Genomic DNA, 144,179 nt, shown 5'->3' with positions numbered 1-144,179 from the left:
GTTTGATTCATGGACAGTTCTTTTCTTTTAAAAAAGCAATTTTATTAAATATTACTTAACGGCAAAGTAAAACCAGCTCAAAGGATGTGACTCAATCTCCAAATGAAGTCAGCATTGCCTGTTTCACAGAAGGCTACCCACGGTAAGGAGAATTGATCATTTTGATTAAGCTACAGTTCCAGTGGGTCATCATCAAAATATAGTCAGAAGACAAAGACCTGGGGGTACTCAGTCATTAAGCCTTCATTTAAGGTTTTAAGGAAATGAGAGCTGGATAGGGCCTTTGAGTCATAGGCATAATATGTCACAACTGCAAGGGAACTGAGATGTCATCTAGTTCCATTTTATAGATAAATTAAATGACACATGGTGAGTAAAGTGACACAGAATTATAGCATTTAAAGTATAAACATCACTTGTGAGATAAATAACATAAGATTATTGTCCTGATTTTACAGATGAGTATACTGAGGTATCGAATATTTCCAAGGTGGAAGAAACCTTAAAATAAAATATATCAGAGATGGAAAGGACTCTAAAATGATAAAATGTCAAATGTTAGGGCAGGAAGGTGTCCTTAATATCCTAGAATGATGAACTATTGGGACTAAAAATATTAAACATAGAATGCCAATCTAGAAGGAACTTTAGAAACTATCTGTTCCATCTCTGGGCAGCTGAGGGCACAGTGATTCAAGTCTGAAGTCAGGAAGATCTGAGTTCAAATTTGGCTTCAAATATTTACTAGCTATATGACCCTGGACAAGTCACTTAGCCCTGTTTGCTTTAGTCTTCGTCTTTAATGAGCTGGAGAAGGAAATGACAAATCAGGTATTGGAAGGCTCACTTTTAGTTAGAGAAAAAAGGAGGAGGAAATTCTGCATTATTTGTAGCCTGAGTCTTCTCAGGACCCATAAAGGCTTCACTTAGATTTAAGGGATAAAAAACAGATTCTTTCCATGTCATTTGAACAAAGGGGAAATTGATCTGGAGGGGAAAAATCAACACTTTAAAATAATTCAATGGTACCTCTTCAGCTAGCTTCCCTGCTACTCATGTATCCCATCTCCCTAAATATCAGTGCTCTCTCTGATTTCTCCCTAAGATCACATAGACCACTAGAGTACCAAGTCTTAGAGATGCAATGTTATTAAAACATCATTAAAACAATGGCTAACATCAGTTTGCTATCCCCTATTACAAATTAGTGACTTTCCTCCTGCCACTAAATTGGCTGTTTCCAGAGTTAATGAAACTAATGAAAACGAAAAGAAAAAAAAAACGTGAACAGCTCTCAAAAACATGTAATTCCCCAGAAGTCAGATCCATTTGCCAACATGACTTGATTTTTCAACCGTCCAAGATAAAACTCATGAGGCCAGTCCTAAAAGGCTATGACAGAATGAGAAGGATGGCATGAACTGAAGCAAATAGGACTCAAGCTTTGTCAAACAAGGGGCACCATATTTAAGATAGAGCTCGTTAAAACCATAGCCCAATAAATATCTTTCATTGAGCTCCAGCGTTGAGCTGTTTTAGCACAGCAAAGGCACTTGGTAAATTGTTACTGAAGAAATAATGATCCATATTTCAACAGTGCTTTAAAGTGCTTTCCTTGCAACACTCCTTAGAAATTAGTAATGGAGATATTATTTCCACACTGTAGATGAGAAAACAGATTTAGAGAGACAGAGTGACTTGTTTTTCAGGGGTTACATAGGGCAGAGATAAATTTGGATTTTGATCCTGACTCATTCATATTTCTGTTCACCCCACAAACTAATAAATATATGTTTATATGATAATATAATTTTATATAAATAATATTAATTTGTTAATAAAATAGTTGTTCACAAATTTAAATTGTCAAATGGTGAAACTAATTAGCTGAAGGCAGCACAGCACAGGAAAAAGAATCCGGAGCATGGAGTCAGGGAATCCGGGGTACAAATCTTGGTTCTAACACTGGCCAACTTCACTTTCCTCATCTGTAAAATAGAGATAATAATGACTTGTAAACCTTAATTTTAATTTTAAAAAAAGATAGCTATTGTCAGGAATTATATGATTTGGAGAGAATAATCAATACTGGGTAGAGGCTTCCGGGGTTGATTAATAACTCCCTGCAATATTAACAAAGTCTTGAATATTGTAATTACAAGATGGAAATTGACTTTATCATTCTGAAGTCATACACCAAACTAAAAAGAGTATTTCTCAAAAGGGATATTTGTAAAAAAATGTTTCTTAAGATTGCAGTGAGGAAAAGACTTTCCCCTTCAAGGGGAAAAGACTTGATCTCAGAATCTGAACCTATAGATTCAATTTCTGGCCCTGCCACTGGTTAGCTATGAGACTTTGAGCAAAACCCCTCGACTCACTGGGCCTTGGTTTGTTCAACTATAAAACAGGAATTAGAATGAACCCCTCACAGGGTCGACAGAATCTTTGGAGTTAGAAGAGGTCTAACATGTCTCTGAGCACTAGATGAACAAGAATGACTCTACAATATCCTGACAAGTGGCCTTAGAGACTAGGGCAAAGATCTCCAATAAAGGGACTCTTTTTATCTTTATTTAGAATATTTTCCATGGTTCCAAGATTCATGATTTTTCCCGCCCCTCTTCCCTCCCCCACCCCCAGCCGACAAGCAGTTCCACTGGGTTATACATGTATCATTGTTCAACACCTTTTCCATGTTATTCATATTTGTATAGAGTGATCTTTTAACATAAAAAGCCAAATCATATCCCCATCAAACTATGTGATTGACCATATGCTTTTCTTCTGCGTTTCTGGCTTCCACAGTTCTTTCTCTGGATGTGGATAGTGTTCTTTCTCATGAATTCCTCTGAATTGTCCTGGGTCATTGCATTGCTGCTGGTAGAAAAGTTTATTACACTCAATTGTGCCACAGTGTTTCAGTCTCTGTGTACAATGTTCTCCTGGCTCTGTTCATTTCTCTCTACATCAGTTACTGGAGGTCTTTCCAGTTCACATAGAAATCCTCCAGTTCATTATTCCTTTCAGCACAATAGTATTCCATCTCCATCAGATACCACAATTTGTTCGTCCATTCCCCAATCAATGGACACCCCGTTATTTTCCATTTTTTTTTTTGCCATCACAAAGAGCATGGTTATAAATGTTTTTGTACAAGTATTTTCCCCTATTATGTCTTTGGGGTACAAACTCAACAGTGGTATGGCTGGATCAAAGGGCAAGCATTCTTTTAAAGCCCTTTTCACAAAATTCCAAATTGCCCTCCAGAATGGTTGGAACAATTCACAACTACACCAGCAGTGTATTAGTGTCTCAATTTTGCGACCTCCCCCCCAACATTTATCACTTTACTTTGCTGCCATATTGGCAAGTCTGCTGTGTATAAGGTGGTACCTCAGAGTTGTTTTTGTTTGAATTTCTCTAATCATGAGGTATTTAGAACATTTTTTCATGTGCTTATTGATAGTTTTGATTTCATCATGTGAAAACTGCCTATTTATGTCCCTTGACCATTTGTTGATTGAGGAATGGCTTGATTTTTTGTAAATTTGACTTAATTCCTTATATATTTGGGAAATTAAACCTTTGTCAGAGAGTTTTGTTGAAAAAATGTTTTCCCCAGTTTGCTGCCTTCCTTCTAATTTTGGTTGCATTGGTTTTGTTTGTACAACCCCTTTTTAATTTGATATAATTAGAGTAATTCATTTTACATTTTGCAATGTTCTTTACCTCTTGCTTGGTCTTAAATTCCTTCCTTTCTCACAAATCTGACAGGTATACCGTTCTATGTTAACCTAACTTATGATTTCACTTTTTATAATTAAGTCATTTATCCATTTTGAATTTATCTTGGTAGAGGGTGTAAGATGTTGATCTAAACCTAATTTTTCCCATACTGTTTTCCAATTTTCCCAGCAGTTTTTGTCAAATAGTAAGTTCTTCTGAAAGGGACTCTTCTTGCCTCTTGAGACAGCCTATTTCACCTTGGGAACTATGAAGAAATATTATTACCTCTCTCACAAGGTTGCTACAGAAAACAAATGAAATACAGTACATAAATTGCTATAAGACTATATAGATAAACCATTAATTTAGTTATCTGATTCCCAGAAGCTGGAACATTTTTCCATACAATAGTTAATCTACATTTCCCACGCAAGTTATGTGATTTCTAATTGAAAGTGATTCCATCAAGGTGGATGTTTCTTCCAATGATGCAAAATGCAGATTGTTAACATATCCATACCTGCCCGTCCTGTGTCAATGTTTTCTAATAAATTCACTACCTTGTTCATACTTCCTGACTTCTCTTGACATTACAAAGATGCTAGTAGAGCAAACAGACTCCCCATTAGTTATACTTTCATTTGAATTCCTTCCACATCCCTCCAGGACATGGCCAACTGCCTCAGTGACATAGGTATCTGGAAAAAATCCTATTTTTCCTCCTTATCCCATCCCCAGTAGTTATTCTTGTCCACTTCTGCAAATATGTTGAAGATTATAATATTGGCCTCAGAAGTGTGAATTCAATAGAGGGTGTATTGTGAGTCATTTGCTGAATCAACAAGCCCAGAAAAATAGATGACACTGCAACTTCAGATCCATACCTACCTGTATGTGGCACTGGGACAATTGGTTGCTGGTTTTGCTTTTGCCAATTAAATTTCTTGATCTCTTTTAGACTGCTCTATATCTCTGAGATCTTTTTGTCAATTACAATTAAGATGCTTGGAAAGATGAACTGTATTGATAAAACATAATAATGCACAGAGCAGAAATTGTTTAGTGAGAGTTAAAAAGTGAATGAACTAGTGGAGAAATTTCTAGTACCTTCATGAACATAGAAAATCATCAAAATATCTTTTCTACATATACATTTATAGCATAATTTAAACAATAACTCTGAAGGTATGAGGCACACAGATATTTCTAAAAGAAGAATGCAAGTAAATTACTTTTTTTTTTAATTTTTTTTAAACCCTTATCTTCCGTCTTGGAGTCAATGGGGGTCAAGTGACTTGCCCAGGGTCACACAGCTGGGAAGTGTCTGAGGCCAGATTTGAACCTAGGACCTCCCATCTCTAGGCCTGGCTCTCAATCCACTGAGCTACCCAGCTGCCCCCTAAATTACTTTTCTAAGACCAGGAATGGCCTACCTTAACATGAGCTCTCTCTCACACACACACGCACACACGCACACACGCACACAATCAAAGAGAGAGAGAGAGAGAGAGAGAGAGAGAGAGAGAGAGAGAGAGAAGGAGGGAGGGAGAGAGAGGCAGGAAAGAGAGCAAGATGTCAGAGTCCTTGGAAGACATGTGTGTGTGTGTTTATTTTAGTTATATTTTTCTTTTCCAAATTACAGGTAGATACAATTTTTAACAATAATTTTCTGACATTTTCTGATAAATCTTCTCTCCCTCTCCCTTTCTCTCTATCTACCTCTCCAAGGTGGCAAGTAATATGATATAACTTTAACATGTGCTATCATGAAATAGATATTTCCATGTTCATCATGTTGTGAAAAAAGATATAGGTCACTTAGACAAGAAAAGACTCATGAAGGAAATAAAATGAAAAATCATATGCTTCAGCCTGCATTCAGACTCCACCAGCTTCTACTATTGCAGTGGATAGCCTATTTCATCATGAGTCTCTCGGAATTGTCTTGAATTCTTGCAATTGTTGAATTTTGTGAATAATTAAGTTATTCACAGCTGATCATCATACAATATTACTGTAACTATGTACAATGTTCTCCTGGTTCTGCTCATTTCATTTTGCATTGCTTCAGATGATGTCTTTCCAGTGCTGTGTTGTTGTTGTTGATGATGATGATGTTTTATGAAGGTCTTCTTTGTTACTTCTTAGAGCAAAACAGTATTCCATTACAATTATATACCACTGCTTGTGCAGCTATTCCCTAATTGGCAGGCATCTCAGTCTCCAACTCTTTGCTACCACAAAAAGAGATATTATAAATATCTTTGGACAAGTAGATCCTTTTTCCCTATCTTTGATCTCTTTAGGATATAGGCCAAGTAGTAGTAGTAGTATTCCTGGTGAAAGACTATGCACAGTTTGATGACTCTTAAGAATAGAAGATTACTCTTAAGCTAAGCCACTAATTCTCTTTGTCAGGTATCTTCATGTTGGGCTTTAGTGCTACTCAGCTTTTTCCTCTTGAGAACTGGATGAAATATGATATCTTTTGCATCCCATGTTCTGCTAGATATGAAGGTGGCATACTTTTTTATCCTAAGTTGAATCAATTTAGAATTAATTCCTTGCCCTACTAATAACAGAAAACTGTCTCTTCAATAGGGATTAGTTATTGTGCTTACTGGGTCAACTCAAAGAAGTTGAAGCTGCTTTGAGAAGAGATGCTTTAGGAGAGAGATGAGAAGAAAGAAGCAGCAGACATGTAGGAGGAGCTGGATCATCAATATGTCCCTGATTTTCAGCATACTTTCCCAGAGACTGCTGGAACAGTTTTTCTTGGGTGACATTTGTTTCTCTCTTGGTTTCTAGTTTCTCATTGTTTTGAGTTGAGACATCATTCAAGAGTTGTGGAGTCAATTCATTCTTGCATATTTTCTATTTCTCCAATTTCTGTTTGTGATATAACTGGATAAATGGGTTTATTCACTATTTGATATTAGCAATGATAATCTTTTATAGAACTAGTATTATAGGGGAAGAAGTTAAGGCAATGAGTGAAGGTTAATAAAACGACTCCCTTAAGAGTAACCACAGAAGCAGATTTCCTTCTGAACCCCTAAACATTATACTACTAGAACAAAGATGTTTGAGCGGGATCTGTAGTTATAATTCTAGCCAAATAGCCCAATTAGAGACTAGAGGAAAGAACACACAGCTCCATGGAACTTCTTATACTTTTTTGCTCCTTTCCCCAGTAGCTAGCCTTTGGTTCTCCTCCTCTACACAGAGGTGTTCCAGGTCTTAGATCATATCTTTCTATGACTCATAAGTCACAGACAACCCATATGGACAGGTCTATCTTACATAGACATATATAATCTTATATATTTATATAAATAGATAGAACTATCTTATATATCTTACATATTCACAAGACAAGAGAGATTAAAAGTTTATAAAGAGTTTTCTGTGATCCTCTAAGGAAGGTGGAGAAAATAGTGTATTCCCATTTTAGAATAGGAAAACCTAAGTAAAGTAAAATGATTTTCCACCTAGGATAATAGTAGGAAGTAAAAGAACCTGAACTATGATCTTTAGGCTTCAAACCCACTTTTCTCAGTTCCAGTTCCCTTTATGTTAAACCAGTCTACTTATATTAGTATAGATATCAGTCCTTTATATTAAACCTAGTGGAATTCATGAATTCAGAAACATTCCTGATTGGCAATGGCTTTACCTTTAGAAAAGGGAAAATTATGTTCTTTCTAAATTGTCAATCTTGAGAAAAAAAGTGCACTTCATCCATATTTACTTATTTTACATACTATTTGGGGGCCTGAGAAAATGTATTGTAATCTCTTTAGTGTAAATTAAATCACATTGAAAGGAAACATCTTCTGAAGTGAATAATTTCTCCCAAATGATCTATTGGGTAAATGTGGTTTTTCTTTGGCAAATATGAGTTTTCTTAATGAAGGGCCTGTCTGGTATCAACTATGATTATTTTGCTATTTTGGCCATAGTATGTATATAAATGTATATATACATATATTATATATAGTGCACATATACATACATACATACATATATACACCTATATATACATACATACATATATAATAAATACACACATATTGGTGTAGGTACTGGAGGAGGGAAATGGGGTGAGAATGAATAGAGGTTTTCCTCTCCTCTATTACTAATGGGAAGAGGTAAACCAGATACTGTCTTTTCTGGAAGGATGTAGCTCCAATAATATGTTGAAGGGGAGAAGTGAGGATGGAGACAGATATGAACCAGGTTATCTCAGTAAAGTGGCAATATGCCTTCCTCAAAGGAGCTCAGGGCCCCTGAGGCTAAGTCTACCTCAGTGAAGCACGATGTTCCCTTGTAGATTCACTCCACAAAGGCACTTTAACTGTCAGACTTTGGGGGTTAATGTATGGCACCAACTGGCAAAGAATGATGACAATATTTCTTAGCCAGTGATACTGAGCCACAGGGATTCAGAATCAGATCCCTTCTCTGTGGAAGTATGGCAAACCCAGGTCTGGGTTATCACCTGACAAAGACAGGATTTCAGCTTGAAATTCTGTCTCAACTATTGATCCTAATTCTAAGTTTGTTATCTAAAGACAGGCCCAAACCCAGATCTAAATATTTCAGATATAATTTATTTAGATGTCAGCAGAGGAGGGTAATGGCAGAGGAATGAGAGGAAAAGGTAAGTGGGTGAAGATCAGCCTTATGGTCATCCCCCCTTGCAGACTGGCTTTCCAAGTCTGGAGGCCAGAGGCTTCTGGGCCATGGCCCCCTTCTTCACCAACTGTTTCTTATCCCTAACTTATGGTCTAAGTAAGTCTGAATTTTGAGTTCAAGGGATTTATGGAAGTAAGGAATGAGTAAGGGAGAACCTTGGATAAGGATTCAGATTGGCTCAGGCCAGAGTGAGTCCAACAAAATCCCTGTTTAGAATCATATAGTTGTTGATTGAATCTCAGTGAAGGTATTGAGGCTCTCTGGATGGAGTCAGTTCCCAACTTGAAAAGAAATCTGGTTGAGCTCTTTCTCAGCTTCAGGAAAATGCCTCTTCTCCTTCCTTCTCAGTCTGGAATTGCCAGGATTCTCCTTGCCTCTCCTCCACTCCTCAGGCTGATCTGTCAATCAGACTGACTTCTCATCTCTCTTCCTTACTTTACATGTAAAAGAATAAGGCCTGAATCTGTCATTTCATTTGTATAGTGAACAACTAAATGAGTAACATCCCTCTATCAATGTAGGCTGGCACCTGCAACTTATAGTATTGCTTCAGGAACTTAGGGAGGTAGGTGGCGACTTGGCAGCTAAATAACACAGTCAATAGAATTCTGGACCTGCAATAAGAAAGATCTGAATTCAAATCCAAACACATAATAATTGTATTATCTTGAGCAAATCACTTAGCCCTTATTTGCTACAGTTTCCTCAATTGTAAAGTGAAGATAATCATCAACTATTTCTCCAGATTGTGTGAAGAATCAATAGGGATAAACTTGGGTTTTTTGGTTTTTTTTTTCAATTGCTCTGAGAGGTTAAGTGACTTTGTGATTTAACAAAGAAAAGAACCAGCATAGATCAATGGCAGAGCTTGAACCCATATCTTCCTGATTCCAACTCTTGCTTTCCATCTAGTATTCCCAGGTGCCTTTCATAGCTCAACTATCTATGCATATGTAAATCTATGGCAGTTTTCTAGCTTATTTATACATGTACACATATCTGTTTGTTTTATCTTTAACCTCCATCTCAGTGAAGGATTGGGGAAACAACCCAGCTTATTATAAAAGAAACATAAGCAGATTGTTAGGAAGTTTTTTTTTTTAAGATGTCACTGAAATAATGAATGGTTATTACACCCTAAGCCCACAAGACCTCACCCAGTGCATGTGGTTACATAAATGTCTTTTACCTAAATAGCATTAGACTGTTATTATTACTACTGCCATGCACTCAGCCCCTGGCTCTGATTCTAAAGCTTTCAAAGCTGTATTCGTTAAAATGAAATTCCTAAAGGGCCGGAAGAAGTAGTAATCATCTCATCTGCTTGTTAGATAATGTGATGGAGTAGAAAGAACACTGGTCTGACAGGCAGGAGACCTGAGTTCTAGTACTCCCTCTGCCACTGACTCATTAGAAAACTCTAGGAAATTTGCTTGAACCTTATTTCTTTATCCATGAGGTCAAGAGGATTTGATAAACTCGACAATTGCTAAAATTCCTTCCAGTTGTAACATTCTATGGACTGGGATTTTAAGACCACTTCCAATTTGTGACTGATGGGTCTGAGTACAGTTCCAATCCTAATGGCATAGCCAGATAACCAAGGCATCTTACTATAATCAAAAGATCAGTGGATTTAGAATCAACAGCCCTTGCCCATTTCCATTAGTTACTCAAATTTGAGCAACTCATTTTACTGTTAGAAACCTCAATTAGCAGAGTGATTGAGAGAGAGAAAGTGACAGAGAGTGAGAAAATGAGAGAATAATGCCTACACTATCTCAGAAGAAATAGATTCCTCTCCAGATTGCTTTCCAGATTTTCTTCACCATTGTCCAAGTCTGTAAACTGAAGCCTCACTCTATCCCTGGAACTTATACGTTAGAAGTGCCTGCTGCATTTGAAGTTTCTCCCTCTGATTGAAGAGTTCCTCTCAGAATCTCCATTTAAAAATGATGGAGGGGCAGCAAGGTGACTCAGTGGATAGAGAGCCAGACCTAGAAATGGATTTAAATCTGGCCTCAAACTCTTCCTAGCTGTGTGATCCTGGCCAGGAAGACCCTGATCATGTCACTTAACTCCCATTGCCTAGTCCTTACCACTCTTCTTCCTTAGAGTCAATATATAATATTGATTCTACAACAGAAGGTAAAGGGAAAGAAAGGAAGAAAGAAAGAAAGGAAGAAAGGAAGGAAGAAAGAAAGGAAGGAAGGAAGGAAGGAAGAAAGGAAGAAAGGAAAGAAAGAAAGAAAGAAAGAAAGAAAGAAAGAAAGAAAGAAAGAAAGAAAGAAAGAAAGAAAGAAAGAAAGAAAGAAAGAAAGAAAGAAAGAAAGAAAGAAAGAAAGAAAGAAAGAAAGAAAGAAAGAAAGGGAGGAAGGGAGGAAGGAAGGAAGGGAGGAAGGAAGGAAGGTAGGGAGGAAGGAAGGTAGGGAGGAAGGAAGGGAGGAAAGAAGGAAGGGAGGAAGGAAGGAAGGGAGGAAGGAAGGAAGGAAGGAAGGAAGGAAGGAAGGAAGGAAGGAAGGAAGGAAGGAAGGAAGGAAGGAAGGAAGGAAGGAAGGAAGGAAGGAAGGAAGGAAGGAAGGAAGGAAGGAAGGAAGGAAGAGAATAGTGTCCAGGCCTGCCATGCTTTATTTCTCTCTAGGCTACAATTGGACTTCCTCTACCTTGACAGGTACCTTTGTTCTCTCCCCTTTTAAAGCTATGTGTAGTGTGTCATCTTTCCCTATTATAATATTTACTCCCAGTGAGCAGGGACTTGTATTTGTTATTTACATATTTAACCCATTTGTTGTTGATCTGGCTAGTTGGCTCTTCTTGACCCTATTTGGGGTTTTCTTAGCAAAGTTCAGTATCTTTGTATGGTTTGTCATTTCCTTTTCTACCTCATTTTATGGATCAGGAAACTAAGGCAAATAGCAGTTAAGTGACTTAAATGCTTAATAAATGCCTGTTGACTAATTGACAGCGTTACTACAAGAATAATAGTGAAGGATTTAGAGGAGAAAGCACATTAGAAATCATTTAGATTATTCTATTATTTTAATCATTTTATTCTCCATGATTCCATTTGGTATTTTCCTGGCAAAGATCCTGGAGTAGTTTGCCATTTCCTTCTCCAGCTCATTTTACAGATGAGGAAACTGAGGCAAAGAAGGTGAGGTAATTTCCCTGAGTATCTGAGGCCAGAGCTAAATTCAGATCAGGTAGAAGTAGGATTGAAACTCAGAATTTTGACTCCAAATTCAGCACTCTTTCTATTAATTATGCAAGAACTTCTTAACCATGAAGAATTATATAATATAAGCTATTCTTATAAAAAGTGTTGACCAATGGGCAGAATTTTTTTTTCTTTTTGTCATAGCAACTGAAGAAAGTATCTACCAAGGGATTGCTATCTTTTTATGTTGGAAATAGTACTCACATGAATGAATTTATAGATCCTTGAAATACTGATCATCATTGTTATTGTTATAGAACCAACCAATTAGCATAGGATCTCAGCACTAAAAAGAATCAGGAAGGTATCTTGGACAAAAATACCCTCTTCAAAATACCAAAGCATCATACAGACTTTGCTGAGAGTCCTCTAGTGAGGGAGAATTCATCAACTTTTCTCAAAACAGCTAATTCCACTTGTGGATACCTCCATTAGTGCTTCCTTTTATTTTTTATCAAATTCTCCTTCTCTGCAACTTCCACAATGTTCATAATTCTGCTTTTAGGAGACAGGCGTCACAAGTTTAATCCCTCTTCTTTATGATGGCCCTCCACAAACCTACAGATAGCTATTCTGTGGCTCTGCAATTGCTTCAGATTTCATTTGAAACTGGTGAAAAGAACTCATCAAGGACTGTTAAGTACTCTTTTATGATCACTGAATTTATCTTGTGTTTCATCTATAAGTCATTTTAGTTCTGTTCAAATCAGTCCAACAATTATTCTCCTTGGCAGAGAAAACAGAAATAAAATAATATAGGGAGCTAGGTAAGTAGATGGTACAGTGCTTAGAGGTCTAGACTCAGAGTGAGGAAGATTTTAGTGAAAATCTGATTTCAGGAACCAGTTGTGTGGCATTGTCAGGTCATGTGACCATTCTCTGCCTCAGTTGCCTTGCCTGTAAAACAGAAACAATGGAGTCTATGTCCTAGGACTCTTGTTGGAATCAAATGAGATAACAATATAAAGAGTTTTACAAATATTAAAGCAGTATAGAAATGTTATCTATTATAATAATTTACATTTTTATAATGATTTAAGTTTTGCAAAACACTTTCTTCATGATAACATAAGCACTAAGGAGTGCAAAAATTATTTTATGAATTTTGCAGATGGTGAAATTGAAATTTTAAGAGGTTTAATATGCTCACCATAACCAAATATTTAGTAAGAACTTTGGGCAGAAAATGAGTCCAGTTTCTAATTCCAGGCACAGTGATCTTTTCACATCATACTTCCTCTCAGTGAAGTCAAATAGTCCTTTTATCATTTCTTTAACAATTGCCTCATGCACTATCAGTTTTCTAATCCCCTTGTTTGACTCTTACTATTCCCCAATAGTGATAAATTACAAAGATGTGAGTTCTACTATTCACCCTGTTTGTTTTTCTTGGCATTCCTTCTCAACTGCAGCTCATCTGGAGTTTTTGTACTCCAAACATTTGGACTAGGCCTTGAAGGACAGGCAGGATGGCAATAAAAGAGAATGTGTGGGGAGAGCATATAATACAAGGGGAAGTATGAGAAAAGGCTTGGAGATGGGAAATCTCAGGGTATGTTCAGGGCACAATATTTTAAGGAATAAGAAATATGGTTGGCAAGGTCAGTTGAAGACCAAATCCTACAAAAAACCTTGGGGGAAGGGAGTGTCAGGGTATAGAGTTAGAAGAGATTTTTGGAGGACTGGCCACAGTGATTAGCCCTTGGAGTGATATGTTCCTGGGCTCTCAGTTACTCAGGATCCCAAGTTTCAAAGAACTTCCCTGCAAAGGTGCCAGCGTTCTTGTTTCAGAAAGTTTCACAGATGTTTAGCAGAGTATGTTTGTCCAACCCAAGACTTGTTTATTTGTTGTGTTTTCCATTTGAAAAACTCTTGGCTTATACCTACCATTAGCTGGGGAAATAGACCTTCCTTCTCATTGTCTCCAGCTAACAGTTTTCATTACACATAATGAGCACATCTTAGACCCGGACAAGGAAATTATAAATGCCAGGCATTCTCATAAATGCTACTTAGGCGACATCAGGCATGCACCACCACTGCCATACTCTTAGAGACATTATCATAAAAGCACAAAAGCAGAGAATTAATCACAGGTTGTCAGGTAATTGCCAGATTCCTCAGGGGGTGGCCCTGATTTTTCTTTTTGGGAGGTGAGGTGTTCACTGATGAGCTTGCAGTCACATAAGAAAATATGGTCACAAATTATCATTAACCCGTTCTTTCATGGGATTCAGTTCATAGAGTTATGGGATTTAGAGACCAGAAAAGACTGAAGGAGTCACCGAGGCCTATTTCATTCTTTTACAAAATAGAAAACTGACACCTAAAGAAAGTGACTAATTTGCCTAAAGTTTCATATATCACAAATGGCAGAGATAGGGTTCAAATTTATATTCTCTGACTAAATTGGTTTCTCTTTCTACTTTGCCATATTGCTTCCTTCAATTCATTTCAATCCATGTATAGTGTTGTGGTTGTGGTGTTTGAGCTGTTTCAGTCATATCTGACTCTTTGTGATTCCATTTGGAATTTCCTTGGCAAAGAGAAGGGAGTAGTTAGCCATTTCCTTCTCTAGTTCATTTTACAGATGAGGAAACTGAGGCAAACAGAGTCCCAGTGCCCCACAGCTAGTAAAGTGTCTGAGACCAGAGTAGAACTTAGGAAGACTAATCTTTCTGACTCCAGTCCTGACTCTAATCACTGCATCAACTAGCTATCCTGCTAAATGTTTCAAGAGCTCACTATGTAGGTCTAGACTAGATGCTCAGGATAAAAAAGTGGAATAACCAAGGCAATCCAAATCAAAGACCTTGCAGAATAATAAGAAAGGGAAAAAAGTATGTAAATAAGATGGCACAAAAAAACCCCAAAGTGCTCTAGAAAATTGTGAGGAGGGAGAGACTACCCAAGACTCTATACCAGAGGGGGAAAAATGTTTTTCTCTTTAAGACCCAGTTAGAACTTCCCTATATCTCTTAAACTAATCCATTTAAAGAGGGATGGGGAAATTCTAACTGGGTCTTAAAGTGAAAAACAAATTTTTTTCCTTAGTCATAAATAAATATGACTCAGGTACAGAGTCTTGAGTAATAGTAGATCAAGAATTATTATTATTCACTATTATCAGTGGGTAAACTGAGGACCAACTAGATCAGATGACTAATATCAGGTTACACAATGAGGCAGTAGCAAAACTTGAACCTTTGTCTCCTGAATCCTCACTCAGAACACTTCCCACTTCACTGCCTTTTGATTCCTAATCAGTAACCATAGAAGTCCCACATCCCAAGACCCTGTCCTTCAGCACTCTGTTCTGACTGAACTGGGGCTAAGAGTAGGCTTAGGAGAAGGAAGTGAAAAAAATCTGTATCACTGAGACCTAAAATATTTAAGAAAGTCCTGAAATATACAGAGGTTCCTATGAGTCAGCAAGAAGCTAAATGTGATTGGACAAGGAAGCCAAGGGGAAGATAGTGTCAGAACCTCAGAGTTCTGACATTTCTCTTTGTAAACAAAGACAAAGGTAGATAGCACTCTGTATCTGGGATATGGGGAGAGGGTAGAAGTTAATAGCAATTTGGCCTGAGATACTCCAAAGCACCTGAACAATTGTGGATGGGGACCTAAAATAAGTACTCTGAAAACATACTCCAGGGAAGGTGTGTCAGAGTCAGAATCAAATATGGAAGCCCAGATAATTAAGGTCAGGATGAAACCAGATCTGAGAATGCCACCTAAGAATGTGCTAAGTAGTGGAGTCTGTCCCTACCATAAAGTCCCAAATCAAGAATTGAGACTAGATGTTTGAGTAAATGGGAGAAGACAGTACACAAAAAGAAGAAATGTTATTGGTTAAGAGGGGGGCATATACGGTAAAGAAGAGAATAACTGCACAACAGTTAGAAGAAAGTCAGAGAACAAAAAAATCTGATAATGTCTATAAGGACAACAATGATATAATGTCTATAAGGACAACAATGATACCTGGAAGAAATGGAGGAAAAGATATTAAAAATGAAATTGAAAGCAAAATAAGAATTCAGAAAAAATTAGAAGGAAACAATCAGAACAGAGGTCTAGAAAATCTTATTCCACTAATGATTCCCTATTAAAATGAAACAAAAACAGAAGTCAATGACTTCAGGAGACAATGAGGTCCCTTTCAACTCTATGATTTTTTGTATCATCATCATCTGCCTCTCATGTTTGGAATATTCTCCTTCCTCATCTCCAACTTTTAACTTCCTTGACTTACATTAAGTCCCAAATTAAATCTTATTTTGTATAGGTAGTATTTTTCCCAGTTTCTCTTAATTCTGATGACTTTTCTGTTGACTACCCCCCCCATTTATCCTATAAATAGCTGGCTTGTACATAATTATTTGTATGTTGTCTGCTTATTAGATTGAGATTTTTATGTCTTTATTTTTAAATTCAATTTAATTTTCAATTCTCCCTCTCTCTTCCCATTCCCCCATCAAACCCCACTCATTGAGAAGGCAAAAAACAAAACAAAACATATTTATATGTACATATGTTGCCATACAAAATAAATTCCCATTTGCAGTGTCAAAACTGGAAATAAAGAAAAGAAAATGTTTCAATTTGTACTGAATCCATTTGCTCTATCTGAAAATGTTTTATCATGGGTCCTTTAGAATCAGGATTGCTTCACTGTGTTGGCCAGAGTGACTAAATCTTTCAAAGTTGATTATTTTTACAATTGTGTTATTATTATATAAATTATTCTCTTGGGTCTGCTCATTTCATATTGTACTACTTTATCTGAATTTTCCAAGGTTTTTCTGAAACCAACCCTTTCATTATTTCTTATAGCACATTAATATTCCATCACATTCATATACCAAAACTTGTTTGGCTATTTCCTAATTGATAGGCAGTTAAGTGGCACAGTATATAAAGAGAGGACTGGACCTGGAGTCAGGAAGACTCATTTTCCTGAGTTCAAATCTGTCCTCAGACACTTACTAGCTGTGTGACCCCAAGAAAGTCACTTTACTCTATATGGCTCATTTTCTTCATCTGTAAAATGAGCAGGAAAAGGAAATGTCAAACCACACCAGCATCTTTGCCTAGAAAACCCCAAATGGGATCATGAAGAGTCAGACATGATTAAAATGACTCAACAACAATAACAACAAAAATTGAGCCTAGAGATGGGAGGTCCTAGGTTCAAATCTGGCCTCAGACACTTCCCAGCTGTGTGACCCTGGGCAAGTCACTTGACCCCCATTGCCTAGCCCTTACCACTCTTCTGCCTTGGAACCAATACACAGTATTGACTCCAAGACGGAAGGTAAGGGTTTAAAAAAAAATTGAAAGTCATTCATTCAGTTTCCAATTCTTTGCCACCCAAAAAGAGTTACTACAAATATTTTTTTAATATATGCATTATTTTCCTCCTTCTTTTGCCTCTTTGAGATATAGGCCTGTCTTGCCTTGGAAGTGATTTAAAAGTAGAGTTATGCAAAGTCATCAGCTTTACTCTCTCTTCCAGAGATATTAAAGTATAGTAAGAAGATAAAAGTCAGGATGTCTGGTGATGGCTGGAATACAATAGATAACTTTGGTGTCTTCAATGTCTAACAAAGCTCTAAGCATTGCATAGAACTTGCTTCAACCTCCATGGCTGTTCAAACAAATTGTTCTCACCCACCTATTCCATTGAGGGGAAGTTTTCACATACTTGGAGCAGACATCTTCCTAACTCACTGAAGGGGTTGAGCCCTGTCAGTTATCCTCATTCTAATTTAGTCCACTTTCCAGGACGGTTTTACCAAGTTGTAGATGCTATGCATGCTACAGTTTTTTGGAGCCACAAGTGAGAGTTGGGTGAAAGACAGAAGGATAGCTATGAAAAGGGCTTGGCAAGCCCTCACACCAGAGGAACTATTCCTTCTCATGTAACCACTACATATACCCTGGGGTGCAGACCTAAAAACAGAACCTACTAACTTCATTTAGTCAAAAGAAATACACACTAATAGATTTGGAAAGATAATTTACAATTTCTTTCCAGAATCTTTGGACCAGTTCATAGTTTTTCCAACCATGCATTCAACTACCTGTTTCCCCTATAGCCCCTCCAATATTTGCTTTTAACTTAGCCAGTGTGAGGTGATTTCTCAGAATTGTTTTATTGTAAATTTCTCTAATTATTAGCGATTTAGAAAAAAATTTTATGACCTTTGCTAATTTGGATTTCTTCTTCTGAAAAATGCCTATTTATTGATTAAGGAATAGCTCTCATTCTTATAAATTTGATTGTGTTCCATGTATATATAAATATATATACACGTATAATGTGTGTATGTATATAAATGTGACTTTTATCAGAGAAACTTAATGAAAGATTTTGACTCCTCCAGTTTCCTGAATCTCTTCTAACTTTAGGTGCATTCGTTTTATTTGTACAAAAGCTTTTTGATTTTATGTAAAAAAATTGATCAATTTTTACCTCATGTGTAACTATCTCCTATCTTATCATGAACTCTTCCCTTATTCAAAGATTCGACAGGCAATTTCTTCTATGTTCCACTAATTTACTAATATTACCCTTTATGTCAAAATCTTGTACCAGTTTTGAGTTTATCTTGGTCTCAGTGTTAGATATTGGTTTATATCTAATCTTCTCTGCCAGCCTTTTTAGTTTTCCCAAGGCTTTTTGTTGAAGAGTGAGTTCTTGCTCCAATAGTTGGGATCTTTGGGTTTATCAAACACTAATTTATTGTGCTCATTTGCTTCTATATATCATATACTAAGAGGTTGATCCACTGATCAACTCTCCAGTTCTTATCCAGTACTAAATTATATTGACAATTAAACCTTTTTTTTTAGTTTGAGATGTGATACTGTTAGGTTCCCTCTCTGCCCATTTTTTTGGTAGATTATCTGGTTTTCTTCATTTGTTTTTGAATTTTTTTAATTAGTCAATTTAGAATATTTTTTCTTGGCTACAAGAATCATATTCTTTCTCTCCTCTCCCTTTAGCCCCTCCCATAGCCAACATCCAATTCCACTGGGTTTTACATGTGTTCTTAATCAAAACCTATTTCCATATTATTGATGTTTGCACTATGGTGATCAGTTAGAGTCTATATCCCCAATCATATCACCATTGACCCATAAAGAAATTATTTTTCTTCTTTGTTTCTACTCCCATAGATTTTCCTCTGACGTAGATAGTGCTCCTTTTCATAAATCCCTTCAAATTGTTCAGGATCACTGCATTGCTACTAAAAGAGAAGTCCATTACATTCGATTGTACCACAGTGTCTCTGTGTATAATGTTCTCCTGGTTCTGCTCCTTTTATTCTGCATCAATTCCTGGAGGTCATTCCAGTCTCCATGGAATTCCTCCAGTTTATTTTTCCTTTGAGCACAATACTATTCTATCACCAACATATACCACAATTTGTTCAGCCATTCTCCAATTGGAAGGCATCCCCTCATTTTCCAGTTTTTTGCCACCACAAAGAGCACAGCTATAAATATTCTTGTACAAGTCTTTTCCCTTATTATCTCTTTGGAGTATGAACCCAGCAGAGCTATGACTGGATCAAAGGGCAGACAGTCTTTTAGTGCCCTTTGGGCATAGTGGTTGGATTAATTTAAAACTCCACCAGCAATGCATTAATGTTCCAATTTTGCCACATCCCCTCCAGCATTCATTACTTTCCTTTGCTGTCATGTTAGCCAATTTGCTAGGTGTGAGGTGATACCTCAGAGTTGTTTTGATTTGCACCTCTCTGATTATAAGAGCTTTAGAACATTTTTTCATGTGCTTATTAATAGTCTTGATTTCTTTAACTGAAAACTGACTGTTCATGTCCCTTGCCCATTTATCAATTAGAGAATGGCTTGAATTTTTGTACAATTGATTTAGCTCTTTATAAATTTGAGTAATTAGACCTTTGTCTGAGGTTTTGTTATGAAGATTGTTTCCCAATTTGTTGCTTCCCTTTTCATTTTGGTTACTTTGGTTTTGTTTGTACAAAACCTTTTTAATTTGATGTAATGAAAATTGTTTATTTTACATTTTGTGACTCTTTCTATATCTTGCTTGGTTTTAGGCTTTCCCTTCCAACAGGTCTGACATGTATACTATTCTGTGTTCACCTAATTTGCTTATACTTTTCTTCTCTATATTCAAGTCATTCACCCATTCTGAGTTTATCTTGGTGTAGGGTGTGAGATGTTGATCCAAACCCAATCCCTCCCATACTGTCTTCTAATTTTCCCAGCCATTTTTGTCAAATAGTGGATTTTTGTCTCAAAAGTCGGGATCTTTGGGTTTAACATAGACATAGTGCTGAGGTCACTTACCCCAAGTCTATTCCACTGATCCTCCTTTCTGTCTCTTAGTAACATATTATTTTGATGACCACTGCTTTATAATATAGTTTGAGATATGGTACTGTTAGACCACCTTCCCTCACATTTTTTTTTTCATTATTTCCCTGGATATCCTTGATCTTTTGTTCTTCCAAATGAACTTTGTTATGGTTTTCTCTAATTCAGTAAAAATAACTTTTGGTAGTTCAATGGGTATGGCACCAAATAAGCAAATTACGTTGGGTAGGATTGTCCCTTTTTTATTATGTTAGCTTGTCCTATCCATTAGCAATCAATGTTTTTCCAATTCTTTAGATCTAGTTTTAATTGTGTGGAGAGTGTTTTGTAGTTGTGTTCATATAGTTCCTGTGTTTGTCTCAGCAGATAGATTCCTAAGTATTTTGTTTTGTCTAGAGTGATTTAAAATGGAATTTCTCTTTCTAATTATTGTTGCTGAGATTGGTTGGAGATATTTAGATGTTGATGACTTATACGGCTTTATTTTGTATCCTGCAACTTTGCTAAAGTTGTTGATTATTTCTACTAGCTTTTTGGTTGATTCTCCAGGACTCTTTAAGTAGACCATTATATCTTCTTCAAAGAGTGATAGCTTGATCTCCTCATTGCCTATTTTAATACCTTCAATTACTTTTTCTTCTCTAATCACTACAGCTAGCGTTTCTAGTACAATGTTAAATAATAGAGGTGATAATGGGCATCCTTGTTTCATTCTTGATCTTATTGGGAAGGCTTCTAGTTTATCCCCATTGCAGATGATGTTTGCTGAGGGTTTTAAATATATACTGTTTATTATTTTTAGGAAAGGCCCTTGTATTCCTATGCTTCCTAGTGTTTTCAGTAGGAATGGATGTTATATTTTGTCAAAGGTTTTTTTCTGCATCTCTTGAAATAATCATGAGATTTTTGTTGGTTTGCTTGTCAATATGGTGAATTATGTGGATGGTTTTCCTCATATTGAACCATCCTTGCATTCTTGATATAAATCCAACCTGATCATAATGAATAATCCTCATAATCACTTGCTCAAGTCTTTTTGCTAGTATTCTATTTAATATTTTTGCATATATGTTCATTAAAGAGTTTGGCCTGTAGTTTTCTTTCTCTGTTACTGACCTGCCTGGCTTTGGAATCAGTGCCATATTTGTGTCATAAAAGGAATTTGGTAGAACTCCTTTGCTTATTCTGTCAAATAATTTGTATAATATTGGGATTAGTTGTCCTTTGAATGTTTGATAAAATTCATTTGTGAATTCATCTGGTCTTGGGGATTTTTTCTTAGGGAGTTCTTTGATGTCTTGTTCAATTTCTTTTTCAAATATGGGGTTATTTAGGTATTCTGTTTCTTCTGTTAATCTAGGCAATTTATGTTTTTGAAATATTCATCCATATCATCCAGGTTGCCATATTTATTACCATATAATTGGGCATAATAGCTTTTAATGATTTCCTTAATTTCCTCTTCATTCAAGGTGAGGTATCCCTTTTCATCTTTGATACTGTTAATTTGGTTTTCTTCTTTCCTTTTTAAATGAGATTGTCCAGCTCTTTGCCTATTTTGTTTGTTATTTCAAAGTACCAGCTTCTAGTCTTATTTATTAAGTCAATAGATTTTTGACTTTCAATTTTATTAATTTCTCCTTTTATTTTTAGTATCTGTAATTCAGCTTTCATCCAAGGATTTTTATTTGTTCACTTTCTAGTTTTTTAATTTGCATGCCCAATTCATTGACCTCTGCACTCCCTAATTTTTTAATATATTAACTCAAGGATATAAATTTCCTTCTAAATACTGCATTGGCTGCATCCCATAGATTTTGAAAGGATATCTCATTATTGTCATTTTATTCAATGAAGTTATTAATTGTTTCTATGATTTGTTATTTAACTAATCAATTTTGGAAAATCGTATTGTTTAATTTCCATTTGATTTTTGATTTGCCTCTCCATGTACCTTTGCAAATTATTGTTTTCATTGCATTGTGATCTGAAAAGTTTTCATTAATTATTCCTGCTCTTTTGCACTTGTTTTCAATGCTTTTATGCCCTAGTACATGGTCAATCTTTGTGAATATACCATGTACTGCTGAAAAGAAGGTGTATTCCTTTTTGTCCCTATTTAGTTTTCTCCACATATCTACTAACTCTAATTTTTCTAAGATTTCATTCACTTCTCTTACCTCTGTCTCATTTTTTTGTTTGATTTTTCTAGTCCTGATAGAGGAAGGTTTAGGTCTCCCACTAGTATAGTTTTTCTATCTATTTCATCCTTGAGTTCCACTAGTTTTTCCTTTAGAAATTTGGATGCTATATCATTTGGTGCAAACATGTTGAGTACTAATATTTCCTCATTGTCTATATTGCCTTTTATCAGGATATAATTACCTTCCCTTTCTCTTTTAACTAGATATATTTTTATCATGACTTTGTCCAATATCATGATTACAATTCCTGCCTTCTTTTTCTTAGTTGATGCCCAATAGATTTTGATCTATCCATTTACCTTTACCCTGTGTGTGTCTATCTTCCTCATGTGTATTTCTTGTAGGCAACATATGGTATGATTTTCGTTTCTAATCCACCATGCAATTTGCTTCTGCTTTATTCCATTCACATTCAGAGTTATGACTACCAGTTGTGTATTTCCCAAAATTTTGATTTCTACTCCTTGTCCTGCCCTTTCTTCTTTCACTATTTCCTTCTACATCTGTGTTTTGTTTTTAATCAATCCCTCTATTTCCCACCCTTAATTTGCTTCCTAGCTGCCCCGTTTTTATTCCCCTCTTATTTTTCTTCAGGGTCTTTTTAAAACACCCCCCACACTCTCCCTCCCTTGTATTACTTTCCTCTCCACCAGTCCATTTGTTACCCTTCTACTTCTCTATAGGATGTGAATCAATTCTCTGCCCCAATGGATGTGATTGTTCTTCCCTCTTTGAGTCAATTTCAGTGCACATAAGAATTAAGTATTTCCTGTCTCCAACCTCTTTACCCTTCCTGTTTACTGATGTTCTCCCACTCTCCCACCATGCACTTCTTTATGAAATATAAATTTACCCCATTTTGTCTCTTTTCCCATTTCTCTTAGTATTAATCTCTTTTTTTTACCTCCAGTTATATATATATATATAGATAGATATATGTATATACACATATGTATATGTTTATGCATACATATATCTGTATATTTATTGGCCTTTCATCCTATTCAGTTGTCATTTCCCCCCTCTAAGTATAATTCTTCTAGCTACCCAGGTGATAATAACAATTTTTAAGAATTACCAATATCCTCTTTTTTTATATGGATACAAATCATTTAAACTTATTGGGTTCCTTAAAAAAAGTTTTTTCCCCCTTTCTTAAATTCCTTTTGGTGATTCTTTTTAGTTCTGTGTTTGGGCATTAAATTTTCTGTTTAAGTCTGATCTTTTCTTTATGAATTCTTGGAAATCTTCTATTTTATTAAATGACCATACTTTCCTCTGTAAGAATATAGTCAATTTTTCTGGGTAGTTGATTCTTGGTTGTAGACCCATTTCCCTTGCTTTCTGATATATCATATTCCATGCCTTTCAGTCCTTCAGTGTAGATACAGCCAGATCTTGTGTTATCCTAACTTTGGTTCCATGGTATCTGAATGACTTCTTCTTAGCAGCTTGTAATATTTTTAACTTGGTCTGGTAGTTCTTGAATTTGGCTATAATATTCCTGGGCATTGTCAATTCAGAATTAAATATAGGACTTGATCTGTGCATCCTTTCAATCTTTACTTTTCCTTATTCCTCGAGAATATTGGGGCAGTTGTCTTTGATAATTTCATGTAGAATGATGTCCAGGCTTTACCTTTTGTCATGCTCTTCTGGTAGTCCAATAATTCTTAAATTATCTCTCCTGGATCTGCTTTCCAGGTCTGTTGTTTTGTGAAAAAGATGTTTCATATTTCCCTCAAATTTTTCATTCTTTTGATTTTGTTGTAAAGATTCTTGCTGCCTTGTGAAGTCATTTGCTTCTAGTTGTTGGATTCTAGTTTCTAAATATTGAATTTCATTCGTGGCTTTTTGGTCATCCTTCTCCTTCTGGTCTGATTTTCTTTGGAATTCATCTTTCATCTTCATTGCCTCATCTTTAATTTCCTTTGCCTCATTTTCGAGCTGGTTAATTATGGCTTTCAAGACACTATTTTCTATTTCCAGATGACTTATTTTGCTTTTTAATTTCTTTTCCCAGTTGTCTTCAGCCTCTCCTAATTGTTTTTTGAATTGTATTTTGAATTCTTCCAAAGCCTGTGTCCAGTTTTTTGGAGTTTCTATGTTTTTGCTTGGTGTTCCTTGATCTTCCTCTGTTCTATTTGCTCTTTGTTCATTACCTGCATAGAAGCTATTGATTGTACTTTTCTTTTTTTCTGTTGTTTACTCATATTTTCCCATTCTTTCCCCCCTGTAATTACCTGTAATCTTTCTCCTTTGATCATGTGCTGGATCTGTGGGTTTGGGCTATGCTGTCCTAAAGGGGCTTATTCTCTGCTCTGCTCATTGGTAAGGTTAGGTTGATGGTATTGATGAGCCCTGATGATCTTCACCAGCTGGCAGCAGAATCTGAAAAGGAGCTGGACTTCCCACCCAGTTATCAAGGTTGTAGCCTGTAGTGGTTGCAGCCTTTGCCCTTGGAACTTAGTCAACAAGACTTTCAGAGCAGTCTGGGGGAGGGGTGTTGGAACTTGAGCTTCCCTGCTCTCTGAAGACTTCTTATCTGCCCTATTGATAAGATTGAGCCAGGGTGGAGTTGATCTGCAGAGCTGGATGTACCCTGAGGCCAAAACCTTGAGAAGGGGGGTGGGGAGGGGCAAGATGAAGTGCCTTCTCTGAGCTTTTCCTCTAGCTGCCTCTCTGACACATGTGTTCAATGCCCTGAGCTTGGCACAGTTGTGTCAACAAGGTACTTCCTCTGGACTAGTGTCCTTGCTTGCCCAGAGATTTCAGCCACTGCTGGAGTCTTAGCACTGTAGGTGGGGAAGGTGTCCTGGGACCTTCCTTCTTCCTTCCACTTAAATCTGAGTGTTCTAGAATTCAGGCTTTTGGGGGGTTGTACCTTTTAAGTTGAGTCCAGTAAGATGGTTCCCTAGCTCTGTCCTGTTGTTAGATTTAGTTTTCAGTTCCCTTGAAGCATTTTGTTTTAATTGGTGAGGAAGGGTTTTCAGAGGTCTGAATTTTTGTTGCCTCTAAGCTATTTTGACTCCACCTCTCTCTGTCCATTTTTTAATTGATTCCTTTGATTTTCTTGATCTTTTGATCTTCTTGATGAATTTTATTATTTTTCTAATTCTATAATATAGTTCTTTGGTGTTTTTTTGTGTAGCTCTAAATAATTAATTTAGGTTGTATTGTCATTTTTATTATATTGACCCAGCCTATTCATTAACAAATTAATATTACTCTGATTATTTAGATCTGTCTTTGTGTAAAGAGTTTTAAAATTATATTCATGTAGTTCCTATGTGTTTATATTTAGTTTATCTTTTATTAGTAGTTTATATTTAAGTTAAATGGAATTTATCTTTATAACTCTTATTTCCTAGGATTTGTTGTTAAACTACAAAAATTTTGATATTTGTATCATTTTATTTGATATCATGCAGCTTTAGGAAAGCTATCAATTGGTTTCATTAGTTTTAGTTGATTTTCTAGGATTTTTTAGTGAATAATCATATCACCTGCCAAAAATGATAGTTTTGCTTCCTTTTCATCTATTCTTATTCATTTCATTTCTCTTTATTGTCTTATTTTTAATAACTGGCAGTTCTAATAAAATATTGAATTGTAATGGTGATAGTCAATATCCTAACCAATATTTTGTTTTGACTCTCCTTGGTCTAGGTATCAAGATATCATTTTTGTCAAATAAGGAATTTGATGGGATCTCTTATTTTCCAAACATTTTATGTAGTATTGGAATTATTTGATCTATATATATTTGGTAGAATTTGCTAAATATGTCCATTTGGTCCTGAGGCTTTTTCTTTCAGAATTCATTTATGATGTGTTCAATTTCTTTTTCAAAAATTGGGTTATTTTAGTAATCTATTTCTTATTCCCCTAATAAGAATAATTTATATTTTTATAAATATTATTCTATTTCATCCAATTCAGCAACTTTATCAGAATATAGTTTGGCAACATAGCTATTTCTAATTGATTTTATTTTTATTTCTTCTTCCTCATTGACTAGACTCTTTTTTAAAAAATCCTTACCTTCTGTCTTGGAATCTGTACTGTGTATTGGTTCCAAGGCAGAAGAGTGGTAAGGGCTAGGCAATGGGGGTTAAGTGACTTGCCCAGGGCCACACAGCTGGGAAGTGTCTGAGGCCAGATTTGAACCTAGAACCTCCAGTCTTTAGGCCTGGCTCTCAATCCACTGAGCTACCCAGCTTCCCCCTAGACTGTAAGCTCTTTGAGAAAGGTGATGGTCTACATTTATTTTTATATGGGGAAATTCAGAAAAAGACCCAATGGATCATTTGTCCAGGACAGGTTGGCATAGGGAGATTGATAGAAAAGCCTGTAGACACTGGGGTCACCAATGGTCCAGAAATATGCTACATGGGAGTACTCTAGTGTTCAGAGAAAAGATGTTCACCCAAACTGGGGTATGACTAGATCCCTGTTGGGAAACTGAGTTAGGAACATGGACCAAATGGAAGCTTAGTTCTGCATTACAGACCCAGGGCAGGCCCAGAAGAAGACCTAAACATGAAAGTAACATTCTCTGATAAGGAGTTCCTGAGTAGGGCACTTAGAGTGGAGGAAGTTCAGAAGCTAGCAGCAGCAGTGTGACTCAAAACCCAGTGTAGATAAAGCTGAATTCCAGCATCTAGCCTAGCCTATAAAGGATTGTGTCCCAGTCCAAAGGGGAGCCTATAATTCTGCAAACCTGAAAATTTCCATTTTGCCAAAGCTTTTGAGCTAGCTGATAAAAACTAAACATGAATGTAGTTTACAGTTGTTTAGACCCAAACCCAAACTCACTTCAGGAATTTTCAGCATTCAGACAAGTGAGGAAGCAGTCAGACTTTCCCCTTGATCAGACCACTTTGGCAGCAATGAAAGCTTACCTGTCCATGGTTTCTTTCTGAAATCCTAGAATAACACAACACTCAGTACCCCAAGAAAGTAGCAAAAGGACTAAACTAGCCTTTCCCTCCAGGCATTTCATAGATCCAAACCTCCAAATCAAGTCTGAAGTAAGGGGAAAAGGGCCAACAGAAAGGGGATAAAAGCACACCTGAAGAGCTATTATAGTGTCAGGAATGGTCATGACACAAACTCAGAATTTCAATTAAATTTAAAAAAAAACATTTCTTAAGCACATACCATGGATATCCCAGGCTGATTTTAAAATATCTACAAACAAAGTCTTAGGGATCAATTTCCCAAGAATGTTAAGGGTAAATTTAGGATTGAGACTAAACATAAATTTTAATTGGTCGCCAGGGATTTAAATACTAAATCCCAATGAAATACTCAAGTCAGAATGGAATTTTATGGTGGTTTATTTACAATAGAAGGAAGAATTTAAGAATGAGAGAGAGAAAGAGAGAGAGGAAAGGGAATTAAAACTGCTCCAGCCTGGGCTTAGCCAGGCAAGAGTTCAGAGGCCTCGGCCAAGGGCCCCCATCAGAAAGCCAAGGGAAAGAGGAGTCAGTCTTATCACTCACCACGTGACCGTCTAAAGGGAAGCAGTTCCAGGGTCAACTCAGCCAAAGTTCCTCCTCACAGGAAGTGACAGGAAATATAAAGGCAGTTCTTTACATCACTTCCTGTGTCTCACATGTGCCAATGATGGCTTAAACTTAGCTTAGGACAGCACAGGGGGTCAGTCAGTTGTTTCTGATTTGTCACTTACTAGCACATGCTGGTCATAGGCCTTCCTCCCCGACACTTAATCCTTAAGTGGGGGGTGTATACATTCTTGGTTGCTAGAATTCTAAAGACTAAGCAGAGTGGAGTAAAACTAAAATTCACAATCCCCCCAATGATGATTGGGGGACTAGTCTCCCCAACTGATCACTAAACATAATCATCTTGTACCTCTAAAATCTTCTAACTGCAAGTGCATACACAATTTTACCTTCTAAGAGGAAACTACAATAGTTAGAGATAAGAGGGAAATTGAAGAGAGAGAGAGACAGCAAAACCAATGTTTTGCTGGGCACATTGACAAAAACCAATTAGGGGACAGTCTCCTTTTGGCATAAGAATATATATTCAAAATAAATGTTCAATCAACCTTCAGTTCAACTAATTGCATCCCAAAGTTCATTCTGGATCTTCCTGATGTAGTGTAGGGTTTCAGGCATCTTTCTGCAAACAGTTCATTCTCTGGATTTTAGGAGTTAGCAAGCTTCTTTCCTTGAAAATCTTTCTCAAAAATTTTTTTTAAATCTTGGATTTTATGAAAATACAAAAGTCTCAGAGAAAAATAAAGCGTAGGCATAAGAACAACTGAAATTACTGAAAGAGATAGTTAAGAGCTTTCTGTTTGTCTCTAAGAATCTAAAAGGGTTTTTTTTTTAATAAATAAAATGAGAACCCTTGAGGAAAAAAATTGGAAAAGAAATGAAAGCTATTAGAAGTACCATAAGAAAAATAGACACATCAGCACCCTCTTGGTAGAGAAGAAAAAACATCTAATCATCCTAGAAAGCAATTTGGAACTATAACTAGAAAATCATGAAATTGTCCATATTCCTTGACCTAAATATATCACTATCAATAGAAGTCAACAAGCAAACCAGAAATGAAGTACTTATTATCTGCTGGGCGTTGTGTTAAGTGCTGGCAGTATAAATACAAGGAAAAAGAATAGACCTTGACTTCAAAAAGCTTCCATTTTAATGGAGGAAGACAATATACAAAAGGAAGCTAAAGGGAATTTGGAATATAGTCACTAATATTGTGGCATGGTTAAAGAGAATTTGAGGGAATCAGGAGAGGTGCCAAGTTGTGATGATGGTTAATATGAACACTTCCCTTAAAATAGAAGTTTTGAGAGGAACTGGTCAATCAGTGGAAGGAACCAGAGGGGGAGTTATCCTCCAAGGAAAGAAAACTGCTGGGATATGGTGACCTCCAAAAAGATAAGGCATAAAAGGAAAGGACTTAACGTGTGCAAAAAATTATCAACATCAGTTATTTTTTTTTTAATTTGAGCAAAGAGCCAACAAGAAGAAGACTCTATTCATTTTGCACAGTTACGCTGATAATGAGAAGAAAAATCTGGAATTATCTGACATTGTATTTCCCTCTGGAACAGAAGAAAATAAATTCTTGATCAACAATCCTTAAACATTAGCAATGACTTGGGCCTCTGTACTTCATATGATAAAAGTTGTGATTGTGGATATTAAATCAACATAAAATGGAGAATTCTGACAGGCTAAAGAACCTCCCTTTGCCAAAGGATCTGGGACAATTTGATACAAATCAGCAGGATATTATTATGCTGTGCCAGACCCAAAGGTTTGACACCTGTTTTGTGAGCTTAAGACTCCCAAACATTTAAACATAGCCACCCAAGGCCAACTTAAGGGACTTATTCCTGATGCAAATAGAAGGCATAACTCTTGAGAGGAACATAAGGGTGATAAAGGAACCTGCACATATGTACATACACAAACATATACACATACATACACTAAATCTTTGACTAGATTTCTCTTCCCCTTGCCAATTTTCAACTTTGAGGCTAGAAACAGAGATTCAGAAAACATGCAAAACATTCCAGTCGTAAGAACGAATCAGCAAAGTAGGAAGAAAAAAACTTGACTGGAGGTGAGGGGAAGCACCGAGAAAAGTGATGAGTAGTAGCTATCTGGCTGTTAGGATCTTTTTCTTTCCAGGAGACAGACTTAAGAACAAGTCTCGGGGTGTTCCAATATTAGAAAAACAGAAACGAAAGTTAGGCATGTGGAAATGGTGGAGCAGGGAAAGGATTCCTTTAGCAGTGGAGATGGTCAATGTAGATGGAATAATTTCTTTTAATGCCTTTTTCTCTGGCCTCATGCTTCTCAATCCCTCTGCAACCTTTGTCACTGTGGATGATGCTCTTCTCAGCAAAACTTCTTGAGAAAACCATCTGCTCTAGGCACCTCTACTTCTCACACTCATTTCTAAACCCTCTGCTATCCTTCAACGTCGTTCAACTGAAGCTGTCCTTTTCAAAGTTATTAGTGATCTTTTAATTGTCAATTCTCTTCTAAGTTTTCACCCTTCTTAACCATTGCAGTATTTAACATTGTCAATCACCATCTCCTCTTGGATGCTTTCTCTTCTCTAGATTTCCATAAGACTACACTTTTCTGTTTCTCTCCTTATCTGATCTCCTTTCAGTCTTCTTTCCTGGTTGCTGGTAATGGCCCATGGAATGCCACCTACTCTTGTGTCCTCCTCTTGTCCTGGGCCCTTTACTATCATATTACTTCATTTAGTGATCTCATCAGCTCCCACTGGTTCAATTATTATCTCTGTGCAGATGATACCCAAATCTATATAACTAGTCCTAGTCTTTCTCCTGGGCTACAGTCTCATATCACCAACTTCTCTTTTCACATCTTGAACTAAATAACCTATAGATATTTCAAAATCTATATATCAAAAATAGGATTCATAACCTTTGCCCCTCCAAGTCATCCTCTTATCCAAATAGCCTAGTGACTACACCAGGCTCCATTACCATCTCAATCACTCAGACTCACACTCTCAATGCCATTCTTGCTTCCTCACTTTTACTCACCCCAAATTTTGTCATTTCTACTTCTTTGGTATGTCCATCCATTTTGTATCATGAAGACTGAATCTATATCCTACATCTCTCATTATCTGTGTATTAACTACCCTCAAGGAGCATCTTAGCTCTCTGAGGGGAGGATCTATTTTTGTCTTTCTTGTACTTCTAGTAGAATACATGGATCATAGAAGTGCTTAATGAATATTAGTTGACTTACAAACTGCCTGGCAGAGATAGGACTGTTATTTACAACTTGTGTGACCTTGAGGAAGTCATTTGACCTCTTTGGACCTCAGTTTTCTGATGCATAAATTAAGGAGTGGGACTAGATGATCTCTAATGTCCTTTCCAGATGCAGGTAAGGGAATCAGTGGATAGAGCACTGGGCCTGGAGTCAGGAAGACTTGAATTCAAATATGGCCTCAGATACTGATTGACTCTGAGCAAGTCACTTAACTTTTGATTTTTTTTAATTCACTGGAGAAGAAAATGACAAACCATTGCTATATTTCTGCCAAAAAAAACTCATAAATTGAACAATATGAGCAACAATGTTTGTTCCAGCTCAGAATCTATCATTCTGGAGTTGCATACAACCTTATTACTTTACAACCTAGCTACAGGTCTTATGACTCCTTATCCCAGAATTTTTCCAGCTCTACCATGATCTTGTATGTGTTTTACAAGCCAGTTACATGCGCTTGCCATTCATCCTTAATTCATCAAACATTTATTAAGCTCTATGTATTGTAAAGAGAGTTTACTTCAGAATCAAGAAGATGTAGTTTCAAATCCTGCCTCTGAGACAATATGACCTGAACAAATAATTTAACCTCATAGCACCCTTATCACCTCACTAGGGCTGAGTTACCAAAAAACTATTGATCTGAATTGGCAGAGAAAGCTACTTCCTGGGGGAACTCCTCCCATCAATGAAATCATAGATTCAGGGGGGGAAGCAAAATATTGTGTTTTTTGCTAAGTATGCAATGATGGAAGAAAAAGAATGCTTCTTTTTAACGACCTAATAAGTTAATAAGAGGGATATGTAATAGATGATAATAATGGACTATAGTTAGTTATTAATTGATAACTAATATATCAGGCAATTATCTTCTTTTTTGCCTACCCTCCCTTCCTCCCATTTCCTCCCTCTTGCCTCCCCTTCCTCCCCTCTTCTTCCCTTCAGCTTCCCCTTCCCCCTTCCTTTTGGTTTCTCTAAATCACTCATCTGTTTCCTGTCTTGCTGCATGCCTTTCCAATATTTCTCTTCCACAGATAGAACATGCATGCAGAAAATCATTATATAAAGCAGAATATGATGAAAGCCAATAATAATACTATCATTTATATAGTGCTTTGTGTGCAAAATGCTTTACATGTGTTAACTCATTTGATTCTCACAATTCTGCAAGGTACATATGATTATTATTTCATTTTTACAGATGAAGAAATTAAGGTGCAGACTAAGGAAACATTTAGACAAAGTAGTATCAAAATTTGCAAAAAAAAAAAGTGAACATTTTAAGATAGAGGAAATAAGGGGAATGTTTATAGATGAAATAGTACTTGATCTGGGCATTGGAGAAGAGTGTCAACAGATGAAAGTATGGAGGTAATCAATTCCAGGCTAGAGCAAATACATGAAGGTGATAGAGAGAACAAGATAAGATCAGGGGAAAGTAAGCAATTCACCTTGGTGGGAAAATATATATTTATATATATGTGTGTGTGTGTGTCAAGGATTATAATATGAAACTAGTGAAAAGTTTAAGGAAGGGGCTAAAAGAGTTTATATTTTATCCCACTGATTTTGTATGAATTTGTGGGAGCTGCTATTCAGTTGTTCTTCAATTGCATCTGACTCTTCATGACCTCTTTTGTTTTTTTTTTGGGGGGGGTGGCAAAGCTAATAGAGTGATTTGCCATTTTCTTCTTAGCTCATTTCATAGATAAGGAAACTGAGATCAAGAGGGTTAAGTGACTTGCTTAGCGTTACAAAGCTATTAAGTATTTGAGGCCAGGTTTGAACTCAGGAAGATGAGTCTAACAAACTCTAGGCCCAGTGCTCTATCCAAACCTCCTAGTTGCCTCTTTATGGGATAAAGTGTCCCATATTTATTGGGGAAATGTTTTGTATCTTCTGTACTTACCATGTCATCTTAGTAAATGTCTTTGCTTTGAGCTAATCATGGATACTGGCTAACAATAAAAATTAAGTACACTGCTAAAGGCTTATAAATTATAATTTTACCAATGTGAACTCATAGAATAGTATGAAAACTATGAGTGCTTACTTGGTCAAGTAACCCAGAAGGGTCACTGCACCTCTATTATTGTTACATTTCAACTTCATATAACCATTAGAGGGTTCCAGGTAGAAGAGAATCATGCTGAGATCTCCAAATTAAACCAGTCTTCAAGAACTCTCCTCATCACACACACACACACACACACACACACACACACACACACACACACACACCATAAATTCATTTAAAAAATTTTTCTCTTTCTAGTATCATTATGTTTTTCTTATTCACAGAATCAGGCCAAATAATAATAATAATCATAGGGTTGGAAGAAATAAATACCATGTAGTACAATCTAATTTTTCCACAAATTAGAAAAATGAGATTGCAAAAGATTATTTGACTTACCTAAGGTCAAACTGGTAGTAAGCCTCATGAATTGAATTTGAATCCAAGCTTTCTGACCCTAGTCCTCCATATATTTCCATTATACTGTCCTGTGATGATGATGATGATGAAGATGATAATAATTGTAACTTACATATTGGTATATTAACATTTACCAGGAATTTTCCTTATAACAACCTTATACAAGTTTTACTATCCTCATATGTAGAGAAACTGAGGATTAAGTGACTTCCTTATGGTCAAACAGTAAGTGGCAGAGCTGGGAGTTAAACCCAGATCATCTGATTTCAAACATATTGTTCTATACCCTACACCAGGCTGATTTGTTTTTCTATAGAAATAAAAAATTTAGTAGCCACATTGGATTGGGTTGGTGGAGTAGGATAAGGAGAAAGCCCCTTGTGCTAATATCTTAGACAGTTCAGACCCTTCCCTGTGTGAAAGATGGATTTTTTTATTTTATTTTTTTTTTGCCGTTCCATGTTTAAAGACCAAGTAAAAACCTTTTAACTATGTGGTTGCGAGCTTCTGATCAAATAATGAAATATATAAGTATATGGCTCCACCACTGGGGCTTACATGGTCTGGCCAGCTGGTCAATTCCAAAAAGAAAGTAAACTCCCTACTCTAAGTTTGCAAGTCATTAGGCCACCAAGTTCACAAACACTCCTCAGTCACCCAATTTTACAATCCAAACGTGCGATTAACAGATCAGGGAAGCCCCAAAGAAGCCCCAAAATAGCTCAAATCCTTACAGATAACAGAAATTCTATCCAAGGAATCTCATTGCCTTGCCAGCTCTGAAAGCTGTACAAGGAACAATGTATGTACTTAGTGTGAGACTTAGACCTAGCAAGCTTTAAAGTATGTTAGAACTGAAAAAAAATGTTAGAACTGGGAAGAAATCTAAGAGTTCACCTAGCCCATACCCTCATATATAAGAGGAGGAACTGGGGCCCAGGGTGGTAGAGAGACTAACCCAAAGTCACATAGCAAGTCAGTAACAGGATCAACATCAGTTTCGTTAGCCATAAAATGAAGGATTTAAATTGGATTGTAGGCCCATTTAAGCTCTAACATTTTGTAATTCTAAAGATTTTGCTAGTTAAGAAGCATAACATGCTAGAGATAACAGTCCTTAGAGAACCCTAAATCATAGAATATTGGAACTGAAAGAGAGAAAAAGCCATAGGATGTCAAATATGGAAGAGGACATAGAGACCACAGATCTCATTCATAGAATGGCAAAGGTAGAGAGTCCTAAGGGATTTATTTAGCCCAACTATTATTATTTGAAACAAAATTATTTTAGTTGAATGAATAAATTAATAAACTTGGAAACTCCTAATTAGGAGTTTCTTTTGGATTTATTTGATCCAAGAGGGATCATTTCCCTGTGTAGGATGGCTACCTAGGGATTGAGAGATTTGGAATTATGGTGATTCTAAGAGATGCAGTTTAAGAGAGATCAGGCAAATCCACTGATGGCCACCACCTATACAGAGAACAAACCACATTGTTCTTGGAAAAATAGGAATCTTCTGTTAAGAATATATAAAAAGTGAAGTTTATTATTATCCAATTTCAGAGAAAATCAGTAATCCTGACAGTGACTCATGAACTCATGAAAGAAAAATAGAATTGATTGATTTGTCATGAAATACACTACAAACTTTCAATTCACATATTCTAAACACCCACCAAAGTGTCAGATATTTTTTAAATTCCTTCCAGCTTTGACATTCATTGTGTGTTTTATAATTCTAAAATCCATCTTAACTCTTTATTCCAAAATTCTGAGGTCTATTCCAGTATTCTAACATCCCATGTTCTACTTTCTAAGGCCCTTTCCAACTTTAATATTCTATGTTCTATGATTCCAAAGCTCCTTCCAGTTCTGATATTCTATGTTCTTGTTTCTATCATTCTATGGTCATATAAAATGTGTTCAGAATTTCAGTTGTCACTAACTACATTCATTACAGGGGAATTAATGTAATTGATTTTACATGATGACAATACATCTCAGATAAGAAAGCAAGTTGCTTTTAAAAACAGAACAGTAAATAGTTGATAAGAGGAAGGAAACAGGTCACTGGACCCTGACCAAAATAATAATGATAAAAGAGGAAGGAAATATGAATCATGGTGAACCTGTATTTTTCATGTTTTCAAGCCTATGACAAATGTCTATCACTGCTAGAAAATTTGCCAGTTGCAATAGACTCTGTGGGATCAGACCACAAATAGAGATCAAAATTACTATGAGCACAAGAGAAAGGGAATCTGCAAAGATTGAAATAGTTTTATTCCTGCCATTTTTTTTTGGAGAAAGAGAAATGGGACATCAAACTTCAAAAATCAAGGGATAGTTCTGCAATGGACCTAATTTGGCAAACCCTCATCTTAATTATGATGTATTCTTCTGGGTACCTCTGGAAGAACATTGACAAGTTGTGGTACATCCAAATAAAAATAAGGAGGATATTCCATTCAGTTATTAGTTGAAGGAGATATGACTTCAGCTTAAAGTAGAGAAGAGAGGGGAACTCAATAGGGAAGGATTCTTTGTGGAAGGCACATTAGACTTATTCTTCATTAGTCAAGAATATAACAAAGTACTCTTCTAGTTGCAATACTCTATGACGCTAAACTTTATTTTGGCTAAGAATTAACCAATGAAAAAAAGCATTCCTTAAGCATTTACTATATATCAAGCATTGTGCTAGATGCCAGGATTACAAATATAAAAGATAACTAGTGCCTGCCCTCAAAGAATCTACATGCTATTGCTAAAAGGCAATAAGTATAAGGAACAGTGATCAGGGAAGGGTATTTTCCTTTGGGGAGATATAAGAATGATAAATGAATCCTAAGTGGAGTTGATTGACAGGTCCTTCCTAGTAGCAATCAGAGTAGTTGATTGAATATGGTTTCCAGAAGAAGAGGTAGAAAGCAGAACTTACACATGGTGGTCACATAAGATGATTAGGGTAGAATATGAAGCATATGACTTCAGCCATTTAGTCCTGTTAATTTTGACCATATAAATGTGGTCTCAAATACTCACTAATCAGGATAGCAGGGGCTCCAGAGCAATAGCTTCAAAGCTGAGTGGATTAAGTACTACAGAGTATGTTCTCTAAAGATCTGGTGGTCCAGACGGTTCTATAGCTGAGAAAATGGCAAAAAAAATAGTCAAGATGAAACATGAAAGATGATTAAGGATGGTTAAGGAGAGGTAGACTGTGGGGACTAGAACTTTAATGATTTCAAATTATGCTGAGAGTGCCTTAAGTGTCCATACCACTTGACCCAGAATCACACCAATAAGCACAGACCCCATGGAAGTAAATTTTTAAAAAGAAAAGTCTCATAAATTCCAAAGTATTTATGGTAGTACTATCAATAACCTCACTTTCTCTGTTTCTTTTGCTGGCTCTTCTTCATCCTTTCTCATCCCTTAAATGTCAGTAATCAAGATTCTGTTCTCAATGTTCTCTTCTCTATATATATTTTCACTCAGTCATCTCATCCACACAAGTAGCTTCAAGTATCATCTCCAAGGGAATGACTCCTAAATCTATTTTTCTCTAACTCTAACCTAAATCAATTTTCTTTCACTCTAACCATGCTGGACATATCTACCTGGATATCCCAAAGACAGCTCAAATTCAATATATGTAATATGAAAACATCTCCCCGAATTTCTTATCTTTTACCCAAATTCCCTATTTCTACTAATGAACTGAATGTTATTTTCTCTGCAAGACTTAGTATAGACATTAACTCCTCCCTATCTGTTTCCCTTTGCATCTAATCAGTGTCTATTACCTGTAAGAGGTTCTGCCATGTCTCTCACATGCCAGTATGTTTCTTCTTTTCCATTCCTATTAACAAAACCACAGTTCAAGTTTGTATTGCTAATTATATAGACTATGTCAATATCCCTTGACATAGTCATGGGCACATAGATTTAGAGTTGGAGAGTATAAAATCCAAACCCCTCATTTTATAAATAAGGAAACAAAAATTCAAGAAGGTCAAATAATTTGCACAAGGACATATAAATATTAAGTAGCTGAGCTAGAATTGGAATCTAGTCTCTGAAAATAAAATCATTTGGAGAGGCAGAGTCAAGATGGCAGAATGAGGCAGGAACTCCCTGAGCTCTCCCAAATTCACCTCTAAATAACTATTTTTTAAGTGCTTCAAAAAGAGATGCATTGTGGGAAGTTGGTAGAGTGGGGACTGAAGCTTACTTGCCATTCTAGTATCCTCCACAAATAAACAAAAATAACTCCATGGAATCAATGCTAAAAATAGCAAAAACAGAGAGGAACAGGAGTCAGGACTGAAGCTGAATATCCTCAGACAACTAAGGAGGAATGTTTCAGATTTCCCTGAATTCTGTACTACTATTAAAGGCCCTGAGTAGAAACAGAGCAAACAAAGTGGAATCAACAAGGTAACTACTCAAGGCATGATTGGCAACCTCACCTTGTTTGATGAACCCAGAGCTTGCATGCCTGAAGCCACTGACATCCTAGGACAGAGGACTCTGGAAGCACTTTTGATTGCTGTGGTCTTGACTCTGGACACCCCTGCTGGTCCACAGTTTGGGATTAAAGGAGTGAACACCTCCAAGCCTATTCTGCCAGGTCCTGAGGGAAGGAGCTCAAGCCTCACTGCTAGCAGAAGAGAGATTTTGGAGGCCTGAGGAACACCAGACTAAATGCTTATTCTGTGCATTGCTGTGGAGGTGGGAGATGTAAAAGAGAGAATTTACAAGACAAAACAAGCATGCAAAACAAAGTAAAGGGCATGATCTGTCAATCAAAAAGGAACAATGCTCCCAGGAAAGGCAGTTGGAGTCAAGCCCAGCTGAACAGGGAAGAAGCTCTGAACAGGACCCCTGTTAGCTTCTGTCCTAGGCTGAGGAACCAGTGTGGCTTTGGAGCTGAGGGAGAAATTTGTGAATTAACTTTTGGCTGATGGCTTAGTGTGGTGAAGAAGATATTAGTTTTTCTGAGACTTGAGTTTAAAGGAAGAAGAAAGAAGATTAAATAGTTGTCCTCCCATCTCCCTGACAGACTTTTGTGTTATAGCTGTTATAGGACTGACATTTCCCAAAATCCTCTTAACCCTCCTTATAGACTAGGGATAACCCCATCCCTCTCACCTCATTTTCCATCCTTGTCCTGTTTTTCCCAATAAACCTCCTTACTTGAGAAATTAGGAGAAAAGAGTATTTCCTCTGAGACCTCATAGTTTACTCTGGGAAGGAGGGAGGAGGGGGTGAAGCTAAAGGCTTCAGAAGTGGGAGGTGAAGGGTTTTATTGAGGGAGGAGGAGGGTAGGAAAAATATTAATCAATTAGTCATCTAGGGAATTGATAGACATCCTCAAGTATTCCTCTCAAGTATATCTCTCTCCATTACAATTAGGCACCCTCAGGTTTCCCCTAATATCTCTCTTGTCACTCCAGAGTATCCATTTATTGCAATTGAAACCAGAGTATTCTTTTATTAAAATGTAACCCCCAGCATCTACTTTATTACAGAGAGGAAGAGTGAGGAAGCACACCCTGTGAGTGTGGTTGCTGAGAAACTGGGCCCTGTCAACTGTGGTCATTCCCAGGAGAGTGGTGTGAATTTTAAAAGTCTCCATCTTGGTCTAACACCCAAAAATGGTGCACACCCACACTACATGGGCATGCACTAGTCAATGACAAATCAGAAATAATTAACTGCCCACCTGGGCTGTCCTAAGCCAAGCTAGAGCCAACCATTGGATTTGTGAGACACAGGAAGTGAGGTAGGGAACAGCCTCTGGAATTCGCGGAACTTCCTGTGGAGAGAGCTAGGGGGAGTGGGTGTTAGGAGCTTGGAGAGAGAGGACGCCCGCAGACAGCTTTCCTTCAGATTGGTCACGTGAGTTAAGGACTGATTCTTTCCACCTGGGCCTTTAGGCCTAAAGCTCCCTCTGCCTTGGTCAGAGGTTGAGTAGCCCCTTTCCCTTTTCTCTTCTCTCCTTCTCTCCCTCTCCTTTTCCCTACTCCCGTTGTGATTAAACCTCCATAAACTCCATTCTGACTTGAGTGTTTCATTTTAGGAATTTCATAAGTAAATTCCTTGGCGGCCATTGTTCAATATTACATAAATCCTGTAGCCATATTTTAGCCATTACAATATTATAACCCTCTCACAGAGGCCTAAATTTCCCCATTACAGTTTTGGCTAACCACTACGGGAAAAAGAACCTTATCAGTCTTCTGATCTCCTTACTATCACCTGGGAGAAATCCCACCCCAGCTACCCCCTCTGGCTCTTGGCCCTGCCTTAGTGCTTGGAAGGTTTCTAGAACCTCAATAAATTTCCTGAATTTTCTTGCCTTTTCAACCCACTTATTGCTCACTCCATCAGCCCTGTTACTAAATACCATGGCTTAAAGACACAGCTGCCAGAACAGGTGAGTATAAAACACCTTTTCTCTTTTCCCTTTACCCCTTAAGTTAAATTGGGGCCAACAGGATTTTTTTTCCTTCTCCTCTTTGTCTCTCATTTCCGTCTCCTTTTACTTTAAGGAGGTGGCTCAGTAGATTGAGAGGCAGGCCAGGCTTACCTAATCAACTAAGCAACGAGGAACCTCAGGAGAAGGAGCTCTTAGGAGCTCCTAGCCCGCAAAAAAACAGCTGAATACAGCTAGGGAGCTAACTTAAAACCCATTTTTTTTCTGTTTCCTGGCCTTTCTAGTCTTAAAAACTTAAGTGGGCTTTGCTCAAGGAAGATAGCACATGGTCCTAGCGGCTTTAGCCTGAGGGCCAAAGAAGATTGCTGGGGCCCACCCACATACACTTTGTAAAGAAGGAGAATTTACAATACAATAGGCCCTTAGCCTGTATAGGGTTGTAGACTCATAGCCACCTACTGTAAAAAGAAAAAGCCTGTGGAAAGTTTGCTGCTTTGCCCTGCTCCCCACTTGCTTTGTGAAATTACAAAATATACATATAAAAATGACTACTATATTCTTTGACAATTATATGGCAGCTGAAGTAGGGGCATTGAGGAATGAAGGATACCTCCAAATTTTTATATTAATAGGTACTGTCATTTTTGTAATCCTCAATACTATATTTAGAGATGAAAAAATAAGAAAAATTGAGGATAAAATGCAAGCCCAATTAGAAGATCTAAAAAGTCTCTTACAGGATCAATTGGAAAACAACCACTCTACCAGAAACAGACCTGTTTCTGAACCTTTGAATGAGGAAATTTCCTTCCCTGAAATAGAGATGGAAAGCACCTTCCCTATAGCCCAGTTAACAGACTGCTTCTCTCGTGCAGTGCAAATCTTGTCTGAATTTAATCCCCAAAACCCTCCCCCTGCAATCCCAGCTTCTCATGTTCCTTCTCCTACAGAAAACCAAATTCCAATGCAAGAGAAATCTTGTCCTCCTAGAAAAACCTGTTCTTGTCAAACTGACCCACAGGTGCAAAATTCAACTAGAGGCCTGTTTCCTCTAAGAGAAGTACCTGAAATAGGACGAAATGGGGATGTGGTGACTTTAAGACATAGGATACCGTTTACTCCCCAAGAAATAAATGAATTTACACGAAATATCCCCACATATGAACAAGATCCATTTCTAGTAACAAAAAAGATGGGAGACATATTTTTTCAGTATAATCCGTCTTACAAGGACGTTGAGAGCTTACTACAGGCTTTTTTAAGTGAACGTGAAAAAAATAAAATAATTGCTCATGTCAACAAAACCAGGGGGCGTAATGCAGCACATTGGCCATCTCAGGATCCCGAATGGGACTATAACAATCCTGATGATTATCTACAACTATACCGTTGTAGAGAGGCCATCCTCACGTCCATGAAGGAATGTGCAGACAATACAGATAAGTGGATGGAACTGGAAAAAATTAAGCAAAAGGCCGAAGAAACACCCTCCAGATTTATGGACAGAATTATCGAGTTTGGGGACAGATACTTAGATTGGGACTTAACTAAAGAGAGTAGTATAAGACAAGTTAGAAGAATCTTTGTAAACAATTCTTGCAAAGCAATTAAAAATTATTTCAAAACACAATGCCCAAGATGGTCAGATATGGACCTTGAAGAATTGCGAAAAACAGCTATATATGTTTTAAAGGGAAACGAAGAAAAGGAGATAGAAAATAATGATGACATGGAGGAAATGAAGAAAAAAATGAAATATTTAATAGATAGGATAACTAAATTAGAAAGTGGGCATGATAATGAAACAACGAAAATTGCCCCTCTCCAGAAATCCAATTATCAATCCATTACTTGCCACTTCTGTGAGAAGAAGGGCCACAAAATGATGGAATGTAGAACCTTTCTTAAGATGTTTGGAAGGAATACACAGTTTAATAATAGTTTTAGAAATAATAACTATAATGAATATAGAAATAAGAACTTTAGAAACCAGAATTATAGAAATAGGAATTGGGAAATTAATGACAATGCTCAAATTGAAGAAAATTTTAATGATAATACTCAACAATATATGAGAAATGGCGCTCGTCCAAAAACTACTCGAGGTACTAATGACCCTCAGAGAGGTGCCCTTCAGGGGGGTGCCCAAGGAATATCCCAAACACAATGATGGTGCCCGGGGGGGGGGGGCTGGGGCACAGGAATCAGAGAATACAACCTTTGATTTCCCGGACCCTGATGTCCTACTACCCGTTGTCCCTATCCACTGCCCTCCCCATACTAATGAACCCCATGTTACCTTAAAGGTGGGTAACACCTATTATGATTGTCTATTAGACACCGGAGCTTCCTGGTCTGTATTAAAGAGAAAACCTGATTTACAATGTTATTCTATTGGCTCAGAGAATGTAATGGGAGTATCAGGAATAACCCAAAGAGTTAAAAGACTTCCTCCTAGAATGGTGTCTGTAGGACCCCTAGAGGTACAACACTCCTTCCTTTTGATGCCTGACTCCCCTTTAAATTTGCTGGGGAGGGACCTTCTATGCAAACTCAGAGCCACAATAACCTGCTCCCCAGATAGCTCATTATCATTAGAAGTACCAGAGGAATCTTTAAAATTACTCCCTGTACTTCTCTCGGAAAACCAGGACGCAAAAGAGCCTTCCATTTTTGAAATACCTAAAGATATACCGGAGTCTCTTTGGGCCACATCTTCTTCTGAAGGTAGGATTACTTAAATCTGCTGTTCCTGTGCAGATAAAAACTAAATCTAGCCCACCTCCTTCTATCCCTCAGTATCCCCTCTCAAAGGAGGCAATTGAGGGTATTACACCAGTTATTAACTCATTAATAGAACAGGGAATAATAATCCCTTGCAAATCTGAATACAACACGCCCATCCTGCCAATTAAAAAACCAAAAAAAGGGCCCGATGGCAAGCACATCTATAGATTTATACAGGATCTAAGGGCAGTGAATAATCACGTTATAAAGAGACACTCCATAGTTTCTAACATACATACTATTATTTCATCTATTCCTAGCACAGCTACATACTTTACAGTAGTAGACTTGTGTTCAGCTTTCTTTTCCATACCAATACATGAAAACTCCAGGCATATTTTTGCTTTCACCTGGAAGGGCTCACATTATACCTGGTGTCGGCTGCCACAGGGTTATGTCGAAAGTCCGAGCTTATTTGAGCAAATTTTGAGCCAAGACACAGACAATATAACATTTAAAAATAGCAAATTAATCAAATATGTAGATGATCTACTCTTGGCTTCAACAGATGCGAAAACATGTCAAGAAGATAGCAAACACCTTCTTTTGGAATTGCACAAAAGAGGTCATAAGATCTCGAAGGACAAAGTTCAGTGGTGTCTCCCCAAAGTAGAATATTTGGGGTTCATTCTGACAGCTGGTGCCCGCTCTATTTCTCCCAAGCGAATTGAGAATATTCAAAAATTAAGTGCTCCTACCACTAAAAAACAGTTAAGAGCAATTCTGGGAGCAACAGGGTTTTGCAGACAATGGATTCCTTGCTATGGGGAAATTACTAAACCTCTTATAGCACTAACAAGGGATGTAGTCCCTGAACCCCTCAAATTAGAGCCTGAACACCTGTCAGCTCTATCAGAGCTAAAAAAGGCTATCTTATCTGCCCCTGCTCTAGGCATCCCAAATTACAACAAGCCATTTACTTTGTATGTACATGAGCGAAGAGGAGTAGCCTCAGGCGTTTTAACTCAGACTCTGGGGCCTTCTCAGCGTCCAGTTGCTTATTATTCTGCCCAACTAGACCCAGTAGCAGCAGGAGCACAGAGATAACCTGGATAATGCCAAAAGAGCTCACAGGTCTAAAAATCAAAAGACCAAACCAGGTAGGATTAATGCATTTCTAAGCCAATACTAAGGACTTGAACCTAGTGTGAGACTCGGGGTTGCGACACTTGACAGACGTTAAGATGTAGGCCTTCCCTGTATCCACACTCTTCGTGAAAGTACCTACAGACAAGTACCTAAGGTTGGCTACCATCCTGGCTCCAACCATTCCTGAGAACGAAGGTAAAATCAGACGAGGGAATGACACTTCCCTAGATACTAAAAAAAGGAAATCTGGTCCTCTTTTTTCTCTCCTATAGTATGGCAACTTCCTGTAGCCTTGGCTGCAAATGGGGAAGTAAAATATGCTGCATTCTGTCCTACAGACTTGTGGGATTAGAAATTACTTAACTGGACCCTAATACAGGGGCCTGTGGAAAAAAAAAATTTTTTTTATTCTTGCTTTCTAAAATTTTGTATACATAGATTTTTTTGATTTTTGATACTGATTTTGAATTCTTCTTTAATATAAATATGCATATATAAAAGGTTTATATTTTTTCCCTTAATTTTTCCCTTTTCTTCTTTTGATTTTGATTTTTGATTTTATTTTCATATTGTTTTGTTTTTCTTTTGGATTAACTCACACACCCCCACAACTAAAACTTGAATCCTCAGCTGGACTCAGTGTTTTTTCAACACTTTCTTCAGGGGGGATTGTATTTCATCAAATCCAAGATTTAAATTTTGTTCGAGATAAATCTTCAGAGAAGAAGCTTGCTAACTAACTGAATCCAGAGAATGAACTGTTTGCAGAAAGATATCTAAACCTTTTCACTACAGGAAGATCCAGAATGAACCTTGGGGTGTGGTTGATTGAACATTTTTGAATGTACACTCTTATGCCAAAGGGGACTGCCCCCTAATTGGCTTTTGTCAATGCGCCCAGCAAAACATTGGTTTGCTGTCTTTCTCTCTCCTCTATTTCCCCATATTTACAACTATTATAATTTTCCTCTTAGTGGGTAAAAAATTTTTGTATACACTTACAGTTAGAAATTTTTGGGGTGTAGTATGCTTATGTTTAGTGATCAATTGGGGAGACTAGTCTCCCAATCATCATTAGGGGGGATTGTGAATTTTAAAAGTCTCCATCTTGGTCTAACACCCAAAAATGGTGCACACCCACACTACACGGGCATGCACTAGTCAATGACAAATCAGAAATAATTAACTGCCCACCTGGGCTGTCCTAAGCCAAGCTAGAGCCAACCATTGGATTTGTGAGACACAGGAAGTGAGGTAGGGAACAGCCTCTGGAATTCGCGGAACTTCCTGTGGAGAGAGCTAGGGGGAGTGGGTGTTAGGAGCTTGGAGAGAGAGGACGCCCGCAGACAGCTTTCCTTCAGATTGGTCACGTGAGTTAAGGACTGATTCTTTCCACCTGGGCCTTTAGGCCTAAAGCTCCCTCTGCCTTGGTCAGAGGTTGAGTAGCCCCTTTCCCTTTTCTCTTCTCTCCTTCTCTCCCTCTCCTTTTCCCTACTCCCGTTGTGATTAAACCTCCATAAACTCCATTCTGACTTGAGTGTTTCATTTTAGGAATTTCATAAGTAAATTCCTTGGCGGCCATTGTTCAATATTACATAAATCCTGTAGCCATATTTTAGCCATTACAATATTATAACCCTCTCACAGAGGCCTAAATTTCCCCATTACAGTGGTATTATATGTAAAGAAAGTTTGGAATGAAAGCCTAAAAGGGTCCTATGATCAAAGTGCCTGAAGCTGTGGTACATATCTTGTTTAGCTTATCTGAAAATCTTTTTTTTTTTTAAATTTACTCTGGAGCCTCAGGTCTTATACATAAAAAAGTACCTTTCAAGGCATTGGACTTGGGACTAAAGTCAAGTCAAACTAAGTCAATAAGCCTTTATTAAGCACCAACCAAGTGCCAAACATGAACAAATTATACATATGTATATATATATACAGCACTGGGGTCAAATTAAAATAGAAACAGGAGCCACTAAACCATTCACAAGGCTCTTTGTGGGCTGCATATTGACTTATCTATGTTTTATTATATTTTCATTAATTTTATCAAATATTTCCCAATTACATATTTTTAAATTTTGTTTTAAATTTAATTATTTATTATTAATTTAAATTCATATTTTCTGCCTTGGAATCCATACTGAGATTTAATTCCATGGCAGAAGAGCAGTAAGGGCTAGGCAAATGCCATTAAGTGACTTGTTCAGAATCATACAACTAGGAAGTGTTTGATGTCATATTTGAACTTACATTCTCCTATCTCCAGGCCTGGCTCGATTACATTTTAATCTGGTTATGGCTGCCTCCATGTTTGACTTCACTGATATACAGAATAAAATAGGGGTAGCCTCAAAGGGAAAACACTTGGTTTAAGGAGGAGTAGGAAAGGCTTCTTATAGAAGATAATATTTTAGCTGAGATTCAGAGGACGCAAGGGAAGCCAGGAGATGGTGATGAGGAGGGAAAGCATTCCTGGCATGAGACATCCAGGGAAAATTCTTGGGGTGAGGAGATGGAGTGTATTAAAAGAAACAGCAAGAATACTGGAGTCACTGGATCGTAGAGTATGTAGAGGAGGGTGAGGAAATGCAGGTTTAAATATTGGACAATTAACTTCAGTGAGCCCTCAGTGCTATTGTGAGGAATGTGTTTATATCTCAAAAGTACTATGAAAATGAGAGGTTTTAGTAGTACTGGGGTGTGTGTGTGGGGGGGGGGGTTAACCATCACATAACTTGGACCAAAAAGGATTCTAGAAACCATTGGATCTGACTTTGCAGATGAGAAAACTGAGGCCCAAAAAGGGGAAAGAATTTGCTTTATATGTCAGTGTCAGAGTTAAAGCCAAATGGGGAGAATAGGACTGCCAGCGATATGGGGGAAGTTAGGGATGAGAAGAAACAATAAGAATAATAATCATATTGAAAAAGATGAAACTGCAAGAGTAACAATAGGTTACATACTTTTTATACATAGTTGTTTCAATGTTGTCTCTCCCATTATACTATGAGCTCTTTTAAAGTAGCGACTTTTTTTTTTTATCCCTAGCACTTAGTGTAATGCCTGGCACAATGTAGGCATTTAATAAATGCTTCTTGACTTGATTTAACTTGACCTTAAGTGAGTCTACAGAAGATAATCTTATATCCAAATACACTTATTCAACCATAAAAATCATTAATTTTATCTACCTGTATAAAGATTTGTAGAATACTAAATATTTTTTAAATTATGGTAGGCAGCAGAGGCAACAAAGCTAAGTAATATAATGAACAGGGAGCTAGTTTGGGATCAAGAAGGCAAGATTTCAAATCCTGTCTTAGATACCTAATAGTTTCATGACCCTAGAAAAGTCACTGAGCCTCTCTAGGATGCCATTTCCCCATCTATAAAGTGAGAGTTGGACTAGATGTCCTCTGTGATCCGTTCTAACTCTAAGTTTATAATCCTATGACTTGTCCTTATACTATTTCTTTATGAACTCTATCAGAAAAGATAATAAGAATGAAAGGAATCATCATCATTCTCCTCAAAGTCTTAAATTTCATCCATGGCAAGAGGCAAGATTGCTAGTCAGTATGTTACATAGTGGAAAGCCTGCACTAAGACTGCCCACTAGCAATGAAGACTTGACAAGAACTGTTAGCCAGTTCAGCTCTGGTGATACTACTGATTGGGGTTGAAACTACTCCAATAAATCCAAATAAAAGACAGGGTGGCATAGAGTTGCAAGCTACTCAAAACCATCTTGATGAATTGACATAGAGGATATTTTAGTAAGTGGTGCTTTTTATCAAGTGGTATCAAATGAAGGCAAGCCACGTTGGAATAAATGAAAAATGACAAGACCACCATACTTGCTGGAAATGTTTCAGTGCAGATGGTGCTGACCACTAAAAAGGGCAAACCAAGAGTGCCCATGAAATAGCCTGAAGATATGAATTTTTTCATTATGCGCCAGCACTATATCATAACAAAATTGGGAACAGAGCTTCACCAGTTATAGGCAAGGGCTTATATTGCTTTTTTGTTAACATTACCTTTAGTTCCATCCAAGTCACACAACAACCTATTGCCAAATAGTACAGGGCAATCATTAGAAAGAAGAAGAAGAAGGAAAAAACCTCCTAAACCTAGATTAAATGAAATAGTGTAAGAGATGAAATCAAGAAGCTACTAAAATTTGAAGAGGGAAAACTTGAAGAGCTCAAAGTCACTGAAAATCTTCATTTAATGCAAACTCCAGAAGTAATACCTAAAAATGAAAAAAAGATTATAAAACCATGCTCAGTCTGAAATTCTGGAAACCCTTTCTGGGATTTGATGGCATGAATCTGAAGAACAGATCAATTAACCCAAAAGATAGCATTTCAAAAAAGCTGGTTTCTGCTATAACTATCATGAATAAATGCATTCCCCCATAGTGTTTGGCAGAGAGTGTAAAAACATTTCTGTATCTGAACACAGCAAAAAACCCAGCACCCAATGACACAGTAAAAACCATAAAAACTCTCTACATGGACCCACTCTCAAGAATGGGAGTCAAACAGCTCCATGGCAGAAGCATCCTGAAATAGGAATACAGGATTGTACATTTATAGCTAGAAGAAATCTTAGAGGCCACGTCCAGACCCTTCACTTTACAGATGAGGAAATTGAAGCCCCAAAATGTTAAGTGACTTACCCAGGATCATATATCTAGTAACTGTTTTAAGAAGGATTTGAAAATCTGCTGAAAGTTATCAGAAGTTTACACTAATATCAAGATGGTACCCATGATAAAAAAAAAAATAATGCCATATTGCCCAATTAAACACAATGGGGAAAAAGTGTGATGAAAAGAATCTAAAAACAAAGGGCAGCTAGGTGACACAATGGATAATGTGCCAGGTTTAGTTAGGAGGAACTGAGTTCAAATATGCCCTCAGATGCTTCTTAGCTATATGACACTGGACAAGTCACTTAACCCTAGTTGTCTAACCCTAGCCCTTCTGTTAATAGAATAGTAGAAAAGTTTTTTTTTAAATCTATTATAAATCTTATATCTAATTTAACATAATCCTCAATCATTAATTAGAAGCAAAAGTCAAACTTAATGCAATACATGGAGTCAAAGCAAGGCAAAACACAAAATAAACAATAAATAACCTTACTCATGAAATCTTCTCTAAGTCCTTCCATAAGAAGTGAACTTTATCTCTTTGAATCTCATAGATAACTCTCCTCCCCATTTCTGAATCATTTTCTGAGTTCAGTTATATTTTTCCTTAAACACATCTTATTTCCCTCTTCCCCTCATATTGTAAGTTCCTTGAAGGCAATGATTATTTTTTTCCTTTCTCCTACCTTCCCTTCCTCTCTTTTGTACTCCTTTCCTTTCCTTTCCTTTCCTTTCCTTTCCTTTCCTTTCCTTTCCTTTCCTTTCCTTTCCTTTCCTTTCCTTTCCTTTCCTTTCCTTTCCTTTCCTTTCCTTTCCTTTCCTTTCCTTTCCTTTCCTTTCTCCCATGGGAGATACTTAAGTACATGTTCAGTGAGTTTAATTAAATTGTCAACTCCTTTTCTCTGAAAATTTTCTTCTGGGCTTATCCACTTACTTGTCTATAAGTTCTGTAAGGGTAGGAATCATATTTTATCTGCATTTATTTCTCATTTTAGCTCTAAATACAGAACTTTACACATAATAAGAACTTAATGCATGGACACCAAATCAGATTGAGTTGAAGTGAATGAAATTCTTCCCATGCTCACAATTACATTTTTGGATTCTATTGAGCTTGTGGTCCACTGCAACCCACAAGGCCACTTTTATATAAATAGTTTTTGTCCTTCTACAGCTTTTTTTTCTTGTTCCTTCCTTCTTTCTTTTTCACTCTTTTATCCTTCCTTTCTACCTTCATTTCTTTCCTTTCTTGTTTCTTTTTCTTTTCTTTTCTTTCCTCTTCCTTCCTTCCTTTACTAAGATATACATTCTATTTTGAAAAGTTAAGCTGTAATTGACATCATAGATCTGTAATTAAGTTTTGCTAACATTGATTCTTTTCTAAAAGTTTAAAAGATTAATCACAGTTTCAAATGTACCACATATTATCAGCAAGCATATTATCAGACTTTATTGAACTAGTATCAGTTTAAGTAAGTTTGACTTTTCAATCAAACAAATATTTCCCACCCTCTGAGGCCCCAAGATTTATTTCCATAAGGTGGTCAACCCTTCAGTTCCAATGCCTGGCTCCACAGAAAGGCTCCATCAAGCCACACATTGCTTAGTCAGACAGGGCACCAGAATCATTCACATCTCCCACCAGGCAGATCATCAGCTGTGGCAACCCTGATTGCATTTCCAGCTGAAGCCAAGATATAGGCTCTATTGCTGTCAGCTCTGTTTCAGCCAAAAGAATTTGGGGGGAGCCATCTGGTTCTAATGATATGGAACTCAAACACTCAGTTTTCTTTTTACTGTGTTCAAAACAATAACATCTTTTGACATATTTACTTTTGACCTGCTTTAAGAAAACATGCCCACTCCATTAAGGAAAACAAGTGTGCATTTCAGAGGGCCCAATCTTTCAACCCTGAAGATTCCTAAAATTTTTAAGATTGAGAATGACAGCTGGTTTCTGCACCAGCTCCCCTGCCACACATACATACATACATACACATACACACACACACACACACATGCACAAGATGCCCCAGGGAAAACAATAAAGAATATTATTTCTTTTAGTGAGCATACTTAGTGAGCCTATTCTGTGTGGGAGGTGACAACAGCACCTAACAGTGAGGAGAGAGAGAAGACAGGAAATATGTGGGCACCTTCTAAGAACAATTCCAACTTTAAAATCATTTTATTGACACAGTTTGTTTTTACACAACCATTTCCCAATATTCCCTATGCCCCCAGGATCTTACTATCACTAATATAAAAGAAAAAATTAAACAAAAGTAGTCAACTGATAGCATGTGTAGCATTTTGCATTCTTTTAAATTAATCTAATTAATCAATTGATAAGCATTTACAGATCACCTACTTAGTGCCTGGCATTATGTATACTAACACAAAAAGAAAACAGGCCCTGCCCTCAAAGAGCTTACATGACAACAAACATGTAAATACATAAGAACATACAAAAATAAACAAAATGAAAATAAATGCAACATAGTAAATGTAATAATCAAATAGCACATAAGTTAGGGAGAGAGGAAGTCACTGGCAGATAGAGAATCAGGAAAAACTTGTGTGGAAGATAACCTTTGAGCTGAACTTTGAAGGAAACTAATGTGATAAGAGAATTTTTGGTTCAACTTTAATACTGTCATTTGATTAAGATGAGAAGCTCATGCATTTAGGTACAACCTGCAAAATTAAGCTGGCACATTATTTATAGCCCTTGTATTAATTGGTAGTTTTTGCTCTTTGAAAATTTAGTTTGGAATATCAGTTATAGCTCTAGTATTTACTGGCAAATATCCTATTTTACCTGATATAGATCTTCCCCTTCTGCCATCTGTTCCTGTGCCTGTAAATCACCATATTCCCTTATTTACTATTTAAAATTCCTTTGGGCTCATGCTTTTTATGTAACCAAAACCTATACAAAGTTGTTGAAACTAATGCTCAGGGTTAAGTGATTTTTGGATATGGCAAGTCTATGTTTTGAGCATAATAAACTGATTTAATCATATCTCTGAATTGTTGATTGTATAATTGTCAGCTGTAGTGTCTACTAATGAATCCTGAGACAATTTTCATCCTACTGGAGATTTTGAGGCCAAATGAGGAACCAGTATATTCCAACCATGGTGGACATACTATGTCAAGAAGAACAAGAAGGTTGGTTTGGTTGGACAGTTGTGATATGGAAATCACTTTAAAAGACTGATATATATTAATTTAAGGTCGCCAAGGAATTCAGCTATGTAATTCCTAAATGAAAACTCAAGTCATTCCAAGTGTCTCTATTGTTATTGATCAGGAAATAGCCAAATCCCATCCTCTAAAGAATGGTTTGAACAGGGTTGAGTAGTTTTTAAATTCACACAGTAGACTTCATGAAGGGGAATAATATATGATAAGGCTGAAATGATAAGTGGGAGTTAAAATGTTAAAAGTCTTTTGAAACCATCTTTAAAATAAAAATACTAGAAAGGTAAAGTATAATGATCAAGAAAGGACTAAATGATGAAATCTGTTCCCATGTTAATAGGCTATTATTGGGGGGTTGTTTTTGTTTTTTTGGAGAGAGTTTAAATTATGGTGTGAAATAAAGGACAAGGGAGAATCATCAGCAGTCTAAACTTTTTAGAGGAACTAAAAGAATTAGTATATGTGAAAGAGGAAAATTGAAGAAACAGTTAATGAACTAAATCTACTTAAAATAAGTTAGCATATGTAAAGCACTTTGCAAACTTTAAAACTCTCTATAAATGCTAAGTATTATTGTTAAATGCCCCCATGCCTAATAAGTGAATCAATAATTCTAAAAGGAATAACAAAGTGAGGAGTAATATGAATGGGGATGAGGTGGCAAACTACAGAAAGGATAGTCAAAAAATCTCTTCTAAGTCCATAGTTTACCAATGAAAGAAGAATAATTGAATTCTGTCAATAAGGGTTGGAATTCTGAAAGAGCATGATAAAATTAGGGAAGGGAAAAATTTGAACAGGAGACATTAAAGTAAGGTTTTCTTTTAGGAAAGGAAAAAGGAAAGATGTCCAAGGAATATTTTTCTGGGAGAAGATGTGTACATTTGCATTAAAAGACAGAGATTTTTATTGTATTTTTTTCTGGTAGGAATTTGCAATTTGGGAAGGGAAGAAAAATAACAAGATAGACAATAAAAAGGAAAACTTAGAAATCATCACAGCAAATTTGATTAGCTCCTCTAAAAATGATTTACCTTTCTAGACAATGTCAAAAAAGAGAATGGTTTAATATTGATAAAAAATGTAATATATAAATATAATAGAAGAGGGACAAATTTGATACTTCAGAATCCTTATTCTCCTGAGATAATAAAGGAGGGACAAGTAACAAATTTAGAGCACAAATTAGAAAGTAAAAATACAGAATATCCTGAAAGGGAAAAAAATAAGAAAGGAAAGCAAGGGGAAACTTATTGGAAATGGGCACAGCAAAACAATGTCACTTAAAATAAAAGGTCAGAGTGGAAAAAGGGAGTCAGAATTTTATGACTTCCACTTAACTGAACAAGGAAAGAGAAGAGCCTAAAGAGAGTAAAAATAGGTGAATTTTTTTTTAAGGAAAGAGAAGTTAACACATTAAGCACATTCAAAAAATGTAGAATAGAGCACATAAATGAAAATTGAGAGGAGATTCTATAGAAGCAGATGAGGATTAAAGACTAATCACTAAACTAATCACAGGGAATCAATACTGACTTCAGAGAGGAAGGGAATGAAGAATTTAAAGAAATTATAGAGGAAAATATAAAAAGTCCAATAATCACAACTATAAGTGGGTTAAATAATAAGAAAAATGAAAGAGAATGGCAAAATAGCTTCAAAAAATGACTCCAAAAATCTATACTATACAAGTAACACATTTAAAAATAAATTGAGGGGGCAGCTGGGTGGCTTAGTGGATTGAGAGTCAGGTCCTAGGTTCAACCTAGGTCCTAGGTTCAAATCGGGCCTCAGACACTTCCCAGCTGTGTGATCCTGGGCAAGTCACTTAACCCCCATTGCCTAGCCCTTACCGCTCTTCTGCCAATACATGGTATTGACTCCAAGACAGAAGGTAAGGGTTTTAAAATAAACAAACAAACAAACAAACAAACAAACAAACAAATAAATAAATAAACAAATAAATAAATAAATAAATAAACAAACAAGCAAACAAACAAACAAACAAATAAATAAATAAATAAATGAATGAATAAATAAATAAATAAATAAATTGACATGCAAGATGATCAGAAAAGTTTGAACAATATTTATTATACATCAAATGATTCCAAAAAATGAAGTGTTACAGTTATGTTATCAGGCAAAGCAAAATAATAATACCAAAAGATACATAGGGAAACTACAGTGCTTAAAGGAATAGACAGTAAATTAGCATTAGTACTAAATATACATGACCTAACGAGGATAGTTTTTAAAGTCAGAAAAAAAATTCTCTAAATTGCAAAAAAACCAGCATAGATAGTAACACAATAAGTTCGATATTCCTCTCTCTTAGATAACATATCTGACAGAAAGAGAATTTAAAAAGATATAAAAACAAAATGGAACCAAATAAACTGTGGGAGAAATTTAGAACTTAAAAGACTTTTGGCATTTCTGAATAAGACAAAAGAACAAGGATCTCAAAGGAGCAATCAGTGGAATAGCCTTTATTTCAGTGTCTACCAGGATGGAAAGGCTATCCCTGGGTCAAGTGACAGACTCTGCTTTTCATCTAAGAAGAAGTATAACAAAGTACAGAGGATCATCACCAGCATATGAATTCAGCCACAGAAACTCATGAACTTCAGCTATGGCATTAGGTGACTGGGATATCCTGAAGTGGAGAGAAGATCTCTGCCAAAGAAATCATATGTAAATGAAACATATATATGAGTATGCATATGAATATAAACCTATAAATGAGTTTAAATAGACATGACCCATATATTAATGAATTTACATTATTTAAACTGGAAGGAAATACAGGTTTATCTAGTCTAACATCCTCTTTTCATAGAAAACTAGATCATGGGAAGAAAATAAATTACCCAAGTTCACATTTAGTTAGTGACAGGAATATAGCACTTTTATTTTATTTCATTTTTTCTTATTTAGAATATTTTTCCATGGTTACATGATTCATTATTATCCCCCCTTTCCCTCTCCCCTTCTGGAGCTGACAAGCAGTTCTACTGGGTTATACATGTATTGTTGTTCTAAACCTTTTCTAAGCTATTCATAGTTGTGATCTTTCAACATCAAAACCCTAATCATAGCCATATTGAGCTACATGATCTATCATATGTTTTTCTTCTGCATTTATGTTCCCACAGTTCTTTCTCTGGATGTGGATAGTATTCTTTCTCATGAATTCCTCTGGTTACCAGCATTGCTACTGGTAGAAAAGTTTATTACATTAGATTGTGCCACAGTGTCTCTGTGTACAATATTCTCCTGGTTCTGCTCCTCTCATTCTGCATCAATTTCTGGAGGTTGTTCCAGTTCACATGGAATTCCTCCAGTTTATTATTCCTTTGAGCACAATAGTATTCTATCACCAACAGATACCACAATTTGTTCAGCTATTCTCCTGTTGGAGGGCATCCTCTCATTTTCCAATTTTTTTTTCCACCACAAAGAGTACAGCTATGAGTATTCTTATACAGGTTGCTTTCCTTATTAACTCTTTGGGGTATAAACCCAGCAGTGATATGGCTGGAACAAAGGGCAGATAGTCTTTTAGCGCCTTTTGGGCATAGTTCCAAATTGCCCTCCAGAATGGTTGGATCAATTCTCAACTCCACCAACAATGCATTAATGTCCCAACTTTGTTGAGGCACTATTTTAAGGTTGGTTTAAGAAGATTCTCAGGCAGTTCCAGCTTTCTCTGCTACTAAGCTGCCATCTTCACTCCACTCCCCCTGCCCCCACTCCCATCCCAGCAAAAGGAAGGGTTTTTAAAATCTATAACCAAAACTTTTGGGAGGCAGAGGAAAAGATTCTATGTAGCCCTGTTCTATTGGATTCAGAAACGCTCATATTAGTCTCCTTAATGGATGGGGCATGATTACTGCCTATATTCTGGAGTATACTTGAGTTTAATATTACACAAACCCAAAATTCAGACTTCCCAGATATCATGACAGTAATATTATATCAAAGGCAAATATAATCATGGAATGATATCAGAAAATATGAAATAATGGAGCAATAATTTGAAATTCAAGGAATATGTAGCTACCTTTGAAAAGGCAAACAAAAAAATACCAGGTTATGAAAATTACAACTTGAATAATAGATGTTAAATCTCAGAGTTGAAAGGGACACCAGAAATCACCTACATCCACCCATATTGAAACCAGAAATTTGAACAACTTGAGAAGTGGGGATCAAGGTGCTATTGGAAGATGTCCAAAGATTGTATATTTATTACATTACCAAGACAACATCTTCCACTGGTTGTTGTTGTTGTTGTTATTGATAAGAATGATATTATTGTAAATTTGATAGCCATCTTCCTAGAAGAAAAAGAAATAAGTTTTTATTCTGTCTCTTTTAGGTCAGTCTAAAGTTCTGCTACTTATTATTTCTTTTTCTTTCTTACTTCCATTATAGACAGATACAGATAGACACACCTCTATGTCTGTATGTGTACTAATGATTTAACTTTATATTGTGTCCTATATTTCTTTTCCTATTTCTTCATTTGCTTCAGATTTATTGTTTTGTTTACATTGAAATCTTACATTCTGTTGTGCTTAGACCTTAGTCAGACATTGAAGATGCCAGTCATCCATTGCATCCCAGGCCATCACCAGTCATCCTGACTTTTTTCCTGGCACTGGAATTCAATGACTCTGGAAGATAGTGAAGTCAATAACTTTGTATAGCTGCTTTATTTAAATCTACTTCAAGTTTGAGTCAATACATTACCCTATGATGTTATTTGTCTTCCTTTAAAATGAAGAATAAATAACAATGTTATATTCATATACCAACAATGTCATAAACAACATTTGTTTACTTGTTCTCAGATTGCAGGACATGCAGGTTCTAACCTTTTTATTTTTTTCCCATTTGCTATTGCCGAGAGGGGACCATTGATATTTTCCTCTTTGTGATTTCTTGTATATAACCTACCAAAGAAATGATTGAGTCAAAAATATCCCTTTTGCAACTCTTTTGGTATTTTGCCGAATTATTCCCCCAAAATATTAGCATGCTTTTGTCCCAATTACATAATTCATTCTTAAATGTGTGGTTCCCAGCCATTTAACCCTAAAGTTGACTTTAAAGCTTCCCAGACTATTGATACTTAAGTTAGATTGTCCAAAATACCACATTCGATACCCAAATAACATTTTATGTGAGTTGAGTAAATTTTTAAACTTTTTTATAGGTCTCCATATAGATCTTTTATAGGTCTGGATACATAAATGACAAGATACTTGATACATTTTGATGTTACCTTAAAGCAGAGCTTTTCAAACTATGAGCCTATCCTTCTGTGGAGGAAGAAAAAGGAAATATTCTTTGAAGGAGAACAAAATGATAGTTAAAATTATTGGATATTTTTCAAAGAATATATATATATATATATATATATATGGCATAAGTGTCTCTGCTTTTCTTTCCCAATGTAAACAAAGTTCAGATGAAAGTCAACAAAGAGACTAGCAGTGAATCCACTCCATCTGACAATGAATATAACATAATACATGCATATGAGGTCAAATTTAAATCAATATAGGTCCAATCTACCACTGTCCCTCTCAAAGCATGCTAATGACACAAATGAATTGTGTTGTCATGTTTGAGTGGAATGTTTCAAAAACAATTTTCTTATTATAGAAAAAGCTAGAGTATCAAGAACTCATCAAATGATATAGCATAAAATGGAACAAATACAGTCATTATTCCAAGATAATTCCTCCTATGCTTTCCATCTCCCTGACCTTAGGGAACTGGGGATAGGAGACTTGGGTCTTTGACAGAGTGGCTCTAGCAGAGACATTTTCAACATAGGGAGGAATAGAAAGGTATGGTACCTCTAATCACAAATAACTACTAAAAGTGCTGTCTTGGACCCAAAGCTTTTCTTGCCTGGAAAAGAATTTCACTCCAGTGTCCTGAAGCTACAACATACCCTGTGACAGGCATACTCTATTGTTATGCAGCTGCATTGAATCTTCAGGCTTAGTGTTTGCAAAAATGAGAAACATCATGCCACTCTACCCTGGAGCTATTATATAAGTCATTAAGCCTAGCATGGGAAGAAACAGGAAATTATCAATAATTGCAATGCTTCAGGAACATGATATTCATAGAATGCCCTCTGTGGTGGTAGCCTTTCTTCCTTCTCCCCACTCCTACATTCTTTTTCTGTCTTAAAATTTGGGGTGTTTATTTTGCATCTTCTATCTCCTTAAATGAGTTCATACCAGTTCAGTTGTCCAATTCCTCGACATGTGAATATTTAAGTTTGTACTGGAACTGTCTTCTAATAGCAGCTGCTAAAAATATACTTCAGAGACTCCTGGAGGCTATGTTTATTTGGACATATTCCTTCCATCTATGAATTCCTATGAATTCCTTACATCTATGAATAAGAATCATTCTCTAGTGGATAAGTGGTCAAAGAACATGATGAGTTTTCAAAAGAAGAAATGAAAACTGTCAATAAGCACATGACAAAGAAAGCAAACTTTCTAATAATTAGATAAATGCCCATTAGAACCACTAAAGATACCATGTTACCCCCATCAAATCGGCAAAATCAATAAAATTCAGCATTTGAATGGCTTTGGGAAAACAGGCACACTACTACACTATTGGAAGAATTGAGAATTAGGATTGTCTTTTCAAAAAGCAATATGGTATTGTAGGAACCTCTCTACAATATTTTTCCAAGCTTGTACTTAAACTGGCAGGTGGAGTTCTCAGAAGGTATTGATACCTTAGATTCCAAGGACAGCTCTTGTGGCCAACATACTCAATACCATAGCTCACAAGTCCTTGCTGATATATTTTTCATTAACAATTATCTAGTAGATTCAATATGCTTTTAGCAAAGGAATCTACTCAAATAGCAGAGCAGAACAATAATTTTAAAACACCTCCCAAAAAATGTCAGGCATATTTTCCCCACAAATACAATTCCCTGGAATTTGGGAGGGAGTTAGTGCAATCTTAAAGTTCAATAATAGCAAGACACAAATATAGGTAGCATACTCCCAAGTCTGAACCCATAGGGTCTAAATGTACTTCCTCTCTCTGAAGAGTCCTCAGTGAAGTTCTATGTGGAATATAGCATTGTTGATGGACAGGTCACTCTGCTGCTAGTTTGTGTTGATTTCTCATGGACATAGCATTTCCACTAGGTAATTCCATTTGTTCAACTCCCTAAGCTTACTCTCATTTCCAATCTCAAATTTAGCTGGATGTTACTGTGCTTTGTTCAAAGAGGGCAAAGACTCTTAGTCTAGGATTGGCAGAGGCTTCCAAAGTTCTTCTCTCTTAGGCCCTCAGCTGTAAGGTTTGTCACCTGTCAGGCAAGAGGTAGAAGACATTTAGCCTCTTCTTTTTAACTACTCTACCTGGTTCAGAGCTACATTCACTTAGTAAGTTGTCACATTTTAATTTAGGGTGATCATTAAGTATATTCCTCAAATTTTCCTCTCTTTTATGCAAATGGACAACAGGAGAAAATAGACTAAAAGAGTCTATAACTTACCATCAAGTTCATTGCTAACATGCTTCCATTACTCCTAAAAGAACTGTGTTTTACACTTATTTTTCATGTCTTTGCTCTTCACAATACTGATGAAGAGTTTCACAATAACATGTACAAAAGAAGTATAAAATTGTTCATGGCCTTTTATTCAAGAATTCTATTACTGGAACTATAACCAAGGAGGACCAATAAAAAGGCATATATTTGTACAAAAATACCCTTATATTCTTTGTGATAGAAAAGAAGTTGGAACTAAACAAGGAACCCCAAGCTAAAGAACGGCTAAAGAAATAATGGAAAATGAATGTAATAGAATATAATTGTTCCCCAAGAAATGAGAAAGTTGGAAAATACAAAGAAATAATAGAAGGCATATGAAATGATGAAAAGTGAAGAAAGTGGAATTCAAAATGCAACATTAACTACGGAAGGAAAGGAAGTGAAAATAGTAACAAGCTCATGTTAAATACAGAGAAAAGAAGTTTAGTAGTAGACCCTAGAATAAATAGTACAATTTTGTTACCACTATTAAAGTTGTTACTACTATTAAAGTTGATATTCACTTTTTATTTAGCAAGTTCTAAAAAGAAAAAAAAGAAAATGTATAAATATATGCACAATCTCTTTCCCCCTTCATTTGGTTTCATTTATTTTTCTTTTTCTTCCCCCCTTCTTTATTTATATGAATATTTCTATCAAGCCTACAATTAGCCAGTGAACTTAATTAAATATTTGTAGAACAGATAACCTATGCATTGTCCCTCTTGAGCTCTGCTCCCTTAAGTAATCTTTGCCAGAGTAGACATTATTGTATTTTTTAAGGAATCTCCACCTAGGGACAACAGAGTAGCAAGAGCTTTTACAGGAAAAAAAGAGAGTTAGGTAGGAAGGAGGTAGTGTGGAGCCATGGCAAGAACACTATATTAACAATCAGAAGTTCTGATTTAAAATTCCAACTCTGCCTTCTACCTATTTTTCATTATAACATATTATTGCAGTCTATGTTACATTTGTGTAAGTAATTCTGGTCCACTTTCTACCTCATCCTTATTTTGGTCAGCTGGAAAATGAAAATATTTAGATAAGAGTTTTTCTAAGGTGCTTTATAAGACCACAATTCTAAGAAGTGAAGAATGGCAAGACCAAGAGATCAAAGTAGGAGATTTATCCAGTGGGCAATAGGGAGCTCCTCAGAAAAGCTGAAGTCTGACCTTTTGTCAAAAAGAAGCCATGTAGTCTTAGTTTCATTCATTACTCCAAGGTTTATCAATCTAAGGATTACTCGCATTCATATAGGGTTTTAAGGTTTGCAAAGCATTTCTCATCTGTTATCTTATTTGATTCTCACAACCCTCTAAAACACTGATGATGATGATGATGATGATGCTTGTTTTCTAAGTGTGGTAATTGAAGCTAAGAAAAGGTAGAGGAATTTCTACTTAGTGTCTGAAGTCAGTTTTGAATTCAAGTCTTCCCTAGTTGAAGGCTGTTTATTCTATCTACCTAGATACTTCATAAGCTATATTATGGGAGTTTCCTATCTAATGTGAGCAAGCATAGCCAAGAAGCCTGAGTTCTATCCACATTATATAATGAAAAGAGAATGAGATTTGGTTTCAGAGGGACTGGCTGCAAATCTCAACTCCTCTCTTTATCTGCTATACAATTTGGTATACAATTTTTGGTAGATCACTTAATGCCAGGAGATCCTCACTACTACAATAGTAGTAGTTATCCAGCATCAGCTTAAAGACTTCTAGTGAGGGAAAACCAAAGGGTATGAGCTCAAACTGGCTCAGGAGAACAGATTGTAAAATGTTTAGGATGATCAAATTACATCTTGAAAATATGCAAATGCTACAAAACAAAGTTTGATTTATCATTTTGTTGATTTCTAGACTTAAGAACCAATTGAGAAAATATTAAATTTTTAATTTAATTTTATAGATTTTGTTAAATATTTCCCAATAATATTTTAAATTTTTTAACATTTATCTTTCCCAAAAATATATTCTTTATTCCATGCCTGTTATCTATTCTTGCTCTTTTTTCTAAATATTATATTTTTTCCAGTGATACATTTTTAAACATTTAAAAAATGTGTTTGAAATTCCTTCCTTCCCCTTCCCTTTTGTAGAGAAGGCAAGCATTTGGTATAATTTTTATACAGACAGTCATGCAAACATATTTCCATATTAATTATATTGTGAAAAAATAGACTCCCCAAAAAAAGAAAGAAAAAGAAAGAAAAAAATTAAGTATCTTCCATTTACATTGTTTCCATTAGTTTTTTCTCTGTTGGAAGATAGCATTTTTTTATCATGAGTCCTTTGAAATTGTCTTAGATTATTGTATTGCTGAGAATAGCTATCATTTACCATTAATCATTATACAGTATACATTCTTCTCCTGGTCCTGTTCACTTCACTTTCTATCAGTTTGTGTTAGTTTTTCCATGTTTTCTGAAAACATCTTGCTCCTTCTTTCTAATTGTTTAATAGTATTCAATCACAATCACATACTATGTGTTCAGTCATTCCTCAATTGACAAGCATCCTCTCAATGTCCAATTCTTTGATAACACAAATAGAGCTGATAAAAATATTTTTGTACATGAAGTTCCTTTTCCTTTTTTTTTTTAAGTTCTTTGGGTTATAGACCTACCAGTACTATTTTCAGGTCAGATTGTATGCACAGTTCTATAGAACTTTAGGTAGAGTTCCAAATTGCTTTACAGAATGGGTGGATCAATTCACAACTCCACTAACAGGGTACTAATGTTCTAATTTTCCTACATTTAGACCAAAATTTCTGTCAAAATCTTCTATCATATTTGTCAATGATAGATGTGAAGTTGTATATGAGTTATTTTAATTGTATTTCTCTAATGAACAGTGAGTTAGTTTAGATTTACTGTATTCTCTTATAATTCATTTAACTTTTCCTTTAAGAATTTGAGTTATACCATTTGGTGCATACATGTTTAGTATTGATATCACATCAATATCTATTGTACCTTTTAGCAAAATGTAGTTTCACAGAATATCACTGAATATTAATTGAATATCTCTTACTTAAATCTATTTTTGCTTTTGCCTAGTCTGAGATCATGATCATTACCCTGCTTTTCTTTTTACTTTTTTTTTTAACTTTAGCTAAAGTTTAATTAATTCTACTATTTTTTTTACTGTTTCTCTCTCTTTTGGATATGTTTCTTATCAACAATATATTATAGGACTCTAGCTTTAAATCCACTTTGCCATCTACTTCCATTTATGAATGAGTTCATCTCATTCACATTTACAATAATGATTATTATGTATTCCCTTCCATCCTTATTTCCCCTATGTATCTGTCTTTCTTTCTTATTTGACTCTGTTACTCCTCAAAAGTGTTTTGCTACTGATTATCATTTTTCCCAATCTTCCCTCCCTTTCTATCAGCCCACTTTCTTTTGAACCCTACTCCTTTTTCTTCTTTTAAGGGTAAGATAGATTTATACACTCAATTGAATGTAGATGTTATTCCCTATTTGAGTAAATTCCATTAAGAATAAGGTTCAAGTGTTGCCCTCCACCATCTCCATATTCTCCTCCACTATAAAAGCTCTTTCACTTCTCTTTTATGTGAGATAATTTATCCCATTCTCTCCCATACTCCTTATTCCAATGTATTCCTTTTATCTCACCTTTTAATTTAATTTATTTTGGGTATCATCCCAACATAGTCAACTCATACCCACATCCTATCACCATGTGTACTTCTTCTACCAACTCTAATAATGAGATTATAAGTTAGAAGTAGCATCTTTGCATGTAGGAATACAGACATCTTAGCCTTTTTGATTCTCTTATGATTTGTCTTTTTTATTGACCTTTTTATGGCTCTCTTAAGTCTTGTATTTGAAAATCAAATTTTCTATTCACCTTTAGTCCTTTCATCAAAAATAATGGACATAACTCTTTATTAATAATTCATAATTGGTAAGAACTTTTTGAAGCTATATTATCCAGTTATGGAATATGATTTTAAGCATTTCTATCTTGATTTGCCCTACTAATGAATGGGGAAATGAGCAAAAATGTTACAGTTTGTCAACCTCTTTTCCAGCAATTACTACCCTGTCCATTTTTATTATATTTGCTTACATTCATTGATTCATACCATCTAAACATTTGAGTACTTTAAAATCCTATCTGGCAGAAAGGAGGAAAAAAAGAGATAGTAAGTACATAGAGATAAAAAATCAATACTTAGACAATAATCAGAAGCACCTTACTATTAAAGATGTATATAAATCCTCTTCATCTTTATTGAATATTTGAATTCAAAGTGCCTTAATAACATGCCTAAGGATAACAAAATGATTTCCAACTATTAGTTAATAAGAGTTTTGATTAATTAGTATTCTTTTTATATATGAATATATTTTAATAAAACTGACATTTAACTTGATAAATAAATTGTTATGCTTATATTTACAAAAAAATACTGGACAGTCCTCTATTTCATTAAATATCCTTTTTTTCTCTTGAAGAATTAAATTTTGTTTCAATGGGTATATCATTCTTTGTTGTAACCTTTGTTAGCCTTCAATAATACATTCTAACCCCTATTCTTTAAAGTAGAAGGAACTAAATCTTATGTAATTCTGACTGTGACTCCACAATATTTGAATCATTCCTTTGTGTATGCTTGAAATATTTTCTCCTTGACCTAGGAACTCTAGAATTTGACTAGAATATTCCTGATAGTTTTTCACTTTGGAATCTCTTTTGGGTGGTAAATGGTAGATATTTCCAAAGGGCAGTTTTCCTTGATAATTTATTGGAATATAATGTTTTTGCTCCTTTTTGGATCATGGCTTTTAGGTAGTCCAATAATTCTTAAATTATGCCTCCTTGATTTCCAATGAAATATTGCACATTTTCTTCTACTTTTTCATTTTGACTTTTTTTGTTGTCATCATTTTTTTGTATGCTTAATGGAATCTTTAACTTCCATTTGTATGACTCCAATTTTAAGATTTTTTTTCAGTGAGTTTTTGCACTTTCCATTTAGCCAATTAGAGCTTTTAAGGAGGCCTCTTTAAGTGAGTTTTACATATCTTTTTTTCCCATTTAGCCAATTCTGCTTTTTAAGAAGTTCTTCTCTTCACAGGATTTATATGTCTTTTTTGCCTTTTGGACTATTCTGTTTTGGATTGGGTTTTTTTTTTTTGTTTGCTTGTTTGTTTGTTTTGTTTTGTTTTTGTGTTATTTTCTTCAGTTTTTTGTGCTTCCTTTGTCATGTCATTGACACTTTTTTCATGATTTTCTTTCATCATTCTCATTTCTTTTCCAAGTTTTTCTTCTACTTATTTTATTTGATTTTAAAAATACTGTTTGAGCTCTTCCAGGGCCTGAGACCAATGCATATTTTTTCCTTGAAACTTTGCTTATATTTGCCTTGATTTTGTTGCTTTCTTTTGAGTTTGTGTTTTGATCTTCCATATTTCCTACTAACTTTCTATAGTCCAGGTTTTGTTTATTTGTTTATTTGCTTGGTTTACTCATTTTCCTGCTTATTTATTGATTTTTAAATTTTTTGTCAAAGCTGGACTCTACTCCTGGAATAGAGTGTGTGCTATCCCAGGCTTAAAGTTTCTTTATGTTGCTGTTTTCAAAGCTAGTTCTGGGGAATTGCATGCTATCCTGGGTGGCATGATATAAGAAGTATGGTCCCTGTTCTCCTGGCCTATGCTCTGGTATGTAAGCAACCACAAGTACTCTTCCCCACCCCGCCCCCAGGAGCTATGACTAGGGTCCCTGCTCCAGCTAGTGCTTGTCCTTACCCTGGGACCTAGAATCATCATAATCTTGTTCCCAGTGCCAACAAAGGATCCCTTGCAATCTCCTTCTGACTAATAGTCTGAACAGGACTTTCCAACTGAGGGCTGAGAGTTCGAGAAACTTCCTTAGCTGCCAATTCAGTTGACCCCAAGGGTTGATGCTACCTTGTCCACTTTAGGCTGTGCTGGTATGGCCCATACTGGATAGCAATCTACTGTCATTCCAGTGAGACAGATCTTTCCTGAAAACTTTCCAAGTTGTCTTGGGAAATAAACTATTTCATCCAATCTTTTTATTGGTTCTGCTGCTGAAGAATTCAATTCAAGATGTCATTTTAAGGTTGTTTGGAGATTAATTTGAAAGAGCTCAGATAAATTCATACCTTTACTTTGTCATCTGTGTTTCACCTCTAACATTCATTTTTAAAATTTTGATTTCTAAATTCTCTCTCTCTCCCTCCCCTCCCCCATTCCTTGAGAAAGGGAAAAAAATCAACTATACACATTAAGTCATAAAAAACATTTCCATATTAGTCATGTTGCAAAAGAAAACATACATACTTACATAAACACAAATAAGAAAAATAAAGGAAATGGAAAAGTATATTTGAATTTGCTCTCAGAGTTCATCAGTTCTTTTTCTGGAGGTGGATAGCATTTTTCTCCATGGTTCTTTTGAATTTTCTTAGATAATTATATTGATCAGAATAGCTAAATCTTTCATAGTTGATTGTTATTACGGTTTTTCTGTTAGTATGTACAATGTTCTCTGGGTTCTGCTCACTTCACTTTGTATTAGTTCATAAAATACTTTCCAGGTTTTTCTAAAAAAAAATGTAGATTAAACATAAAAGTATCTTGCTATATATATGTTTAATTGACACAGTGAGTAAAATTTTGGCTCAGTATGGAGTTAAGAACCTGAATTCAAAAATAGCCTGAGACACTTTCTAAATGTGTGACCGCAGGCAAGTTAGTTAACATCCATTTTCCTCATTTTATTCATCTATAAAATAGGTATCACCTATTTTATATATATACATATATATATATATATACATATAAAATGATATCACTTACCTCTCAAAGTGTGATAATCAAATGAGATAATATTTATAAAACACACAGTACAGTTAGTGGCACAAAGCACGTGCTATTATATAAGTGCTAGTTAGTCTTTTTTAAAAAATATTTACTAGCACACAAGTTTGAAGATCTAATGCAGCCTATTCTAATTTTATATGACTAATGAACAGAAATTTTTCTCATACACTGATTCTTAATTAGCCTCTTAACAAGATCACTGATCCTAGTTCTTTCCTTTTGGTCCAGACAGAATAAGCATAATCACTTTTCTTCATTAGAGTATTTCAGATACTTGAAGACTACCAAGTCGTTTCTTTTCCAAGTTTGGTTTCCCTCTATATTTTATGATTTTCATGTCTAGTCAATTGTCCTTTTTTATATTGCTCCCCTTACAGTATCTCTCATCTCCACACACTTTTCTCCTCTCACCTGGTCCCCACCTTGGTTCCCATCCTCATTACCTCTTTTCAGTACTACCATAATAGCCTCATAATTGGTCTCCTTGCCTCGAGTCAGCCTCTCTTTAATCCATCCTACACATGATTGCCAGAATGACATTCCTTGACCTTGATTGCTTATCTTAGCTCAGACTTGGCTTTAATGCTTTAATGCTAAAGTCATCCTTAAGGTGTCTGTCTTTACCTTGTATTTTTCCATACAGCTTCTTAAAATTCAAATTGATCAATGAAAGCTGCCTATATAGTCACATATATCTCCTCTTTTTCTTCCTTAATGGAATTATTTCTTCCTGTTCCTTTGGAATGTGATCTATGAAAAAGAGGCAACTGGTGATGCAGTGGATAGAATTTTGGGCCTGGAGTTGGAGTTCAAAATCTGCCTCAGAAACTTAATAGCTGTGTGGCCTTATACAAGTCATTTAACCTCTGTTTGTCCCAGGCTCCTCAACTTTAAAGTGAGAATAATAAACGCTTACCATAATATTTGTAAAAAGCCCTTAGCTCAGTGCCTGACATATAGTAGTTGCTATATAAATATTTATTCCCTTCTCCTTCCTCTTCTCCTTCCCTCCCCATCCCTTATGTGGCAACTTCTATTCTCAAACATTAGAACATCGATTCTTATCTATGTTTCTCGTCTTTGAAATATAATGCCCCCAAATTTAGAATGCACATGAAATTGATTGGAAACATGTTGAGTGCCAAGCTGAGGAGTCTGGGCTGTATCCCATAAGCAATAGGGAGCCAGAGAAGGTTTTTTTAGCAGGAGAGTGATTTAATCAGAATTCTGGTTTAGGACATTTACTTTGGCAGCATTTACTGGATGAATGGTAGGCAAGGACACTATTACAAAAGTCCATGTGGGAGGTGATGAAGGCCAGATTTAAGCTGGGGGCTGTGGGAATGGAGAGGACACATAAATATCTTCTTATATATCAACATATGGTTTCAAACTAAAATACTGTGTTCTAAGAGGGCATTTAAGGCTTTCTGAACAATGAAAGGAACAGCTGAGCAGTTTTCCTTATGGCCTCATCCAGAGATTATGTGCCATTTGCCAAGTTGTACATTTATTCACAAAGGGAGAGGGAAAAACATTTTTAAAAGATAGAAAAAATATTTTAAAAGGCTGTTGAATAGTGATTCTCAGACAGGACAATGGTTTCTGGACACAATCCAGCAGGAATTCATTGGCTGTCTGTCCACAGGCATTTGGATCTCACAAATGTTTATGTCACATAATCTATGTGGAAACAGGTCCAACAAAAAAAAATACATTTTGAAGTATTAGTCTGGATCTGATTATGTATCTCTTAACCCCAAGTAGCAGAGCTAGGCTCCTAATTTTGAGTATAATTATCTGTCCACATATTGTGGCCCTTTATAGATTTGTAAAAATTCAAGGTGTTTCTATACTGATTTAGATTTAATAAGTTCATAGTGAGTCAGAGTTAGAGGTGGGATAGCGTTCTTTAGAGTCATCTAAAGAATGTTAGAGCTGTAAGGAAACTCTGAACAGGGGCAGTTAAGCTATGACCCTTGGCCAAATCTATACTGCTTCCTGTTTTTATATAGTCCAGGAGTTGTAAATAAGCCTGATTTGGCCCACTCACCATAGTGTACAAAAACCTGCCTTAACATACTGAAACCGAAAAATCTGAGATAGGGACATCATTTATGAGGCTGTTGCAATAATCTAGGCAGGAGAAGATGAGGATTTCAGTTAAGGTGGAATCTGTTTTGATAGAGATAAGGGTTTGTATATATAAGATGTATTGAGGTAGAAGTGACAAGATCTGGTAACTAATGGTAAATATGGGATATGACAGTAAGTCAATAGGCCACTAAGGTTATACATTTGAAAGACCAGAAAAAATTACGATACCTTCAACAGAAAAAAGAAATTTTTTTAAAAGGAGAGGGTTTAGGATTAGTTAAAAACAATGAATTTGATTTTGAATATGCTGAGTCTGAAATGTCTTTAGCAAAGCATTGAGATGAAGTGATCCATTAGTGATTATCACAAAACACACACACACACACACACACACACACACACACACACAAACTTAACTTATAAAGAAATAAAGTCAGAAAACTACAGGACACTAGTATTAAAGAAAATCTTACAAGTAGTCAGGAAGAAGCAATTCAATGCAACAATTTAAATCTCACAGAATTTCTTAGTGAGGAAGAAAAATTAAAGAAGCTAGAATAAAATATACTGAAAAAGGAAAAGATACGAAGGAGAGAAATTAGCTTAAATCCTTAAATTGGCTGTCCTTCAACAATGATCTTATTGTTCCATGAGGGAAAAAAGATTCAGTATTCTCAAAATGAAAGAAATAATTATACAGTGAAAACTGATGAATTTGAAGTAATAGATTGTGAGTCCAAATCCTCACCACTTACCACTTCTGTTACATTTAACTCATTTTATTAATGAGAAATTAAATTCATTTAATTTCTGTGGACTACAATTTCCTCAACTGTAAAATGAAGATCTGGAACCTGATAGACTCAATGATCCCTTTCAGCTTGACATCTATGACCCCTTAGAGAAAATCAGAGGTGAGTAATAACTATAACATGTAAATCATATTCAGAGATGAATATTAAAAAAGGAAACAAAAATTTTCAATTATAAATGAGTGATAGCTGAATGTATATGTGTTATAATGTTTAGGAAAGACTTTTGCTCTACATTAAAGTTCTTTGGTAAGAATCATTGCAACATCAAAGACAAGGACCTAAGAGAGAAGGAAAAAATAGAAGTAAAATACTTGAAGGTTACTAAAGGTATGTGGAGAAAGAAAGTAATGAATTGTGATTTCTTAAAACCATGAGCCAAAGACAAAATGTCAAGAATAGCAAAGGAAATAATCAATGAAAAATTCATAAGTAGTTAGAGAGAGAAGTAGAAACCTTTGAGCATACTTTTGTCCTACTTTAGTAGGAAAATTTTAAAAATACAGATATATCTCAAAGACATCACAAGTTTGGTTTGAGACCACAGTAATAAGGTGAATGTGATGACAAAGTAAGTCATACAATTTCTTTGGTTTCCCAGTACGTATAAAATGTTTATTATAGTTTATTAAGTGTGCAATATATTATATCTTTAAAAATGTATTTTTTCCTTGTATTAACAAGAAGTATGTATTTAAAACCATCAACAAACGTTATCTAAAATGAAGATAAATCAAAAGCCTTCCCTATACATCCAGGAATATAACAAGGATGCACATTATCACTATTTTTTAAAAAAAGAATTCTTACCTTCCATTTGAGAATCTTAGAATAAATAGTATGTATTGGTTCTAAAGGAGAAGAGCAGTAAAAGCTAGGCAATGGGTATTAAGTTATGTGCCTAAAGTCACACAACTAGGAAGTATCTAAGGGCAAATTTGAACCCAGGACCTCCTGTCTCTAGGCCTGGCTCTTAATCCACTGAGACACCTAGTTACCTCCACAAATACTATTTGATATTGTACAAGAAATACTAACAATATACTAAGAAAAGAAAAAGAAATTGAAGGTATCAGAATGGACAAAGGTAAAAAATAAACTATCTCATTTCATAGATTATATAATGATATAGATATACATGTGTAGTTATAGATAGATACTTATCTATAGAAAATCCTAGAGATTCAACTAAAAAACTAATTGAAACTATCATAGTAAATAGCATAGTAGCAGGATATAAAGTAAACCTATATTAATCAGCATTTCTAGATATCACTAAAAATGTCCTTCAAGAATAGATAGTTAAGACTTCTGAGTAAGCATAGTGGCAGATTAGATGTAGCTCACTTCCCCTCCTCAGACCCAATGATACAGACGACTTCAAAAGACCCCCCAAAAACCATCCTCATAAGAACGGAGGGCCCCTACAGTAGGGTGCAACACTGAAGGTACATGGGACATGGGCATTTCCACACTATAAGGGAACAAAAAAGCTCCCACTGAAACCTGAGCTGACCTACCCTCCCCCACCACACCTACGGAGCCAGAGTTAAAATCAGCAGGCACCAGAACCAACAAGTGAGGGAGGAGTACACCAGGAGGGAGCAACAGGCAGCTCCAGGTCTTGGGAGCTACTAAGACCACCAAGAACTTACCCCTGAGAGCAGCAACACCCAAAACCATGGCAGGCAGGCAAGGGGAGCTCAGATCTCAGGCTCTCAGAACCAGCTCACCATAATCAATGAGTGTGCAAAGAGCACCCCTGAAGTGAGCAAGGGGCACCAATAGGTCTTGGGAGTTGACTAAAACCACCAAGGACCACCCCTGAGAGCAGTAATACCTGAAACGCCAGCAGGCAGGGGAGGGCAGACCTTGGGCTCCCCCAGGAAGATATCTGCAGAGAATTGAGAGCTGGCCCGAGGCAAAAAGCCTTGATCATTAGACCCATACACAGAGATTCAGCCCTCCTCACTCAGATTTCTGACTGGAAAGGGAAGGGAAAGCCATAGAGATGGCAAACAGTGCCCAGGAACAACTTCCCAACACCAAGAAAAGCAAGAAGAAGGGGTTGACTTTGGATAGTTTTTACGGAGGAAAAATACAGACTACAGAGGAAATAGCAGAAGAGGAAACCCAAAAAAATGCTCCAAAACCTTCCAAAAGAAATGGAAATTGTCCACAACCTCTGGAAGAATTTAAATTGGAGGTTATCAAAAAGATGGAAGCCTTCTGGCAGGAAAAATGGGATATAATGCAAAGAGAATTTAACAATCTGAGGGACAAGAACTCCCAATTGGAGAAACAGCTGGAAGCCTCAAAAAGCAGGATAGACCAAACTAAAAAGGAAAACCAGTGTTTAAAGACCAGAATTAGGCAACTGGAAGACAATGATCTTGCAAAACAGCAAGAGTTAATAAAGCAAAGTCAAAAATTTAAAAATTAGAAGAAAACATAAAATATCTCACTGACAAGGTGGCAGATCAGGAAGAGGGAGGAAGGAGAGACAATCTGAGAATCATTGGTCTACCTGAAAAGTAAAAAATAAACAGGAATCTTGACATCATAATACAAGATATCATCCAAGAAAACTGCCCTGAGATCATAGAACAAGGGGACAAAATAGACATTAAAAGAGTTCATAGAACACCCTCTACACTAAATCCCCAAAAGACAACTCCCAGGAATGCAATTGCCAAATTCCAAAGCTTTCAAGCTAAGGAGAGAATCCTACAAGAAGCCAGAAAGAAACAATTCAGATACCAAGGATCCGCAATCAGGATCACACAAGACCTAGCAGCTTCCACATTGAATGACCACAAGGCCTGGAACACGATATTCGGAAAGGCAAGAGAACTGGATCTTCAAACAAGAATCACCTATCCATCAAAACTGACTATATACTTCCAGGGGAAAGTATGGGCATTCAAAAAAAAAAGTTCCAAGTATTTGTAAAGAAAAGACCAGAACTCAGGGGGAAACACAAAGATCAAGAGAAACATGAAAAGGTAAATATGAAAGAAAGGGAAAAGGAGAAAAGTGTCTATTTTTCTTTTATTCAAACTCACTTCTATAAGTTCTACATTTAGATCAAATTTTATATATATATATATATTAATATGTGGGGAAAATGTTATGTGTAATTCTCAAAAATCATATGCATTATTAGAGTAATTAGAAGAATCACTCATAGAGAAAGCTTGGGGCATTAAGATGATATGGAGCAAGTGGGGGGAAGAAAGAAAAAAGGGAGGGAGGGAATCAAGATATACTTGAAAAAATAGAAATAAATTAAATAGAATAATCTTTGTCACACAAAGATACACATGGGAAGGGGAGGTGAAGAATTCTCTCATAAGAAGGAGAGGAAGAGAGTGCTAATTGGTACTACTTAAACCTTACTCTCAGTGAAATCAAATCAGAGAGGGAAGAGCATCTAGATTCATTGGGATTTTGAATTCTATCTTATCCAACAGGGTAAGGGAGAAGGGAAAATTAAGGGAAGTGTAGGGGGGGATGGAGTACAAAAAGGGAGGGAAGGAGAGGAGAGAGGGAAATTAACAGACCCTAAAAAAAGAAGGGAACAAAAAGGGAGGGGCTAGAAAGGGAAGCATATGAAGGGAGGGGAATAGGGGGACTGATTTAAAGTAAACCACCAGTTTAAAAGATTATAGCAAAAGAAGAAAGGTTAGAATTAGGGGAGAAGATCAAAATGCCAGGTAAGTCACAAGTGACAATCATAATTTTGAACGTGAATGGGATGAACTCACCCATAAAACATAGACAACTAACAGAGTGGATTAGAATCCAAAACCCTACCATATGTTGTCTTCAAGAAACACACATGAGGCGGGTAGATACTCACAAGGTCAGAATTAAAGGTTGGTGTAAGACCTATTGTGTGGGCCTCAACTGACAGAAAGAAGGCAGTAGTTGCAATCATGATATCTGGCAAAGCCAAAGCAAAAATAGACCTGATCAAAAGGGATAGGGAAAGTAAATACATCCTGATAAAAGGTAGTAAAGACAATGAGGAAATACCACTAATCAATATGGATGAACCAAATGGTATAGCACCCAAATTTCTAATGGAGACACTAGAAGAACTGAAGGAGGAAATAGAGAGTAAAATTATATTAGAGGGAGACCTAAACCAACTACTATCAAATTTAGGTAAATAAAATCAAAAAATAAATAAGAAAGAAGTAAAATATGTAAATGAAGTATTAGAAAAATTAGAGATAACAGAAACATTAAGAAAAATAAATAGGGACAAAAAGGAATATACCTTCTTTTCAGCAGCACATGGCACATTCACAAAGATTGACCATGTACTAGGTCATAAAAACATGGCAAACAAATGCAGAAAATCAGAAATAATAAATGCAACCTTTTCAGATCATACGCAATAAAAATAATGATCAGTAAGGGTACATGGAGAGCCAAATTAAAAATCAATTAGAAATTAAATATGATACTCCAAAATCGGTAAGTTAGAGAACAAATCATAGAAACAATTAATAATTTCATTGAAGAAAATGACAATGGTGAAACATCCTTTCAAACCTTATGGGATGCAGCCAAAGCAGTACTCAGAGGAACATTCATATCCCTGAGAGCATATATTAACAAATTAAGGAGGGCAGAGATCAATGAATTGGACATGGAAATCAAAAAACTTGAAAGCGAACAAATTAAAACCCCCCAGAAGAAATCCAAATTAGAGATCCTAAAACTTAAGGGAAAAATTAATAAAATTGAAAGTGATAGAACAATTGAACTAAATAATACTAAAAGCTGGTACTTTGAAAAAACAAACAGAATAGACAAGTACTGGTCAATCTAATTTAAAAAAGGAAAAAAGAAAAGCAAATTAATAGAATCATAGATGAAAAGGGGGACCACACCTCCAATGAAGAGGAAATTAAGGCAATCATTAAAAACTAATTTGCCCAATTATATGGCAATAAATATTCCAGCCTGGATGATATGGATGAATATTAACAAAATATAAATTGCCTAGATTAACAGAAGAAGAAATAGAATTCTTAAATAACCCATATCACAAGAAGAAATCCAACAGGCCATCAAACAACTGCCTAAGAAAAAATTCCCAGGGTCTGATGGGGAATTCTATCAAGTGAATTCTATTAAACATTCAAAGAACAGATAATCCCAATACTATGCAAACTATATGACATAATAAGCAAAGAGGGAGTTCTACCAAGTTCCTTTTATGACAGAAATATGGCACTGATTCCAAAGCCTGGCAGGTCAAATATGGAGAAAGAAAACTATAGACCAATCTCCCTACTGAACATAGATACAAAAATCTTAAACAGGATACTAGGAAAAAGACTCCAGCAAGTGATCAGGAGGGTCATTCACTATGATCAAGTAGGATTTATATGAGGAATGCAAGGATAGTTCAATATTAGGAAAACCATCCACAAAATTGACCATATCAACATGCAAACCAACAAAAATCACATGATTATCTCAATAGATGCAGAAAAAGCCTTTGATAAAAATACAACACCCATTTCTATTAAAAACACTAGAAATCATAGGAATAGAAGGGTCTTTCCTAAAAATAATAAACAGTATATATATATAAATATGTATACACACACATACACACACACACACACACACACACACACATATATATATATATATAAAACCATCAGCAAACACCATCTGCAAAGGGGATAAACTAGATGCATTCCCACTAAGATCAGAAGTGAAACAAGGATGCCCATTATCACCTCTATTATTTTACATTGTATTAGAAACACTAGCTGTAGCAATTAGAGAAGAAAAAGAAATTGAAGATATTAAAGTTGGCAATGAGGAGACGAAGCTATCACTCTTTGCGGATGATATGATTTTCTACTTTAAAAAATCCTAGAGAATGAACTAAAAAGCTAGTGGAAATAATCAACAACTTTAGCAAAGTAGCAAGATACAAAATAAACCCACATAAGTCATCAGCATTTCTATATATCTCCAACACAGCACAGCAGCAGGAATTAGAAAGAGAAATTCCATTTAAAATCACCCTAAAAAATAAAAAATCCTTAGGAATCTATCTCCCGAGACAAACACAGGAACTATGTGAACACAACTACAAAACACTTTCCACACAACTAAAACTAGATCTGAGCAATTGAAAAAACATTAAGTGCTCATGGATAGGACGAGCTAACATAATAAAAATTACCATCCTACCCAAATTTATCTATTTATTTAGTGCCATACCCATCAAACTTCCAAAAAACTTCTTTACAGAATTAGAAAAAACCTCATTTGGAAAAACAAAAGTTCAAGGGTATGCAGGGAAATAATGAAAAAAAGAGAGAAGGAAGTCAGCCTTGCAATCCCAGATCTCAAACTATACTCAAGCAGTGGTCATCAAAACAATTTGGTACTGGCTAAGACACAGAAAGGAGAATCAATGTAATAAACTAGGGTTTAGTGACCTCACCAAGACAGTCTATGACAAGCCCAAAGATCCCAGTTTATGGGAAAAAAATCCACTATTTGATCAAAACTGCTGGGAAAATTGGAAGACAGTGTGGGAGAGATTAGGTTTAGATCAACATCTTACACCCTACACCAAGATAAACTCAGAATAGGTGAATGACTTGAATATAAAAAAGGAAAGTATTAGTCAATTAGGTGAACACAGAATAGTATACATGTCAGATCTTTGGAAAAGGAAAGATTTTAAAACCAAGCAAGAGCTAGAAAAAATCACAAAATAGAAAATCAATAATTTTGATTACATCAAATTAAAAAAGGTTTTGTACAAACAAACCAATGCAACTAAAATTAGAAGGGAAGCAACAAATTGGGAAACAATCTTCATAACAAAAACCTCAGATTTATAAAGAGCTAAATTAATTGTACAAAAAATCAAGTCATTCTCCAATTGATAAATGGGCATGGGGCATGAATAAGCAATTTTCAGTTAAATAAATCAAAACTCTTAATAAGCATATGAAAACTATTCTAAATCTCTTATAATCAGAGAGATGCAAATAAAAACTCTGAGGTATCACCTCACACCTAGCAGATTGGCTAACAGGACAGCAGTGAAAAGTAATGAATGTTGGAGGGGATGTGGCAAAGTTGGGACATTAATGTATTGCTGGTGGAGTTGTGAATTGATAAAATTCTGTCTGCCCTTTGATCCAGCCATAACACTGCTGGTTTTGTACCCCAAAGAGATAATAAAGAAAAAGACATGTACAAGAGTATTCATAGCTGTGCTCTTTGTGGTGACAAAAAAAAATTGGAAAATGAGGGCATGCCCTTCAATTGGTGAATGGCTGAACAAATTGTGGTATATGTTGGTGATGGAATACTACTGTGCTCAAAGGAATAATAAACTGGAGGAATTCCATGGGAACTGAAATGACCTCCAGGAAGTGATGCAAAGCAAAAGGAGATACATTGTTGTACAATCAAATGTCATGGACTTCTCAATTAGTGGCAATGCAGTGATCCTGAACAACTTGGTGAGATCTCCAAGAAAGAACACTATCCACATTCAGAGGAAAAACTGTGGGAGTAGAAACACATAAGAAAAACAACTGCTTGATTACATGGGTCAAAGGGATATAATTGGGGATGAAGATTTTAAATGAACATACTAATGCAAACACCAACAACATGGAAATAGGTTGTGATCAAGGACACATGTAATACCCAATGGAATTGCATGTCAGTTACTGGAAGGGTGGGGGGGAGTGTAATATTTATTGGGAATGAAAATGGGGAATTGGAAAACTGGGGGATAATGGGAGGTTTGTATAGGGGTATGGAGTAGTTGAGGGGAGAAAGAGAATATTGCTTGGTGAAGCAAGGCAGAGAGATGCCCCCTGCTGAGAGGAAACAGCAGGGGTCTGATAAGGACTGTTTGTCCTGGAATGACTGAACTGAAATTCAGCTCCCTCTATGACCAGAAAAGATAGTCCATTTATCTGACTGTGAATTCAAATAATATAAAGTTTAATAACCAGTTGGGATTGGAGTTCTTTCCTCAGCTTTAGAGTTGAGGCCAGGCCAGAGGCTGGCAGAGGGTTCTCCCACTCTCGTCTACTCTATATCAGTCCAGTTTTGTCTTTTTTACAACCTTAGCAGTAGACAGAAAGCAAACAAGAACAGATTTAACCTTCAGAAGCCTGTGTCTTCCCGCTGAACCAAGAAGAGCATGCTACTCCAGATTTGGGCTGAATAAGCTCCTCTCTCCTCCAACACCAGGAAGCAAGCAATCCGGCAGGCAGGAAGTGCTAGTCACAAGACCCAACTGCCACTTCCAGTTGCCCCTTCCCTCACCAACTGTTAGTCTAATTTCCTTTCCACAGGAGGGAAGGGAAGGAAAGAATATGATTCTTGTAACTAAGGAATAATGTTCTAAATTGACTAAATAAATAACTTACAATGGAAAAATGATAAACAATTATTTATACAAATAATAAAATGCATGATTATAAATAAATTTTCAGGGTGGGCACAGCCAATATAATTAAAATGGCAATCCTGCCTAAACTAATCTATTTATTTAATACCATCCCAATAAAATAATTTTTTATCTAGAAAAAAGAATAGCAATATTAATTTAAAAAAATATCAAGAATAGCAAAGTAAATAATGAAAAATGTTAAGGAAAGAGGTTTAGCAGTACCAGACCTAATTATCAAAACTAAGAAATAGTTTGATAAAAAACTAAGAAATAGGTTCTAAGAAATAGAAAAAAAATGGATCAGTGGAATAGAATAGACATACAATAGTCATGAATCATTAGGGTAACCTTGTGTTTGACAAAGATAAAATTCCAAGTTTTTTGGAATAAATTTGCTGAGGATATGAAAAAGTAAGGACACATACATTGTTGGTAGAACTATGAACCAATCCAACAATTCTGGAAAGTAATCTGGAATTATACTCAATAAGTTATGAAACTACATATACCTTTTGACCCAATAATACAACTATTAAGTTTACTTCCTAATGTAGTCAAGAAAAAAAGAACAAGAAACTGCATGTTCTAAAATAGTTATAGCTGCTCTTTTTTTTTTTTTTGTGGTGGCAAAGAAATGGAAACTGAATTGATATCCATTAATTGGGGAATGGTTGAAAAAGCTGTGGTATGTGGTATACTCCTTGGTAAAAATTGTTGGAAAAACTGGAAGGAAAAACTAGATATTGACCAATATATTACACCATTTACCAAGATAGGATCTAAATGGAAACTTGATCTAGATATAAAGGGAGATAAAAACAAATTAGAAGAACAAGGAACATGTTGCCTCTCAGATTAATGGATAAGAGAAGAATTTATAAATGAACAAAAAATAGAAAGAATTGTAAAATATATAATGGATAATTTTGAATACATTAAATTGAAAAGGTTTTTTTTTTTTTTTACAAATAAAGTTAATGGAGCCAAAATTAGAAAGAAAGCAATAATTTTTTTTGGGGGGGGGGAGAATGTGGATAGTTTCTCAAATAGAGGTCTAATATCTAAAATATAGAGAGAACTTTGAGAAAACTCCTCACTTAAATTGTTAGACATAACCTAGATTCTTGGTACAGGTGGTTCAGTTTCCCAGTCGCATAGGAATAAGTTCAAACAGTTCTCAATTTCCACATTCATTTCCTGCCTTAGAGTCTACACAGAAAAGAGCAAATGACCAAAAGTTGCCCCAAGGTACTTAACATATCATTGACAACCCATTTATATAAAATATTAAAGGACAAAATGATAAATGTTGGTGAAAAAAATAGGAATACTAATACATTGTTGGTGGAACTGTGAATTGGTCCAATCATTTTGAAGGATGATCTGGAATTATACTCAAGGAATAATAAAATTGTGTATAACTTTTGACTCCTCATGACCCTAATTGGGGTTTTCTTGGGAGATACTGAAGTGGTTTGCCATTTCCTTCTCCAGCTCATTTTACAGATGAGGAAACTGAGACAAATAATGTTAAGTAAATTGTCCAGGGTCACACAGTTTGCAAATGTCTAAGGCAAGATTTCAACTATTAGGAAAATAAGTCTTCCTGATTCCAGTTATGGCACTCTATACACTGTTCCCCCTAGCTGCCCTTGGTTTTGGATGGATATTACTTATCATTTTAAGAAAGATTTCATTTATTCCTATGTTTTGTAGAATTTTTATAGGAATTGGTATTGTATTTGACAAAGTTTTTTCTGCATCTATTGATATAATCATATTATTTTTGTTGGTTTTTGTTATTGTGGTTGTGAGGTTTTTGTGTCTTAATGCTTGGTCAAATTTTGGAAAAGTGGCATATACAGTTGTGAAAAAGTATGCTCTTTTCTACTTCCATTCAACTTTTGTCCCCCACAAGTCTTTAATATCTAACTTTTCTAATTCATCTCCTTCACTTCTTTCTTGTTTATTTAATGATTACATTCATCTAGCTCTGAAAGGAGAAAGTTGAGGTTCCCCATGAGTATAATTTTACTTCTTTTCTCTGCAATTCATTTAATTTTTCTTGGAAGAATTTGGATATTGCACTAATCAGTGCCTTTTTTAAGATTGCTATTACTTCAATGTCTGTAGTACTTTTATTGTCAGCTTCTTTTTTGTTGTTTCCTCAGTTTTCCATTCTTCTTCTTGATTTTGAACTATAAGTTGGGCTTTGTTCCCAGAGTTGGTATGGAAAACAGAACTGTCTCAAGCTTTTTCACAATGCTGTTTCCAGACCTATTTCTTGGGTTTTTTGGAATTTTCAGTATTTTCAGTGTGGTTTGATTATCATTGTTTCTGTTGCCATGGCTTAATCCCACCACTGGTGTTTCATTCATGAAGGCCATAGCCTCTACACCCATACCACAGAACTCTCTTTCTTAAGTCGTAATTGTCTTAGGCTCATTCTGACCTTCTATTGGTTCTACCATACTATGTTTAACTTTAATTGGCCAGAAAAACACATGTTTTAGAAAAAAAGAATTTTAATTCAATAACAATTCAATAAACAAGACATTTTCTCCTTTTGAGCTCATCTTCCCACCTTACTTGGAAGAATATATGCATAGAAATCATGCATGAAGAATTTTCATGTGGAAAATAAGTATGGCCAGGACATCAGAATGAAGGGACATATTTTGATATAGATATAGATATATAGATATATTCTGCCTACATAAAGGGATTCATAAACAAGAAATACACATAAAAAGGCAAATGAATTGAGAGATAGCTCATGCCTCCAAAGCTGACAATATCTTCTTCTGATATGATCATATTTCTCTGTTTGATCTGCTTTTTTCTAGAGATAGTAACTGAGCTGAACCACACTGAATGTATCTAACTGGTCTTCAGTCATCCAGTTATCTCCAACATCAATTATTGAACCTCCAGCAACCCCCAGATTGGAGTTCTGAACTTGGGGTCTAAGTTGGGTATAGATTTCATGAAGTCCATGAACACTGATAGGGAAAACAACTATATCATTATTTTTACCACCCTAGAATGGACATTTAGCCTTGAAGCATTATTTTGAAAAGGGGTCAATTTCATAGACTTCACTAGCTTGACAAAAAATTCTATCACACACATACACATGCACATAAACATACACACACATGTACATGCATATGCACACACACAAAGTTTAAGAACCCCTCATTTACAGTAAAAATGTGGGGTGATACCATTCAATTGCTCCAATAGTATATGCACTAATTGAATCATTATTTCATATGTAAATTACCAATAGATAAGTGTTTTCTCTTTTTGATTTTTGATTTGATATATATATATATACTTGAATCCATTTCCATGTTATTCATTTTTGTAAGAGTAATCCTTTAAAACCCAAACCCCAAATTACATACCCATATAAACAAGTGATAAGTCATATGTTTTCTTCTGGATTTCTACTTCCACAATTCTTTCTCTAGATGTAGATAGTCTTTCTCATAAGTCCCACAAAATTGTCTTTGATCATTGAATTGCTATTAGTAGCAAAGCTGGTTACCTTTGATCATCCCACAATGTTATGGCTTCTGTATAATGTTCTCTTGGTTCTGCTTATTTCACTCTGCATTAGTTCATGGAGGTCTTTCCAGTTCTTATAGAAATCCATCAATTCATCATTCCTTATAGCACAATAGTATTCTATCACCATCAGATACCATAATTTGTCCAACCAATCCCCAGTCAAGGGACACCCCTTTATTTTCCAATTTTTTGCTACCACAAAGAGCTTAGCTATAAATATTTTTGTACAAACAGATCCTTGTCCAGATTTTTAAAAATCTCTTTGGAATAAAAACACAATAATGGTATTGCTGTATCAAAAGGCATGAATTCTTTTAAAACCCTTTGGGAATAATTCTAAATTGCCCTCCAGAATGGTCATATCAATTCACAACTCCATCAGCAATGCATTAGTGTCCCAACTTTGACACATCCCTTCCAACATTTGTTATTTTCCTGTACTGTCATATTGGTCACTCTGGTGGACGTAAGGTGGTACCTCCTGGCTGTTTTGATTTGCATTTGTCAAATCAGGAGATATTTAGAACATTTTTTTTCATATGATTATCAATAGTTTTGATTTATTCATCTGAAAACTGCCTATTCATGTCCCTTAAACATTTGTCAATTGGGGATTGATTTGATTTCTTATAAATTTGACTTAGTTCTTTGTATATTTGAGAAATTAGACCTTTGTCAGAGAAATTTATTATAAAATTTTTTCCCAGTTTGTTGCTGCTTCCCTTATTTTATTATTTCTTGATGTCTCAGAAAATCATTAACTTCTACTTGCCCAATTCTAGTTTTTAAAGACTGATTTTCACCCACAATCTTTTGATTCTCCTTTTCGATTTGGTCTATCCTATTTTTCATGGCACTCTTTTAATTACTGGAGTTCTTTGATTGTTCTTTCAGCAGGTCAATTCTAGTTTTTAATTTACTTATTACTTCATTTGATTTCTGTGTCTCTCCATTTAGGCAATTTTGCCTTTTAAGCTGTGATTTTCTTTTTGTATTATTTTCATTTCTTTTTCCCACTTTTCTTCCCATTTTTATTCTATCTCTCTTACTTGGTTCTTGAAATTCTTTTTTATTTCCTTCAGAACTTGTGACCAGTTTCTATTTGGGGGGTGGGGAGAATGTTGCATGTGTTTGCTTGTTTCTCACTATCTCCTGTTGCTTCTGTATTTTGCTCTTTTTCTCCATAAACATTTTCCAGGGTCAAGAGCTTTTTTTGCTATTTACTCATTTTCCTGCTGAAGGACTGGGATCCCTGCATGATGCTAGTCATTTCTATCTTAGCTTCTGTCTCACAGGGCTTTGCCTTGGGGCTATCTTCCCTTCCCTGACAGAGGCTTCAAAATGTTTTGCCCTGAGGCTATCTTCCTCCTCTGCTGTTGCCACAATCCCTGCCACCTACTCCCCTGCCATTGATGCTACTGGCATAAGGCCAGCTTCTGAAGCCCACCTATAGGGCCTAGGATTTCCAGGTGTAGGTCTGCGATGAACTTACCTTGGTATAAGGTGGCACTGAATAAGTAAATTAGTTTAGGTAGGATTTATATTTTTATCATATTAGCTCATCCTACACATGAACAATTAATGTTTTTCCAATTGTTTAGATTTAGTTTTATTTGTGTGAAAAGTGTTTTGTAGTTGTGTTCATATAATTCCTGAGTTTGTCTTGGCAGATATATTCCCAAATATTTTATGTTACCTAGAGTGATTTTAAATGGAAATTTTCTTTCTAATTCTTGCTGCTGAGTTTTGTTGGAAGTTTATGGAAATGCTGATGATTTATGTGGGTTTACTTTGTATCCTATAACTTTGCAAAAATTATTTCTCTATTGCTACTGCTATAATTTTTAGTACAATATTAAATAATAGTGGTGATAATGGACATCTTTGCTTCACTCCTTATCTTATTGGAAACACTTCTAACTTATCCCCATTGCAGGTGATACTTGTTTATGGTTTTAAATAAATACTACTTATTATTTTGAGGAGAGATCCTTTTATTATTATACTTTCTGGTGTTTTCAATAGGAATGTGTTGTATTTTGTCAAAGGCTTTTTCTGCTGTGTCTATTGAGGTAATCATGTGATTTGTTAGTTTAATTATTAATATGGTCAATTATGTGGATGGTTATCCTAATATTGAACCAGTCTTGCCATTCATGGTATAAATCCCACCTGATCATGGTGAATAATCCTTGTGATTTATTGTTGTAGTCTCTTTGTTAGTATTTTATTTAAGATTTTTGCATATGTGTTCATTAAGGAGATTTGTCTATAATTTCTTCCTCTGTTTTTTTGTCTTCCTGGCTTAGGTATAAGTACCATATTTGTTTTGTATAAATAATTTGGTAAAACTTCTCTGCTTAGTTTGTCAAATAATTTGTATAGTATTAGGATTAGTTGTTCTTTAAAAAAATATTTCTTAAAAATTTTTTTAAAAAAGCTTTCTTAATAGCCTGTTAACTAATGTGATTCTTAGTACTCTCTGTCCACTTTTTTGCATCTCTACCATTGTTATTGCTGAAACCAAAGGTAACTGCATAGTTCCCTCCATTTTGTATCTTCTGCTCTACCTGGTATCAACTTTATGGAACAAGAAACCTCTTGCAAGATCAGCTCCTCACTTCTAGTCTCAACACCATGCTGCTAATCAAGCTTTGATTGACATCACCTTTCTTAGCCTCTTCTCACCTGTGACTGGAGGGCTGGAGAGTGGAATGTCAAATTTCTCTCAATGTCTTCCTTTAGAGAAGGCAAAAACAGGACTCTCAGCTCCCTCTGTTTTGCATTTGCTATTCTGATCTTATTAAAGCTATACCACACAGACTACATGCTTTTAACAAACAACAAAACATGGAGTACAAATGCACACTATGTGGTAGTCACTTTGCAACACTAGTTTGAAGGCTTTCTGAGAATGTTCTTATGACTAGTTTATTTTTTGAATTTTTTTGGATTGGTCTGATGAGTCAAAACAAAATTTCTTAATAATAAAAAATAAGGAAATGAGCCCCAGAGGCAAAGTGATTTTTTTTTTCAAAATCACAGAGATAGCTGGTGGCAAAGTCAATGATGAGAGAGTTTCTAGTCTAACAATGGAGACAAAGTAAGCACCCAAATAATAATTCTCTAACACATCATGTGAAAGGGTCTTAAGAGTGGCAGAAATAAAATACTTTATGAGTTAGAAGAATTAGTAAAAGCTTCCTGGGGGCATCAGTTTTGGGGAAAGGGTTGAACCAAACATTTAAGTAAGATTTTTTAAAAATTACCTTTAATTTCTATCTTAGTAACAATTCTAAAACTGAATAATGGCAAGGGTTAGGTAATCAGGTTTAAGTGACTTGTCCAGGGTCACATAGGTAGGAAGTACCTAAGGCCAGATTTGACCTCAGGTTCTTCTGACTCCAGGCCTAGCACTCTATCCACTGTCCTATTTAGCTATCCCCTTTTAAGTAAAAATTTTAAACAGAGTAAGATAGGGGAGAGGCATTACATTAATAGAATGACTTAATCAAAGAAAGTAGTAGGAAAGAATCACAAGATTTAGAGCAAGAAGGAAATTCAAAAATCTCCTCATCTATCTCCTCATTTTACAGATGAGGAAATCAAGTGCCAAAAACCTTTGGGCAAATGTAAACTTTGCCCAAGGTCAAATAGTAAAAAATAATTATTTGAACCCAGATTCTTTTGCTTTAGATTCAACACCATTCTCTGTATGGGCCATGTCGGGGAAAAGCAAACAATCTCATCTGGAAAGAATTTCATTGGTATGAAGGGGAATACTATGAAATGAAGGATGAAAGCAATGGTGGGACTAGAGTATAGATGCTTTGAATGCCAGATTCAGTTGAGAGAGTCACATAATAAATAGTTCTAAGAATTTCAAAAGTTGTCATGGAGAGAAGTGATTAGAGTTTCAAAAGGAAGATCTAGGATAATTAGGTAGGTGTTACAAAGAAAGATATTTAGGTATCATATTAAGAAAAACTTCCCAAAAAATTAGAGCTACCCAAAAGTGGAATGAGCTCTTCTTCCCTGGAGTTCTTCAAGTAAAGGATGGGTGGCACCCCACTTGTCCAGATTGTTATTGTGGGATTCTCTTCATGTGTCTGGTGATCTGTATGCTAGTGAGGTCCCTCCCAACTCTCAAATTCTGTGATTCTTTGTCTCATTATTTTGTTTGTCTTTTCTTCTTATGTAAATATGACTTAGTTATTTAGCATACAAGACACTTCCTATACAAATTGAAAGTGCTCCCTAATTCTTGGTCACTAAAATAATAATTGACAATTCTTCATCACTTTACAAAGAACTTTCTTCACAAAAGTCCCTTTTATTAAATAGCACATAAATATGTTTTCCCATAATACATGTAGATCCCAATGAGTTCCTCTAACTGACCACCTCCTAACTTCACTCACACTTAGTTTTGGTTCCCCAGTATCTTGTCTATCCCAGCTTCAAGACATTCTCCATATCTGAACCCCTAGCACTCAAGAGTCCACACCAATGTGTGTCTTTCAATAATCAGAAGATGAAATCAGTTCAAAGTCAAGGTATTTATTGAAATAGTGTACTGACAGTTTATAGTAGGACATTTCCATAAATCTGAAATATTCTCTCCTTCAAATGTATAATTCATAAGTTCATTTAGAAGTTAGGCATGAAGACCTACACAAGATGCTCATGTAAATGAGCCATTCTTATGTCAGATACAGCCAAAGCTCTGATGTCCATTTGTGTATATCCCTCATAGCAATGAGTGAGATTTCTTATCTAGGTGTATTTTTTTACTGGGCTCCCTGCCTCTAGCTAAACTGAAATCCTTGGTCAAGGCCCTGCTAGTCTCTTTCAGAAAAGGATCAGAACCTATTGCTAGGACCAGTAGGATGGCTCCTGAGTTCAAATCCCTTGAATGTGAGAATCCCAGAACTAGGAACTAGAATTTCTTTCTTCAAAACTCTCTTCATAAGCAATTGGAGTTCAGGAAGCACTGTCCTGTAAATCCCCCTCTCATGATGGGTATAAGCACATGCCTTCTACAATCGTGTATTTCTTATGCAGGCTGTTTTTGCTAAGGACAAGGAAAGAGGAGGTGGGTAGGGGTGCAGAGGAGAGAGAAAACTTTCATGTCTTGGCCACAGTCCGTGAGAAGAAGGGAAAATTATAGCATGCATCCTTAACCAGTCAGTCCACCAAATCTGGCTTTCTTCTTAACTGTTTCAAATCTTATTTTTCCCATTTTAAACTCCTAGTCTCTCCTATTTACTAACATAAATAAGTAGGGGGAAACTAGGTTGCTCAGTAGTTTGAGAGTCAGGCCTAGAGATGAGAAATATTGGTTTCAAATCTGGCCTCAGACATTTTCTAGTTTTGTGACCCTCAGCAAGTAACTTAATTCCAATTGCCTAGCCCTTACCACTCTTCTGCCTTGAAACCAATACACAGTACTGATTCTAAGATGGAAGGTAAAGGTTTAAAATATACATATATATAAATGGGTGGACTAAGAAAAGACTCCAAATCAATTAATATTTCAGGCATCCCCTGATCAGCCCCCAGCCTCTATCTACCTAGTGTATCCACTTTCACACTTGATTCTAAGTGGTTTTGATTAAGAGTACATCCTAGCACTTCCACTTATTGACTTTAGCTAGGTCTGATGATGATGCTCGTGTCTGGTAAGAAATTATCTGTAAGGGTAAGGACTCTGGGGCTTTTCCCATTTAGTACTACTTGGCCCCCAAGAAATTTTGCCTCCTTAGCCATTTCCTTTGTTCTTTTCCATTCTTGGTGCAAGGATCTCAAGTATTTGGCAGATTAAGCCATAGGAACCCAGGAGTCTGAATCCATTCTTCTTTTTTTTTTTTTTTGGATACATAATTTTTTACTTTACAAAATAAAATGGATGCAAAACATTTACAAATCCCTCAGTAGTTTCTTTAAAAGCCATAAATGAAATCAGCAATTGTATGTATGTCTACTCATCATCTTGGAATACTATATGAGCTATTATTATCTAAGAATTAGAACTTGCCTAGGTACTGAAATTCACCTAGGTCAATTCCTTATTCTTTAAAAATACACAACAGTGATAGTTTAGAACACTGTGGCTTTTATCATTTAAGACAACCTGAGGAAAGCAAATCCTTGTTTCCTCATAAGGTAACAAAAATACTTTCTCCATAGTTGTCATCCAGTATCAAGAGTATTTCACAGTTCGATTTACCCTTATCTAAGAAAGGATAAATTAATTCCTCTTACACCTTGATGCATTTTTTTTTTGGTATTCAGTAGTTCCAAAAGCAAACTTTTTCTTAATCTGGACTGAATTTATACCAGTTGAGTATCCACAACTAGGTGCTAATACAAAATATATCAGCACACTGGCTGAAGGCCATGTGTTAACAAAAATGGACTAATATAAAATGTTCATCAGCTTCATTTTTAGAAATTTTGCCACAGTTCTGTGTAGTCAGAGCCCTGATTGGCTTCTTGAATATTTCTCATAATCACTATAAAGATATGAATATCAATAGATATCTTCATGGTGTTTTCCAATTTTGTCGTTTAGTTTCCTGAAGCGTACAAGATCTTCCAGTCCAATTTCAATCATTTTTTCTTCCCATGATTTAATTTCATTTCTATAATGAATTTTATCATCTTCAGCAAGTTGCATGTATACCTGCTTTCGAGATGATCACAGATTTTTCCACTTTTTAATTTAAAATCTTCATCATTTCCTGTGCTGGAAGTCCCCTTGATTCCTTAAAGTGTCCAGAAATAAAAATATTACAACCTGAGCGAGGTCTTTTGTGTTTTCCAAAGACTATTAACTCTGCATAATCGTTGATGATACAGAGGGAGTAGAGAAGAATAGTCATAATCTGGGACAATCTCCTTGTGAAGGGGGGTGGGGTGGAAAGTAACCTAAAAAGTCCTATGGTCATAAGGCTAGTGCTTAAAATTGGCCCCAAAATAAAATTAAAATTAATTAATGTGATAAGTATCCACATCATGCATTTCAATACACTTATTTTTGCAGTTATTGGGAATTCCTTTAGCTTTATAATTTTAAATAATTTTTTTTAAGTTAATAAACATTCTTAGCTCCCAGACCACACAAAACCACTCTTGAGGTAGATTTGGCCAATTTTATTTTAAAATGTGAAAATCATTGTTTTCCCATCTAAACAAAACCAGGCAGGATTTTTTCCCCTGATTGCTGCTTTAGGTTCATTGCGAGGGACCAGAATTCTAGTGATACAATATCTAACTTGTCCTATGCATGGTCAAGATAAAAGAAGGACTGGGGAATATTTATAACCTAATTCAATTCTTTATTCTTTGCTCAATTTGTTTTGGGATCAAAGTAATAGAATCACAGATCTACTGATAGAGAATATCTCAAAGGTTATATAGAACTATGATGTCAAACTCTATAGAAATAGGATTCTATCAGGCTATATAGAGACTTAGAAAAATATGTTAACATTATCTATGTTGTATTTTTATTCATTTTGTTAACCATTTCACAATTATATTTTGATCTGATTCTGCTAGGAAATTTTACTTTGGGTCCTGAGTCTAACTAACACCTCTGAAAAAAAGTGTCTTTTTCTGCATTTTCATGAATTCTTGCTTGTTAGAATAATTTGTGAGGGTTATGAACTATGAACTTAACTAGATATTGTTGGGGAAATGTACATCAAGTCTAGAAAATTGCAAGGCATCCCAAAGCCATCCAGGGACTTCAGGGAGATTTTTCAGTACTTCAAAGATTTAGTCAGTTAGTCAATAGCACCAGTCAATCAGAATTTATTAAGCTCCTACTATGTACCAGGCATTATACTAAGTGCTAAAGATATCATAGTAACCATTGCCTGGTGGTCATGTTCCTGGTGATGAAATCTCTTTCCTTGTAGCTAAACTAATGGTCACAGGACAGATAGACACATACTTGCAACCTTTCAGACTTCATAGAACTTTCCAGAGCTTGTCCTCTGCTGACCTAAAGTCACTTCTCTGATATAATAATGCGATAAAATTTAAAATTTATAAATTCCTGTTATTATTCATCATGTTCCTGAATTGAACCCTATACTACTTAATCAACCTGATTTCTTATTGCTTCCCAATAGTGACCCTTTTATCTCATAAACACAAGCTTTCTACCATGACATGACAAGCCCACACATAGAAGGAAAGTCTGTTAGGGAAATCAAAAGCCTTGACCCAACACTGTGTTGGAAATCCTTTCCTATTTTTGATTTAGTCTGTCACACTGCCCCTGTATAATGAGGGAGAGGCTCAATTTCAGAAACACTAGTGGTGTTTTACAGCTTGTCCTTCCTTTCAACAAGCTGGTAAATTAAATCTCTTCCATTGCAAGAAATACAGGTAAGCTTCCAATATTAGTGGTCTGTGTTGTTTACTCCCTTGCCACACCCCTTAATACTGCCAATGTCAGTTCTCAGTTCCTTTACCCTTCCCTCCCTTTCCATCTCATCCCAATCCTACTACTTACTGTTGACAGCTATTTGGCCATTTAGATTCTCCTGCTCAACTTTCTTTCAAATAATTTAGCTTTGCGATCAACCTTGAAAAACATTCATTATTAAGACATTTTTTCTTGGAACAAAAATAATATTTTGTCTTTCAGTAAATTTATATTGAATTTTTATGAGCTTATTAATCATTAACAAACATAAACATTTAAAAATGCAAAGAATTAAAAAGAAAATTATATATGAAACTGTGATCTATAATGTACAGTTTTGTTTTTTTCAAATATAGATTAAATTTAGCTGGAAAGAAAAACTTTTTTTCTGTCTCGGTCCACTTCTGAACTTCTCTTATTTTATTTTTCTTTCCAAGGTTTTTCTAAAATTAATTAATATTTTCTTAATATTCTTTTCTTCCTTTTTTTTCCATTTCTATCATTACCCACTAATATACCTCCTCCCAGTGCTCTGGAAAACCTTCCCATACAACAAAATTCTTCCTTTGTAGCAAAAAAAGCAGAGTAAAGAAAAACAAGCCAACATGTTAGCTCTCTCTTAAAATTTCTGACTTATTCAATCTGAATCCTAATCCATCATTTTTCTTCTACAAAGTAAATAGCATACTTCATCAGTACTTTGATTGCATTGGTCAGAGTTCTGAAGCCTTTTAAGGTTGATTTTCTTTACATTATTGTGTTTTTTATGTAAATTGGTATCCCTGGTTCTGGTCATTTCATTCTACATCCACTCAGTCCAACTCTTCTCAAATTCATCTGAATCTATCACAGTAGTATTACATTTGTATACAGAATATAGAACAATAACATTCTATTTTCATAATATAGAACAATAACATTCTGTTTTATTCATGTTTCACAACTGTTTTTTTACAGTTCTTTTCTAAACCAACAAGTGTTTTTAATAAATATTTTTATAAATATCTGGGTCCTTTTCCTATGCCTTATCTCTTTAGATTATATGACTAAATGGATTATTCCTGGGTTAAAAAAGTTATATAAATATAGGGACTTTGGGTGTAGATATAGTTCCAATTATTTTCCAGAATAGTTGGGTGAATTGATAGTTCCATCAACAGTATGTGCCTGATTTCTCCCAATCCTTCCAATAAACATTGATTTCTCACTATGATGGGAATGAGATAGAGCTTCAGAATTGTTTTATTGCTTTTCTCATATCATTGATGATTTTGAGCATTTTTATTCCTGTGAAAATTACTATTCATATCTTTTAATCACTTATCTATCAGGAAATGCATTTTATTTTTATATAATTGAATCAATTCTCCATGTATCTTGCATGTCAAACTTTTATCAAACTTGTTGCCAAGAATTTCCCCAAATGGTTTATAATCTAATTTAGAATTCTAAATACATTGATTTTGCTTCAGCAAAAGATTTCCATTTTTATGTTTGTGAAATTTTTATATATGTCAAGTAGTCGTTCTTATTTTCTCTAATTACCTCTATCTTGGGTTTAGTTAAGACTTCTCACCCTAGGTGGATCAGTGGATAAACAGGTGGGCTGGGGGCAGCTCAGTAGCTCAGTGAATTGAGAGCCAGGTCTAGAAATGGGTGCTAGGTTCAAATCTGACCTCAGACACTTCTCATCTGTGTAACCCTGGGCAAGTCACTTAACCCCCATTGCCTAGCCCTTACCACTCTTCTGCCTTGGAACCAATACACAGTATTAATTCCAAGATGGAATGTAAGGGTTTATTTAAAAAAAAAAAAGAAAAGAGCTGGGCTTGGATATGGCATATCCTGTATTCAAATCTGGTCTCAGACCATTTCTAACTGTGTTACACTAAGCAAATCATTTGACCCCAATTTCCTAGCCTTTATTATTTTTCTGCCTTGAAGCCAATATTTAGTGTTAATTCTAAGATAAATGTTTAAAGAAAGTAATCTCCTCTTTTTATCCAATGTTTCTAAATGATGTCTCTTTAACATTTAGGTCATATATCCATTTGGAGCTTATTATGCTATATAATATAAGATGTTGACCTAAATCTAATTTCTCCCCCTATTCCTTTTTACTTTTCCTAGCAGCTTTTTGTAAAAAAGAATCTTTATCTCTGTAGCTAGTATCTTGGGGTTGTGAATACTATACTTCTGTGTTCAACTGCTTCTAAACCTTGCTTATTTAATTATTTCACTGTTTAATTCTTTCCATTTTTTCACTTTTCTACATTTTTGGCATTACCAGATGGTTCTAATGATCACTGCTCTTTAGTATAACTTGAGATAAGGTAACGAAGTACATTACTATTTCACAGAGTTTCAAGGTCAGAAGAGTCCTCCAAGGGCCCCCATTCCAGAATGAGAACATTTCCTTTGGAAATTGTCAAAAAGACTTCAGTCTAAGACCCTTGGAGAAGGAACCCATGACCTACCCAGACAATCCAGGACACTTTTGAATAGCTCTAATTGTTTGGAAGTTTTTTTTTTATTTCCTCAGATCAAGTCTACATCTGCCTCTATAAAACATCCATATATTACCTCAGTTCTGTGCTGTGGGTCCAAAAAAATTAAAACTAACACTTTTTCCTACTTGACAACTCTTCATTTGTGTGAAGATATTTATCACATCCCCTCTTGGCCCATCCCATAAAAATGTTAGAATCCTCTGAGAATTAGAAGTTAGAAAAGAAAAAGGGAGCCTATAATCTTGCCAGACAGTGAGATTACATCTATGAAAGTGAAGAAACCTCAAGAAAGTGGTAGAAACCCCAGAGGGGAAAGGGCAAAGTGGTAGTTGCTCTTAGATGATCCAATAACAATGCCAAGAACTCATGTCCTTTTTGCCAGAACATGATGGTTGCCTTCAAGTTATTGGTTCAGTTCTCATGTGAAAGAAGTATTAGATTTTCTCTTCTTGGTTCCAGAGGACACAACCAGAAGCAATAGATGGGGGTTACAAATAGTAAGAATTCAGCCTGTTAAAGAGGAAAACCTTTCTATTAGTATTATCCAAAAGGTTAATGGATTGAGATCGGAGTAATAACCACAACAACAATAGCTCACAGGTCTACAGTGTTTAAAGGTTTTAGAAATATTTTCCTTTCCTTCCTACACACTGAAAACCTGGAAACTTAGAATTGAGATGAAGCTTATGGGACCAGATTTCCAAATATTTTGGATGGAAATAGAGGAAAGAGATGCATGAAGCAGTTAGAGTGATGATGACCATTTCCCTGGTAGTTCTGGGCTTAAGGAGCAATGAATTAAGTAACAGGCATCTGAGAGAGAAGGATGGGGCTACCCCAGCTGGTGCTTAAAAGGCCCTGAGGCTTACATGCTTAATAAAAAGCCCTAAAACTCCCAAGCATCCAAAAGCAAAGCAATTCATCCCACCATTTAAAAGATCTTCTGGTATCATCTTTTCCCTCTCAAGTTGCTCATGGATGGATTTCATCAAGATGCAGATATTTCAGGGAGAGAGTCCTTGGGAAGTGCCATCTTTTGTGTAGGTGAAAGAGATGGCTACCTCCCTGTGACATTTCATGACCTGGCATTCTTTAGAATAGCTCAGGCTTATGTAACTTTATTCTCATCCTTCCTCAAATAATTTATATTCTGGAGGGAGAATACTGTACTTATAAAAGAATATTGGTCAAAGTAGGGAAATCATAATGATGATAAATTGATGTGGTGTATTTTTTTCCAGATAAAATAAATGGTATTGTTGATTTGATTAACATACACAGTGCAAAGAGAGAAGGGTATTGGGGTTGGGGAGAAGGGAGGGCATAAATACAAGTGTATGGCAAGGTGGACTAATATATTGTTGAATGGAGATTAAAGTGAAACGTGATCTCATATATGGAGCTGGCCATTGATATAGTGGGCTAGGTTGATTAGCTTTTACTTGCTCTGTTATCAATAAAATGGTTGGAGCTATAAAAATGAAATTATTAACTTTTCCACAGATTAAAGAGTTAGGTAAATGATTTCTAGATCTGGAGATGCAGGTAAAGAAGCCCATTTCCAGTATAGATAGAACTAGTCTATCCACAAGAGTAGAAGGGCAATTGTGATCGGAAGATCACAATAAAACCTAGATGGGTGGGTGGAAGATCAGATGAAATAAGAAAATGATGTCTAATGTTTGGGGCTAGCATGGAAAGTATCTCAGGCCTTGAAGAAGGCCTTCAAAGAAAAATGAGCTCATTTAAACCCAAAGCACCTTGGACTCAAGGGAACTAGAATAGCTGTCCTCAAGTATTTCAATGCTTGCTCTATGGAAGAATTAGACTCATTAAGTTTGGACTAGAGGGCAGAACTACAATCAATGTGTTGGGAATGGGAAGTTCCCAACATCCAAGACCTGATGTCAGTATTAAAACAAAGCAAAACAAAAAATCTTCCAATAATCAGAGTATTCTCATAGTGAAAATGGAAGTCTTTGAAATTGTAGTTTTCCTCTCATAGGAGATGTGATAGGAACAATATCTACTCCACTATCTGCCTTGCACAGAAGGCAAATTTTTCCTTAAAAGACATGGAACTCATTTTTGAGACTCAATTATCCTTGGAAACTCCTTACTTAATTTCCTGGGCCTCAGTTTCCTAATATCTAAAATATTATTTCCTGAGACTATGAATTAAAGCTCAAACCATCAACAAAACTTTAATGACATTAAAGAAGTGAAATTACCATTACCATCTGCTTTGCTGTCATGCCTTTAGGATCATGGGGCATTTCCCCATGACTTGCAATTGAAACTGTTAGATCTATATTGACTCTTTCATTAGAATGTGAGCTCTTTAAAATCAAGAACCATCTTACTTTTTTTTTGTTTATGCAGCCCTTAGCACTCTTCTTAATGCTTTATTTATCATACATTTATTCATTATTAGTTGTCTAATTACAAAAGTCAGCTCATAACTCAGAAGATACTCCCTCAGTATTGGTATGTCAAGATCAGAGACAGGGAAGCTCTACTTAATTCAATGAATGCTCAACAAAAGATATTTCCTTTTCTTAACTGTTGGTTGGTCTTCAAGTGTTTCATCATTCCAATCCTGAACCTGAACTTAAACCACTGGACCTGTCTATGTCATGACTGTTGTACAATGAGAAATCTTCAAGCAAAGGATAGATGGTTACTTAGGTATATTTTAATGAAACTTATTTTTTAGGTATGATTTGGATCAAATGACCTTGAAGTTGCTACATAAACAAAATCAATGTGACTAGGATAAAGGATAAAATCTTGCTCTAACTCTTCACAGCTGCCAAATAAAACAAGTTTCTGAAAATATTGATCTGACCATCTTAAGCCCCTACTCAGTAAACTATTATCACCATGATTCTTACATTGTTATTAAAGCTCTTCAAAACTGGATTCTTTCCTATCTTTCCAGGCTTATTGCAAATTACTCCTCTCCTTGAACTCTTTTGACTCATCAGTACTGGTTTACTTCTTGTTCTTCATACAAATGCTACCTCTCACAATTTGTTTCCTTTTCACTGGTTGTCTTTCATGCCTGGAATACTCTTCCCTCTCCTTTTCAGTTATATCTCTTTGTATCTCTGCTTTCCTTTAAGATTCAGTTCAAGTGCCAACTTCTGCATAAGAACTTTCTTGGTTCCTCCGGATGCTAATGCCTTTCCTTCTAAGGTTAGCTTGCACCTATTCAGTATGTATCTTTTATTTACTTTTTTATATTCATCTTCTCTCCTCCATAAAAATGTAATCTTCTGAAGGACTTTTTTCTTTGTATTGCCAAACACAGAGCCTGGCACACAAAAACACTTTGAAAGGCTTGTTGCTAGATAGACTGAAACTATAGACTAGGAAAAATTACCTTTGCAGCAAATGTCTGTGATGAAATTCAAATTTCCAAGGTATACAGAATATTAACATTATTTATATATAGTTTTATAACAATAAATTTATTAAATGAATACTATACACATATGTACATATGTGAATATAGGCATATTATTTATAAATATATGTATATACATATTATAGTATGCATAGCTATAAAGAAAAGTAGATAGATAGATAGATAGATAGATAGATAGATAGATAGATAGATAGATTAGATTAGATAGATTAGATAGATCAATAGACAAACCACATTAAGATCAGGAGACATTCCCTAATAGATAAGTGGTGCAAGGATGTGAACAAGCAGTTCTCAAAAATTTAAACTATTAACAACCATATAGAAATTTACTCCACATCACTAATAACAGGAGAATCGTATTTTAAAACAAATGAAATTTCATCTCACACTCAGAAAATTGACACAGATCACAAAATATAGAAATAGTCAATGTTTCAGGGATATCAGGAAAACAGGTCCATTGCTATACTGATAGATGAGCTGCGACAATTGACCCAATCATTCTGGGAAATAATCTAGAATTATGTAAAAAAATTAAATATCCACACCCAGAGATTCCACAACTTTGTATAGCAAGGAAGTCAAAGACAGAAATAAAAATCTTATGTATAATAAAATATCTATAATAGTACTTTTTGTGATAATAGAAACCTAGAAAACAGGTAAAGCCATTAATTGGGGAATGACTAAATGTGAATGTGGTATAAGGACCTAAGACTGTGTTGAGAAAAATATCATAGAAAAATATATGATGCAGATGAAATTAGTAGAAATAGAAAAAGATGCATAATGAAGATAATAATATAAGTAACAATAAAACACAGCTGTATGTATAATTAAAATTATAAGCTGGCATTAGAGAAAAAAATGAAAAAATATGCTTCTCATTTCCTTGAAGAAGTGAGATATGAATACAGAATGCCATATATAATATTAGGCAATGAGTTGCTGACTTTTAAAAATAGGATACTTGGCAATACCACCTAAAAAAATTAATGAATAAATGGATGAATGGACAAAATAAAATAATAAAATGAAGGCCACCAGTGGCAAGCAAATCACTGCTTCCTGAGAAAACTCATTCCACTTTTTCTTGGCTCTAATTAAATAAAAAGCAAGTCCTTCATTATTTCAACAACCTTTGGCTACCCTTACCAATGTTGAACCTTTCTGCAGATGCCATATAGTAAATTCTAGCCTCAATCTAAGTTTTGAATTCTCAGTAAGTTACCTTTTAGCTTCAGTTTGAAAACCTTCAATGAAGGGAACTCATGATATCCCAAAACAACCTGCTTTATTTTTAGATGGCTGTAGAGAACTGGGTTCTAATATCTGCTATATCACATTGTGTAGTCTTGGGTAATCCCCTTCTCCTTTCTGGGTTTCTCTCCCTCCTCAAAAGAATGAGGGTGTTTAACTAGATAGTACCCACTGTTTCTTCCTAATCTTACCTCCCCTAGTTGGGCAAGGTTTCAATAATGCTGGGTATGCCACCTTTAACCAACTAGGTACCTCATTCCTGAACTTTTCCAGGCTGCTGGAATTCAAAAAGCTGAAAAATAAAAGAACACCAAGAAGAGTGCTCTAAGGAGTCCAAGTTGACATCTAATAATTTGCTCTTTACTGTAGCTGGTTATAATCTAGCTAATCCAAAAAAGGCAATGATGTGAAACAACATCATATAATGGAAAGAACATTAGTCTAGGAACTAAATGAACTAGTTTGAGTCAAATATACTCTTCCTATAAGCTGTCATTTGAGGCAAGTCACTCTTTCTAATACTTAGTTTTCTTCCCTTTCACATCTGGCATCCATCCATCACGAACAGAATATCTATTAAATACCTATCGTATGCCAAGAATTGTTCTATAGATTTACATTTTCACTCTTTCCTCAACAGGATCATAGACTGCAAATTGGAAACACTGTAGAGAGAGATCCTGTCTCCCTCAGTTTACAGATGACTCACAAAGGGGTTGTGACTTCCAAAGGCCACACAGCTAAGTAGTAGCAATCATACTCTTTCTTCTAGAACAAAATTTTTTTTCTCAATTTCTTTCTTCCATTTAGGAGTTTTGTGATCATGGGCAAGATATTTTACTTTCCTGGATCCCAATTAACTTATCTATAAGATGAAGATAATACTTTACCATTTATCACCTTCACAGAGTGGTCATGAGAGGATGAGGGCCAAATTAGGCTACGTCTATAAAGTGCTGTAAAAGTCATCAATCTGTTCTTCACACAGGACACTCCTTTTCCCAATTCCATACCATTTTTTCTGGTTTCCCCCCATATCTGGAAATCTCTCTTCTCATCTTAATTGCCTAGCTTCCCTAGCTTCTTAAACTAAAATTCCACTTTTTACAAAAGAATTTCCTTTCTGTGTACATAGTATTTATTCATGTCCCCTTAATTAGAATTTTATCTCCTTGAGGGCTGAGACTGTTTTTGTCTCTTTGGATCCCTGGTACTTTGCACAATGCTTTACAAATATATCATTTAATTAATGCTTATTGACCTATTAGATCAAGTGGGCTGCTGGAAGTACATATATCTAATAATCATTAAAATATCTCTCATCATAGCATGTTAGAAGGAAAGGAGTCTTAGAGATCATTTAGTCCAATCACTTCATTTTACAGATGGGAAGACTGAGGACAAGTGAGGTCATGTGACTTGCTCCAGTTCACAAATAGTAAGTAGTAAAACCAGGATTTGAATCTGGACCTTCAAATTCCAAAGTCAGGAGTTCTTCCATTGTACCATGCTATTCATTGGCCCTGGCTGGCTCTGAAGTTCTGGGGAAGACAGCTATGGCCCAGGCCCAGCCTGCTCAAACCACCACTGTCTCTTCCCTTTGGCTCTTGGGTGGCCTCCAGGGTGTGGGTGATCGTCTTGCAAGCTCTGAGTGGGACTGGGAGCACTGTTTTCCAAGAAACAACCACTGAGCCTGCTTGACTGAACATTCGGGAGGAATTGCCTGGGAGGCGGGACTGTGAGTTCCTGGAAATGGGTTTCTGAGGACTTCAGGCAGGTCTTCCTCAGTGGAGGGGGCCCTCTCTACCTTCTGTATTCATTCTCCCTGGTGGCCTGCCAGTGTCTGCATTTGGCTGCCTCCCGGGCATGAGGCAAGACATATTGCTTTCTGTTTAGCTCAGAGTTTGTTTATCCCTGTTTGGGATTGTTTACTGTTGACAATTTAACAACTGTTGTTTTTGGCAGCCCTGATTTGGGTCCCAGGCCTGCCCTGGCCAAGGACATCGGTGCCCCTGTGCTGGGGATCTCGGGAGTCTTGAGCCCCTGGTCCTCGCTGGGATTTGTTTTACAATCAACACTTTTTTGTAAAAGTTGTTTCCCTAAGCTCTCCTTCACCTACTCAGTGTTCCAGCCAAACTGGATGGCCATCTGATCCCCAGACTCTTCCTGCTTTCTCACCTCAGGCTATCCCCCCATGCCTGGGACACATTTCATCCTCATTTCTGCCAGTTGAAATCCTTCTTTTCCCACAAGGCAGAGTTCCGATGTCCCATCCTTATGATGCTTTTCTAAATTCCCACCTCGCAGGCTGGAAAGGATCCTCCCCCTCCAAACTGTAGAACACATGGGGTCTCTGAATAATATCTAAAGAGGTAATTTAGAGATTAAAGTCTGGTCAAGGGCCTAATGTGTTCTAGGCACTATACTAGGCACTATCGATTTTTTTTTAAAGTAGTAAAGTAAAACAGTCTTTGTCTTCAAGGACCTTACTTTCTATCACCTGATTCAGAGGTTCTTGATCTTTTTGGAGCATAGACCCCTTTGGCTGTCTGATCCTATCTCTGAATGTTTATTCATTAAATAAAATACATAGAATTACTTGGAAACCAATTATATTGAACAACAGCTATTAAAATATTTTCAAATCAAGTTAATGGACCCCTAGTGAAGAACTCCTGATTTAATCTGACCCTCCCATTTCACAAATCTAGAAGTGGCCCAGAAAGGGGGCAATAATTTATCTTAGTTGGTAAGGAGAAGGTAAATAGCACAATGGCTAGAACCCCAGACCTGGATTCAGGAAGATATGAGTTTGAATCTGGCCTTAGACAGTAGATGTATTACCCTGGGCAAATCACTTTACTACTATCTGCCTCAGTTTCCTCATATGTAAAATGGGGTACAATAGATATAAGCACCTACCTCAAAAGGTTTTTGTGATCAAATGATTTGTAAAATGCTTAGTACATTACCTGGCATAGGGTAGGCACTTAATAAAGGCTTATTACATTCCAAATGGCAGAGCTGTCACTCAAAAACAAAATTTCTGCCTCTCAGAAGTCCAGTGCTAATTCTACTAAAGCATGTTTCCTATATTTAATATATTAATTTGTGTTAGGAAAGAGATTATCCTTTTTTTTATATTTGTCTATATTCTCAGAATATAGCATGGGGACTTGTAGAAGTTTCCTAGATGTTCGTCAGCAAAAAATGGGCTATAGTGGATAAAATACTTTGCTTGGTATCAGAATATATATTTCTATTCCAATGGGGCCTCAAGAGCTTCCTAGCTGTGTAGCCCAGATCAAATCCTACATAACTCTTTAAAATTCATTTTTTTCTCTTATAAAAGTAAAGAGAAGTGGAGCCAAGATTGCAGCTTAGTAACAGTGAAAGCCTGTAACCACATTGAATATCCTTCTGAACCAATCTGTAAAAGTGCCTCAAAAGGACAGGAATCAAAGTAGGATAAGTGAAGGGGCTCTCACATTGAATACAATGAGAAAGGCAGGCAGAGAGAGTAGTTTCCACAATATAAGGGAGAACCAGAAGCAAAACTGCAAACAGAAAAGAGCAGGCCAACAACCCCCCCACATATACACCTACTGTGCCCAACTCAGAACTGGAGCATAGGCAACTTTGGATTCTGGACGGCAAACTACACCAACAAAAGAGTAATTCAGACCCACCCCTCAAGTCCCAGGGCCTGGCTTTAAGGTTCAGAGGTCTCTCGTTCTGGGTGCTCTTAAGCCTTCTTGGCAGCAGTAAAGACAGCCCAGGGCAAAACCCTGTGAACCAGAAGCTAAGACAAGAAATGGTCATGCAGCATGCAGATTTGCCAATCCAGTGGCAGGGAAATGAGTAAAACAAAAGCAAAAAAAAAAAAACCAAAAACTCTTGACATTCAAAAATTTCTATGGGGAAAAAGAGCAAAGAGCAGAAACAACATGAGATGGTGAGATCCAAGCAAACACATGCAAAATCTCAATAAAGGGGAGAATTGGTCACAAGCTCTGGAAGAAATCAAAAAGGAATTCAAAATGAGACAGGTTGAAGAAAAATGGGAAAGTGAAATGAAAGTAATGCAAAAAGAAAATAACAACTTAAAAAGCAAAATTGATTAAATGGAAAATGGGGCACAGAGACAATGAAGAAAAAAGTTGTTTAAAAATTAGAATTGACCTACTGGAGAAAGAGATTTTTAAAAATCAAATGAAGAAAAGAGTGCCATGAAAAGTAGAATGGACCAAATGGAAAAGGAGAATTAAAAGGTCATGTAAGAAACTCAGTCTTTAAAAATTGGAATTGGGCAAATAGAAGCTAATGATTTCATGAGATATTAAGAAACAATAAAACAAAATCAAAAGAATGAAAAAATAGGAGGAAATATTAAATACCTCACTGAAAAAACTGACCTGAAAAATATATCCAGGAGAGACAATTTGAGAAGTAATGGATTTCCTGAAAATCATGACCAAAAAAAAATAAAAAAGGCTAGACATATTACAAGACATTATCCAAGAAAACTGCCCTGATATTTTTGAACAAGAAGGCAAAATAGATATTGAAAGAATCCATAGATCACCTCCTATAATAAATCCCCAAATAAAAACTCCCAGGAATGTTATAGCCAAGTTCAAGAGCTCCCAGGCCAAGGAGAAAATACTATATGTGTCCAGAAAGAAACAATTCAGATATCATGGAGGTACAATAAGGATTATACAAGATCTGGCAGCTTCAATAATGAAGGACCACAAGGCTTAGAATATGATATTCCAAAAGGAAAGAACTGAATTTACAACCAAGAATCACTTAGCCATCAAAATTGACTATAAGTATGGGCATTTAATAAAATAGAAGATTTCTAAGTTTTCCTGAAGAAAAGATCAGACTTAAACAGAAAATTTTATGACCAGATACAAAATTCAAGAGAACAAAAAAAGGTAAATAAGAAAGAAAAAAAAATTGAAGGACTTCAATAAAGTCAAATTATTTATATTCCTATATAGAAAGATATCTGTAATGCTTAAGAATTATTATCATCATCATAGTAGTTAGAAGAAGTATACATAGATAGAGGGTATAGTATTAAGCTGTTTAGGGTGATATGTAAAAAAAACTAGCATTAAAAAAAAGAAGAGGATTGTACTAATAGAAATGGGATTGAGAAGTAAAATGAGGTAAATATCACATAAAGAGGCAGGTGGGCTGGGGGGAAGATACTATTATAAGGAAGGAAGGATGAGGGTGGTGATGGGCAATAATTAAACCTTACTCTCATTGGAATTGCTTCCATAAGGAAAGAACAGCAAAATTCATTGGGATATAGAATCCTATCTTACCCTATAGAGAAGTAGAAGGGGGTGTGGAGTAAAATAAGAGAGGGGAAAGTTGGGAGTTAATTAAAAGACCCTACAGAGAAATGGGAGAGGAATAAGAAAGAAGGTAGTGGGAAGGGGAGTAAAATAAGACTGAGGGGGGAAGGGGTTATGATTAAAAGCAAAACACTAGTATGGAGTGAAAGAGTAAAAAATGAAAGGGCAGGATTAAAAGAGGAAATCAAGATGGAGGGGAATACATAGATGGTAATCATAACTGTGAATGTGAATAAGATAAACTCACCCTTAAAACAGAGGTGGATAGCAGAGTGGATAAAAAAACCAAAAATCTTACCATATGTGGTATACAAGAAACACATTTGAGGCAGGTAAACACACAGAGTAAAGCTAAGAGGCTGGAGCAAAATCTATTGGGCTTCAACTGAGAAAAAAATGCAGGAGTAACAATCATGATCTCAGACAAACCTAAAGCAAAAATAAGGAAAGAAATTACATCTTGATAAAAAGGCAGTATAGAAAATAAAGAAATATCAGTACTCAACATATATGCCCCAAATAGGATAGCATCCAGAATTTTTAAAAAGAAACTAAATGAGATCAAGCAGGAAATATATAATAAAACTATACTAGTGGGGGACCTCAACCTTCCCCTATTAGAACTAGATAAATCTAACCCAAAAACAAATAAGAAAGAAGTAAGGGAAGTGAATGAAATTTTAGAAAAGTGGAGTTAATAGATACCTGGGGAAAATTGAATAGGGATAAAAATAAAGATATCTTCTTTTCAGCAGCACATGGTACATATACCAAGATTGACCATGTAATAGGGCATTAAAACATCACAGCCAAATGCATAGAAGCAGAAAACATAAATGCACATTTTTCAGATCATAATGCAATAAATATTATAATCAAGATTCCCAGAGAAGCAAATTAAAAATTAATTAGAAACCAAATAATCTAATTTTTCAAAACTGATGGGTCAAAAACAAATTATAGAAACAATCAATGATTTCATTGAAGAGAATGACACACATCAAATTTCATGGGATACAGCCAAAGCAGTATTCAGGGAAGAATTTCTATCACAGAGTGCTCATATCAACAAAATAGAGGAAAAGGATATCAAATAATTGGGCATGCAAAACTAGAAAAAGTACAAATTTAAAATCCCCAGTTAAAGACTAATTTGGAAATCCTAAAAATTGAAGGAGAAATTAATAAAATTGAAAGTAAAAGAACTATTGGATATAAATGAATGAATGAATGAATGAATGAATGAATAAAATAAAACTAAGAGCAGGTCCTATTAAAATATAAAATATTGGTTAACTTGTTTTCTAAAAAAGAAGAGAATCAAAAATGAAAAAGATGATTTCACCTCTAATGAAGAGGAAATTAAGACAATTATTAGGAGCTTTTTGCCCAATTATGTGACAATAAATATGACAATCTAGATGAAATGGGTAAATATTTACAAAAATATAAATTGTTTAGATTAACAAAAGAAGAATAAAATACTTAAATAATCTCATGTCAGAAAAAAGAAATTGAACAAGCTATCAATGAACTCCCCAGGAAAGAATCCACAGGGCTAGATGGATTCTAACAAGTGAATTCTATCAAATATTTAAAGAATAATTAATCCTAATATCATACAAAATGAACAAAGAAGGAATCTTAGCAAATATGTTTTATGACATAAATATGGTATTGATACCTAGGCCAGAAAGACCAAAAACAGGGAAAGAAAAATTATAGACCAATCTCCTTAATGAACATAGATGCAAAACTGTTAAATAAAATACTAGCAAGGATTATTCACTATGACCAAGTAGGACTGATACCAGAAATGAAAGACTGGTTTAATATTAGGAAAACCATCCACATAATTGTCCATGTCAATAATCAAATTAACAGTAATCACAATTATCTCAATAGATGCAGAAAAAGCCTTTGAAAAAATACAATACCCATTCCTACTGAAAACATTAGAAAACATAGGAATACAAGGACCTTTCCTCAAAATAATAAGTAGTATCTATTTAAAATCATCAACAAGTATCATCTGCAGTGGAGATAAGCCTTCCTAATAAGATCAGGAGTGAAACAAGGATGCTCGTTATCACCACTATTATTTCATATAGTACAAGAAATGTAGCAATTTGAGAAGAAAAAGAAATTCAAGGGATTAAAATAGGCAATACGCTAACTAAACTATCAAGCTAGTGGAAATAATTGAGAACTTTAGCAAAGTTGCAGGATACAAAATAAACCCACATAAGTCATCAGGATTTCTATATATTTCCAACAAAACTCAGCATCAGCAGGAATTAGAAAGGGAAACTCCATTTAAAATCACTCTAGACAATATAAAATATTTAGGAATCTATCTGCCAAGATAAACTCAGGAATTCTATAAACACAACTACAAAACACTTTCACCCAAATAAAACTAGATCTAAACAATTGAGAAAAAAATTCTCCTGGGTAGGATAAACTAATATAATAAAAATGACAAGCCTACTTAAACTGATGTACTTATTCAGTGGCATACCTATCAAACTACCAAAAAATTATTTTATTGAATTGGAATAAATAATAACAAAATTTATCAGGAAGAACAAAAGATCAAGAATATCAAGTGAACTAAGGGAGGGGGGGAAGTGAAGGATGGTAGCCTAGCATTATCAGATCTTAAACTGTACTATAAAGCAGTGATAATAAAAACAATCTGGCACTGGCTAAGAGATAGAAGGGTGGATCAATGGAATAGACTAGGGTTAAAAGACCTCAGCAATCTAGTGTGTGATAAACCCAAAGATCCTAGCTTTTAGGATGAGAACTATTTGACAAAAACTACTGAACTTCCTGAACAAAGTTCTCATTTTAATCTCATTCATGAGATAGGAAACTATAATATAATTCTTTGAGGTACCCACAACTGTCAAATTGGCAATAGTTATCATAGAAAGGGCTCAAGTTTAGGAATTAAAAAACTTGGATTCAACTAACAGTTCTCTCTCTCTTACTAGCTGTTTGCTGACATTTTAACTCTCTAAGTCTTAATTTTTTTTTATCTGTCAAAGGGAAATAATACTTGTACTAACTACCGGAGAGGTTAATGTAAGAATAGTGTTTCGTCTGTGCATACCCTTTGATCTGGTAAAACCACTACTGGGTCTTTATCCCAAAGAGATAATGGGGGAAAAAAAGAAAGGACCTACTTGTACAAAAATATTTATTGCAATTCTTTTTGTAGGGCAAAGAATTAGAAACTAAGGACATGTCCATCATTTGAGGAAGGGCTGAGCAAACTATGGTACATATTGGTGATGGAAGACTATTATGCTATAAGAAATGATAAGCATGATGATTTCATAAAAAGTTGGAAAGATCTGTAGGAACTGATGCAGAAAGAAAAAACAGAATTGAGAGAACATTGTACATAACAACAACAATATTGAATGATGATTATCTATGAAAACTTGGCTACTCTCAGCAATGCAATGATCTGGGACAATCCTGAAAGACATGATGGGGAATATGATACACCTCCAGAGGAAGAACTGCTGGAGTCATCTTTCACATCAGTGTATTTATGGCTTCATTTGGGGGTTTTGTTATGTATAAGTTTGCTCTTACAACAATGGCTAATATGGAAGTGTGTTTTACATGACAATAAAAATAAAACAAAAGAATGGTATTTTGTAAACCTTAAATATAGTACAAATGTGAGCTTATTTCTCTTGCATTGATTTAGGGCATTCAAAGTCACTGTCTTCTAGGAGAAGAGGGTAAGAAAAGGAAAATCAGTCTTTTGGAACTGTTTCTTTATCTGCAGAAGTCATGTGATATAACAGAAAGAGTATTGTAATTTGAGTCTGAAAGCCAGGCTAATCATGACTTTAATTATTATGTGCAACCTGTGTGATTTAAGAATGGTAAAAGCAATCAATGAAAAGAGGAGAAAGGAAAAAGGTGTTCCATACCTGGAAGACTGTGCTTTGGAAGAAACAACACTTACTGTAGGTTATTTGGCTAGAACAGATGATACATGAGGAAGAGTACTGTGAAATAAACCTAGAAATATAAGTGGAAACCAGATTGCCTTTCTTTGTACCCCTATGCCTTAAATTAGTGCCTGACCCATAATAATAGCTTAAAAATGCTTGTTGACTAATTTCCATTTATATTACCCTTCATGATTTAAAAATCACTGTCCTCACAACTTCCCTGTGAAATAAATAGTAAAGATCCCTACCATCCCTGCTACCCCCAAACACAGCCAATCCTTTTCAAAGAAATCAGCATTTATTATGGACTTACTGGTAATTTGGTGCTCTCGGTATCCTGGCAAAGACACAAAATTAAGAAAAGTCTCAGTTCGTCCTTTCGTGGAACTCACAACCTAGCAGTGAGATAAGTTTACACACCATAACATGATAAGTGCCTTAGGAAGGTGCAATCAATTATGAGGTCTCATGAAGCATGTTGCTACTGACTGAGCATAAGGGAAAAACAGACCTACTCATGTACATGAATACCCTGACAGAGTCGCATAAACAGCCTATAAAACAAACAAACAAAGGATGAGCTGTTATTTTTTTTCATTCTAGATCTAAAAAGCAATAATGAAACCCACTCTGTGAAAGAAGAAGGGGTGTGAGCCCAGGAGGGGAGGGGTGAAGGAAGAAGAAAGATGTTAGAACATATGTTTCTGGAAGCTGTTTGAAAAGAGAGCATGTGAGAAACATTTGCTTATCAACAGAAGAGCAAGAACCAAGTGGAAAAGGAAAGGAAACAAGCCAGGAGAGGTCATAGTAGCTGCCTTTCTAGAATGGAATCCTCATTATTCCATTCCTAGAGCACAGAGAGTGAGGGTGGGGGTGGGGGAAAACAGCAAAACAGTACAAGGCAGAGAGGGTACAGGGGGTTAATAAAAAAGCAACTTTGCTGTCAATGAATGGCAGAGACTATAAGAAAACAGCTGTATCTGGCCCTGAAAGAAGCATAAGACTGGGAGCCAAGAGAGTTCTCCCTCCATTTTCCCCTTAATTGCTTGTGTGACCTTAGACAAGTACCTACCACTCTCTCTGATCCTCTGGACAGCATAGTGGCACAATGGGTAGGGTGCTGTACCTGAAGTCAGAAAGATTCATCTTCCTGAATGCAAATCACCCTTACTAGTTGTGAACACCTGGGCAAGTCACTTAACCCTTTGTCCCCATTCCCCATCTACAAAATGAGCTGAAGAAGGAAATGGCAAACCACTATACTATCTTTACCAAGAAAACTCTAAATGGGGTCAAAAGACTCAGATATAATTGAAAGAGGACTGAACAACAATTCTGTCCCTCAGTTTCCACCTCAAGAAAATAAATTGGCATCAATCTTTAAACCCTCAGCTTCAATAGTCCATATTTTGTCTGAACATCTTGCAGTTCTGTTATTCCAGATTATAGGATTGTAAGGCTTCCAACTTTAGCATCCTATGATTCCGAGCAATCATAGAAAAACATTTTCAAAATAAGGTCACTAGGTATCAATTAAAGAATAGAGAAACAGAACAATGTAATAGATTAGAGGAGAGAGATCCAGAAATTATAGGATTCAATGACAGAGTTTTTGATGGAGTTGAAAATATAATGTACCTAAGGGAATATTCCATTTTTGATAAAACTGGAAAGCAATCTGAGAGAAATTGGGTCTAGAGAACAACAGCTCATATCCATTCTATATGACCTTAATATAAAAGGTCATACAATTAAAAATTCTGAAGATCAATCTGGAATCATGCCCAAGGGTTCAGAAAACTGTGCTTCCCCCAGCAATATCACTACTAGGCCTATAACTCAAAGAAATTAAAGATAGGTGGGAAAGATCTACTTGTACAAAAATATTTATAGTAGCTCTTTTTGTGGTGGCAAAGAACTAGAAACTGAAGGCATATTCATTAATTAGAGAATGGCTGAGCAGGCTTGGGTATGATTGTAATGGGACACTATTGTGCCATAAAAAATGACAAACAATATGATCACAAAAAACTTGGAATGACTTATATTAAGTGTTGCAAAATGAAATGGAAAGAACCAGGAGAATAATAATGTATAATGATTAACTGTGAATAATTTAAATTCAAATCAGTAAATCAAGGATCCAAGATAACTCCAAGAGATTCATGATCAGAAGGGCTATCCACTGCCATAGAAGGAACAGATAGTTTCTAAATGAAGATCGAGCATTCTGTTCTTCACTTTATCCCCCTCATGTATTTTTCTCCATTGTAAGTAATATGTGTCTTGTTTTACAACATGAAAAACATGGAAATATGTTTTTTAGTATAACAGATGTATAACCTATATCATATTGCCTATCTTCTTGGGGAAGGGGAGGAGATGGGAGGAGAAGACCAAACATGGATTGTAAAATGCTATAAAATGAGTATTAAAAATTATATTGACAGCAGCATGAGGGGATCCCAGTGACTATGGTGGTGGGAGAGCTAGTAGCTGTATGCTGGGGCTTCACCACAACCCTGAAGTGGTCCGGAAGGTTAGTGACCTCACTGGCCCCCACTGCCAGCCCAAGAAAATTCACTTAAGGATGGTGACTCACCATCCTTATATTTATATACTCACCATCATATTTATACGTCTTCAAGGATCTAGCATGGTGCTTGGAAAATAGTTTACTTTCAGTTTGTTAATCAAGATTAAAGCCAACATCAGTCCCCTCCGTCAATATAAATTAATTCATACTACTTTGTCAAGAAAATAACTAGAATTTTTTTGATGATCCAAAAATTGGAGAGCAGAAATTGTCAAATTAGGTGCTACATGGACCCATGAACACTTAAGATGCAAGAGTAATGAAGATTTGCATAAGCTTTCGTAAGTACTACTGAAAGAAAGAAACATGATTCTCACATTAGAGCAGGAGGCCAAAAGACAAAGTTTGCCAATGCCAAGTCTAGAGCAATTAGAAAAGGTGATAGAATCCCTGGATGTTTTAGATAAAGTTATTCAGGAATGTGAATTTTAAAACTACTCCAACCTACTCAGACCATACTTTAGAAGATCTGATTTAGCTATTTCCTGATTAGTAACAATGGAGATACTTGGTTTAACAGAATCAAGTCTTGGGAACTATACATTCTCCACCCTACACAGTTTAACAAGGTCAGGATGCCCGCACCATACTCAAAGATTTAATTATCTGAGGAAATGGCCTTCAACAGACATGTGCAGAAACAGCAGACAGACCCCTGGGCTGTCCCAAGTCAAGCTAAGCTATCATTGGTACAGATGAGATGCAGGAAGGTGACGTAAAATAGTCTATATAAGGCACGTCACTCGCTCTCTCTCCCTTTTTTCCCTGGAGAAACAACTCTGGCTGGCAGTGTGCTAAGCATTCTGACATCTTGGAGTGGTGGCAGTTATTTTTCTGGGTTTGGCGGTGAGTTTGCCCTTGAGCTGATTCAGGTTCAGGCATCTTGACTGAGTCCTTTGTAGAGTTCAGACTAATTCCTTCCTCCTTCACATTCCAAAACCTTACTTTCTAGATCTCCTAATCTCCCCACCCAGTACTAGCCAGGTGGGAGAAATCCTCCTCCCTTTCCTTTTTCCTTCTTCTTAATCTCCTCCTCTATATCAATTAAATCATCATAAAATTTCCAGCTGACTTGGGTATTTTATTATTTGGGATTTTCCCTGGAGACCAATTAAACTTTGATTTTAAGTCACAATGCTAAAATTATCCTTTACAGGAAGGAGATGATGCCTTGAGACTTCTTCAGACAGTTCAAGAAAGGCCAAAACCAGGTGACTAGAGGAAAGACATTTTTTGGACATATCATCTGGTACAAGTACAAGCAGTGGCCAATACCCTGGTACTTCAACAAAAGATACAACAGAAAGAAATATTTTACAATGCCTTATATGGATAAATTAGTCAAACTGAGGCTTGAAAAGTACTTATGTAGTGAAGCCAGTAAGAAAAGTTTAAAGAAAAGGAAAGAGAAGATACTTCAAAGAAAATTTCCACACATCTGCTGAAGCCCAAAACTGAAATCTAATCACAGATACAGTGAACTCCTTTACTTTTCCTAATTCTGTTTCACCCTGTAAAATTAAACTGTTTCACTTAATTTAAGACTAACTGTTAACTCCAAGTGGTTAATTTTTAAAAAATTATCTTGATCTTATGAGGTTTGAATATTTCTAATTTTGCCAAATGCCTTTCAGTGTTCTTAACTAAATCTTAACATTTATTTTTAAAAAATTCTAACATTGACATGTAATCTGGAAAAAAATAAAAAATAAATAAAATCAAAACAACTCTGAGATTTCATTTTACAGACTGAATTGGTAAAAATGACCTAAAAATGGCAACAGTGGATGTTGGATGGGGTTATTGGAGAATAAGCACACTAATAGTGGAACTGTGAAATGGCTCAGCCATTTTGCAAAGCAATTTGGAATTCTGCAAATAAAATGACTGAAATGTACATACGCTTGGAACCAGAGATCCAATTATTGGGGTTAATACACAAAGAAATTCTTTGATAAGAAGAAAAAATAACTCTCCATGCAATCCAAAATATTTATAGAAGCTCTTTTTGAGATAGCTAAAAATTGGAAAGAAAATAAACACCTGTCACTTCTGAAATGGTACATAACTGTAGTGAAATACTACTGTTTTATAAGAAATAATGTATGTGATAAATACCTGAATACATGGAAGCACAGAAAGAGCTATATGAACTGATGAAATAAGCAGAGGAAAGAAAAATGTATCTAGTAACTACAACAATATAAATGGAAAGGATTATATACTCAAAATAAATAAACAAAAATTAAATATAGCAAATTTTGTTGTTGTTGTTCAGTTGTTTAGTTGTGTCCAGCTGTATATGACTTCATAGATGTTGGATTTCCTTCTCCAATGTCATTCCATTTTATAGATGAGGAACTGAAGTAGAGGACTTGAGTATTTGTTCAGGTTCACACAACAAGCAAGTATCTAAGGACAAATTTTAACTCATATTCTCCTGACTCCAGACTCACTGTGGGGGTATCTCCTGTATCCACTGTACACTTGGCTACTCCCCAAAGCCAATTTTGTGGCTTTTGTTGCTCAATTGTTTCAGTCATGCCTGACTCTTTTATTACTTCATTTGGGGTTTTGTTGGCAAATATACTTCAGCTTATTTTAAAGATAAGGAAACTGAGGCAAACAGAGTTAAGTGACTTGACAAAGGTCATATAGATAGTAAGTGTATGAGGTGAGGTAAATTTGAACTCAGGAAAAAAAAGAAACCTAACTCCAAGCCCACTCTATCCATTTCACCACAAAGCTGCCCATAGCAAAATAATAAAGATCAAATGGGACTCAAATAGAAGATACTTCCAACTGATAAATTATTATACTTGTGTCCTTTCACTTATTTATTATTAACTCCCAATGAAAAGATGCATAACAAGGGTCAGCCTCTCTGTGAGAACTGTATGTTCCTGTTCTGGGATTAGATGCACAAGGAACTAACAGCCTTTTCCACTGCTTTTTGGAGATCTTCAAAGAAATAGACCATGGTGATTTGAATGAATCTGCTCAAGTACTACGAAGAAAGGAGATGCAAAAACAAATTGAATGGGAGCAAGAATATCTTTCTGAACTCTAAAGGGCTCAGCATAAGGGTATTATGGGATGAGGAGGCACATCAATTAGGCATTGATATTGGGGGCAGGTAATTAGATATGGACCCTCCAGGAACTGATCCTGAGTGAAAAACAGAGAACTATTTTAATAGATCAAAAAAGAGGTATTTTCACAGCTATCTATAGAGACTAGCTGTAGAGGATGGAGCTAAGACACTTAGGTTTAGAATAAGAGCTTAAAGAGGCAGGAGACAGTCAAAACCACATAGGTAAAAAAGAATGATAACTGTCAGCTAAGGCTCCAGTGCAATCCTTAGTCCAGCACCTTAGGAACTGGTACTATTTTCTGGAAGGAATCCAAAGACTAGGATGCAGAAAATAGCACTATGGAAACAATGAGAAAGACCCACAAACACCCTCTCTCCCCATTCTGGCAGCGAGATAGTGTGACCAAAGAACATCTCCTTTAAAAACAAAAGTAACTAGATGCAGAGCATTGTTCTGGAAGAATGAACCCCAGTTTTCCCCTCAGCTAGGGTCCCATTCAAAGTAATATTATAAACCACAGGAGGAGTACTAAAAGTTGAGAAAAGAAGGATCTTTTGCCTTTCTAAATGCTCAAGATGAGTGTTTTGTTCTTCCCTGTATAAATAAAATTGTTTTAAATGTTTGTTAGACTAAGGGTTTGCAATATATACTTGGGAGAATAAATTAAATAATTTAAAAAGCATTAATTAAGCATTTATATGCTAAATACTGTGCAAAAGTACTAGAAATACAAATAAGGGAGAGTGTATGTGTGTGTATGAAGAGAGAGAGAGAGAGAGAATCTCTGATCTCAAGGAGTTCATGTTCTTAATGGATATGACAAATCATATTATAACAAAGGAATTAACCTGCAATACATATGCTTCAGAGTAGGTGGCAAGCCCCAGGGTTCTTTAAGGCACACAGGTAATAAAATCACAGTTCTCAGAAATCTAAAGGCACAGAAGTGGGGCCAATGATGAGGTTAAGTGGTCTTCTATTTCACTGAAAAACTCATAATTGGTGACTCTCACCTCAGCCATACCAGGTGGTATGAACAGCCAACTATGTCACTTTTTCTGTCTAGATGCTGCAATGGCACAGAAGTAGCCTGGGCAATGTTGGTAGAAGAACAAAAGGAATCCAAGGGAGAAGGAAGGAGTGCCAGACATTGAAGATTCCACATTACAACTGGTTGGAGATGACAAGTCAGAGAAGAGAAAGACTCCCAAAGCATATCTGGGCCTTGGTATTAAAAGAGACCCTCTGACACAAAAATTATACCTTGAAAGTTCAGGCTTCCAAAGTATTTTTTTTGAAATGTATGTTTTCTGCATTTACACATCATGATAGTATGCTCATAAGCACTACTGTAGGCATGAAACTGAGGAGCACTATACAATTACTCATTTTTTATTTGGGTATGTGGAGGAAAAGGGAATAGAAATGATGAGACATTGGAATAACAACAGGAATAACAACAACATAAGATCAAGAAGATAATTAGAGAGGAGAGTAAAGATTGGTTACAAAGAAAGAGAGAATCTCTGTTTTCAGGGATTTCTAAGAAATTTGTTCAGAGAATTTCTAAGAAATCAATCAATCAACTGAAATGTTCCAATAGTCTTGCAGAGCTAATTGTTAAATTTTCTCTGTAAGAACTGGCACCTTGGAAACAAGGCTATAAGTACGGGATTGATGTATTGTTTTGTTGACTAGTAGCTAAACTTAAGAAAGTATTACTAACAGAGATTAAACCTAAAAATATTTCATTTTGTTGAAGAGCCAGTTGTATCATAAGTTCCTGGTAGTCTACCAATTCTTATATCATCTCTCCTTAATCTATTATCCAGATAAGTTGTTTTAATACTAAAATGTTTCATGTGATCTTATATCATTCTTTTGATTTTGCTTTATTTCTTGTTGTCTTAAAAAACCATTAGCTTCCCCTTGTCCAATTCTAATTCTAAATGAATTATTATCTTCTGCAAGATTTTGGATCTCTTTTTCTTTTTGAAAATTTAAATTTATTTATATTTTTAGAATCCTTACCGTCTATTTTATAATCAATACCATATATTGGTTCCAAGGCACAGGACTAGTAAGGTCTAGGTCATGGGGGTTAACTTGCCCAAGGTCACATAGCTAGAAAGTGTCTGAGATCAAATTTGAATCCAGGACCTCCTATCTCTATGTCTGGATCTCAATCCTCTGAGTCACCCAAATGCTCCTGGATCTCTTTTTTTCCAATTGAATGATCTTTCTCTCATAATTTCCTTGATTTTATTACATTGCTCTCATTTTTTTCTTAGATTTTCCTCAATTTCTATCATTTGGTTTTTTAAATCTTTTTTTAAAGCTCTTCCAAAAATTATTTTGGGCCTGTATCAATTTGATATTTTTCTTTACTATTTTAGCAGTAAGTGTTTCAACTTTGCTGTCCTCTGAATTTGAGCCTAGGCCTTTTCTATCCTTTCTCTGTATAGCTATCTAGAGTTGGGTTCTATCTCTTTGACTTACACATTTATTTTTATTTTCAAATTGTAGCAGCCAAACCATTAGGCTCAACTACAAACAGACAGTTTGCCATCCCCCTGAGATGATAACCAGGGACTCCACTCTCCTGTGAGTGACCAGAGCCAGCAGTGTCTCAGTCCTCCAGCAACTGCACTCACCAATGTATGCTCCCTCTTTTCTTCTTCTCTTCCAAAACCACAGTCTGGGAGAGAGCCTGTGTCTTGTCAGTGCACCTGGGCAACTATAGTCTTTCCCTGTTGAGGTCTATCCCCATCTGTAAGTGAATGGGAACACCTGAAGCCAAGACCACATTCCACCAAGGTGCTATGAGGTCTCACTGCCTGTAGACTCTACAAGTATCTGCCACTTTTGTACAGACTCCCAGGTCAAGTAGACTAAGTGAAGCTACTCACCCTGCCCCCAGGGCTTGTGGCTTGTTGATTCCTTGGTGCTTACTCCAGAGTGTACCATCAGATGAAGCTGTGGCTAGAGATGTCAGAGACCTCCCTTCCAAGTTATCCCTGGTGGCTCTGCTTCACCCCTGACTCTTCCATTTTTGCCACTTTTAACACTGATTCTATGAAATTATTTCTCATTGTTGATGGAGGAGTTTGGAGAGCAAGGCAGTCTCACATCCAACTCTGCCATCTTCCCTGAAAAGCCAGTTGTAAAACATTTATTATCAACCCCCTGGTCCTATGTTTCAAGCACTGTTTTGAGCTTTGGAAATAAAAAAGACAAAAATGAAATAGTCCTTACTTTCAAGAATCTTACATTCTACAAATGGAAAACAACATATATTCACTTAAGTAAAGATAAAATAAATGCATGAGGTAATTGGAGGAAGGTACTTGAAGTTGGGAGGGAGCAGGATGAGGAAAGGTTTTGTTATGCTTGAGTTGAGCCTGGAAGAAAATCAGGAAATTGGGAGGGCGGGGGAATGAGATCCTTCAAAGAGTAGGAAGGATGGACATCAGAGTATATGGCAGAGCTGCTGATGTGTAGGGAATCTTTCTCATCAAATATCTATCTACTCCTAGAATTGCCATGGTTTCCACCCATAAAACAGACCCTGAGTCAAGCAGAACAAGTTGTGTATAACCATTGTCTCATAGGGTCATTTGCATAAGACATATCTCACTGATAGAGACTGATTATTCAGAGCTCCATACCTATGTGAAGGATGAAGTTAGTGAGAACTGTACAGAAGAGAGATGCTGGTCTTTTGACTTCAATCTTGGAGAGAAAGCACACATGATTTTAGACTCTTTTCAAGTCCCTTAAAGTAAGAAAGAGACTCCAGGAAGAAGTCAACAAAATTGAAGTGCCAGCTTCTTCACATGTCAGCATCTTCCTAAAGTTTTTCTTTCCCATCAGAATATTGAAGACAGTCTAGAATTGCATATCTCCTCTCTGCAAGATGGAAGTCATAAGATCAGAAACTCTCACCTCTTTTCTCCAGTTTTCACCAACTATGTAAATATGCTCTCAATTCATATGGACCTATGAACCAAGGTTGCACTTATAAAAAATTATAATTATTTTTGGGGGCAGCTGGATAGCTCAGTGGATTGAGAGCCAGACCTAGAGATGGGAGGTCCTAGGTTCAAATCTGGCCTCAGATACTTCCTAGCTGTATGACCCTGGGCAAGTCACTTAACCCCCATTGCCTAGCCCTTTACCACTCTTCTACCTTGGAACCAATACATAGTATTGATTCCAAGATGGAAGGGAAGGGTTTAAAAAATTATAATTATTTTCAGGAGGACTGTTCCTTTTCTGAGGGAGAATAATCTTGAAACATAACAATAATATGCCATTGAGATGTTATAAGCATGGCATATCCCTAATACAGGAAAACTAAGCCATTATGGAAAATATAAAGGATATTCTCTTTCATGTTCTGTGTAACCTAAATATGAAAATTCCATCCATTACTGTACTGGATTATTTCCAGGTAAAGGGTACAGAGAGTACAAAGGGCATTTGTTAAAATCCCCTATCTACATAAACAATGAATCTAATCAAATTAATGTGTTGGTTTTTTTTCTAAGTGGTAGCTGCTTAAAAATTTATCCCAGCTCTTCACAGTTGTGAAAGGAAAAAAATTCTATTATCTTCTAGTATTTTATCTAGTACCAAATAATTATAACACTTAATGCCTTTTACTATTATCCAATATCTTTGAGTGCAATTTCCCTTTTCTCCTTTCTCTTTTTCAAAACATCTCTTTATATTCTTAGCCTTTCTTTCTTCCAGATGAATAATGTTATTATTCTTATGAATTATTCCATTTACATTTTGATCAAAATAGAATTGAGACTATGGATTAATTTGGATAGCATTGTTAACTTTAGTATTAGTTGGTTTTTTTTTCACTGAATAACTAATTATATTGGGTTTTTATTGATATAAGAAAAGATTTCAGAATTGTCTCTTTATTTTGTGTGTCAGGTTAATTTATATATTGTTACTGAATTTTATCATTATATTGAGTGGAAAAATTTATCTTTATAATTTTTATTGGTGAGAGAAATGCTAAAAAACTTCTATAGTTTTAATCTTTTTAATATTTCTTTTTACAACTACTATTTTCTTAAAGTTTTTGTTTATACTTTTGTTTTTTTCTTTTTTTTAGATCAAAGCTTGATTTATTTTGTTGATTGTCTAGATTTTTTCCCTGTTTTTACTTAGAATATTTTTCCATGGTTAAATGATTCATAATCCCCCTACCACACTCTTTTCTCCTCCATCTCAAAGCTGACAAGCATTTCCACTGAGTTATACATGTAACATTGTTCAAAACCTATTTCCATGTTATTCATATTTGCAAAAGAGTGATTCTTTAACATCAAAACCCTAATCATATCCATATCAAACTATGTGATCTATCTTCTCTTTTTCTTCTGAATTTCTGTTCCCACAGTTCTTTCTCTGGATATGGATCATGTTCTTTCTCATAAATTCCTCTGGATTGTCCTAGGTCATTGCATTGCAGCTAGTAGAAAAGTCTATTACATTTGATTGTGCCACAATTATACTTTTGGTTTTCTAAGCAAGTCAAATTCCATCTGCAAATAGACATATTTTGTGGTTCTATTTACCACTGTATATTTCTCTAATATCTTTTTCCATTGTTTTATTATTCCAGCAAGTATTTTAGGACAATAGCAATTAATAACTGAGAACAAAAAGTGAGAATGACAAAAACTGAGAAAATAAAGCTTAATTTACTTATGCCCTTTGTTGGAATGGTTCTAATTTTTGTCTTTTACTATGTAGTGGATTAAAATGTGTCCTTTCTACTAGAGGGAAAAAAGACCCCTTTTTTGTCAATTTTGTTATTTAGAAAAGCATAAATGAGTTTTCATTTTATCAAGTACTTTTTAAACATCTATTTAGGTGAGGTTACTTATCTTATTTCCAAAATAAATCCTTGTGCTGTTTTTCTAATATTGAATCATTCAATTTTATCATTAATAATAGATATTATACTAATATTGCAATTATATGCAATATAATGCATAATAATATGCAAAATTATACCATATTGCAATATATCATTATTTATCAATACTTCACATTTTTTAATCAATTATGGGTCATTCCTATAATGAAAGCAAAGCATAAACGATGAAAAATTTTATACTCAACTGGTATCATTGTCAGGAGACATAAAAGAGAGCCCCAGGCTATTCCAATGTAATAAAAACATCAATACTACATAAATTCATTTATAGATTCAGGGCCATATCAATCAAACTAAACAATATATATAATAATATATAATTATCCCAAATATATCCCAAGGGAAATAATGAAAAATGGGGAGAAGGGGAAAATCTTAATACTCAATCTCAAACTATATCATAAATCAATAATTATAAAAAAAAATTGGCACCAGTTTAAAAAGTTTTTAAAAATCCATCCATAGAATATAGTGGTAGTCTCTCGGTGACTGAGAATGACTTTGTGCATTATCATCTATTGATGTACCCTCATGTGGCTTTGAAGTCCAAAGACTGAGACACAGAGTTTGTGGCACATGGGGCATGGGACGCCAGTTGTTACGGGAGGTGCGGTTGTGGCCTGCTGTCGGCGTTCACGCGCAGCGGCAAGATGTCGACATCATTCATCTTCAAAGGTGGTGGCGGCATGGTTAATGTGGGTTTGCCAGCTGCTTCTGACAGAGGCAGCAAGTTCTTTGGGGTAATGCCAGCCCACTTCAAGTTTGACTTTAGCTGATCCTTGAATCTTTTCTTCGGCCTTGTTTCCTGAGTCCAGCTGACACTTCACCATAGAATACCTGTCTTGGTATTCACTGTGGGTCCATGCAGATGATGTGTCCAGACCATCGTAGCTGGGTTTTGAGGACCATGACTTCGATGCTGGTGGAGTTGACTCTGTCGAGGACTTCCTGATTGGTGATTCAGTCCTGCCATCGGATCCTCATGATTGACCGGAGAGAGCGTTGGTGGAATTCCTCCAACTGTTTCATGTGCTTCCGGTACAGTGTCCATGTCTCACAACCATACAGGAGCGAGCTGAGGACCACTGCGTTGTACACTTTGAGCTTCGTCTCAGTGCTTACACCGCTGTGTTGGAGGACTTTGCAGCGCAGCCTCCCAAGTGCCTGGCTGGCCTTTTGGATCCTGGCATTGATCTCATGGTCTAGGGACCCGTCGTTGGCAATGGTGCTGCCCAGGTACTTGAAAGTGTTGACATTAGAAAGCTGCGTGCTGTCGATAGTTATGCACAGCTGGTTAGTTGGCCTCCCTGGTGCAGGTTGGAACAGCATCTCTGTTTTGCTGAGGCTGATAATCAGGCCAAACAGTTTTGTTGTGGTAGAGAACCTGTCCACAATGGTTTGAAGATGATTTTCTTGGTGGGCCATGAGAGCACAGTCATCTGCAAAGAGAGCTCCAAGATGAGTCTCTCTATTGTCTTCGTTTTTGCAGTCAGGTGGCGAAGGTGGAATAATGAGCCATCCAGCTGGTATTTTATGTAGAACCCAGGTCTAGATCCATCACAGCATGTTGTAATACCTGGGTGAAGTATAGGTTGAATAGTACCAGAGTGAGTACACAGCCTTTTTTCACACCACTGGAGATGTTGAAGCGATTGGAAGTCTCTCTACCAGATAGGAATTCACCGGTCATGTCAACATGAAAGAGCTGGATCAGTTTGACGAATTTTGCTGGGCAACCGAGCTTGCTGAGGATCACCCACAATGCGTCCCTGTTCACTGTGTCAAACGCCTTTGTCAGGTCTATGAAGACAATGTAGAGACTCAGGTTCTGCTCAAGGCATTTTTCCTGCATTTGCCTCACCGTGAAGACCATGTCGATGGTGCTGCCATCTGGTCGGAAACCACATTGTGATTCAGGCAGGTTCTGCTCTGAAACAGATGATAGGAGTCTGTTGAGTATGACACGGGCGAGGATCTTTCCAGCAGTGGAGAGTAGTGAGATGCCTCTGTAGTTGTCACAGGCTGCTCATGAGCCTTTGTTCTTGTATAGGGCTACGATGGAGGCATCTCTGAGTTCTGGGGGCATGTCTTCCCCTTCCCATATGCTGGTCATCACTATGTGGATTGACTGAAGGGCCTTTCTATTTAAGGCCTTGTACATCTCGGTTGGGATCCCGTCTTTACCGGGTGCCTTGCCTGTACTCATTTGTTTAATGGCTTTTTGGGCTTCCTCTATTGAAGGAGGGACATCAAGTTGTTCAATGGTGCGGTTTGGGGGGATCTGGTCACGGGCGCTTTGGTCGACTGAAGAGGGTCAGTTGAGAAGCTGACTGAAGTGTTCTTTCCATCTGTTGTTGATGCTTTTTTATCTTTTATGAGTGGGTTTTAATGGCCCATAGACAGTCTTGAGGGCACTGAAAAATTGTAGTTTTTCGTATCAGCAAAACCCTGGATTTCTTCTGCCTTTTTTTTCCCACCATCCGTCTTGCATCTTCCTGATCTCATGCTGCGCCATGGTGTGGAGAGACTTGAATCTGTCCTTTTTAGGAACAGAGTTTGGGTTATTTTGCCACTCCATAAAGGCTTTGTTCTTTTTGCTCAATAGGTCTTCAATAGCAGTGTTGTTCTCCTCGAACCAGTCCTGGTGGTTGCGTTGTTTGGGGCCTAAGACTGCCTTTGATGTTTCCTTAACTGCGTTTCTGAACTGGTTCCATTTCTCGGTTGAGCTTCCCTTGGCAGACAGCTTGTCATCCAGGCAGGACTGGAATGTTTGCAAATAAGATGAATCTCTAAGATGACTCACATTGTAAAATATGTGAACTGTCTGGGTGCATTTTGGATGGCGAGGCCCAATGCACATTTGAAGAGTCACTCTAACCAATCAGTGGTCTGTTCAGCATTCAGCTCCTCTCATGGCTCTGGTGATCTTTACATCCTGGATGTCTCACTGGCGTACAATGATGTAGTCAATGAGATGCCACTGTTTTGATTGTGGGTGCATCCACGTTGTTTTATATGTGTTCGCCATTCTGAACACAGTGTTTGTGATGGTGAGTTTGAACTCTGAGCATTTGCTGAGTAGCAGTAGGCCATTGTTGTTCATTTTGCCCACACCGTGTTTGCTGAGCACTCCTTTCCATCTTTCATGGTCCTGGCCAACGTGGGCGTTGAAGTCTCCCAGTAGTATCAGCTTGTCATATGTGGGCACTGAGTGCAGGAAGGCACTCAGGTCAGAGTAAAACTGCTCGATGGACTCCTCTGTGCTGGTCAGTGTTGGGGCATATGCGCTGATGATTGTGGCATACCGTTCTTTGCTGAGAGGCAAATGGATCTTCATGAGCCTCTCGCTGATGCCCACAGGCAAGTCTGGCAGCTGTTTGAGCAAACTGGTCTTAATAGCCAGGCCAACACCATGGATTCTGTCTTCATTTGTGGCTCTACCTTTCCAGAAGAAGGTGTATCCAGTGGTGGGTTCGCTGAGTGATCCCTCTTCTGGTAAGCATGTTTCATTTAATGCTGTGATGTCAATGTTATATCACGCCAGTACTTTACCAATTAGAGCTGTTCTTCTCTTAGGTCTTGGGGTATTCTCTCTATCAAGTAATGTTCTGATGTTCCATATTCATAGTAGGAGTTTCTTTGTATTTTGTTTCTTTTGATTTTGACCACTTAAAGGGATGACCCGCCAGCCACGGTGTGCTGACCGGGTTTTTGTAGAGCAGGCAATGTTTGGGACACCTTTTCTAGTCCCCTCCCTTGATTAGTGTGAGCAGTGCTGACCTAGAGAGGGCTGCTCAGTCACCCAGGATGCTGCTGAATGTCCCTGCTGCCCTACAGGACCAAGTGACCACTGGTCCATGGGCCTCCTACGTGCAGGATCATGACTACAACTGCCAGTGGTCACCTCCACCTGTTGCGTCGCCACTCCCACATAACCCCACAGGTCTTGAAGATGGTGGACGGGGTTAGGATAGATGAGTGTGCACAAAGATACTTGTGCGTGAAAGAGATTTAAGTGGAAAAGTCGATGCACAGAGACAGTCCCTCTCTCTCGGCGTTGGAAGCCTGGCTCCATTGGCACGAAAAATTGTTATGTCTGGAGACTTCCTCAGCTGCATTGGATGGCCATGTTGTCTTTTGTGCTCCAACACGCCCTAAGCACTCCACAGTGCTTTGCTGCGTCGCCATCTCAGCCATTGAACCTTCTTATTGGTTTCTTCCACTTGTTCCGCCGAAGCAGTCTTCACATGCTGGGTGAGCAAAGCCCTGGTTCACCAGGGGTCGATGACCCGATGGCTACCCTCACAAGGTTTGGCCGGCCTGTTGAAGCCATTGCCCGGGGTGTGGCCTCTGCCACATGCTAGCAGCTACTGGGAGCCACAAGTGAGAGATGGGTGTCAGGTCGGGGTCAGAGGCTGGAGAGCTGCAATAATCATGAGTAATCAGAAGTAATATCATAAAGTTCACTAAGAATTCACTTTAACAAAAAATACTGAAAAAGCTGAAAATTAGTCTCTTAGAAATTAGTTTTATAACAATATCTCATATTGTGTGTAACAAACTCACTGGATTCAGGATGCATAAAAAGTCAAATAATACAATCATGTGAAAAACAAGGATGGTGTTATCTTTCATGGTTTTTGATAGGGGAAGACTGACTAACTTAAGAAAGGACAGAAAGAATCACAGAAGTTACACTTGACCATTCTGATTATATAAATTGAAAAAAAATTTTTTTCACTAGCAAAATCAATTCCATTAGAAGGGAAACAATTAACTAATGAAAAGATTTGTAGCAAATTTCTCTAATAAAATTTTGATACCTAAGATACATAGCAAGTCGATGCAAATATAAAGTCTTTTCTAGCTCTGAATCCATGAACCTCTGACATGTAAGAAAAAGAGACATTTTCCAAAAGATAAATGACTGATATAAAAAGACAGTTCTTTTTTTGGTATTTAAAAAATTATTCCAAATGTTTACAAATACAAAAAAAAAAAAAACCAACCCCAAGCATTTCATACATCAAGAAAAAAGAAGATATTATTCAAATGAAATCACAGATCTCCTATATGTTTAACTTACTTTTCTTCAGATCTATATAATGAATACTGTCCACTAGTGTCCTAACCCTATCCCAACCTCCCCACATCAAATAGGATATATAATGTTGGAAGCCATGTTCATATAAATTAAATTTTTCATGTTTTATCTTTCTGTTCATTTTCTGAAGGTAACACTCTCAGTTTATTCTTCTAATACTAGTTCTATGGCTGTGTATAATGTTCTCTTGCTTCTACTCATTTTATTGTTTATTGCTTCATATGGTTCTTTTCAGATTTAAAAAGAAATCATTTTGTTTATTATTTCTTATAGCACAATAATATTCCATTACAATCACATACCACGGTTTATTTACCCTTCCATAAATAGTGGGCATCCCCCCCAGTTTCCAATTATTTGTCATCACAAAAAAAGAGTGCTATAAATATTTTGGAATATGAGTTCTTTTACCTCATTTCTTAATCTGTTTGGGAAATAGACCCAGAAGTGTTATAACTGAGTCTAAGGGTATACACAGTTTTTTAACTCTCTGGGTGTAATTCCAAATTGCTTTCCAAAAAGGTTCAATCTGTTCACAGTCACACCAACAGGGCATTAATGTCCAAATTTCACAAAGTCTCTCCCACATTCATCACCGTGCTCTTTTGTAATTTTAGCCAGTCTGATGGGCATGAGGTGATATCTCAGAATTGTTTTGGTTTGCATTTCTCTCATCAGTAGTGATCTGAAGCATTTCTTCACACATCTATATATGACTTTGATTTGATAATTGATAATCTAACAATTATCTGTTCATCTCTTTGCCCATTTATCAATTTGGGGATAGCTCTTATTCTTATAAATGTGACAAAGTTCACTATATATTTTAGATATAAGACCTCTGTCTGAGGAACTATCTTTAAAAATCCCCCCCCCCCAGATTTGTACTTTCCTTCTAATCTTGGCAGCATTTATTTTATTTGTATGAAAACTTTTCAATTTAGTATATTCAAAATTATCCATTTTACATTTTATAATGCTCTCCATCTTTTGTTGACTCATAAATTCCTCTTATTCATAAGTCTAGTATTGATCTACATTTAGTTTCTGGCTATCTTATTGTCAAGCATCTCAGCAATTTTATGCAAACAGTGCTTTATCAATTTTGTTGATTTTTTCATAAAACCAACTCCTTAATTTATTATTTAAATGGTTTTCTTACACTTACTTTTACTGATCTCAACTTTAGTTTTTAGTGTTTAGCTTCTAATTGGGAGCTTAGTTGGGAATTTTTAATTTGTTCTTTTTTTTAGTTTTTTAAAATGCATTCCAAATGCATTCATCTTTTCTTTCTCTATTTTATTTATATAAGCATTTAGAGCTGTAAATTTTCCTCTAACTGCTGCTTTGGCAGTATACCATAGGTTTTGGTATGTTGTCTCATTATTACTATTCTCATTAATGAATTTTTTCCAATAATTTGTTCTTTAACACACTATTCTTTAAGATTAGATTATTAAGTCTCAGATTAGTTTTTGCTGTTGTTTCTATGGCCCCTAATTATATAGACTTTTAGTTGCATTATAGTCTGAGAAAGTTGCATTTAATATTTCTGCTCCTCCATATTTAGCTATAATATTTTTGTGGCCAGATAGATGGTAAATTTTTGTGAAAGTACCATGTACTACTGAGAGGAAGTCATATTCTTTTCTGTTGACATTCAGTTCTTTCCAGATATCTTTCATATTTAACTTATTTCCAATAAGTTCTTTCATCTTGACTTCTTTCTTACTTTTTTTTTATTAGATTTATCAAATTCTGAGAGAGGGAGATGAAAGTCCCCCATTATAATTGTTTTTTATCTGTTTCTATCTGAATTTATTTAATTTTTCCATTAAAACGTTTCAATGCTGTGGAGTCAAGAAGGAGGCATAGAGGCAGCAAATGTTCAGACCTCTGAAAACTCTTCTTTACCAATTACGAACTAAATGCTCCTAAGGGATTGAAAATCAAACCTAAGTACAAGACAGAGGCAAGGAACCCTCCTGCTGGACTCAACTTAAAAGGTACACCCCCAAAGCCAGAATTTGAGAACACTGTGGTTTAAGGGGAAAGAAGAAGGAAGGTCCCAGGACCCCTCACCAACCCTATAGAGCAAAGCCTCCAGCAGAAGCTGGAACCTCTGAGTGGGGAAAGGTGCTTGTCTGGAGGGAGTACCTTGTAGGCAAAGCTGTGCCAGGCTCAGAGAGTCCAACACAGACAGTGGGGAAACAGATAGAGAAGAAACACAGAGCACAAATCAGGCAGCAGTTGCAGCAGTGGAGACACTCCATGTTGCCTCCCCCCTTTTCTGAGGTTTTGACCTCAGGGCACATCCAGCAACCCAGCCAGACTAAACCTCATCAAAGCCTTCAGAGGACAGGGAAGCTCAAGCTCCAACACCCCTACCCCACAGACAGCACTGAGAGATTTACTATCAAAACTCCAAGGGTGAAGGTGGAAAGAAAAGCCCAAAACCACAAAAAATGAGAAGAGCAAGAGCTCAGGCAACTGCAGGGAGTAAAGAATTGGTAAATATGAACAAACAACAGAAAAAGAAAAAAGAAATTACAATAGACAGATTCTACACAGGGAATGAACAAAGAGCAAATGGAACAGAGAAGGATGAAGGAACAGTAAGCAAAACAACAGGAACTCCAGCAAATTGGATACAGGTTTTGGAAGAAATCAAAATACAATTCAAAACACAACTAAGAGACAACTGGGAAAAGACCTTAAAAACTAAGATAAGTCATCTGGAAATAGAGGGCACTTGAACTAAAACAAGAAAATATTGTCTTGAAAGCCAAAGTCAACCAGCTTGAAAATGAGGCAAAGGAGATGAAAGATGAGGCAAAGAGTATGAAAGATGACTTCCAAAGAAAATCAGACCAGAAGGAGAAGGATAACCAAAAAACCAGGGATGAAATCCAGTCTTTAAGAACAAGAATATAACAACTAGAATCAAGTCACTTTTTTTTTTATTATTTTTTTAATATATTTTATTTGATCATTTCCAAGCATTATTCGTTAAAGACATAGATCATTTTCTTTTCCTCCCCCCCCCCACCCCCCATAGCCGACGCGTAAGTCCACTGGGCATTAGATGTTTTCTTGATTTGAACCCATTGCTTTGTTGATAGTATTTGCATTAGAGTGTTCATTTAGAGTCTATCCTCTATCATGTCCCCTCAACCTCTGTATTCAGGCAGTTGCTTTTTCTCGGTGTTTCCACTCCCATAGTTTATCCTTTGCTTATGAATGGTGTTTTTTTCTCCTGGGTCCCTGCAAGTTGTTCAGGGACATTACACCGCCACCAATGGAGAAGTCCATTACGTTCGATGATACCACAGTGTGTTTGTCTCTGTGTACAATGTTCTCCTGGTTCTGCTCCTCTCGCTCTGCATCACTTCCTGGAGGTTGTTCCAGTCTCCATGGAACTTCTCCACTTTATTATTCCGTTTAGCACAATAGTACTCCATCACCAACATATACCACAGTTTGTTCAGCCATTCCCCAATTGATGGGCATCCCCTCGTTTTCCAGTTTTGGGCCACCACAAAGAACGCGGCTATGAATATTTTTGTACAAGTCTTTGTGTCCATTATCTCTTTGGGGTACAGACCCAGCAGTGCTATGGCTGGGTCAAAGGGTAGATATTCTTTTAGCACCCTTTGGGCATAGTTCCAAATTGCCCTCCAGAATGGTTGGATCAGTTCACAGCTCCACCAGCAATGAATTAATGTCCCTATTTTGCCACATCCCCTCCAGCATTCATTACTTTCCTTTGCTGTTATGTTAGCCAATCTGCTAGGTGTGAGGTGATACCTCAGAGTTGTTTTGATTTGCATCTCTCTGATTATAAGAGATGTAGAACACTTCTTCATGTGCTTGTTAATAGTTTTGATTTCTTTATCTGAGAACTGCCTATCCATTTCCCTTGCCCATTTATCAATTGGAGAATGGCTTGATTTTTTGTACAATTGATTTAGCTCTTTATAAATATGAGTAATTAAACCTTTGTCAGAGGTTTCTATGAAGATTTTTTCCCAATTTGTTGTTTCCCTTCTGATTTTAGTTATATTGGTTTTGTTTGTACAGAAGCTTTTTAGTTTGATGTAGTCAAAATTATTTATTTTACATTTTGCGATTCTTTCTATATCTTGCTTGGTTTTAAAGCCTTTCCCCTCCCAAAGGTCTGACATGTATACTATTCTGTGTTTACCCAATTTACTTATGGTTTCCTTCTTTATGTTTAAGTCACTCACCCATTTTGAATTTATCTTGGTGTAGGGTGTGAGGTGTTGATCTATTCCTAGTCTCTCCCACACTGTCTTCCAATTTTCCCAGCAGTTTTTATCGAATAGTGGATTTTTGTCCCAAAAGCTGGGATCTTTGGGTTTATCGTATACTGTCTTGCTGAGGTCGCTTTCCCCCAGTCTATTCCACTGATCTTCCTTTCTGTTTCTTAGCCAGTACCAAATTGTTTTGATGACTGCTGCTTTGTAATATAGTTTTAGGTCAGGGACTGCAAGGCCCCCATCATATGTGTTTTTTTTCATTATTTCCCTGGATATCCTTGATCTTTTGTTCTTCCAAATGAACTTTGTTATGGTTTTTTTCTAAATCAGTGAAGAAGTATTTTGGTAGTTCAATGGGTATGGCACTAAATAGATAAATAAGTTTGGGTGGGATGGTCATTTTTATTATATTGGCTCGTCCTATCCATGAGCAGTTAATGTTTTTCCATTTGTTCAAGTCTAGTTTTAGTTGTGTGGCGAGTGTTTTGTAGTTGTGTTCATATAGTTCCTGTGTTTGTCTTGGGAGGTAGATTCCTAGGTATTTTATTTTGTCTAAGGTGATTTTGAATGGGATTTCTCTTTCTAGTTCTTGCTGCTGAGCTGTGTTGGAGATATATAGAAAAGCTGATGATTTATGTGGGTTTATTTTGTATCCTGCAACTTTGCTAAAGTTGTTGATTATTTCAATTAGCTTTTTGGTTGAATCTCTAGGATTCTTTAAGTAGACCATCATGTCATCCGCAAAGAGTGATAACTTGGTCTCCTCCTTGCCTATTTTGATGCCTTCAATTCCTTTATCTTCTCTAATTGCTACTGCTAGTGTTTCTAGTACAATGTCAAATAGTAGAGGTGATAATGGGCATCCTTGTTTCACTCCTGATCTTATTGGGAATGCATCTAGTTTATCCCCATTGCAGATGATATTAGCTGTTGGTTTTAGATATATACTGTTTATCATTTTTAGGAATGACCCTTCTATTCCTATGCTTTCTAGTGTTTTTAATAGGAATGGGTGTTGTATTTTATCAAAGGCTTTTTCTGCATCTATTGAAATAATCATGTGATTCTTGCTAGTTTGCTTGTTGATGTGGTCAATTATGTGGATGGTTTTCCTAATGTTGAACCAGCCCTGCATCCCTGGTATGAATCCTACTTGATCATGGTGAATGATCCTTCTGATCACTTGCTGGAGTCTTTTTGCTAGTATCCTATTTAAGATTTTTGCATCTATATTCATTAGGGAGATTGGCCTATAGTTTTCTTTCTCTGTTTTTGACCTGCCTGGTTTTGGAATCAGTACCATGTTTGTGTCGTAAAAGGAGTTTGGTAGAACTCCCTCTTTGCTTATTATGTCAAATAGTTTGTATAGTATTGGGATTAACTGTTCTCTGAATGTTTGATAGAATTCACAGGTGAATCCATCAGGCCCTGGGGACTTTTTCTTAGGAAGTTCTTTGATGGCTTGTTGGATTTCAATTTCTGATATGGGATTATTTAGGAATTCTATTTCCTCTTCTGTTAGTCTAGGCAGTTTGTATTTTTGTATATATTCATCCATTTCTCCTAAATTGGTGTATTTATTGCCATATAATTGGGCAAAGTAATTTCTAATGATTGCCTTAATTTCCTCCTCATTGGAGGTGCTGTCCCCCTTTTCATCTTTAATGCTGTGAATTTGCTTTTCTTCCTTCCTTTTTTTAACTAGATTGACCAGTACCTTGTCTATTTTGTTTGTTTTTTCAAAGTACCAGCTTCTTGTCTCATTTATTAAATCAATAGTTCTATCACTTTCGATTTTATTAATTTCTCCCTTAATTTTTAGGATTTCTAATTTGGTTTTCTGCTGGGGGTTTTTAATTTGATCGCTTTCCAGTTTTTTCATTTGCATTTCCAATTGATTGATCTCTGCTCTCCCTTGTTTGTTAATATAAGCATTCAGGGATATGAATTTGCCTCTGATTACCGCTTTGGCTGCATCCCAAAAGGTTTGAAAGGATGTTTCGCCATTGTCATTTTCCTCGATGAAATTATTAATTGTTTCTATGATTTCTTCTTTAACTAAACGGTTTTGGAGTATCATATTGTTTAATTTCCAATTGGTTTTAGATTTGGTTTTCCATGTACCATTACTAATCATTATTTTTATTGCCTTGTGATCTGAGAAGGCTGCATTCATTATTTCTGCTTTTCTGCATTTGTGTGCTATGTTTCTGTGACCTAATGTATGGTCAATTTTTGTGAATGTGCCATGTGGTGCTGAGAAGAAGGTGTATTCCTTTTTATCCCTATTTATTTTTCTCCATATGTCTATTAATTCTAATTTTTCTAAGATTTCATTCACTTCTTTTACCTCTTTCTTATTTATTTTTTGATTTGATTTATCTAAATTTGATAATGGTTGGTTTAAGTCTCCCACTAGTATGGTTTTATTGTCTATTTCTTCCTTCAATTCTCCTAGTTTCTCCATTAGAAATTTGGGTGCTATATTATTTGGTGCATACATATTGATTAGTGATATTTCCTCATTGTCTATAGTCCCTTTTAACAAAATATAATTACCTTCCCTATCCCTTTTGATCAGGTCTATTTTTGCATTGGCTTTATCAGATATCATGATTACCACTCCTGCCTTCTTTCTATCAGTTGAAGCCCAGAAGGTCTTACTCCATCCTTTAATTCTGACCTTGTGGGTGTCAACCCGCCTCATGTGTGTTTCTTGAAGACAACATATGGTAGGGTTTTGGATTCTAATCCATTCTGCTATTCGTCTACGTTTTATGGGTGAGTTCATCCCATTCACGTTCAAAGTTATGATTGTCATTTGTGGACTCCCTGGCATTTTGATTGCCTTCCCTAATTCTAACCTTTTCTTCTTCGGCTCTACCTTTTAGTCCAGTGATTTACTTTGAATCAGTCCCCCTTGTCCCCTCCCTTGATGTTTCCCTTTTTAGTCCCTCCCTTTTGTTCCCTCCCCCTCCCCCCTCTCTTTCCCTCCCTTTTTGTTCTCCCTCTCCCCCTCCCCCCCTTGGTTTTCCCTTCTCCTTACCCTTGTTGGGTAAGATAGAATTCAAGATCCCAATGGATCTGGATGTTTTTCCCTCTCAGAGTTGATTTCCCTGAGATTGAGGTTTAAGTAACCCCCCCCCTCTTCCTCTCCTTCTTATAGGAGTTTTCTTCCCCTCCCCTTCCCCTGTGAATCTTTGTGTGAGAACCATTATTCTATTTGGTCTTTCTTTACCCCCTATTTATACATTACATTTTCCCCACATATTAGTATACATAGGTTGATATAAATGTAGTCCTTATAGAAGAGAGTTTGAGTAAAAGAAGATAACATTTTTCCCCTTTCCTTAATATTTACCTTTTCAGGTATTCCTTGCTCTTTGATTTTCGGTATCAAACTTTCCACAGAGCTCTGGTCTTTTCTTTGCAAAAAGTTGGAAGTCTTCTATTTTGTTGAATGCCCATACTTTCCCTTGGAAGTATATAGTCAGTTTTGCTGGGTAGCTGATTCTTGGTTGGAGACCCAGCTCTCTTGCCTTTCTGAAGATCATGTTCCATGCCTTACGATCATTCAGCGTAGAACTTGCAAGGTCTTGTGTGACCCTGATTGGCATTCCTTTATATCTAAATTGTCTTTTTCTGGCTTCCTGTAGGATTTTTTCTTTTGTTTGATAGCTTTGGAATTTGGCAATTACATTCCTGGGAGTTGTCTTTTGGGGGTTTAGTGTAGAAGGTGTTCTGTGAGCTCTGTCAGTGGATGTATTGCCCCCTTGTTCTAGAATCTCTGGGCAATTTTCTTTGATTATATCTTGTATCACCATGTCCAGTTTGGTGTTTATTTCTGGCTTTTCTGGGAGTCCAATTATTCTTAAATTTTCTCTTCTCCCCCTGTTTTCCAGATCTATCACCTTGTCGGTGAGATATTTTATGTTCTCTTCTAATTTCTTGGTGTTTTGGCTTTGCTTTATTAGTTCTTGCTTTAAAGCCTGGTTTTCTTTTACAGTTTGGTCAAACTGGTTTTGTAGATGCGTGAATTTCTTTTGCATCATTTCCCACGTTTCCTCCCAGAGGGCTTCCATCTTTTTGGTCCTTTCTGATTCAAATTCTTCATGGGTTTGTGGAGAGTTTCTATTTCCTTTGGGAGATTTTGGAGAATTTTCTTGTATATCTTCTTCTATCTGCTCTGTATTTTGTATTTTGGCTCCATAGAATGTGTCCAGAGTCGCCCCTTTCTTCTTATTTTTCTTGGTATTTTGGGGCTTCTGTGCTTCTGTGGAGTTTGTCATCTCTGAACGTGGAGGATTGGCTTTTCTTGTCTTTGTCTGGTGATCAGAGGCTTTAGTCCTGGGCAGATGTTGGTTCTATGAGTGTTCCCTGGGTTAAACTGAATATGCCTCACTGGAACTGGAATGGAAGGGTCGGACCACGAGGCCACACTCTCCCCCTGGCTCGATTTCCGGAAGTTGCCTTCAGAATCCCTGGCCGTGAGGCTGTTTCGTCGGCCTGCGGGGGGATGGGCTGCCGCTTCCCCAAGCTCCGAGAGCACAGACTTTCACTGAGACTTGGATAGCAGGATCCAGCCCGTGAGGCTGTCTTGCCCGCCCTGAGGGTTGCTGTTGTTTTGACCAGCTCTCTGCAGTGGAGGCCCCAGGCAGTAACTTTCACCCCGACCGACCAGCTCTTTGCAGCGGAAGCCCCAGGCAGTAACTTTCACCCAGACTGGGACTTGGGTAGAAGACCCTGAGGGTTGTTGTTCCTCAGACCCTGCTCTCTGAGCCCGGCGCGGCTGCCGCTTCCGGGAGCCTTGGACTCTGCGCTCCTACCCCTGAGGTCCGAGGGATCTCGGGTTCTGGCTTTTAAGGGGAGCCGTACCTTTTGAACCGGGTCCAGGTCCAGGAGGAGGGTTCCCAGGGTCTGTGCTGTTGATCGTTTTGAATTTCGGCGCCTTAGGAGCTTCTAGTTTGAGATCGGTCGGGAAGGGTTTTCCGGAGATCTGAACTTCAGCTTTCTCTAAGCCGCCATCTTAACCGGAAGTCTAGAATCAAGTCACTTTAAAAAAGCAGCAGGACACTATAAAACAAAAATCAAAACAATGAAAAAATTGAGGAAAATATGAAACACCTCATTCATAAAAAAGATTTAGAAAATCTTTCCAGGAGAGACAACTTAAAAATCATTGGTCTACTTGAAGACCATGACAAAAGAAAAAGCCTGGACATCATATTACAGGAAATTATCCAAGAAAACTGCCCCAACATTCTTGAACAAGAGGGAAAAGTGGAGATTGAAAGAATCCACATATCACCTCCTGTACTTAATCCCCAACTGACAACACCCAGGAATGTTATAGCCAAATTCAAGAACTATCAGACCAAGGAAAAAATATTACAAACTGCTAAGAAAAAGTCATTCAGATACCATGGAACCACAGTGAGGATAAAACAGGATTTGACTGCACCTACACTGAAGGACCAAAAGTCATGGAATATGATATTCCAGAAAGCAAGGGAACTAGGTCTACAACCAAGAATCAACTAACCAGAAAAACTGACTATATTCTTACAGGGGAAAGTATGTTCATTTAACAAAATAGAAGAATTCCAAGCATTTGTAAAGAAAAGGCCAGACCTGAACAGAAAATTTGATGCCCAAGTACAGAATTCAAGAGAATCATCAAAAGGTAATTTAAAAAGAAGGAAAAAAGAAAAACAAAACAAATCAAACAAAAAAAATAAACTTTCTTTTAAGAGACCTAATAAGTTAAAATGATATATATCCCTATAAGAAAAGAGGTCATTGGTAACTCAAAAACTGTTATTATCACTCAGGAAGCTAGAAGAAGTACACTTAGAGGGAACAGTGGCAAACTGTATAGGATGAAATGACAATACATAAATATGTATATAGATATATGTATGCATACATACATATATATACACATATATATATATATATACAACTACAGCACTACAGCTAAAAAAAGAGGTTAAAACTAAAAGAAATTGGAAAAGAAACAAAAGGGGGTAAATTTATATGTCACAAAGAAGCTCATGGTGAGAGGGGGGAGAACATTAATACACCGGAAGGATAAAGAGGTTGGAGATAGGAAATACTCAACTCTTATGTGCATTGAAATTGACTCAAAGAGGGAAGAACAATCCAATCCATTGAGGTAGAAAATTTATTTGCACCCTGTAGGGAAGCAGAAGGCTAATAAATGGACTGGTTTGAAGGGAATCAGTTCAAGGAAGGGAGAGGGTGGGGGTAGTTTAAAAAGACTATAAAGAAAATAAGGAGTGAATAAGAAAAGGGGGGGGGGTAGAAAGGGAAATAAAATAAGGGGGATTCCCTTATTTTAATCGGTCCCTAAAAGGGACCGATTAAAAACAAAACATTGGTGTAGAAGGAAATTGTGAAAGAAGAAAAGGCAAGACTAGGAGTAGAAATCAAAATGCTGGGTAATACACAGTTGGTAATTATAACTCTTGAAGGTGAATGGAATGAACTCACCCATAAAACACAAGTGAATAGCAGTTTTCTTGGATAGTTTCCTATAGGATGATGTCCAGGCTTTTTCTTTTGTCATGGTCTTCTGGTAGACCAATGATTCTTAAGTAGTCTCTCCTGGGATGATTTTCTAAATCTTCTGTTTTGTGAATGATGTGCTTCATATTCCTCAATTTTTTTCATTCTTTTGATTTTGTTTTATAATTTCTTGCTGCCTTGTGAAGTCAATTGCTTCTAATTGTTGTACTCTGGTTTTTAAAGACTGAATTTCATCCCTGACTTTTTAGTAATCCTCCTTCTGGTCTGATTTTCTTTGGAAGTCATCTTTCATCTCCTTTGCCTCATTTTCAAGCTGATTAGTTTTGGCTTTCAAGACACTATTTTCTGTTTCCAGTTCTTTTCCCAGTTGTCTTCAGCCTCTCTTAATTGTATTTTGAATTGTATTTTGAGTTCTTCCAAAGCCTGTGTCCAATTTGCTGGAGTTTCTGTGTTTTTGCTTAGAGTTCCTTGATCCTCCTCTGGTTCATTTGCTCTTTGTTCATTGCCTGTATAGAAGTTTTTGATTGTAATTTCTTTTTTCTTTTTCTGTTGTTTGCTCATATTTGCTCCTTCTTTTCCCCTTGTAGTTGCCTGCACTCTTGCTCCTTTCATTATGTGTTGGATCTGTGAGTTTGGACTTTTCTGTCAATCTTCACCTCTGGAGCTTAGTAAGGCACTCAGAGCAGTCTGTGGGGGAGTGATGTTGGAGCCTGAGTTTCCCTGCCCTCTTAAGGCTTGATAAGCTTAAGTCCAGCAGAGTTGAACTTGCAGAGCCTGGATGTGCCCTGAGGCCAAAACCTCAGGAACCTAGGGACAATATGGAATGTCTTCACTGCTGTGAATAGGTTGCCTGCTCTCAGTTTCTTCTCCAACTGCTTCCCCACTACCTGTGTTCTATGCCCTGAGCCTGGCATTGCTTTGCCAACAAGGTACTCTCTCCAGACTCATGCCCTTGCCCACCCAGAGATTCCAGCCACTGCTGGAGGCTCAGTAATGTATGTGGGGGAGGGGTCCTGGGATATTCCTTCTTCCTTCCCCTTAAACCTGAGTGTTCTCAAATTCAGGCTTTTTGGGGGTGTGCCTTTTAAATTGAGTCTAGCAGGAGGGTTCCTTGGCTCTATCCTGTTGTTAGGTTTGGTTCTCAGTCCTCTAGGAGCATTTGGTTTTTAATAGTTAAGGAAAGGTTTTCAGAGGTCTGAACTTTGGCTGCCTCTATGCCACCATCTAGACTCCCTGGTCTATGATTCTTGCTCTGATTATTTCTCTGCAGACTGGGCTAGATACTGGAGCTAAGACCACACTTGGCTCCTGAGTAGGGAGACTCCATTGTTGCTGCCTTCTAAACTTCCTCCTTTTTCCTCCTGAGGGCTCAGAGAATCTTTACCCTGGAAAACCACCTCTGTGAAGGTCTCCTTCTCAGTCTGCCCTAATTCTGTGATCTCGAACTGAATAGTGGCCAACAAACCTGCTTGTTTACAGCTGTAACCATTGGGGTGACCAAATATGAGTTCCATGGTTCCCTGGCATAGTTCTTAGATCTTCTCTGGGTATTAGAATACTCTATAGAACTATGCTCTCTGTTTCTTTTTTGAGGTAGACTAGGCAAATAATTTTGAATTTTTATGGATTTTTCCAACAGAATTCAATGTGATACATTATCTAGACCTGTTTGGAGGAGCTTTGTGGAAAGGCATCCAGCCATATTGCTTCTACCACCTTGACTCTGTCTCAAGAGGTAATTCTTAATGAGAGAGAGAGAGAGAGAGAGAGAGAGAGAGAGAGAGAGAGAGAGAGAGAGAGAGAGTATAGCTCTGATGGTCACCCACCTACTCAATAAACTTCAGGGACTACCTCTTACCTCTAGAATCAAATACAAAACCATCTGCTTGGCATTTTAGAGCCTTTATAACTTAGACCCCCCCACACACCCCTCCTTTCCAGTCATAAACCTTACTTACTTACTCTTTAATCTGGTGACACTGGCCTCCTTGCTGTTCCACTAACAAGATACTCCTCTCAGCACCAGGCATTTTCTCAGACTATCTACCATGCCTAAAGTGCTCTCCTTCAGTATTTTGATGAAGATCAGATGAGATAGCATTTATATGATCTCATCTGATATGTATGTATGTGTATAAGTATGTATATATGTGAGCAAACTTAAAAGTACTACAAAATTAATAGTTAAAATTATTTTTCAAATGGCTAAACCAAAAACTGAAGATTAATCATGTTTTCCTACATCTTGTCAGAGTAATGATGAACTAGAAGTACAGAATGAGACATAATTTTTATTTGCAGTTTTTTTTTCAAAAAAGTTTATTATGTATTTAGTAATCACCACAACCAACAATGAAATATTTATTCTGTTTATCTTCTTAACTTCTTTCTTATTTATTTTTTGGTTAGATGTATTTAGTTATGAGAGAAAGAAATTAAAGTCCCTCATTATTATTATTTTGTTACAATTTCCATCTGTATCTCATACAGATACAATATTGATAGTTTCATTATCCATTGGATCCTCCATCATCATATATTACCATGTTCATGCCTTCCAATTATATCCATTTTAGCCCCAACTTTGTCAGAGATCATGATTACTATCCTTACCTTCCTTACCTTACCTTATCCTTACCTTGCCTTACCAAAGGAAATTGGACAGCTGAAGCATAGTATATTCTGTTTGTCTCCCTCTTCCTTTTCTTCCCACCATATCACTCCTCAGATGTCCAATTTCCTTTGACTAATACCTCTCCAATTTATACCCCTCCCCCAAAATCCTTCCGTATCCTCTCCCTTTGCCCTTCTAGTTCCAAATTGGCCCCCCTTTCTAAGAGGTCCTCCCTTGTCCCTTTCCCCTTTCCTTTTAATTCTTATTCTATCCACCTTTCCAAAAAACTCTGCTTTATCCACCCCACATCATATCCTCCTATATCTTCCTATGAGTTCAATTCTAAAAATCCCTCCCTTATCTTATCCTAAGAGTCCTTTCACCTTACTCTCCATCTTATGATATTCCTCCCATTTTTTTCATTATTTCCCTTGATATTCTTGATCTTTTGTTCTTTCAAATGAACTTTGTTATAATCTTTTCCAATTCTTTAAATGTTTGGTAAAATAAGCTTGTAAATTCATCTGGTCTGGATTTTTTTTTTCCTTTGGGAGGTCATTTATGACTTGTTCAGGTTTTTTTTTCTTAAGATAAGATTAAGTATTTTATTTGCTGTTCTAGTAATCTGGGCAATTAATATATATATATATATATATATGTATATATATATATATATACTAAATATTCATCCACTCTATCAGTTTTATTAGATTATAGCTAGGCAAAATAGCTCTTAAGAATTGCTTTTATTGAATCTACATTGGTTATAAATTTACTCTTTTCACTTTTGATACTGGTAACATAGTTTTCTTTTTCTAATCAAACTTTTCAGAAGTTTACTTATTTAGTTATTTTTAATTATTTTTAAATTATTTATTTCAGTTACATGTAGAAATACTTTTTTTTCTGACATTTCAGGATTCAGATTTTCTCCCTCATGAAGGTAGTAAATAGTCTGATAGAAGTTATACCAATGGTTGCATGGAATATATATTTCTATATTGCTCATACTGGGACAGAAGTCACATATCACAAATAAAATATAAAATTCATGAATGAAATAAAATGGAAGGCAGCATGCTTTGATCTATAATCCTCCTACAACAGTGCTTCTCAGTTGACCATCATATAATATTTGTTACTATTTACATTGTTCTCATTCTTCTTCCTTCATTTTGCATCAGTTCATATAAATCTTTCCAAATTTTTCTGTATTCATTCTGTTTGTCTTTTCTTATGGTGCAATAGTATTCCATTACAATAATATACCACAATTTTTTTAGCCATTTCCCAAGTGATGAACAACTCCTCAGTTTCCCATTTGTAGGGGCAAAGGTCACTACAAAAAAAGCAGCCAAAAATGTTTTGTGATAGGAAAGTCATTTTTTCTTTTCTCTGATCTCTCTGGCATACAAACTCAGTAGTGGCATTGCTACATAAAAGAATATTAATAGTTTTATAGCCCTTTCTGAGTGGTTCCATATTGTACTCCAGAAAGGCTGTATCAGTTCACAGTTTCACAAACAATATGTTAGTGTCCCAATTTTTTCATGTCCCCTCCAACATTTTCCTTTTTTGGCCATGTTAGTCAATATTGCAGGTGTGAGGTAGTATCTCAAAGTTGCTTTCATTTTTATTTCTCTAATCAATAGTAATTTGGAGCATTTTTACATATATTATTATAGATCATTTCAATCTTTTCATCTGAGAACTGTTTGTTCATATCCTTTGATCATTTTTCAATTGTGGAATGCTTTGTATTCTTATAAATTTGACTGAATTCTCTGCAGCTAAGAAATCAGGTCTTTGCCAGAGACATTCACTATAAATTTTTCTCCAAAATTTACTATTTCCCTTCTAACCCTGGTTGCACTGGTTTTGTTTGTACAGAAACATTTTAATATGATGTAATCAAAATGATCAATTTCCTTTTTTCATAATGTTCTTTATGAACTTTATGACCTTGTTTGGTCATGATTTTTTTCTTTATCCATTAGTCTTACAAGAAAATTTTCTATGTTCCACTTATTTGTTTATAATGTCACCCTTCATTTTTGACTTAAATCTTTGCTTCAACCCCTGATATTCTTGGGAATGTTTTATGCTTTATCTACATTACAGATAATGCTTACTGATGTTTTCAGATAGAAAGCATGAGTCACTTTAAGGAAAGCACTATTTATTCTCATGTTTTTAAAAGAAATAGGTGTTATATTTGGTCAAAAGCTTTTTCTACATCTATTGAAATAGGCATATATTTTCTCTTGATTTTGTTATTGATATGGTCGATTATACTGATAGTTTTCCTTATATTTAGCCATCTATATATTCCTGGTATAAAATCTACCTGATTGGGAATATTGAAATCTCCTTACTAACGTTTTAATTAAAATGTTTATATTAATGTTAATTAGGGAAATGTTCCTTATCTGTTTTAATTGTTCCTGTTAACTGTTCCTGGTTTATGTATCAATACTATATTTGTGTCATGTGAATTTCAAAACTATTCCACTCTAATCAGACCATTCTTTAGAAGATGTGACTTAGCTATTTCCTGATCAATAACAATGGAGATACTTGGAATAACAGAATCAGCTCTTGGAAACTCTACATTCTTCACCCTACTCATTTTAACAAGATTTTGAAGCTCTGCATCAAACTCAAGATTTAATTATCTGAGGAGATGGCCTTCAACAGACATGTGCAAAAAAAAAGGACAGACTTATGGGCTGTCCTAAGTCAAGCTAACTCCTCATTGGCACAGAAGAGATGCAGAAAAATGATGTAAAACATCCATATAAGGCACAGCACTTCCTGGCCCCTCCTCTTTCCCTGGAGAGACGACTCTGTCTGGCAGTGTGCTAAGTGTTCCAACATCTTGGAGTGTTGGGTGGTAAGTTTTGCCCTGGAGCTGATTTCAGGTTCGGGCATCTTAGCTAAACCTCTTTGGAGGTCAGGCTGATTCTTTCTCCACACTCAAAACCTTACTTTCTAGATCTCCTATCTTCCTGCCCGGTACTAGTTCCTTCCTTCCTCCTTCTTCTTAAAATCTTCTCTACTATATGAATTAAATCACCATAAAATTTGGCAGCTGACTTGGGTATTTTATTATTTGGGATTTCCCTTAGCAACCACTTAAATTTATATTTTTTTCAGTCTCAACCATAATTTCACCCTTTACAGTCACAAAAAGAGTTTGAAAGAATTCCATCCTCCCCTGCTTTTCTAAATAATAAATGAAGTATAAGAGTTAGTTGTTCTTTGAAGATTGAATAGAATTCACTTGAGAATCCATCTGGTATTAAGGTCTTTTTCTTAGTTTTTGATAGTTTGTTTAATTTCCTTTTCTGTAATGGGATTGTTAAAATATTCTATTTCCTCTTTTATTATTCTGAGTAGTTTATATTCTTGTAAGTATTCATATGTTTAATTTAAATTGCCAGACTTATTGGCACATTGTTGGGCAAAATAATCTCCAATACTTGTTCCAATTTCTTTTTCACTAGTTTTGATTTTGTCTTTTTCATATTTGATACTCCTAGCTTTGTTTTCTTCTTTCTTTTTTAAATCAAGTTAATTGGTTTGTCTATTTTATTTATTTTACATAAAGCCAGTTCCTTGTCTTATTGATTAGTTCAATGGTTTTTCTTATTTTCAGTGTTCTTAATCTCTCCCTTGGTTTTCTGGATTTCCAATTCAGTGATTAATTGGGGATTTTTAATTGGTTCTTTTTTCTACTTTTTTAGTTGCATGCCCAATTCATTAATTTGCTCTTTCTCTATATTATTGATTAAAGCATATACAGATATAAATTTTTCCCTAAGTACAACTTTGACTGCATCCCATAAATTTTGGTATGTTGTCTCCTCATTGTCATTTTCTTTAATGAAATTGTTGATTGTTTCTGATTTGTTCTTTGAACATACATTCTTTAGGATAAGATTATTTAGTTTCCAAATAATTTTTAGTCTTTCGTTCTATCACATATTGTTGAAAATCATTTTTATTGCATAATGGCCTGAAAAGGATGAATTCACTATTTCTGATTTTTTGCCTTTGGTTGTGAACTTTTTATGTCCCATTATATGGTCAGTTTTTTTAAAGGTTATATATAATGCTAACAAAAAAGATGTTTCTTTATATGCTCATTCAGTTTTCTTCAGTGGTCTATCATGAAATTTTCTAAAATTCAATCTACCTCCTTAATATCTTTCTTGCTTACCTTTTGGTTAGATTTATCTACTTTAGGGAGGGAAAGTTCCCCCCTCCTTGCAATGTTTTACTATCTATTTCCTTCTGCAACTCATGTAATCTCTCCTTTAGGAATATGGATGTTATGCCATTTGGTGCATGTATCTTCAGTACTGATATTGTTTCTTTATTTTATGGTGTCTTTTTATCAAGATGTAATTTCCTTCCTTAATTATTTTGATTCAGTTAATTTTTACTTTTATTTTGTCTGAGATTATGATTGCTATCCCTCTTTTTTTCTTTTTAACTGAGTCATAGTAGAGTCTGTTCCAGCCCCTTTTACTCTATGTGTGTTTCATGCTTTAAATGTATTTCTTATAGGTGGTATATTGTGAGATTCTGATTTTAATCCACTCTGCTATCCTTTTCAGTTTTATGGATGAGTTCTTCCCATGTAATTCCTAGTTATGATTACTAATTGTGTGTTCCCCTCCATCTTATTTTCCCCTATTTACCCTTCTCTCTCCTTTTAATATTCCTCTATTCAGAGGTGTTTTGTTTCCAACCACAACCTCCCCCAATTCACCCTCCTTTTTGTCTATCTCCCCATCTTCCCTTATTCCTCCTACCCTTCAACTTTCTTATGGGATTAGGTAGATTTCAATAGCTGACTGGGAGTAAATGTTATTTCCACTTGAGTTAATCCTCATGAGAGTGAGGTTCAACCATAGCCTGCTGCACCCTCCTTCCCCATCTTCTCCTTGTCTTTAATTGTTTTTTAATATATTTCCTAGTTTCATTTATTAGTTGATTTTTTCATTTCAGTTTTATTAATTTTTCCTTTAATTATCAGGAATTTATTTATGTGTTTAAATTAAGGATTTTTAATTTAACATTTTCTTGGAGTTTTTTTAGTTGCATATCCAATTAGCTGACTTCCTTTTTGTCTCTTTTATTAATATAAGCATTTAGGAATATATATTTTTCCCCAAAGTATTTCTTTGGCTATGTACCACAAAATACATTATGCTATCTCATTGTTATTCTTATCCTTGGTGAAATCATCAAGTTTTTTCTATGATTTATTCTTTGACCTACTCATTCTTTCATATTAGATTATTTACTTTCCAATTATTTTTTTAATCTATACTTCAAAGTTTTTTATTGAATTTAATTTTAATTTTATCATAGAAAAAAATGAATTTAATATTCCTGTGCACCTTTAATTGTTTTTTGAGGTTTTTATGCCCTAAATAAACAAGTATACTCTTTTTCCCATTCAATATTCTCTGGAGGTCTAGGATATCTAACTTCTCCACTATTATACTTATCTTCTTAATTTATTTTCTATTTATTTTATGGTCAACCTTAGCCAAATCTTAAAGGAGTAAAATAAGGTGCTCTACTACAGTTTAATTATTCATATATATTTAACATAAATATGTTAAGTTAAATTTAGTATTCCTTAAATATATTGAATGAAATATATATATATATTAACTATTTCTTTCTTAAACTCATTTAACATTGTATTAAAGAATTTAGATGATTTTGTACATATATTTCAGTATTGATATTCATTTATTGTTCATATTATTTTTTTAACAAAATATAGTTTCTCTGATGATCTCTTTTAATTAGTTCTACTTTGGTTTTTGCTTTGTCTAAGATTGTTATTGTTATCCCTGCCTTTTTTACTTCACTGAAAGCATAATAGATTTTGCTCCTACTCCTTTTAACTCTCTTTTTATCTTTCCATCTTAGGTATGTTTCTTCTAAACAATATATTACTAAATTCTGGTTTCTAAATCATTCTACCTTCCTCTCCTATTTTATGAGTGAATTCATCCCATTCCCATTCACAATTGCAATTGTTAAATAGGTATTTCTTCCCATCCTATTCTTTTAAACATCTATTTTGTCCTGTCCCTTTCTTATGAGACTGTTCTACTTCAGGCTAAGCCTTCCTTAATCTACCCTATCTCTCATCTCCATCCCCCTTTCTTTTAACCAATTTCCCTCCTGCTTCTCTGTTGAGTAGGATGCAGTTTTGTACTTAACTATGTGTTTACAAATATTTTTCTCTTTTTGAATCAATTCAGATAAGAATGAGCTTCAAGTGTTGCTCACTTCCATATCTAATCCTCTCCTTCATGCTATAAACCTTAAACATTCCATGTAGGTGAAATAGTTTTCTCTATTCTTCCATTTCTCTCTCCCACTATATCCCTCTTTCTCACCCTTCCATTCTTCTTTTAAGAGCATCCCAACATGCTTTCTCTCTAAGAATCACACTCATGTCCTCTGTCTAAAAAGGTTCACAGCCCTAGTGATGATAACATTTTGAGGCCTTATGAGAATCATCTTCCAATATAGGAATGTAAAATATTTAACCTTGTTGGGTTCTCACCCATTTCTCAAACATTTTTATGTGTGATATTTCTCAAACATTTTTACCTTTTTTATTGAAGTCTTATTTTTAAATGTCAAATTTTCTATTAAGTTTTGGTCTTTTAATCCAGAATGTTTAAAACTCCATGATTTCATTAAATACCATTTCCCCTCAGTAGGATTACATTTGGTTTTACTGAGTAGTGTGAATTTTAGATTTACTTTAGATTTACTTTACACCTGCTTAGTCTTTAAAATTTTAGCAACCAGGAAGGCATACACCTCCACTTAAGGATTAAGTGTGGAGGAGGAAGGTCTATGACCCACGTGTGATAGCAAGTGATAAATCAGAAACAACCGACTGACCCCCTGGGCTGTCCAAAGCCAAGTTTAATCCACCATTTCTACAAGTGAGACACAGGAAGTGATGTAAAGAACTGCCTTTATATTTCGCATCACTTCTTGTGAGAGGGTTTTGGCGGTGGAATTTGACTTTGAGTAGCTGGAGTGTGGGACCTCAGACTGCTTCCATGAGAGGACCACGTGGTAAGTGTTAAGGCTGACTCCCCTTTTCCTTGGCTCTTTCTGGAGGCACTAGCCTCCAAAGAGGCCCATCATCTTGGAGGTGGCCTCATGGCTGAAAGCCAAGCTAGATTAATCTTCTGGGAAGGCCCCTTAGCTGAGGCCTCTGAACTCCCCCTGGGTCAGACTAGGCTGGAGAAAGATCTTCTTCCCTTTCCCTCTCTCTCTCTCTCTCTTTCTCTCTGTCTCTCTCTCTCTGTCTCTCTCTCTCTCTCTCTCTCTCTCTCTCTCTCTCTCTCTCGAACTCTCGCTCTCTGTCTCTGTCTCTGTCTCTCTCTGTCTCTCTGTCTCTGTCTCTGTCTCTGTCTCTCTCTCTCTCTCTCTCTTAATTTCTTCCTTCTATTATAAATAAACCACCATAAAATTCCATCCTGACTCGAGTATTTCATTGGCATTTAGAATTAAATACATGGCAACCACTAAAAATTATTTTCAATCTCAACCCTAAAATTTATCCTTAAGAGTTGGTTATTTGGGATGTAATCCAAGCTCCTTTGCCTTCCATAATATTGTATTGTCCATTCTTTTAGAGTAGTAGCTGATAAATCTTGTGTGATATTAACTATGGCTCCATAATATTTTCATTCTCTCTGGACACTTGTAGAGAGAGAATGAAAATATTATGGAGCCATAGTTAATATCACACAAGATTTATCAGAGAGATTTTATTTAAAATATTCCTTGGTGTT

The sequence above is a fragment of the Monodelphis domestica genome, chromosome 1, assembly GCF_027887165.1.
Source record: "Monodelphis domestica isolate mMonDom1 chromosome 1, mMonDom1.pri, whole genome shotgun sequence".
Taxonomy (NCBI): domain Eukaryota; kingdom Metazoa; phylum Chordata; class Mammalia; order Didelphimorphia; family Didelphidae; genus Monodelphis; species Monodelphis domestica.
The sequence above is the reverse complement of the archived record's forward strand: the minus strand, read 5'-3'. Positions refer to the sequence as shown.